The 144179-nt window shown below is 37.0% G+C and overlaps 3 protein-coding genes and 3 long non-coding RNA genes across 12 annotated transcripts; 1 reads left to right on the top strand and 5 right to left on the bottom strand.

The window, feature by feature from the left end:
• Nucleotides 1-11598: 11598 nt before the first annotated feature.
• On the bottom strand, nt 11599-29030 carry LOC140137793 (uncharacterized). The gene is made up of 8 exons (XM_072159564.1): nt 28920-29030; nt 21781-21886; nt 19834-20450; nt 18888-19084; nt 16540-16781; nt 15191-15418; nt 13922-14182; nt 11599-12692 (listed from the first exon to the last, which is right to left on the bottom strand). Exons 2-8 carry the CDS (start codon nt 21850-21852, stop codon nt 12414-12416), a joined length of 1896 nt encoding a protein of 631 aa, XP_072015665.1. The 5' UTR covers nt 21853-21886; nt 28920-29030; the 3' UTR covers nt 11599-12413.
• Nucleotides 29031-44317: 15287 nt separating this feature from the next.
• Nucleotides 44318-92056, bottom strand: LOC140137791 (aldehyde dehydrogenase family 3 member A2-like). Of its 6 annotated transcripts, none has more exons than XM_072159560.1 (17): nt 92000-92056; nt 81924-81984; nt 81507-81650; nt 78083-78178; nt 76046-76181; nt 73907-73992; nt 72063-72226; nt 70611-70788; nt 69682-69734; nt 66374-66500; nt 64604-64674; nt 60536-60651; nt 57812-57941; nt 56908-57043; nt 56043-56119; nt 53289-53321; nt 44318-46343 (listed from the first exon to the last, which is right to left on the bottom strand). In XM_072159560.1, the coding sequence occupies exons 2-15, from the start codon at nt 81945-81947 to the stop codon at nt 56054-56056; spliced, it is 1527 nt and encodes a 508-aa protein (XP_072015661.1). In that variant the 5' UTR covers nt 81948-81984; nt 92000-92056; the 3' UTR covers nt 44318-46343; nt 53289-53321; nt 56043-56053. The 6 variants fall into 6 exon arrangements, with proteins under 6 accessions (XP_072015661.1, XP_072015658.1, XP_072015660.1 ...); XM_072159557.1 differs by lacking the exon at nt 60536-60651 and adding an exon at nt 63335-63450 and having other exon boundaries at nt 44320-46343; XM_072159559.1 differs by lacking the exon at nt 60536-60651 and adding an exon at nt 63335-63450 and having other exon boundaries at nt 44320-46343; nt 91927-92010.
• Nucleotides 89604-90338, bottom strand: LOC140137210 (uncharacterized). Its single transcript, XM_072158861.1, has one exon. It carries the CDS (start codon nt 90336-90338, stop codon nt 89604-89606), a length of 735 nt encoding a protein of 244 aa, XP_072014962.1.
• Nucleotides 92057-95812: 3756 nt separating the features above from the next.
• LOC140137790 (uncharacterized) lies at nt 95813-100046 on the bottom strand. The gene is made up of 4 exons (XR_011856899.1): nt 99799-100046; nt 98001-98123; nt 97075-97202; nt 95813-95996 (listed from the first exon to the last, which is right to left on the bottom strand). It is a non-coding gene; the product is annotated as an uncharacterized lncRNA (long non-coding RNA).
• A 2783-nt stretch (nt 100047-102829) lies between these two features.
• Nucleotides 102830-119711, top strand: LOC140137789 (uncharacterized). The gene is made up of 3 exons (XR_011856898.1): nt 102830-103062; nt 115389-115573; nt 117148-119711. It is a non-coding gene; the product is annotated as an uncharacterized lncRNA (long non-coding RNA).
• Nucleotides 119712-128400: 8689 nt separating this feature from the next.
• On the bottom strand, nt 128401-131449 carry LOC140138437 (uncharacterized). 2 transcript variants are annotated; one of them, XR_011856999.1, is made up of 3 exons: nt 130845-131449; nt 129254-129326; nt 128401-128470 (listed from the first exon to the last, which is right to left on the bottom strand). It is a non-coding gene; the product is annotated as an uncharacterized lncRNA (long non-coding RNA). The 2 variants fall into 2 exon arrangements; XR_011857000.1 differs by having other exon boundaries at nt 130879-131449.
• Between the last annotated feature and the right edge of the window lie 12730 nt (nt 131450-144179).

Raw genomic sequence — 144179 nt, 5'->3', positions numbered from 1 at the left:
AGCAGCAAAAACCCCTATACCTGGCATTCATTGATTTGACTAAAGCGTTTGATCTTGTTAGCAGGGACGGTCTATTCAAGATGCTTCCTCTGATTGGCTGTCCACCTAAACTACTCAGCATAATTCGTTCTTTCCATGATGGGATGATGAGTACTGTTCAGTTTGATGGCTCAATGTCTGAAGAATTTGGTGTCAAAAGTGGAGTAAAACAAGGCTGTGTACTCGCACCAACACTGTTTGGTATTTTCTTTGCACTGCTACTCAAGCACGCCTTCAAGTCAACCACAGAGGGAGTGTACCTTCACTCACGATCTGATGGTAAACTCTTTAACATTGCACGCCTGAAGGCCAAGACCAAGATAAGGGAAGTGCTGATTAGAGACATGCTATTTAGCTGATGATGCTGCGATAGCTGCCCACTCTGAAGTTGAGCTACAGAAACTGATGGATCATTGCGCATCAGCTTGCGACCTCTTCAGCCTAACCATAAGTCTGAAGAAGACTCAAGTCATGGGACAGGGCACTATAGCTCCACCATCAATCCACATCAGTGATCAGCAACTTGAGGTAGTTCACCAATTCACCTATCTAGGCTCTACTGCCACAGACAATCTATCTCTGGACGCTGAGCTCAACAAAAGGATCGGCAAGGCGGCCTCTACTCTCTCCAGGTTATCTAAGAAAGTATGGGAGAACAAGCAGCTCACCAATACAACAAAGATGGCGGTCTACAAGGCATGTGTAATCAGCACGCTCCTCTATGGTAGTGAATCATGGACAACCTACTCTCCACAAGAACGGAAGCTTCAAGTATTTCACCTGAGATGTCTACGCCGCATTCTTGGAATCTCCTGGAAAGACAAGGTCACAAACAATGAAGTCATGTCTAAGGCGGGTATCCCATCAATGTATACACTACTACGTCAACGCCGCCTTCGATGGCTAGGACATGTCAGTCGAATGGAAGATGGTCGCATTCCCAAGGATCTCCTCTCACGGAGAGCTATCTTCAGGACACAGAAGAAAGGGTCGACCGCTACTCCGCTTCAAGGATGTCTGTAAGCGTGACTTGAAAGCACTTGACATGGACTGGGTCACCTGGGAATCTGCTGCTAGTGACAGAAAAACTTGGAGGCAACATCTCTCTGACGGCCTGAAAAGGGGAGAAGACGTTATCCAGAAAGCTGCTGATGAAAAACGAGCAAGGCGCAAAGCCAGTCAGTGTGAAACATTCAAACCAACCCTACCAGATGCATCAGTCTTCAGATGCCAGGTCTGCAACAAAATCTGCAAGTCTCGCATTGGTCTATTCAGCCACACAAGACGATGCTTTCCAACCACCTCAGACGGCGCTACTCCATAGTCTGTGAAGACTGACGGATGCCAACTGAACACCCCTGGCCAATTTTGTGCCTATTTTTGTATTTTTCTCAAAAATTACGGCGCATTGGTGACAAGTAAGATATGTATATTATAGGGGCAAGGACTACAACTACTGCACTGAAAATTCAGTAACTCAAGGCAAGTAGTTATTGATTTATTGATCAAATATTGGTTTTCCCTCATTTTGGACTGTAAAGCAGTATTCAGACTTTTTTATTGTACGTACAATATTGTATGTAACATATCTACGTTGTTTAATCTATTGCCATTCTATTTCCAGTAATGTTTAAGTTCTAACGAATGTTTGATGACGTAAAATCGATAATATATTTCTGCTAGATATTATATGTAACATATTATCGATTTTTCGTCATCAAACATTCGTTAAACTTACGACATTCCTGGAAATAGAATGGCAATAGATTAAATAACGTAGATATGTTACATACAATATTGTACGTCTAATACTCGGGAGTCTGTGGAGCGCTGAACTCCACAACTATTGTCTGTGCTGAAATAAAATTTCCAGTGCAGTAGTTGTAGTCCTTGCCCCTATAATATACATATCTTACTTGTCACCAATGCACTCTGCGGAGGACCCCAACGGAAATAGACCTCTTGGAGGCTTTTTGGGCTATCCTTGGTACTCATCAGAATTTTAAGAATAATCTCACTTTTGTCGTTTTATATACTGGTACTTCTCATTTTGCATTCACCCTATTATTTTATTATTTTATGTCTTTTAATATGTGCAATCTGATTGTAATTGCATGCAATTGTAATTTTTAATGTTTGAGTGCTGAATAAATATGAAATGAAATGATGAAATATTGTGTCTTTTCCATAAGGCCTAAAAAGAAATTGTTTGATTGGAGTAACCCGACCTACCCTAAATTTAGGCCTGACCCTAACTTTTTTATTTATTTTTTTGCCAAAAAAATAATAAAAAATAAAAAATAAAAAAAGAAATAAATTTAAAAAAAAGAAGAAAAAAAGTTCCAAAGCCTTTATCAAACAAAATTTACAGCTTAAAAAGTAAAAAAACAACAACAACAACAAAAAAAAAGAATCCCGACCTACCTACCCTAAAATTTTTTTGATGTTACGCCAATCAAACAATTTTTTTTTAGGCCTAAGCTAGGGGTCAACTTCTCTTGAAGATGTCCCAGAGGCGGTAAAACACAAAATTGACAAAAAAATTTAAATTAAATTTAAATTTTGGATTTAAAAGTGCCTCTTCTAATCAAAGAACAGAAAGAACGACTTGCTCCAAAATCAGATTTCAAATACATCTTTTAATCATATAAAATATTCTATACAACATTGTCATATAATACATTAAAGTTCATTGTCATTTTGGATGTCACTGAAAGATCGTTTTTGATTTTCTGACGGAGATTATACCCAGAATCTCGACTCTGAATAGCCAGTATAATGCTATGGTAAATATACAACTACAGGAATGTCATATATGGGAACCAAGATAATCTACCTCCTGCATGTAAAAGCCCAAAATCAAACTATTATAGTCTGCAAGTTTGAACATTAACAAATAGTGGGCTTACAAACCTCAGTTTTCTTCATTAGTACATGTACAATGCATTACATGTACATGCAGAACAAAAACAAGCATACACAATGAGAAATTTGAAAGAAAGTAGGTGGATCATCACATTACTGAAGAAGTCAATCGACCTGGGTGACAAAACTGTCTAAACAGTGAGTAGAAATTGGATTTGTCTACATAAATTGTGAACTTTATGACTTTTTAAAGAATAAAGCACTATACACAAAGTTTGCCAGGCATATGGCAAAATAATCCAGAGCAGAGGTACACTATTTTGCCCTGCAAGAGCGACACATAACATTAGAGAGTTTGGATTCTAAGTTTAATCTCCTTCTACCCAAACACTGGGTACAATGCTAGCACTATAAAGAGCATGTCATATATTTCTAACAATTATGCAATTCATGATTCTATATCTTAAAAATTTATATGAAGAATTTTAACTTCAACACTACATAATCGTCCCACACCTGGAACATGTTCGCTAGATCAACAAGCTAAACTGAGCTCAAAAAGAAACTTATAATTTTTCACAAGGTCATATCTTGAAATCCTGTCCATCAAATTGAACCAAAATTACACACAGGTTTATTTCAATACTCTACTCTTAACACATGTCAGTAACCAAGCAGTTATCCAACTGACACTTTACTTTAGCAGATAGTGTCCTGTAATAACTTCCTGTCTACAATCAGGATACTCCCATTTAATTTTGATGACATAATTATGATGACATAAGGACTCATGAACAATGTCATAAAAAATGTTATGTTGCCCCCCCCCCCCCCTGTCAAAGGTAGGTTATCTCATATTGGATCTAAATTGGGCTATTCCAGTTGAAATCCATACACCCCTGTGGATAGACTACCCCGTAGTCCACTTGCCCATTGTGCATACTCTGGATATTGTATTTAAGCTTAAAACTCTGATTTAATTAATGTGTGCACAATTGATAGATTTTCACATCTGATCAGTCACCCTACTCCCTCTGTTTGTTAGCTTCCCAAGTGGACTACTGACATTGCCTTGCGGTTAAGATTTTTAACACGGGACTCTATGGAGAGTTAGGCCAATTTCTGGCCTAACTAAAATTGGCGATGATGTAATGCATCTTTAAAAGTTTTAAATGGATCTGCCTTGTGATTGGTTGCCCATACCTCGCTATGGTTTAAATCGTCTGGGCCCGCGCCATTACCATTAACTACACGTAAACAACTGTCTGTGGTATCATTCGGCGCTTTTGTGTTGACGCTGAAAGTTAATCTCTCATCAAACATCTAGCTGCGTACTTGTGGTTAATGGACTGATACACAAGTATGCTTGACAGTGTGTTTTTAGAGAGCAAAGTCCAGGGGGTAAAGTTCTGCTTTCAATTCAAAGTTCATAGTCGAAATTTCGGGGTTCGCTATCCATAAACTGGATTCCAAAATCAGAATTGTTCAGTATTAAAGTGAGCCGTTATAATTATGCAAGATAATGTTGCATTCAATTACTTTTATTGTCACTATTAAATCGTCTGATATTTTTAACTCTTTATGACCATTTTACTATTGAATACTTTAATTTTAATAAACATCAGTATAATTTTGAGTTCAACGAAATGGGTTCATCATGACTAATAATAACATATTTTTAATAAAATTCGACTATGGCATAGTATACCCTGTGGAAGACATGACCTTAATCACCCCCACACAAGGGTGTAGATTTCAAATGGAATTGCCCATTCAGGTAGCCCATTTGAAATTCACACTCCCTGTGTGGAAGATTTAAGGTCATGTCTTACATAGGGGTATGGTTTTCAACTGGAACAGCCCATTCAGTCCTTAATTTTGATTTAGTCCTTCAAGAGGTTATCCCATATCACATCAAAATTCAGTCTTTTTAATTCCGATTCACTTTTGCTTTTTTAGTTCTTATGTGGATGGCTACCAGAACTATTTGGATGTAATCCCTTTGCTCCTGTTCCAACACTTAACATTGTCCAAATCAACCTGCTAGACAATGGAAATTCACACCTGCTACTTAACACTTTGAAAACTACTTAAAAGGGCACTTAGTGATCCACAGCCTCATTCTCCTACTTTTCTCAAAAAAAGTTGAGATTTTTATACCACTGGAAACCTCTGGCTACATTAATGTTTATGTACCAAATATTTCTTGCAGATTAATTTGTTTAACAAAAATATTGTCAAATTTGAATTTGGTTCTGGTATACCAGAACGAAATTACAACAGTGGCCTATGGAGCAGTATAATACACATAATCATGCATAACTTGTAAACGCAAAATCAGGATCAACTGAAATTTTGGGAATAAGCTTTTTTCCTGGATATCTACTGAAAAATGAAATTAAAAGAGGATGCTAGGATCACTAAATCCTCCTTTTAACTCGTAATTAAATGGATTATCTCGATTGTACACAGGAAGTCATCATAGGACCAGTATTTGCTGAAGAAGCTAGCGATCTAGTCAAAATATTGCAGGTGCATGAAAAAAATTGTGTAGAGTTGAGATTAAACTCTTCTCTTCAGTGCATTACCACTACATATGAATATCCAATCATATCATAAAATTTATCTAAAAAGTCCACACTAAAGGCAAATTTGCAGACTTCCAAAGTATATACTGGCCTGTTGTGCATACTCACTTTTTACACTTTAAAAACTACTTAAAAGACTTGAAAGGCTATAATAAAATTAAAGGTTATGAATTTATCTTTGCAAGAGCAAAGAGGGGCAAGAAAGAGGGTTACAATTCCTAACATCGTTATGAACATCACCGAGTGGTGAATAATAGTTTACTTTGAACAGCCCTTATCCAACATATGATGCACTTCAGGCAATGGGCTATTCCATCTAAAATCTACACTACCCCTGTGGAAGATTTTGGAAATATCTACTACAGAGGGAGTATGAATTTCAAGTGGAGTGAACACATTAGCAGCTGTATTAAAAACTTGTCCTTCATTGCAAGATTCAGGTTGAATCTTTCTCAGAGAGTGTATGAAATTCAAATGTATGTAGCTGCCTAATGTGGACTCACCAACAATTTTTTCAGTAACGTTGCGACCTATTCACCGGGTCTTCATCAGACTGTGCAAAGACTTGACTGATGGTTTGGTCACATGATGGTAATCAGCGAGGAAGTAGTTTCACGGTGGGGTCCCAGGCGTGTGATAGCAGGAAACGGAGGCCCCCCTTCTTGTTGGGTCAAGTCTCTGCACAGTCTGATGAAGACCCGGTGAACGGCTCGCAACGTTACTGAAAAAATCGTTGGTGAGTCCAGTATTTGATTCATATTTTTGTCTAATAGTCTGTCTCGTCTCAAGTTGAGAGTAACGTGTTGGATTTTGCAGTGGCAGATTCGAATCATGTACACTAACCTAGAAGAGCGATTTGACGATACGCTGGTGACGTAACCGCATAAATACATCAATTTGAAAATGCCTCTGCAAAATCCAACATGGCATTACTCTGAATTTGAGACAAGAAACATGTGTTATCATCTCTGATAAATTTGGGTTTTTTGTGAGCACAATGCTTTTGGAAATTGTTTATGACCAGCATGGATGAACTTACATTTGAGTATTTAATTATTTCAATATTTATATATCTGAATATATTGGTTGGAGACATCAGAGGAAAGGCATTCCAGGTAGCATTTTAGCAACAATCACCCTATACATACCACAATAAACCATCACAGCCAGAATCAGCTCCTTGAGTTCTCGTTCTAGTAACCAAATTTTGTTTTAGCTCAATTACTTCATTTAACAACAATCAGGGACTTGAAGAAACACACCCTATACATACCACAATAAACCATAACAACCAGGATCAGCTCCCAGAGTTCTTGTTCTAGTAACCAAATTTCCTGTAAGCTCAATGAATTCACAAGGACTACACCGGGGTTCAAGCTCGCATTGCTATACACAAGATGTAACGGAGTCTAACACTACGATTGTGCTAACTTGACCAAATAACTGACAAAATTAGTATGTCCTCTTCGGTCATACCATACACATCAGATGCCTTTCCACTGATATCTCCAATCAATATGACATGAACTCATTGAAATCATATAAGATTATACATAATATAATACTCTAGGTGCAAGCCCACCCAAATTTTCATTTAAGATCTCTTATGATCTACCAAATCGGTTTACACCTATACGGTCAGACTGCAAAAGAATTAAGGGTACCATTTATTTTAACCCCTACACATCCTCAATGAAGACAGATATGTCATGATCAGAACCAGCAGCCAATAGCTACATCTTTTAACTCAGAACCTCATTCATTGAAATCTGAAGACACAGTGATCAAAATGCCAAAGACGATGCAACTTCGAAAGTTACAGATTGCTCCATTGGATGCCCTATTGATTTGTACACAGTGAAATCTCAAACAAGAGAACTAGCTCTGTGCTTTCCATGGATTAAAACATTAAAGTGAAAATTTTGCTACTTTTAGTTCCTTTCCTTTCTTTAATCATCAACCGCTTTCGGCAAATGAGGTCTTAAATCGGAGCTAACGGGTACAGGTAATGGGTACAGGTAATGGGGATATAAAATCCACACTCCCCCTGTGGAAGATTTTGGAAATGTCTGCCACAGAGGGTGTATGAATTTCAAATGGAATGAGCAAATTAGGCTGCTCCATTTGAATTTCATACACCCTCTGAGGAAGATTCAACCTGAATCTTCCCTGAGGGAGAGTGAGTTTCAAATGGAGCTGCTAATGTGTTCATTCTATTTGAAATTCATACTCCCTCTGTGGAAGATATTTCCAAAATCTTCCACAGAGGGAGTGTGGATTTTATATGGAATAACCCAATGGCTGCTGGTTTTAGTTTTGACATATTTATCTTTGTTTAGGATATATAAAGGGTGAACATGACTGGTACCTTAATATGGTCTGTATAATATTCCTATATTATATCTCAATGTAGCACACTCTCTGAACAAATCATTGACAAATTTATGAATACCATGGCTATGCCATACACTGGCATATTTTTTGTCACTTATACCAATTTCAACAACATTATATCCTAGAATATAGTATTACAATTTTAAAACAAATTCAATTTGTGTAATTTTCATTCAGCACTGTCATTGTACATTGCATCATAAGATATAGATTCACTTCATTCAATTAAGGCAAGCACTCTGATTGTGTTACTGCAATACATGTCTTTTAAAGCTAATATTAAATTACAAGATATACATGATTTCAATTTATAGTAAGAAAATAGAAGTTAAAAGGTCTACATGATTACACCCAGTTCATTCTGTAACTCCTATTATCAGCACTACTTCCAAGAGCAGTGCTAACAAAGTGACTGCAATTCCATTTGAAATATTCTGCCTATATCTCCACTTTTGCAAATGGTAGTTAGACTTATATTTCGCACTATTGCATACTGGAGTCTAGCTAGCTTATGATAAGTTTTGATATCTTTTGTATTTGTTGTGAGGTGAAACCAGAACCAAAATTCAGTGCATTGGAAATATAAGCATGAACTGTTCCATTATCAAAACACTTGCATGTATCTTGAAAACATTTTCTGTGTTTGGTCCTCCATCAGTGGCACCACAATTGAGCCAAAAAAATTGTTGTATTGGCGTAACCCGACCGACCCTAAAAATATGCCTGACCCTAAGCGGTAGGACTAAAGTTATTTTTATTGCGCTGCAGATAGTTGAATGATATGATTAGCAATGTTGATCCAGGTATCTGTGATAAATGATACGGGCACGTATGCAGTGGGAACAGTACCGGCATCTCTGACATAATTAGGGCTGGTCAAAGACGTGCAAAAAAATTAAAACCAAAAAGTTATACCCACCAACCCTATTTTATTTTATATTATGTTACGCCAATACAAGACACTTTTTTTAGACCTTGATTTCGCATGAGACATTTGATTGCTGCAATCAACCTATGGATTTCTTATCAGGATTGTACTGAATATTAGTACTATGTATGTATGAAACCCCGACCTTGGGACATCACAGTACGGCCCCTGGCTGCTGATCACTAGGTTCATCTATATAAAGCTAACCTTGTAAGCAGGATTTTTCAAGTAACACTTTCCAATTTGGTTTTTGCATTTCCAGAACCAAATCTTCTTTTGGTTCCCAGGTATCCAAAAAAAATTCAAACAGGGTTTAATAATAAGTGTACAGTCATGCACTTTGCATTTCCATCAAGACAGATATGTGAAGAGACTCCTATGAACTGAACAAGATGTTTGAGGCATGATGCAACGACTCTTGTATAATAATACTAGTACTCAATAGAGTTCTTGGACCCATGATTACACATTACTAAATATCTATTGGTCCAATCTAGCTGTACAGTACTTGACTTAACATTTATATCTGGTCCACTCTGCCCAACAGAAATGATAAAATCATCAAATGTGACATGATCAAGGGGAATGAGTCGGATGTCGCTAATATTGTTTTTGAGATATTGACAAAAACAGTATTCAAATTATTTTGTTTTATATTTTTTTCAGCCATTGGTAAATTGCTCATAACTCGGTAACCAGATGTCCGATTTTGATGGGGTTTGTATCAAAATGTAGCATTTGTAATCTGCCAGAACATGATGTAAAAAACCTATAATTGAAAATTGCCGACATGTGACTCATTCCCCTTGTTCATGTCACAAATGTGCTCCACAACAGATTGGAGAAACTTGTTCTAATGCTGAATTTGCACTCAATCGCTGAGCAATTGCGATGCATTACTTTTGGAAAGTGGTGGGCAATCACTTTTGCATTAACTCCCTATACTAACCACAGCAATTGTCATCATATTGTGTTCAACTGATTTCATAATTGCTGTTATTACACTGAGAGGACCAGGTACGGTGTTGAAGACATCAAAATATAACTTTGGTACAAATAAAATTTCATTTAAAGACACACGTCAAGCAAATATCATATTAAATATGTGAAGCGATCCAATCCCATCAGGCCAAAGTCAACAATTATGAAATTGAAATATAGACAATGAAAAAAAAAATGGATGCAAAATATCAGTAAAATACATAAGAAAATTAGCAGTTTAAAAGCTCATAACATATGCTAGGAATGTAAGGATTTCAGTTAAAGCATGTTGGTTATTGAGCAAGGTGAACATTAAAATGACCCAATTTTCAATATCGATTCCTTTGGCCTAATGGGAACAGATGCCACATTATGTCAAACTTAATCTAACAAACACTACAATCAGCATGGTAGGGCCCATACCTAATTACAAGGGTGTCGCTTTCCCCAGCCAGGCTGATGTCAAATGCAGCCAGCTGCAGCCTATGTACTAAATTCCCTATTGAAGGAGGAATTCCCCAGCCAACCTGGGGAAGGCTGCACCCCTGTAAATAGGTACAGGACCTTAGTGCATTTAATGCTACAATAAAAAGAAAGGAAAATGCCATTAATTAAAACATTTATATTGCATTTCAATATACATGCTCCAAATTCTTGAACAGCAGACATCGGTTTGGCTAACAGAAACAAAAATAACATTATAAGCAATTTTGGTGAGACATGAATTCATATTAAAGAAAATATGTACTAAAAAGTTTCTTACTAGTGGTTATAAAGGCAAGTTTTATTATGTCAATATATATAAATTCTAGATAGATTGCCACTCAATATTTTTACTATCAAGCAATGCTGTTTTGATAGGTTTGATACAATTGTCATGTAGGCAGAACAGACATTTTGGCTTAATCAGTAGAAAGAATTTCATGTCTTTTTTTTTAGGTTTCAGTAAATAAAGTATAAAGAGCATTCTCTAATAAAACTGTAATTACCCTGTATCAACAATTGAGTAAAAACAAAGGAAGTTGACATTGAATACAAACCAACCCAAATGCCGTAATGGGCTATTCCATTTAAATTTCACACTACCCCTGTGGAAGATTTAGCTAAAAGTCTTCTACAGAGGGAGTATGAGTTTTGAATAGAATAGACAATTGGGTAACTTCTATTTGAAATACTTACTCCAGTTGTAATCAAGGTAAATCCATAACACAGGGGGAGTAAGGGTTTCAAAATGATTAACCCTGACCAATTACATTTGAAAAACATACTCCCTCTATGGAAGATATTTCCAAAATCTTCCACAGGGGTGGTGTGGATTTCAACTGGAATAGCCCAATAAGGGCTTGATATTGAATACTTTTCATAAGCTACTGCACAACATCTTATTTGGTCCTGTATCACTATCAGTGCACCGATAGGTACCGATGGCTCTTTCTCTGGTACCCTAAACATTTATAAATTTTGGATTTATAAAGCGCCTTTCTCCAGATCTTAGAGGACTCAAAGCGCTGTAATTTCGCTGCAATGGTGAATCATCACAATCAGCTCGCATCAACTAGGTTGCTGCCGAACGGTGCACACCTATCCGCATTTAGATTGTAACATCCGCCAATTATCTGTGCAGCTCCCCAAATTCGATAACCAAACAAGTAATCACAGATTTTTGCGATACAGGAGGAAACAGGAGGAAAAAACCTGCGAGAGCGAGCATGGAATCGGGATAAACCAAGTGCACATGAGTCCATAGGCCACGCCGGGCTTGAACCCGGGACCTCAGTGGTGCAAAGCGAGGAACTACCACTGCGCTTAACTCGCCCTCAACATTTGCACTGTGCTTTTGTTTTTTGGAGCGATAACACTATGCAAATGTTAATTATTATATTTGATCGAATTTATTACATCATTAGAGTATGAAGAAAAAAAAACCCATCTCAGGTCTATAGAAAGAATAATTGGTATCTAACCGATAGTGTTATAGGCCCAAATTTGATGTGGTGCCTAACACGTACGAGTAATAGGTTTATTCAATCAATGCATTCAACATCACATCATACCCTGTGTAAGTGTGTCAGATATCTTTGGGTAATCTGCATACGGTATTGTATGTAATAAACACCCCGAGCATGCATATTTGAAAGGGGGATTTATTCGAAGCCAATTTTCAGTAAAAAAAAGCTTAAATCTAATATGGCGCCACCAACGTAACAGCATCATGGTAATAGCACAAAATGGAATCTCTGTAAGTACATTTTAAGCCAGAATTTCTACCATAATTTGGCACTGACCTGGATGGAAGTTTAAGTTAGAGTAGATTTTGTCCATGCAATTCAACAATTACGACGGCCAGCACCGTTTCCAGTTTTAAGCTTACTCACACAATATGCCATGAGAATTTTTGCATATCAGTTACTTTTTCATTTAAAAATCACAGGAGGGCATTTATTAGAGAGGGAGGGTTTATTACAGACAAGACTGTACCTAAAAAGAGATTGGCCAAACCATATACAAATAAAACACACACACATGCATTGAAGTACTTAAAATTCAAACCCTGTATATCCCAACAGACAAACAAACAGATGCACAAACAAACACACATATCAAAACTTGGACCCGTGTCATAACAAGCTCATATTCTGTCGCACTTTCCGTCCACCGCATGCATCAAAGAACTGTTCTAATTCTCTGGACAGCATCTTAGGTCTCTGTGATTTTGCCACGCAGGCTCTTTTGTACTGTTCATTGGTCAAGTTGACTTCCTCCTGTTGTTTCTCGTTGAGCGGATACCACTTGATGAAACCACATTTGTCTTTGTTGACGGGATCTTCCACCCAGATGCCATAGCCTTCTTTAGACATCTGCTTCAAGAGAGGCTTCACCTTCTCTGCAGTCATTTGCTGATAAAGCAAAGAACATCATTGAAAAGTTCAGTCAAGGTTTCAGTACTATTATTTATCTGAATGACCATCTCTCTAGTCCGAAGGGTCACTAGTCTGAAGGTTCTACTAGTCTGAAGGGTCGCTAGTCCGAAAACCAAATTAAGTTCACTAATCCGAAGGTTCTCTAGTCCCAATATAGAATAAGGGTTAGAGTTTAATAGGGTTAGGGTTAGAGTTTAGGTTAGCGAGCCTTATTCTATTATTTGGACTAGAGAACCTTATTTATTATTCGGACTAGAGAACCTGATATTCGTACTAGCGAACCTTTCTCAGAATTTGGTCTAGCGAATGGTAAATTACGTGTTCGGACTAGCGAACCTTCAGACTAAAGAGCCTTTGAACTAGGGAACCTTCGGACTAGAGACTTGTCGCCAAAACAACTACTAACTTGAAAGAGTTAGCAATGGCTTAAGATTGCACAAAATTCAGATTCAGAGTTCGATATTTAAACATGTAAAATCACTTTTCTGTACAAAGGATCATGTATAAATTCAGCTGAAGTGTAAAATTTCCCAATTTACAACGGATTTTAAGTGATGGCAATGTATATATCATTCCACTTCAGCAAGATGATGATAATCTTATCATTCAACATGCAAGTCCTAAGGGAGGTGTTTTTGTGACTTAATGCACTGGACTAAAAAAACGAAAAAAACCAATGCAGTGATTTATAGTGCGCTACGCACACGCACAACACCTAGACGTTGATCCACAAGCCTCAGCACTACATACGGTTGTGTATTTAGTTGTCAAATTTTATAACTGATTTTAACAAAGTGATGGCAATCTATCATTCAGCTCGATGCTCTCAAATTCAGAACTAGTGATAATATTTTCACATGAATGAAAATCGTTTTTCTGTTAATTGGAATTGTGAATGGTTTCAGCAATGAAATGTCAAATTTTGTCAATATACAATTTTTTGTCTTGCTTATCCAAGGGTCCATTTCACTAAACTTTTAACCCTTCGTAACTCATTTAAAAGTTCGTAAAGTTACAAATTCCCTAACACTAGACGTAACTTTACGAAGGGTCCCTGCAGCAAATTTCTATTACTTACGAAGGGTACCGTTTGTAAGTTTAGTGACTACTCGTTGTAAGTTACAAACGATATCAAGACTTACGAAGTTTTGTAAAGTTTAATAAAATGGACCCCAGGCCTTACAGAGAGCTACTGATTTACTCACAAGTGTGCTACTGAACCCCATCGCTGCCAGTTCTGGAGTCAGATAGAATCCTGTCTGCATCAGGATATTTTTCTTCAATCCTTTAGCAGGTATTCCAAGATCTATCATAGGTGGCGATACCATGCCGGCAGAGGTTGAAGGTTCAGAGGACGGCGATGACAAACGCAAGATACCAGGACCATCGGGTGGTAGATGGACCACACCTGCAAGGGCTGATTGAAGGTGTGATGTGGCATGCTGCTGTGCTAATAAGATCTGCCTCTGTGGGTTAAACATATATTCATCATATATATTAGTTATCAATACATGTGTGATACAAGTGAAATCAGGTTGATGGACACAATACCATGACAGTTATTTGAATGACTGAAGAACTCAGCCTTGGTTGAATGACTGAAGAACTCAGCCTTGGTTGAAAAAAGTGGTGGCGGCATGTTGATGCAAGTGACCATCCTACCCCATATGACCTGCCTCCACAAGTCATATTCACACGTTTTGGTTACTCCACACCAGGATATCTAGAAATTACTACCATGCAACTTTATAATCATTTCATTGTGGCAGGTCACATATACCGTATTTCCTCGAATAAACGCCCCTGGGGGCGTTGCATTTTCCAAACGGGGGCATTTATTAGAGGTCATTTTTAGCACGACAATTCCCGCTAAAATCATTAGGTAAGCTTAAAAGTCACGCTAAAATGACGAACTATGAACTAGAAACACTGACTTTTGGTTCACTTCCGGGTTTCCGATGCAGATTTTCGTCAAGATAGCATGGAAATATCGGCATTTTTGAAACATCTTGGTTGAAAAAAGTGGTGGGGGCGTTTATTTGAGGGGTGCAACTATTCGAGAAAATACGGTATTTACTCTTTTGCCAGATGGTTTTAAACATTGTATCCTGTTAATACTGACAGATCTTTTTAATTTAAAGGAGGATTTTGTGATCCTAGCATCCAATTATGACATTTTTCGTTCTGGTACACAAATTTGAAGAAATTATGTAGCCAGAGGTTTCCAGTGGTATAAAAATCTCAACTTTTATTTTAAAAAGTGGGGGATGATGCTGCGGATCACGAAATGCCCTTTTAAGTCCTGCACTTTTAGAGCAAATTGTGGATATTTACAGTAATAGATCCTATTATGCCAGGTGTAATCAAAGCAAGTAATTAGCGATTGGGAAATAATTTGCCAATACCAACTGGCTATTAATTGGCAGATTCTAGTCATTTTCTGGATCATATCAAGACTAGTTATTTTGACTTACATTTAATTGATTGATATCTGGCTTGACATCCACATCATCATCTCTATGTGGTGACAGTACAGGTGGTATTTCATCTATAGGAGGACTGCTTCCAGATGGTGACGGAGTGCTATTGGGTCTCTTGGCAGGCCTACTACCACTGCTGCCTCCACCCCCGCCAGGATCTTGAAATTTACGCTTCTGTCGTCGCCAGCGTATCTTTGCACTTAGCGACTTGTTGAAATGTGACTGTGTCAAATCAAAGGAATATCAGAAACAATTGATTAAAGCACAAATTGATCACTCAATCACTTAATGCAGGTAAAAAATGTTAAATACTGCCATTGTTTTGGCGTTTACTTCTAAATTTCTGTACAAAAATTGTCAGAAATCCCATTTAACTTAACTTACTACATTTATAGTGCGCCTTTTCTAATGGCTACAAAGCAACATCAAAAAGAAAATCAAAAATGTTATCTCTCACAAAATGAGGATAAAGTTGACAAAATAACTTTATTCTTGCATTTATTATTTAATGTCTCACATTGACTGATGTCCTGCTAGGACATAGCAGATAGGCCACCACCCACTCTTTTTAAGATAAAAAAAAACATAATTCTGGAGTATCTCAGAAAGTTATAAATAAATAAATTTCGGATTTGTATAGCGCCTTTTTCCAGCTAGATCTTGAAGGATTCAAAGCGCTGTAATTTCGTTGCCATGGTGAATCATCACAATCAGATCGCATCATCTAGGCCAGTTGCAGCCGAACCTAAGGCGCAGAACTATCCGCACTTAGAATGTAACATCCACCAATTATCTGTGCAGCTCCCCAAATTCCATTGGGTGAAGGAAGTTTTTGATAACCAAACAACTAATCACCGATTTTTTTAAAGCAGGAGGAAACCGGAGATCCCGGAGAAAACCTGCGAGAGCGAGCATGGAATCGGGATAAACCAAGTGCACATGAGTCCTTGGGCGTGCGGGCTTGAACCCGGGACCTCAGTGGTGCAAAGCGAGGGAACTACCGCTGCGCTAACTCACCCTCCCTATTTAGTTATTTTATTTATGAAGAGAGGGGCAGCATATCTCTACAAAGATGTAATAATGTTCATGAAAGTTCATCTGTGTTGGTATATTGAATGATTAAAGTTTAAAACCTTTGATCCAAACATAAAAAATTATTCCTACTTCAGAATTTTCAGATCACTCTCCATCTTTCAACAATGATGTGTATGTGTTGTAATAATAATTTACAATTGATCTTGCAACTTTTGAGGGGTCCTAACTTTTCTTCATATTTTACATACAAATAAACAAATTTATACAAAACTATTGGCTGCTTATTCATCATATTTAAAACAACTCACCCAAGGTGTCTGCCCTTCGCTACCAATGCAAGGATATTTTTCATACATTGTCTTGCCGATATTCTGATAGGCAAGTCTTGCTTTGCCATCTTCCTGCGGCATGTCAGGGAAGTAGAAATTAGTGACTTCACAAATAAATAGATCCCACATTTGGTGGATGGTGCCATCAGTAAGAGCTGACTGCACTGCTGCTGAGAATGTTGGTAACAGAGCTGGATATGATATAGTACGTAGGACGAGGTCTGATGAATAGAAAATAAATAAACAAAAATCAGTTGCCAGCCTGTTATGTGACAACCAAGATCAATAAACCAATTCCATCAGTTTGAAAAAAAAAGACCGAGTCGTTGAGTTGAAAGCTCATGTAAAGAAATCATTTTATACGCTGGCAAAGTTACGTAATTAATCGGATTAATTACCATAGCAATAAGTGAAAACAATTTTGAACATATCGCGCTGCACTACAAACAGGTTACATTCATCACCTGTGTACAAATGTATGTCTGCAATGTAGATTGAATACAGTACTGGTCTTTTCAAAGATACTAATCTTACAGGTGCAAGTGATCAGCATGATATGGTTCAATGCAGAGGTACCATGTATCAGTGCAGCACGGTATATTCAAAAATTGTTTTCACCTATTGCTATGGTAGTTAATCCGATTATTACGTAACTTCGCCAGCGTATTAGATGTGTGTATCAGTTTAAACTCTACCAATAAACAAAAATTAATATGAAAATGTTGTACATTGTATCAATGTCTTCACAACACATCTAGACTACAGGTTAGCGTAAAATCTGCTGTTTCAGACCTTTATTTTTAGGAGCTCAATCACTCCGGAGCTCCTCTACTTGCTCCTAACTCTATTTGAGGAGAGTTATTTATTGAGCTCCTTGTTCTTTTGTGTTCCTGTGATTTTGATGCTGACAATTTCTAACCGAGCTCCTAGACAAGTCCAGGAGTGTAAAAAAGAAAGCTCCATCAAATTCTAGATACATGTATGAAGGCCTCCTGTTTTTGCATTTTGCTATGGAGGCAAATGCTGGTCAAAATTAGTCTTTGATGTCTACATCTCACACCGACATCGCCCGGTTAATAATTACATTATACAGCAGAGACACTGAAATGAATACCCGGGATCGATACACATGAATGTGCTATGCACGATTTGATATTCAGACGATAAATCTTTGGATACCGGGGTAGAAAATGATGAATATCTCCGTAATTGATTTAGTCTAAAGAAGCCAGATTTTGTTCCTTGCACTTGAATATATGTGTTCAACGGATATATGAGTCGTTAGCTTGCGTCCTGAAAAAGAGCCATTGCGTCTTGAACTCAAAAACTGACAAAAATATTCTGATTTTATATGTGCCGAACTATAGTGCAGCGTGGGCCAGCTGCACTCACTCGTGCAAGCAGTCTAAAAGCATATGACCATTGACCTCATGATGGCGTATACATGCTCACTCACACACAGAGAGGTTAATTACCAGGCTATTGTCAGTAGCCTTAGTTGGATGTTCCTCGGCTAATTATGCATCTCAAAGGTCGGAACAAAATGGCCATGCGTGGCTGTGGATTCAACCTACCATGGCGATTTCTGCCATGAAGATATCGGGCGATGACACTGTGCATCTGGGGGTTGTTATCTTCTTTTTTATCTTATTTATATTTTGCAATATTTCTTTTCCAGTTTCAGAAGATATCAAAATTTTGATATGTTGCCACATAGCTCAGTGGTAGAAGTGCTTGCCAATAGTACTGCAGGGACTGGGTTCAAGAATGGCTATAAAATTAGTCAGGCCCTGGTCAAGAATGACCATAAGAATAGTCAGGCCCTGGTCAAGAATGACTATAAAAATACAAGTACTAAGTAACCCTTTATTAGCTCTGGGGATTGTTTACTACCGAGTGTCACCTACCGCGGAATGTTAACTTAATTACACTACAGTACACACTACTGTATGATTATATCTAAACTGGGACAGAAATTCTAACAAAGAATATGTACAACACTACATTGCTTGATTGAATGGAAGCTTCAAAATAACCAGGCACCAGGAGCCAATAGTCATAACATTTGGTTCACAACAAAATCATATGAACCAGGCTCTACATTTTTTTCCAAATAGAGCCTAGTAGTTAAAGCAGGTTTTGTTTTTAATGTGTACAACTGACACTTAAATTACTCTTACTAAGAGTCTTAGCTCTTTAAAAATGGTTCCTGGTTCACTAGATAATCACAGGACCAGGAGTTGCTTAAATTTCCAAATGTGTGACTCCTGGTCCAGCTTATTTTGAGGCTTGAATTTGAATGCACAAAGACAGATGTCAACACTTACCAGGTGGGGGAGATCCAAAGGTAGGAGGACTCGGGCTTGGTACATGATCAAGATCCACGCTTGGTACAGGGTCTGATGACTGAGCAACCTGTGCCTGCATCACTAATGACATGTTGGGCTGCATATGTGAGCGGCTCACATGATCTCGTAATAACTGCTGTTTGGGGAAGCTACGGCTGCACATCTGACATGTGTATCTAGTACACAAACAAAACAAGCAAAAAACAAACAAAACAAATTAAACTTGCTAGGCTAAGCTGAAAGTAAACTACTTTTAAGATATTTTGCTGTGAAAGCTCTTATAAATTATTAGACAACCAGTGTTTAACTTTGCAGAGATATTTTTACAGGACTTGTTTTTTCATAAGTAAATTTTCAAGACATGTTTACAATGTATAGTTTCATGACTTTATATGTTTTTCAGTCATTAAAAGGGTTTTTTCTTCCATATTTTTCAAAAGTGATTATTTTTTACATACCAAAAAGTAGGGACTTATCAAGTTTATAATTATATACCCCAGTTATTTTGTTTTGATTTTGTTCTTTGAAGTTTTATCCACTGATAATGTCCAAATTAATAGAAGAGCCAACCAAATATCTACTTGTAGAGCTTAGCATTGGCTAGTCACACTGTAAGTGAAAAAACCTGTTACTGTACATGTATATAATTCTTTATTTATATGGATTGTTTTTAAGTACAATGTATGAAAGTGAATCCAGCTGATGAGCATTCAAATGTATGTTTAAACAGAAACATATTGCAATCAAGTGAAACATCTGTCCTATGAAATCATTGAATAAAATACTTTTAGCTGCATAACCTCCCTACTGGTACAAAATTCTTTTGAAGATATAGTCTAGCCACATAACATATTAATTTAAACATCTAGAAGCAAGGACGCCGCTAAATGAGGCCGGATGTATAACAAAATTTTCTATAGAATACCTTTCGCTATCTGTCGGCAATAAACCAGGACGTTGCAGTAAGGCTACAATGGGAGACTGCTCTGTTTCCATGGCAACGCTATTTGAAGAATTCTCTTCCAATTCAATTACAGGCCGTGACGAGTCTTCAACTTTGGTTTTCGTTTCTCCCTGAGAATTCTTTAAGCTAAAATCCAACACTACATCAGTTTGTCCATTGGATGAGCCAGTTGACTCGCTTCGGACCGATGATGCTCGATGGATCTGTGAGGGCGCTTCTTGCTCTTCATTTGTCATCAATAAATGCAATGGAACGATGCTACTATCTGTATTTTTGGTACTAGTTTCAGGCAATCTAGCATTACAGTTTGTAACATTGTCAGATGTTTTGTCCGAGGCAACCACACCATTTTCTTCACATTCATCAATACCACTCTGGACAGCGCTGTCAACAGTTGGGATGATCGGACGTCCTGTTTCTCCGCATACAAGTTTATCTCCAGGTTTTTCTTGTATGCCGTTGTGTTTGAATGTGTGTCGTAGTAAAGTGGTTGCATAATACTGAGAACTGCTGGCATCTTTTGCATCTTCAAGCTTCACTAGGATTTCACAGCCAGTTTGTACTGCTAAAGCATGAGCCTAGAAAAAAAGAAAGCAAGTGATTTTTTTTAAAAACAACCTTGACAGTCCTGAAATGTAGCAGTGGTGTTCTATGGTGAATAAAGATGAATGATATTGCTGCCTATAATAATATCGCGATATTATAATTTATGTTATATACCTCATATATAGATTCCTGTCATCTGATTGGTTGAAAGTGCAGTCATTGAATTAACTATGCCCGCAAAATGAACTATGGACCGGTCCATGGAAATGAACTATGGACCGGTCACGTGCCCCGATCTAACTGCGCAATCGCAGCATCCACGTATCCATTCGGTATATAAAACAAATATTGACTGCTATGAGGGGCATGGTTAAGATTATAGGCCAAAGGTGATCTCAAAACCATGCTATGACCCCCGCCTCGGGTCATAGCATGGTTTTGAGATCACCTTGGGCCTATAATCTTAACCATGCCCCTCATAGCAGTCAATATTTGTATACTATCGCAGTGTCTATGTCTAAAGTTAAGATGCGCAGCTTAAAATGTTAAATTCCAAATCAATTAGCTGCAAATCCGTGCTAATACCAGTTGCTACATGTAGTAATGGTTACGCTTATAAGTACATTAACATTAAGAAATTAACAATTAAAAGAATCCAAATGCATATCAAAATAAGATTTCCCACTGGCTATAGATCATTTTCTAAGTGTGTGTCTGCTATATGTGACACGATCAAGGGAAATGAGTCGGATGTCGCTAATATTGATTTTGAGATATTGGCAAAGAAAGTGTTAAAATTCTTTTGTTTTATATTGTTTTCAGCGATTGATAAATTGGCGTAACTTCAGAATGAAAAGTCGTATCAACATGGGGTTTCAGTTTCTGAAAGCTCCAAATGTCCTCTTTAGAAACCTGTCTAAAACTCATTTTCGACCAGGGCCGACATGTGACTCATTCCCCTTGATCATGTCACATATTGTGATTGCAAAATCACAATATGGTATTTGTTGCTGTTGACCGCATGATGGCACAATGCAGTTTGATGATCAGACGGTTAAAGACAGGGATTTTGGAAGTGAGGGAAATTCGCAATATGGTAATTATTGTGATGCCCTTGCCTATAATTGCCAAATGGTGAAGTACATAATGTGAGTGATCTACAACAAACATCAGGCTCTGTCAAAAGTCTTTTTACAATATGATGCTTTAACTTTTACTGCATAATTAATATGATAATAAATATCCAGTTGGTATTCCAAATAATATGATTAACATCAGGGAAATACAAGACACATACACATTACACATTTATAAATTATACATGAACACAATTTTGTTTCAACTACAATGTAGTCAACCTACCTTTTGAAAAATGGATTTGCGTAAGTTGTCCTTCACCCACTCTCGCAGGTCGGCATTGTCTATAAACCGCATTTTTGAATTTTAGTCTTTTATAGTTGCTCTCAGTCTGCAAAAAGAAACAAAATTTATGGAGGAAAAAAAACCAAAACATTTAGTGCAAAATAAATGAAAGTGTAGGTCCCAAGCTCAAATAAAATACAAAATTGTGTAGTTTGACAACAATCTGGGTTATTGAGGTGTTGAAACAATAATAATGTAATAATAATCTTATATTATAATGCAAAATTGGTTAATAAGCCTGATTTTTGGCATGTTTACATATGTCCCAAAAATTACACCTAAAATGGAATCAGCCAAATTCGTTGCTTGTCAGGTCAACAGAGCAATTAGGACATAGTGTCATAATTCACAGGTAAATAAGGTAAAGGAGACGATCCTGAAACAGTGATCGGAGTGCCCATCTCTCTTTCATTGGCGATTGGGCCAGACTCCTCCATGTAATGTTGCTATAGGGGGATCGCTACACCTCCTCTACAGCGAGTCTGTTACCTTCCCAATATTTAAGAATGTCGGTACCCATTTAAACACCTGGGTGGAGAGGAGTAATCGAGATAAAGTGCCTTACTCAAGGGCACAACACAATGGCGTCGCCGGGGCGAGAACCCGCAACCTTCCGATTATGAGTCGGTGCCTATTCCGCTAGGCCACCGTGCTCCCACATGTAAATATTAAGCAGTTATTTCTAATATTATTTCAGCTTTTGGGTAAAGAATATTAAAATTTGGTGGAAATCATGCATTATGGCTTTAAGGCGAGTGACCATAAAGGTAGTACTCTCCGTAGAGTTTTTTGATAAATTCATTAATTTCTCAAAAAGTTAAAATAATAATAATAATAATAATGAGAGATTTAATATCGCCCAACGCAAATAGCCTCTGGGCGCTTTACAAAACATAAAACCTAGGGAACAAAAAATTTAAAAACAATATATAGCCTAACTTAAACATACTATTACACAAACACAATATTGCAAGAAAATGACCGGGTACATTGCACAAGATTGGAAGCACACAGCAACTCTTAGGTGGGGAGCCGAACAGAGCAAAAACAAGGAGCCGGCAAAACAAAACGCAGACCAGTCCACCACCCTGAGTCACTGTGCAAGTCCAATCAAGTACAAATAATAATGGCAACAACAACAATGCATTTTAAAACAAAATAAATAAGTTAAAAACAAGAATCAAATCAAAAGCAAAATGATTCCAAGAGTCAGATCATGCAGTGCTCCGCAGCCGGAGGCACAGAAGAGAACTCAAACAAAAGGAAACGGAGAACTGCATAACCCAACCATGAGAAAAATACAGAGCGGCTTAGCACTAAGCAGTTCAACAAATAATAGTTAAAATGAAAGCCATTATTGGGGGCATAATTATCGTATCATTAAAATAGATCTGACACCAATTAAAACATGTGTTGTGATGTCCCAAGTTCATAGTAAAATATGCTCATGCTCTTTTTTACAGATGGCCTGGAATTTCATATTTCGGTGTCAGCGATTGCCCAAAAATAAGTGGTATGTTTATGAAAAGTGTTTCCGCTTGGAATGTAGATAGTTATTGTTGCTATTACTGTTCGCGATTTTAATTTATGCACTCTTTAGCCGACAATTTTCAATGCATTTTACACACTAGAAATGTCGCTTGCATAAAACCTCGTTTACAAGCATATAGAGTGCTTCTGATGAAAGCTAGATTAATCCAGGCACCATTTTGGAGTTTGAGCAAATAAATTACAGATTCATGCATATAAAAACAACAAGTATTATTTTAAGACCAATGTATTGTATTGGCACAATGTGCGCTTATTTTGTATTAATTTAGTTTTCGTTAAAAACACTATGTACATGCTTGTAGACAAAGTTTTACGGTATTAATTAATATATCCAAAATCTCACCGAGTCAAAAATATCTATATATCGAGAAATTCTTTGGCAGCACAAGATTAAATTTGGAGGAAATTTGTGAAAGAAATCACATTTTAAAATACGCAATGTAACCAGAAATCGTTCACTTTCTGCAACTTTGGGGGGATTCCCCAAAGTCGCCATCTGATGAAAATAGGTCCAGAAATAACTGATAATTAGTATTTGCATGGTAAAATAAAATATAGCCTCATCTTTTGGATGCAAAAGGATAAAAAACAGTTTTAATTCTGAAGAAATTGCCCAACGAGATGCAATTGCTACAGATGAATTTAGAATGTGAAGAGGTTCAGCCCTAATAAGGGCATGACACTCTGTGCGCATGAGCAGTTACAGCAAAATGGCGACTCACACCTAAGAAAGGAATTTAAACTTGGGATTTTGAAAAATCATTACGGATTCAAAGCGAAATAATGTACATTTTTATACTGACGTTATGCATAAAGATATTACATACATGTTGAATGTAGGCAAATCAGGGTTCCCGTTTTTGCATGTCATTTATTTTACAAATTTGGACGTGCCACCAATCTTTCTGCATAATGTGTATCTTGCCTCCGTGTGGTTGACTTGACTTAACTTCATTCAAAAACCAACCAGATTTCATATGTGCAAAAGCTTTTTTACAAAAATGAAAAATTGTGACATTTTTTCAGCATTATTTTACATCTAATAGAAGAATACAAAACAAACTGTATATTCCAGTCACTTGGCTGCTAAACTGGGATCAGCCAATCAGCTAATTCAATCTGGGATTCAGCTACAAGTTTTGTTTAAATACATGTACTATGTAGGCGTGTCTTAGCCCATTGTAGCCTGCCTAATTTTACATGGTATCATGTAGTAATGTTATTAATACGCGATTGATTGCAATATCTGCTCAAACTTACAGCATGCTATGCCTGCAGGTTCGTGTGACGCTGTGATTGCAAATGCATTTTATTATTAAAAAGGAACTCTAAAAAGAGGAAAGCAGCCTTTTCTATGGTTTGACCGCGATGTTGTATTGAGTTGGGAGAAAAGGAGCGAGGTAGATTACACGGAAATTAAATGCTAAATGAAATAAAATGCTGAATATAATTTGCTTTAAAAGTTACCTTTTCGAGTCTCGGTTGGCAGCGGCGTAGCTTTATATAATTGAATATATTAAATTGTTTATGAATCATCGTAGTTTGATTCATTAATCGTCGAACGAGCATAACCATTTATAATCATAAGGAGCTGAGACTTTTAAATTGTTGCACATGGACGCACAAATTTCCGTTTGGACGCATGCAATTTTAGCCATCCATCCCGATCATCATGCGATCCCGTTGGCGTTGTGCAAACATGCATCCACATGGACTCAAGTTTTTCATCATCATGCCTTAAACTACACCAGGCACAAAAAGAAACTCGTCAGTTATATTCATCCTTGCTGTTCTATAACTTGATAATTTTGGATTATTCTGAAATATACATTTTGTTTTAAATTGGACTTTTCTTTCTCATTTGACACCCTGTTCGTGAACATTGAGCAAGAATTGACCAAGATATGCGCCTCCAAAGCTTCAAACCCCAAAATCAAAAGTCGCATTTTCAACGATTTTCAATGGGAACGCGTCGTTGTATTGCACACAAGCACCACGGGCCAATCAATAAAGCACACAGTGTAACAGGTACAATTGAATAGTTAAAATTGCAACTTTTCATTTTGGGGTTTGAGAGTTTGGAGGCGCATATCTTGATCAATTCTTGCTCAATGTTCACGAACAGGGTGTCAAATGAGAAAGAAAAGTCCAATTAACAAAATGTGTATTTCAGAATAATCCAACATTATCAAGTTATTGAACAGCAAGGATGAATATAACTGACGAAGTTTCTTTTTGTGCCTGGTGTAGTCCAATAATCAGACCCAGAACAAAATATTAATTTCTGACATGATCGTGATCTGGGTCTGAACTAGTCACCGATTATCGCACTTTCAGTTTCCCACAGCGTTTGAGCGGGAATTGGATTGCGTGCTTTTTCGATGTCTAGTGAGCAAATTTTTTCAATATTTTGAGAAAATGATGTCAAATTTTCTATTCTGTATTGTTTGGTAATAATGTCTTTTGCCAATAGTATGTTTAAAGTTGTAATTTTGTGTTTTTGATCGCAAAGATCGGATATTTTCGTTCCGATTCAATTCTGAACCCTTCATAAGGGTGCCGATTTCGACAGAACTTTGACGATAATTTTGCCTTTTGGACACTAAAATGCTTTCCATCCTTAATTTTGTTTCAACCGAGTCTTAAATTAACAAGCACAATACGGTACCAACCGTACCACTTTTATATACATTGATGAAATTTTAAAGATTTTTTTTCAAGTTTCTAACGGCGCAAATCGTTAAGGGTACTACACCCTCAATAAATTTGTGACTATTTTGCATTTTCTCAAAACTAATAACACCCTGGTAACAAAGTTATGTATATTATAGGGGCAAGGAATCCAATTACTACACTGGAATTTCAGTGGCTCAAGACAAGCGGTTCGATACTTGTGATAGAAAATGAGGTACCGCTAGGATGTACCTCATTTTCTATCATATTTACTGAACCGCTTGACTTGATTCACTGAAATTTCAGGGTAGTAATTGGATTCCTTGCCCCAATAATATACATAACTTTTGTTTACCAGTGTGTTATTAATTTTGAGAAAAATGCAAAAATAGTCACAAATTTACCACAGGGGTGTAGTACCCCCTTAAAGGCCCTTTCAGTGATTTCACAGGAACATTAAAAAAATGGAAATTTGTCAGAGTTGCTTAGAAATAAAGAATAAGTCTACAGAATTTCATTAAACCACTTTTCCCTGAATACATCGACAAATTAGTCAAAAAACAGAAGTTTTAGAAAGGTTTTCTACTTCAACTCAGATCGACTCGAGAAAATCGAGATTTTCGTACAGTGCGCCACCAATCGACTGGAAAAACTTCCTAGTCCAGTGTTTCTAACACGGGGGAAGTAGAGTCTAAATTGATTTAAAACAGACGCTTAATTTTTGTAGTAGAAAACAAAATAAGCAATTAAAGGTCACCGAGGCAAACTAACGGTCAATTCAAATATGAAAAACAGTTAAAATTGTGTATTTTGTTTAAAATAGTAGCTACTGATGTAATAAGTAGTAGAAACAATACATAGCAGCGTGTTAGTGCGATGGAGAGTGAGCTTCTTTCGATCTCGAGTCGGACTTTTGTACTGTCAGTATCAAAAGTCCAGAATCATGCAAATGCTTTATTTTGTCTAAAATACACGGCTTTCGACCGAACCACTAGCAGGCTATGTTAGCACATCTATGCCAATTACAAAGGTACCAAAATCTGAATTTTGATGATTTTTACGATCGTCCGGATGAGCAAATCACTGAATGGGCCTTTAAGTGTGTATTTCCCATTGACATCCAAAATGGCGTAAGCCAGTCCTCAATATACATAGGTACGGCGTATATAGGACTGGCAATAGGGTGCATCAGATGCCCCTCATGTCAATGGATTCATCTGTCCCTAGTCTTAAAATGTTCCTATTGTCACATAACTAACATGTGCCAAGTTTGAATTAATTAGGAGGTCGTCCTGGGGGCCACGAGAGCCTAAAGTTACAATGTGTGTTCCTATGTAGTAAAGTTCGTTGACCCTGTACAATTCCAATCAGAAGCCCGATCGAACAATTTAAAGTAGCTGCCATATCAAAACCGTTAGGACTTAGAAGCTCAAATCTTTTGCGCTTATAGTACTGATAATCATCTTGAATCGGTGATAAAAATTAATCACCAACAAAATGAGCATGTGTGGAATTGGCAAGCGCCCTCGATACAAAATGTCAGTGAAATAGGCATTTTGTGGTAATTTTTACCTCAAATTTTACAAATGTTGATGTCCTGGTTGTCATTACACTTTTACAAAGCAGATTTTCTGAACATAAGATCAATATATAATACATATTAACAACTTTCAGTGTGAAATAAAGTATTATAGAACTTGGTTAAGACAGAAATGATAGATTTTCCCAAGAATATGGACTGTGGACTTTTGACAATAAAACACACACAGTCATTTCTTTGGAGATGGATTTTCATCACAGATTCAAAGATGATTATCAGTACGCTTAGCTCCCAAGATTTGAGCTTCTAAATCCAAACGGTTTTGATATGGCAGCTACTTTAAATTGTTCGATCGGCTTCTAATTGGAATTGTACAGGGGTCAACGAACTTTACTACATAGGAACACAGTGACACATTGTAACTTTAGGCTCTCGGTGGCCCCTCAGGACGACCTCCGAATTAATTCAAACTTGGCACGTTAGTTTTGTGACAATAGGAACATTTTAAGACTAGGGACAGCTGAATCCATTGACATGAGGGGCATCTGATGCACCCTAACTGGCAAGCGAGTCTAGTCTGAACTGTTTCTATTTGAAATCTTGATGCAAAATTGGACAAAAGAAGCACATGGTCCTACTTCACAGTTTTTTAATCCCCTATTCATGTTGCGTGCATCACTCTATTGTGTTGTGGACCATCCTTTTGATACTTGAGTATTTGGACAAGCGGAACACTTTTGACAGGCCCTTTGTCTACCTCTCTGTTTGTAAACAAACGAGGAGGTCGAAATTGTCCTCCTCTGTGAATATGAAAGGCAGCGTAATACTATATATAGTATGGCACTACATGTAGCCTTAAACACGTTAAAACAGGAACCCCGATGCCGATGTCAAATCATGTTGCGCTATTCAGCGATCGCCGTACATGCCCTTATCACAGATTAATAAATAAACACATAGGAATTTCCAACGCCAGTCATCATGGTCATTGGACATTGCCGGTACAGCGTTCAGACCTGGCGATATAGCGCGAAGTTTCTTTTGTGTATTACATGATATGATGTGTACGCTCGCGATATTTGCGCTATTTTTGATTTTGCTCATGCGGTACCTGACTTAGCGTTGATCCCCATGGGTAACATGCCAAGTTTCCACGGTATGGCCCTTATAAAATACCCATGTTTTTGTTTACAAAAAAACGATTTGCAATCAATCATGCAATGAAACTGAAATACTTTCATGATATGCATGACTTCATCTACAGCATCATTAAACCATCTGACAACTCAACCGGACAACACAATTATAAACTTACCGCTAAATGTAAGATTCCTAAATCATACGAGATACTGAAAATGGTAATAAACGGGTAGAAATAGCGAAGTTTTTGCGATTTTATTCTGTTTATTTGCTTCGGATTTTCTTCTTTTTTATTTTCATGAGAGCGTTTCTATATTTTGGCTCCATATATTATTATACATAAATTTTTTTACAGCTTTCAATTTATCATTAAATGCCATTATTCCGTAAGTTTATATTTTATTTTTACATAATACATTTTGTTTCAAAAGAACATTTACATTAAAATGTAGTAATTTAAAGTTTAAAGTTGACAATTTTCAAAGTAAGTTAAAAACACCATTGTTATAGCGCCCTCATGTGCCAGTGCTACGAGTTGTGAATAGTTGAAATATCAGACGGTACGAGACATGACTTTTTTTTTATTAGCTTTGATTGGTTCAAATTTTAGTTTGTCTGCTCAAGTCGCGGAGACGCAGACTGGTCGCTATGTGCATTATGTACCCCGCGTGAGACGATGCCACTGTACTGCAATTTCGTAAATCACAGATCCTTAAAAAAAATACCCAAAAGAACAACAACAACAAAAAAATACAAAAATATAATTTTTTTCTAAAGCCAATGAAAACTTTTTCAAAGGTTTTTTTGAGAAAAAGTGTGTATGCCCCTTTAGGCCAAGTCAAAATAAAAACATGTTTAGAGTCCTGGTGTTTTGAGAAAAAAGGAAGGAAGGAAGGGGGAGGGGAAGGCTTTTTTCGAAAGTGCTCTATACCGGTAGTGTTTATATTTAAACACCATATTGTGTTTATCAGAGCAACACTTAATAAACACATAATTCATGTTAATGGTCTAACACTAATGTTAATGGTTCTAACACTAATGTTCATAAATTAACACTTGGTGTTATATTACAAACATTAGTGTTTGTAATAGCCTATAACACCAAGTGTTAATTTATGAACATTAGTGTTAGACCATTAACATGAATTATGTGTTTATTAAGTGTTGCTCTGATAAACACAATATGGTGTTTAAATATAAACACTTGTTTTTGCAGTGTATAGGAAATACCCGGCGTTGTGATTGATGATACGCACTAAATGAGAGGCACTCATTTTTATTTTGTTTGGAAGGTAGGCCTACCGGTAGGCCCTGTGATCACAAAACTCTTCTGATATTTAGGCTATTTTATACATTTTCAAAGCTGTACACAAAATTTCAACTTCTCTAAAATCTTTGAGAAAAAGTTATAAATAAACATTTACAAAATAAGAAAGAATTAAAAAAATCTCCAAAAACGGAGGAGGGCGGGGACGCTGAACTTGTATGTTTTTTTTTAAATGTTAGGTGTATAATCAGGCAGTAACAGCCAATTTTCAGAAATGGGGACAGATTTAGACAAAAGCACCAAATTGGGCATCATAGCTTCCTAATATCGATCAATTCAAGCTAATTCACTTGAATAGTTCAATCAAACGTCATTTAGATTTAAAAAAGTACAGCACCAATGTATTCCTCAGGTCATAAGGATTCCCCGGGAAGGATTCAGGAATGTCTATCTGTGATATACAAAGAGCTTTTAAATAGAAATAGAGTCGCAATAGATTATATAATCTTTTGTTCGTTTGATGCCGATTAGAAGTTGCGACACAGGCTATTCATAAAAGTGGTACCATTGTTTCGAATAAAGGGTTCCGCCATTAAATTGGTCACTGATCCGGCATCATATTAACGCTCTACACAACAGGCGAGTATCAATAAGTGACCACACTACAGTCATGTGTAAGGGCAGTCATGTGTAAAGTGGTACCATTGTACTCAATGTATCCCAAATGTGTGCTTGTGTGGGTCTGAAGACTATAAGGAGGCTTTAGCTGTCGATGCAATCATCTTTACCACCCACCTGACGATAGGTGTTTCATTTAAATAAATTGAATGCTCTTGGTGATCGATTACACATTAGAATGTATGAAGGCTGCCATTTCCAGTCCATATATATCTATATTGGGCTATTCCAGAAAATAGATGCACACCCCCTATAGAGGAGTTCGGATATCCGGACATTTTGTCCAGTCGTGACTGTTGGAAATCCAGACTTTTAAAGTGTCCAAAGGCCAAAAAATCCAGCAGAAAAATAGTTCAAAATCAAAAATCCTCAATTTGAGAGCTCATTTAATTGGATTTCCAGGCTTTTTCAAGTGACATTTGCATCTGGAATTCCAGTCATTTTCAGAAAGCAGACCTGGAAATCCAGACATTTCTTTGATTGAAAAGTTACTCCTCTATAGGGGGTGTGCACTTATTTCCTGGAATAGCCCATTACACTATAATGGTAATCGCTATACGTATACATGTAAGTATAAGTATAGGCCTATAAAGGTTGTTTTAAAGAAATTTCTATTTAATTTTATTTTAAGAAGAAGATTGGTATAGAAATAGTGGCGTACCCAATGAGGGGAGGGGGTTGGGGAGGGACAGATTCACCTCTGTGAGAAGTCTTGGGAGGGGGGAGGGAGGAAGAGGGGAGGAGGGGATATGGAGAATGAGAGAGGGCTGGAGGAAGGGATAATAAAGACAAGTAGATAAATAGAAATATAAGGAAAATGATGGGAATGAGAGAGGGAGGTGAGAGGGGACAATGAGAGCGAGGGAGTGATAAAATGTAGGCCTAGGAAAGAATAAGTACAGAGAAGGGAAAAGAAAGGAATGATGAATACATTTAATAATAATTATTAGGCCTATATAATAACTAAACACATAACAGCACTGGGCAGCCATTCGACGATGTCAATGCCTTTATTCGTTACGTAATTAAAACGCCCAGTCAGATGTATTTCACACCTACCAAACACAACTCACCCAATTTCGCAAACTGGACGTTGAATGTACACTCTCATGAATATTGATTGGCAACATTTTCCAATATGTCAGCGCTCTAATCGGAAACAATAGAACAATAGACCCTGCAGAGCGTTGGTGATATATACGTCTAGCCCTTTTCTATTAACAGATTATCCATTGTATTCCTTTTGTTTAAGGTTCGTTGCCTCAACCATACCTAGAGTAATGGAGGTAGCTAGCTGCCCAGAGACCATTATCAACACAATAGCTCAAGATAACGGTCTCGGGCAGCGAGCTAAACAAAAGGAATACCATGGACATTCTAGAAACACTATGGAAAGGATCACAACATACATGTAGAATCTGAGTTGGTTACTAGTCTCAGATAGAATTACGGAACAAATGCATTTACAGCTCGATTTAAATGCAAATGTTACATGGTAAGAGAAAATTATTGAGGGCTCCTGCAGTCCGTATAACAGTAATTCATAACACCACTGCATGTACTGGTGCTCATTTAAATTTATGCAAATTAAATTTTAATTAGCATAACAAAGTAAATATTCATAATTAAAAAGTAACCGTTTCGTTGAATGTATACTCAGCACATGTATATAAACTTGCCATTGGTTTTTAGAAGGGAATCTGTCTTTATCCTTGCCCAACCCAAAAACGCTCAACGGTCCATGCTAATTAGCTACTAAGCAAGAACCCCCGGGATACTACCCGACCAGGGGAGCTTCGCAACTAATCTGCGGTACTCATTACAAGTCAAGAGGCTGGGAGTGCAAAGCCTTACTGTGACCTACCCATAATGGGGAGCACCATTGGACACAACGTTACTAGATTTTTCAAATATCTGCTTATACTCACATTTCTCTAAGATATAAATTTCATGGTGTTGAAACAGATCGTATAGTGCAAACGTTGACAACTCTATACAATTTGCATTATTCATTAATCATTTGAATAACAAATGTCACGGGGTGGATGGATACACTCCATCGGATTAATTATGCAGGTGAATAACCTACCAAACCACTTCAAATACAGGTTTCAATTGAAATCAATTCTGTATTGATTTGATTAAATCACTTGCATTTGTCATTAAATAGACTCGTAGACTCGCACGCAGGACACATGGGAAGAATATTAAACTATCTCGGGGTGTTTTTATTTTTTACTTTTACAAAATAATACATCAGTATTTTCCATTTTGTTTTTTGGAAAATGAATACACTATCACAACAAATTCGTTATTTTGGCTCGCCGTATATATAAGATAAACGGTTCGAACCATACCTCAACAAGACACCGATTATCTATGGTAATGGTCTGTTTCTCACCCTTTATCTACTACGTAGGTACCTTTTGGAGTATTTTTTTTACTCTAACAGGTGTCAACGTTTGAAAAATGCTCAAATGTTGATAAACATGGTCTTATTTTGTACATCTTTAAAGGATTCATAACCCATGGGTGCTTTATTCTGAGCTTACATTGCAAAATAGCTCAAGACCGTTAGGCCTAGGCTATATAGGTCATATTGTCAATATAGGCACCAATAGGATTAAAATGATTTACCAAGTCAAAATTTGACCTTTGACTTTTTGCTTACAACTCGAAAATGCATGGTTAGGTCAAACTATACTTTTTCTGAATCATTGTTTGCAAATTTTAAAATATTTTCAGTGGCCTAGCCAAGATTTTAGTGAGGTAGGGCAAAGCCAAAATTTCGCCCCAATTTGTCCATTTTTTTTCTCATTTTTAGTCATTTTAAGGACAATTTAATCGTTGCCGTCCCCATTTTATATCCCTGAAAAATGTCGGGGCGGGCAATTCCCCCTGGCTACGCCTCTGAATATAGGCCTACACTCTTAATTTCGTACTATTTATTTGTTAATAGAATTAATCCCTACTCATTTTTGATCCCGTATATAACTATTCATTTTGACCACTGTAGGCGACAATCTTATCAAAGTTTCCATTTTATTTTGACAAGTAACTATTCAAATTGATAAGATCTCCAAATTATTTGATAAGAATACCCATTTCATTTTGACAAGACAAACTATATTAATTTTATTTTATTGTAATTTTTTTGACAAGACAAACTACTCAAATTTGATAAATTGGTCATTTTTGACAAGAACCTATTTTGTTAAAATGACAAGGCATGCAATCTGATCAAATTTGATGAGTTTATTGTCATTTTGATGAGAATATCCAATTCATTTTGAAGAGAAATCTGTTATGTCCTCATCTGAATAGTTTCCCTTGTCAAATTTAACAAGTTTCTATTAAAAAGTTAAGAGATCGTTTTAAGACTGAAGGCCTATGAGTATGACCATGACACCATGACAGTTACGTTACACATTAGGCCTATAGGTATAAAGTCGCTTCGGTGTTTTTTAATACAAAATATTTTTAAATCTTTTTTTATTATATGTCCCAACATCTATCTATACTAATAAAATAATAAGCGGTCTCTATCTGTCTATCTGTCTATCTGTCTATCTGTGTATCTATCTATCTGTCTGTCTGTCCGGCTATGCGTTCCGCCGCGCTTCGACGCATCGAGCCGAAATGTCGGATATGGATAGGTGACGGGAAAAGCAAGTTAACCGGGTAGGTTTTCGAAGGGCCCCCTCGAGGTCAAAGGTCATCTAGGGGGGAAAATACCCCAACTGGATAGCAAAAGCAGCAGCAAGTGGATACAAAGATGTGTAATGGGCAACTCTGGACAAGTTTCATTCAGCTTTTGGCTGTTTGCCCAATTTGAAATGCACTGTAATGTCTACCCAGAATGCATTGCTGCAAAGCTACAGGTGCACTAGCATTAAGAAAATAATGAGCTCTGTGTGTTCGATGGCAATGCGTTTCTCCGCGCTTCGACGCATCATTCCGATATTTCGGACATAGATGGGTACCAGGCGTGCGCTGTTTACCGGGTAGTTTTGAAGGTCATCGGAGGTCAAGGTCAAAGGTCACAGATTTCAAACTTTGTCCGATCGGGCCCAAACTTGGTGGGTGGGATCCTTGATAGGACGGAAATATATGTCCAAAATAAAAGCGAGGTCAACCGAGGTCAAAGGTCATTACGGAGGGGTCAAATTGCAAACTTTGTCCGATGGGGCTCAAACTTGGTGGGTGGGATCCTTGATACGAGGGGAATATATGCCCGAAATGAAATCGAGGTCAACGGAGGTCAAAGGTCATTTCGGAGGGGTCAAATTTCAGACTTTGTCCGATCGGGCTCAAACTTGGTGGGTGGGATCCTTGATACGAGGGGAATATATGACCGAAATAAAATCGAGGTCAACCGAGGTCAAAGGTCATTACGGAGGGTCAAATTTCAAACTTTGTCCGATCAAGCTCAAATTTGGTGGATGGAATCCTTGATACGAGGGGAATATATGCGCGAAATAAAGTTGAGGTCAACCGAGGTCAAAGTCATTACGGAGGGGTCAAATTTCAAACTTTGTCCGATGGGGCTCAAACTTGGTGGGTGGGATCCTTGATACGAGGGGAATATATGCCCGAAATGAAATCGAGGTCAACGGAGGTCAAAGGTCATTACGGAGGGGGTCAAATTTCAGACTTTGTCCGATCGGGCTCAAACTTGGTGGGTGGGATCCTTGATACGAGGGGAATATATGACCGAAATAAAATCGAGGACAACCGAGGTCAAAGGTCATTACGGAGGGGTCAAATTTCAAACTTTGTCCGATGGGGCTCAAACTTGGTGGGTGGGATCCTTGATACGAGGGGAATATATGCCCGAAATAAAATCGAGGTCAACGGAGGTCAAAGGTCATTATGGAGGGGTCAAATTTCAAACTTTGCCCGATCGGGCTCAAACTTGGTGGGTGGAATCCTTGGTATGAGGGGAGCATGAAAAACATTATATGGAGGTCATCCAAGGTCAAAGGTCAAAGGTCATGGATTTCAAACTTTGTCTAATCGGGCTCAAACTTCATCATCTGAGTTCAAAGGTCATCTGGGGTCAAAAAGTATCTCTATCATCATCTGGGGTCAAAAAGTATCTCTATCATGCAGATGGTGCCCTTATTATAGCTACAGGGCTATTACAGCAGCAGGTGCACTAGTGTACTAAAAAGATATCTGTTTTTGCTGGGATAGATGGCGGCCGCACTGCAAAAACAAGTGTTAATACATTAACACTATTTGAGCAACACTTTTTAAACATGTTAAACCGTTAATGTGTTAAAATATTAACATTTGTGTTAAAATATTAACAATTATGTGTTAAAATATTAACACTTTTACACTTTTATTAACACAGTAACACTATGATTAAATGAGGATTTTCATTTTTAAATGCTTCAACACGTTAACACCGCTTTCCAAAAACAAGTGTTAATCATATTAAGTGTTATGTTTTTTTAAACACGTTAAACCGTTAATGTGTTAAAATATTAACATTTGTGTTTATATTTTAACACACAATTGTTAATATTTTAACATAAATGTTAATATATTAACGGTTTAACATGTTTAAAAAGCGTTGCTCAAATAGTGTTAATCTATTAACACTTGTTTTTGCAGTGCGTTGCTGCGTCAAAATGTAAGCCAAAAATATTAGATAATATTTTGCGGGATATTTTGTGGTTGTCAAACTTGGAAGAAAATTTATTTATAATTAATAATACATTCCATTTTTCCTTAAAATGACGTCTTTAAAATAATATATCTTTACATTCAAGTATCCTTCTACTTAGTGTCGAATTTACATCACCAGAAATCGAACCCTGTCACTAAATACTCGCCATCTGTTTTAAGATTTTAATCCTCTGCAGGTTCATTAACATAAACATTATGACATATCAATCATACATCAACATGCAAATTATCAACAATTATTGCAGCAGTGATTCCAAGACGGGTGCGAATGACGTTAATGGTCATTTTTTTAATTAATTGTATAAATTAGCCTATTGTCTGTATTGAATATAGGCTGCTAGTACTTGCCTAAATATTCTCTGTGTTGACGAGCAGTATTATCTTCATTTGGAGACGATTTCAATTGTTTCTTTGCTGGATTATACAGGCCGGTATACAGGCCTATTGACTGACATCAAAAATGAGATGCATTTTAGTGCTGATACTTATTTTTCTTACTCTTACTTTATTGATAAATTTGATCAAATGTGATCCGGAGGACCCCTTTCTACCAGAGATTCCAGAACATGATCATGATGGCAATGCCGAGGCGCTTTTACAGGGACAGAACCAAGATGACGTCACGGAATTTGAGGAACATGCTCGCAGAAAAACGAAGAAGTCTTCTAATAATGATGCAATGGTGTGGGGTTTTATCATCAAAAGAAGATTGGCAAAGAAAAGCATGTAAATGTAGTAGATCAAATCAAAATTCTTAAAAGGTAAGGTTATAAAATGATGTTCCTTCAGTTGCATAGGCCCAAACTGAAGTACACCGTGTGCTAAAGCTGGAAAAATAGACTTAAAATCCCGAAACGGTCATTGGACCCCTGTATGACAGTCAATTATTGACTCCGGTTTTTTTAATCATTTCTCGGTATTTTTAAAGATTTTAAAAGATATTTATAGGAAAGACATTGATTTTACCATTTGTTACAATTTTGACTATATTTTAGCTCAAGTTGTTCCTATAAAAGCAGAACGGTCTTTTATTATTTTTGAACATTATAGGCTCTACAATTTTGAAACAACAACACACGAGAGGAAAAGCAACGTAGCCCCCCCCTTCTCACTCAAGTCTCTTTCTCAAGCATTTATTTTTGCGCGCTGATGGCCTTCGAGACCAAGTTACTGATCATTCATCATTACGTTATTTTGACCATTATTCATCATTATTCTCATCACTGATGTATCGGATCAAGGTTATAATTAATCATTTCCATTATGAACGTCATCGGATGTAGCATTATTTGACGCAATAAATATGTTACTTCAGTTTCTAGGTCTATATCTGATTAGAATCGTGAATTAATTGTGAATTATTTCAGCGTTAATATGAAATTTTATACAGGACTTTGTTTCTCCTTATCATTTTCAGGTCTGTGCCTCGCAGTTGAACTGATGAAGTCAAGTAAATATTAAGTTTTCAGATCACGCAACATAATTTGAAGGTCTTTGATTCAACATGAAATGGAACCTAACTGCATGTAATGTGCGAGTTGCATGATACACCATTTGTCGCTGTTTTTGGTTGAAACGTTCTAATAACATTAAAATGTTTTTACACGAAAAAATCACTAAAACGCATTTAAAGAATGTCAAAATGTTATTTTAAAATATTTGCAAACATTTTTGTAAAATAAAATTGATTGCCAAAATAACATGATGTTAGAATGTTTTGAGGGAAGTTTTTGAATGTTATTAAAACGTTTTACCCTTTATTTATTTTCTTTTACAAAAAAGTGGATCTTTTTATTCAGATTAGCATTGGGGGTGCATCGCACCATGCACCCTCTGGTTACGGCTTTAGGCCCTCGACGTTATCTGGCATTATCTGTTTGCTGGGATCATATAGGCCTATCAATTTTATTCAAATAATTTCAATTTTTATTCCTTGCCACTTTTCAAAATGGAAATGACATGTGTGAGGTGGAGGTTACTTGAAGCCAATAAACTGCAGCCATTCCATCTTCAGCAAAGATATGGTATGGGATTGAGGTAATGTCATAGCAAACAAGAAATGTCTTTAAAATGACATCGCCATGGGTGAAGATCACATTTATGGCAAAAAATACCCTGTGATAAAATCGGACCATCCAGCTTATATACTTAAACAATCACTTCTGAAGAACCAAACTCGGTATTAATTATTTACGTAAATCACGTCTGATTTTATTTACAATGACTACAAAATTATTACATAACGTATATTTTGTTACACCATGTCAACTTATCTCATATAAAAGCACTATCAGTGACCCACTGAAACCGTAAAAATATTTGAAATATACAACATTCTTTTTTGGTATTCATTCACGTGAATAATTCACAAAAAGATGAAAAGAGCATTACTGAATGGGAAGTTTCCTTCATGTGTGCGTTGTTGTTTATACCGATTATAAAAACAGAAAACATTAAAAAAATGGAAAAAACTTTAAAATGTTGATATTCTGATTCAGCGAATCACTGATAGCGCCTGTAATGGGCTATTCCATTTAAAATCCACACTACCCCTGTGGAAGATTTTGGAAATATCTTCCACAGAGGGAGCATGACTTTCAAGTGGAATAAACACATTAGGCAGCTCCATTTGAATTTCATACACCCTCTTAGAAAGATTCAACCTGAATCTTCCACAGAGGGAAGGTGAGTTTCAAATGGAGTTGGTTATAATGTGCTATTCCATTTGAAATTCATACGCCCCCCGTGGAAAATATTTCCAAAATTTTCCACAGGGGTAGTGTGGATTTTAAATGAATGGAACACAATTCAATATCAGAGGTGGTCAAAATCACTTATACAGGGTGCATGAAAAATAACAATTTAAAATTTAGTCAAATTTTTGTTTTAAATGTGAAACAGACTTTACTTTGTCTCAAATGAAAGTTCAAGTTTGAGACTGATAGTTGATTTTATATCACTCATACATAAATTCTAGACAGTTCATTGGTTGATTACCATTTGCCATTTTTACTATCACCCTCTCCGTGTGATAGTCTTTACCATCATGTGCTCTGGCGTAGTGCGCCTGCGCCAAGCAGTCCGCTGACCCTGGGACTCGCCGATTTAGTTATGGGGTGGACCCCAAAATGTGAAATATATCACGGCAAAACATGGTGTTATGTTGATGAAAAAATGTATTTCCTACCTTAAATAGTATTTTAGTAATAGAATTTATGCATGAGTGATATAAAACAAATATTAACTGTCTTAAATTAAGTGTAATGGTGAAATATAATCACTCGGTGAAAGATGTATTATTCCATTCCACTCGCCGTTCCGGCTCGTGGAATGGAACAATCCATCTTTCACCTCGTGATTATATTTCGACCATCACACTCATAGACAGTTAATATTTGTATACCATACAGTGGTGGCACTAGGGGTGAGGGACCTTTTCCTCCCCCAGTTTTATAGCAAAAACCCAAAATTACACAAATTTCCACTTTTGCTGCCATTTTGTGCAAAATTTGTTGATTTTGCCCCTCCCCTGAAATTCACTTTGCCCCCCCGTGCCGCCACTAATTCCATACCACATTTTGTTGCTTTTTAATCACATTGCATGGTTAGTTTTTGAATTATGCTAGCAATGTTTTGTATAATTGGTTCCAGGGTTGTTGGACTATGTGAAAAAGTTAAGACTTAAAAGATAAAACTGTTCTATCTAATACAAAATGATTTGCTGAGTTTTTGATTCTCTTTAATTTCATATTGCATCCTGATTAAAGTAACAATACATAATCCTTTTAAAACTTGTCATACTGTATAGCGGGAAATTTTTGAGAGCTTTTTATTTTCATGCTTTTTATGGTAAATTTCAGAACCGCAAATTAAAAAACCATGAAAATATAAAACATAGGCTTTGATGTGCATCTGCTTGAAACCATGAATAAAAGAAACTCAAAATCTGTCAAGGCAGTCAAAATCCAGAAAAATTAATATGGTTAAAATATTCTGCTATACAGTACCATAAAGACTCGCCTAATAGCGCACAGGGTTAACCTTGGGGTAATTTTTTATATACAAATAGAGAGCTTCCTCTTGTGAAACCCCCAACAAGAACAGTCAAATCTTTATGGTATTTGGATATGATGAATAAGGCAAAAAAAAAAAAAAGTTTGTCTGAAAGCTCACGAGAAATTTAAAAAAAAATGCGAAATGCGATTTTTTTTTTTTTTTTTCCCGACTTTTTTTCATGGTATTTTGAGAAAAAAGTCTGATTTTCGCCGATTTTTTCTGGAAAAAACTAAAAAAAATTTTTTTTTTGAAATAAAAAAAATTTCCGCATTTGTTTTTTGTCAAATCGTGGGATTTTACAAACGCGCGCGCAAGCTTTGAGATGAACCTTTTTTTTTTTGGCCTAAATTAAAATATTTGAAACATAAAGTAACAAACAAAATGACTACATGATTACAACATCATTCTTGTAAAATAACTCAAGATTTCAAGCAAATCGAATGCTTGGTGCCAGAAGTGGGCAAGTGCAATAGCTGCCATGTGTAGATGAGTACAATATACTATATGTGTATTGTGTAAATTGCCAAATGTTCACAGGGCAGCTATTGCACTTACCCATTTCTGGCACTGAGCAGTCGAAATATTTCCTACTTGGGATTTGTACTAGAAACCATATTAGTCTCATTTGAAATCGCATAGTTCACTAACCTCCACAGACAATCATAGCTGAAAATTTGACCTCAAGTTGTGGAGTATGAGTTTTTGTACCTAACACATTCAAAGGTCATTCTATAAATGTACAGACATATTGGGGTTAAAGAACTATGTCCTTTTACATGAGCATGTTTGAGGCTAGTACTGGAGTTCATTTCATCAGTTTCTAATATGGTGCTTTTAGTAATTATCTTTTGGCCAGGTTTGCAGAAACAAAAGTGGATCTTTTCTTATCATTTAATCAAAACATCATGTGAATCTATTATAATCTTACAGATTTACCATTTTACAAATATTATCATAACTGTATATGATAAAAATATATGTTATATTTGAAATACATTCAAAATTAAAATGTACAATTTTGTAAAGATTTAAATGATTATTCAAAACACAAAGTTAAAAATATAATGCATTGTTAGGCTATTTCAAGCTGTGCGTGTGATGGTGAAACAAAAGAGTGAAAGAGTGATCCGATGGACCACTCAACATAGACTGAAAATTAAAATCTTTGAAAAAAAAGTTAAGTAATCCCAGGGAAGGAACATGAACTTATGTTGGAAAGTGTTCATAAAGTTGACTGTACATTTGTATTCTTCTATAGGTATGAAATGATACTTGTAATTTTCACTTTTTTACATTTAGAGAGTAAACATTCACAATGTTTATATTTGTTAAGGGCTGACAATAATTATGAACCTTGGGGAGAGGGAGGGAGAGTTATATTTGGCATGCCATTTGGATATTTTACCCCCAGGCTCATAATTATTGCGCAGCCCCTAAATGTACACAATATATCTCATTTAAAGAACCTTTCTGTTATTATATGTTTTTGTCATCCACTGTGAAATGCAACTCATTAAACTAATTTTTATAATCCATCATGCACAGATTCACATTATTTCCACCTGGTATTATTTTTAAATTTCATATTATCGCATGATGAGTGTAGGAAATATATCACGTGAGTGCAAAAATGAGCAATAGCTGCCTTTTGCACTGTTAAGGTGTCAACTCTAGAGGTAGTGGGACTGGAGATGCTCCAGGACCAACTTTGTTCATGTCATGAATAATCTCAAAGTCAATGCTGTAATGAGACAACATTTTTGTCAAGTTTTTGGAGTCCTCTGCAAATGTAACTTCAAAATCTAACATGAGGCAGCCTTTGCATGAGCAAATTTCTTGCATTCACACGGCTTATCATATTGAAACACGGCAGTTGATGGAAACCACATTTAAAATTGATATAGAACATGTATATAAAACATAAAAATATAAAGAAGAATTTGTAAATATTTGTCACATAAAATCAATATTTTATGTGTGAGATACATTTTGAAGCAAACCAAATCCAATTCTTTAACTTGGTTTAGAAATGTGTAATTTTACAACATGGTTTGATGTGATGCGTCACATATATGTATTAAAGAGCTATAGGCCACATAGCTGCCATAGGTATCCAACTTCAAAAAAATTGTACAAGCCAATGGTATACCATGGTATACACACAGTTATATTGGCTTAATTCCAACCACACAACTAAATTGTCATTAAGGGCATTTGTGGTCAAACTAATTTGATCAATTTACCAAACCTGTATCATAAATCATAATACCTTTCTTATCAAACTTCTCAATGCCGTTGTATAATGTATAAACCTTTATTATAATTAGTGCTCTGCACTTGTATACATGAAACGACTGTCAATGTGATTTTAACATCCAGTATGGTAAACAAAGACATTATTGCCACCTGTTTAACAATTTTGTGAACTATTTTGCTAAGAGGTACCAATGTAATTGTTTCCTTGGCAATTCCCAAAAGGTACAAAACTGTGAGGTACACACAACACTAACTGAGTTTAATAGTTGCAGACAAATTTGATATTTGAGACCAGTTCCCACAAAGTAAGGGGAAAGTTGCAAATTTTTAGTTTGAGTTGCGTTCAGATTCATATTCACTGGACCATTTAAAATGATATATAACACTGGTCTCAAAAGTCAATATTTCAATGAAGAATTCCTTTGTTTTCTGACAAGTATTATAAACTATATCTCATTTTCTTCCCTGTCAACTTTCCGCTCATTTTGTGAGAAAAGATCTCATTTGTGAACAGTGACTACAAAATTCACTTCACATAATTTCTTACATTTTCAAATCATAAACAGAACTAAGTTTAAATAAACCTACATATATTAAACACCTCTATAGTTTCTCAATGTCAGTACTTCATATTATTTACACAACTATGCTGACTATAATGCGCTATTCCCGTTGAAATTCTTACACTCCCATGGAAGATATGACCGTAATCTTCCATACAGGGGATGTAGATTTCAAATGGAGTCACCCATTCAGGTAACCCCATTTGAAATTTGCACCGCCTGTGTGAGAGATTAAGGTTGTGTCTTTCATAGGGGTGTATGGGTTATACCTACTGTACAGTCATAATCATCATACAGTGCATTGTCAGAGTTGAGTGTGTTTGTCACTAGGTACGTAAGTCATCTGACCGTTTACAAGAATTGCACTGGACATTGCGCCACACAAGTACACCATAATATTTAATATTTATCTCAATTCTCAAAATAATATACTAAATGATTACCATCACTCAAACACAAATCTATGTCAAATGTATGAAGACTTAGGATGTGAACTTTGGTGCAAGCTTCATTTAAAAGCAATATTATAACATTCACACAATTATAATGTGTGCACATTCATGAACTAGCACACTGCAAAAATCAAGGCTTTAGGTCCTGTATTTGCAACAAAATCTGAGATTGTGAATGAAACTTCTTAATAAGTTGTTGAATTCATAAGATCAAGATATTAGACGAATAAGCATGCACGACATTCATAACACTGTATGTTCACAACACATCAAGCAGACCGACCTCGGTCATGATTAATAATTGCATTGGTGATATAGGCGTTAGAATGAAAAGTGATTTTCTGTCTTTCACATCACTTGTTCGACTCTAAATTATCTGATATCTGATAGTGAAAAAAAAAAATCTATTTTTTATAAAAATGCTACAATATTGCTTTAAATTAGAGAATAAGCGATAGGAATTTTGTTTTACTATCCTCTACCGTGTGATGATAGAGCGACAGGCAGGTCCAATATTTTGAGTAGTGGATGCGGCACACTATCATAGGTAAAGGATAGTAAAAACAAAAATTCCTATCATTTATTCTCATTCTTAGTCAGTTAAATATTATTTTAATAACTGTAAACTACTTTTTTAAGCAAAAACTAAATTACCTTCATAAAAACTCCCCTCATTATAAAATGAACGAAACTTGTTTACAACTCCACGTATCCTGTTGCGCGTATTGCTAGCGCGTGCGTGTATTACACACTAGTCTACGCATACAACGCGATACATACGTGCACCTCTACAAGCGTGCTACGCGTTATCAACACTCATGATGATGTGGGGTCGTCTACGGCCTGATAGACGGCACCCGAAATCAGGCGAATGTCCAATCAGATTATGTGTCTATGAACTAGACCACTCCCACTGACTAAGAATGTGCAATTGAGGTATATATTTCAAATCAATCAATTGATAGTGGATTTTATTAGTTTTGTAAAATAGATACTCTCTATAAATTGTTATCCACACTGAAAATGTCTGTAATTTATCCAATATATGCAAATTATATATGCAAATTACTGTTACTTTTGCTATACATACCGACTTAATAACAAGCATTTCCATGATTAATTCTTTCTCAAGTTACTCTACAATGAAAATATCAGGTAACCATGGTAACATGGGATAACAAAATTCTTGCATTACTATCAATATTGGGCTATTCCAGTTGAAATCCATACACCCCCTATGGAAGACATGACCTTAATCTCCCACACAGGGAGTGTACATTTCAAATGGAGTCACCATTCAGGTAATCCCATTTGAAATTCACATTCCCTGTTTGGGAGATTAAGGTCATGTCTGCCATAGGGGTGTATGGATTTCAACTGGAATGGCCCATTTCTAGGATTACTGCCGATGAATGATGACTTTTCAACAAAAAATAAATTTTTGGTTTTCTTACATGTTGTAAAGAGGTTTAATCTCATATACCTAGTCATGATGGTTTTTAACTAACTGAATAATGTAGATATGGAAATATTTAATCCAGTATTGACCATCCATAAGGGTAACAATGAGCATATTTGAGATATCTTCCAAATGTAATGCTGGAACATAGCTGGAGCATTATAGCTTGTTTGCTAAGTAAGTTGTGTATTCATGCCATTTATTCATTCAAGTTCACAGAGCATAACATATTGAAGGAACATCAATTTTTTGTAATAACAACATGAAATTTCAGCTTAAAATAGTGCTGTAGCCATAAAAATAATCCAAGGCTGGAGAAAAAACAAAGTTCTTCCATGGTAAACTTCTTCAGATGTAAATTTTTGTTATATAGAAATATAATTATTTATCTCACTTCTCATAAATTTGCATTACTTTGCCATTTTGAAATGATAAGAAAATAACAGCAAGCCTATAATTGATATGCCTGCTACTATTTTCTTATTTCCAACCGACAGACTATGCCAACACCAAAATTTAAGCCTTTAATATATATGCACTGGGTTATTCCAGTTAAAATCTACACAGCCTCTATGGAAGATATCACCTTAATCTCCCACACAGGGGGTGTGCATTTCAAATGGAGTCACCCATTCTGGTAAGCCCATTTGAAATTCACACTCCTTGTGGTGTGGTATAGATTTCAACCATTTAGCAAGCAATCATTACTGGTTTGAACCAAAACTGACATTGCCATGGTACGGTATACATAACACATTATGCACATTGTATTTCATTAACCCCATGAGAACTACCTGCCGATTGGCCAACAAGAAGTTTTCATTATCAATTGGCCCAATCAGTAACATTGTTAGAATAATTTCACCATGCCAAAAAATTGGGGTGAATTATTTGCAAAGCTCCATTCTGATTAGTGATTAAAGTGAAGATATCATGTAATTGACCAATCAGAGGCAATGTTAGATCGGCAGGTAGTGCTCAGGGGGTTAAAATGTCTACATTAAGTGCAAATTCACCTTGAAGGCAATGCCTTGGAATGTTAGTACCTCCCATAACTCCTAGGTACAGGTGTGTCTAGAGTTGTTTATCAAGTATACTGGATTTCAGTAGAAGACAGGGTGGGTGTATGTTACTACTGCAATCCTGGTAGAGTTACCATCATCTGGAACATCTACAAGATAAAATGGAAGAGAAAGAAGAGAGTGATTATCACCTTAAATAATTGAAATTTATGATGGGATAGAAATCTGGCTAATTATAGATTAATAAATGCATATCACTTGTTGAGAGTGAAATTGTACAAAATAATGCATAAGTAGTGAGATGTTGATGCATCTAATGCATGAGCCCCACAGGGGGTAGTGCATTAGACACATCAACATCTCAGTATTATTTTGTACAATTTCTCAAGCATCAAGTGATACGCATTTATTAACCCATTTCATACACAAGAAAACAATTCCATAATTTTTGCTATTTTTAAAACAAAATTGTCGCTAAATATGTTGGAAAATACAAGAAATGTAAATGCATCAACCAGCAAGAAAAGTGAATGTATCCGACAACACTGCACGTAGTAGGCAGAGAGTGCGAGCCCGTGCAATTATACACAATTGATGCATGATTCGCATTTTTCTAACGTTTGCTCTGATCGGTTCTCGCTATCCAAGAGTGTATAGTATGAAACATATTCATTCACCTATCTTTAGACAATCTTGAACAAATAACGAGGGTGATTACACAACTAACACATGTGACTTTCAGTGACTTTATTTACCCTGTGACTTAGGCAAAAAACAGAGAACAAATCCTGAGAGCGAAATCTTCAGACAAACAGAGCTGAGTTCTGGTGTTAAAAGTCCTAACTCACCATTTGTCACCTGTCAAAATTGCCTAACTCACCCCAAATCTCCTTTATGATTAGGTAATATCCAGAGGATGATTTAAGGAAGCCCCAACATGCACTGCAAAAGTGTTATCACTAGAGTTTCTACTGCCACTTTACTTTTCAAATCCCATTGAACTCTGTGCAAAAGATGATGTTTTAGAATTGTGTGTCATTATTACTTGGTCGATTTCAGAACAAAAGTGATGTATGCTTGAAGGATAATTCACACCTTCTGTAGGTAACATAAAATGTGAAATCGACCAGCAAATTAACAGTGTTTTTATTGTGTAAATATAGCAATACAAATTCATATTTTACCATGCATGTCTATGCAGTATAGCAGAGCAGTGGTGTCATGTTACTCATACAGCTCTGCTCACTGCACAGTTAACCCAGTGGGGTGTTGGGTAGTGCTTAAATCATCATCTGGGTAATATCAATGGTATTATTACAGCAGGCGTGCATGCTAATACAGACATGAATAGGCAAAAAGTTCAATTCCCTGAAATGCGAGTTCTCATAACAGGGTGATGATATGTTAATCACTAGCGGATTCACAATCCTGGAGGAAAGTTGTTGCTTAACCAACATTGCTGCTAAAAGCATACACCCTCCAGAGCAAGAAGTATGTTATATAAATCTTTGTACAAAAGTTGAAAAGCACATCTAGCTTACAGTATCCCATTCCCCGCCCCCATCTTTCAATGATGGGAGACTATTCGCTGTCGAAGTGACGTAATAATCGGATTAACTACCATAGCAATAGATGAATAAATTTTTTGAATAGATCGCCCTGCACTACAACGTTCACGCGGTATCTATGCATTGAACCATCCCTGGACCAAAACAAGCATATTTAAAGCACTGTACTTTAAATATGCTTTCTAAACAACATTCAATGTGCGACATTTGGAGCGACGATAAAGTACCTTTAAAGTACAAATAAAGCACAATGACCAGAAAAGCACATTTAAAGCATACTGAAAAAAGCACATTTAAAGTACTGTACTTTAATTGTACTTTATACCAAACAAGCATATTTAAAGTACTGTGCTTTAATTATACTTTATACCAAAACAAGTATATTTAAAGCACTGTGCTTTAAATATGCTTTCTAAACAACGTCCAATGTGTGACATTTGGAGCGACGATAAAGTACCTTTAAAGTACAAATAAAGCACAATGACCAGAAAAGTACATTTAAAGCATACTGAAAAAAGCACATTTAAAGTACTGTACTTTAATTGTATTTTATACGAAACAAGCATATTTAAAGTACTGTGCTTTAATTATACTTTATACCAAAACAAGTATATTTAAAGCACTGTGCTTTAAATATGCTTTCTAAACAACATTCCATGTGCGACATTTGGAACGATGATAAAGTACCTTTAAAGTACAAATAAAGCACAATGACCATTTAAAGCATACTGAAAAAAGCATACTGTGCTTAAACGAGGTTCCATACCATATACCAGTAAGCTTATAATTATAAGCTTACCACATATGGAGCTTATCAAAGTATTGGTAACACAAGTATGTTCACATGCAAGCATACATTACCAGTAACTATCTCCTGTAATGAAGCTTGTATTTGTAAGTCCATTAAGTCCTTCATTTTATATAAATATGAACAGTTTTATACATCCATTGCAATATGCAACCTTTGCACAAGTCATGTGACTTGTATATGTAAACATCACATGACCATGATGACCACATTAAAGTACCTTTAAAGTACACTGAAAAGTACATTTTAAGTACTCTTACATTGCTGACAATACCAGGGAAAATCAGTCCAGGTAAAGTATACATAAAGTACTGATAAAATATATTTAAAGTACACACTGATGTTCAAAATTTGGTTAAGTCCAAAATATGCACAATTAAAATATACTCACTGACACTGGGAAAAAACTATGTCCAAATAAAGTATAGTTAAAGGCCCATTCAGTGATTTGCTCATCCGGACGATCGTAAAAATCATTAAAATTCAGATTTTGGTACCTTTGTAATTGGCATAGATGTGCTAACATAGCCTGCTAGTGGTTCGGTCGAAAGCCGTGTATTTTAAACAAAATAAAGCATTTACATGAATCTGGACTTTTGATACTGACAGTACAAAAAGTCCGACTCGAGATCGAAAGAAGCTCACTCTCCACCATACCAACACGCGTTGCGTATTGTTTCTACTACTTATTACATCAGTAGCTACTATTTTACACAAAATACACAATTTTAACTGTTTTTCATATTTGAATTGACCGTTAGTTTGCCTCGGTGACGTTTAATTGCTTATTTTGTTTTCTACTACAAAAATTAAGCGTCTGTTACTCTGTTTTAAATCAATTTAGACTCTACTTCCCCGTGTTAGAAACACTGGACTAGGAAGTTTTTCCAGTCGATTAATTGGCGACTGTACGAAAATCTCGATTTTCTCGAGTCGATCTGAGTTGAAGTAGAAAACCTTTCTAAAACTTCTGTTTTTTGACTAATTTGTCGATGTATTCAGGGGAAAAGTGGTTTAATGAAATTCTGTAGACTTATTCTTTATTTCTAAGCAACTCTGACAAATTTCCATTTTTTTAATGTTCCTTTGAAATCACTGAAAGGGCCTTTAAAGCACAAAAAATTTCCCATATTTATCAAAATATTCATAAAGTATAATTAAAGTCATATAAAGCACATTTAAAGTACCTTTAAAGTACACAGTTTTTCCAGGATATGAAAAATAAGCACATTTAAAGTACACTTTATATGTACTAATTGACAGAAAATACAGTTAAAGTACCCATAAAGTACAGATAAAGTACATTTCTAATGTGCTTTATTTGGTCCAGGGATGGATGTCAAAGAAATTCTGATCACTCGCACCTGTAAGATAGGTATGTTTGAAAAGAGTGGCATTGTATTCAATCTATGATTGCAGACATAAACAGGTGATGAGTGCAACCTGCTTGTAGTGCAAGGCGATATGTTCAAAAATTGTTTTCACCTATTGCTATGGTAGTTAATCCGATTATTACGTCACTTCGACAGTAAGTAATGTAGAAATGGTGAAGATGTAGTCCAAATCAACATTGCAATAGGGGAGCAGGGAAGATGTAGTCACTTTACGCTCTGGTGTGACAACATTTTCAACCAGGATTGCAGGTAGGGGAATTGAACACCCCTAATTAAAACAGCAAAAATATTGTATAATCAGCCAAATTTGGGTCAAAAGTTATCAGCTATACATTGACAATATAAACAGGCCATGCATACAGAAGCTGAAACAAAACCATATCATGTAAGTTTGCAAAAATATTGCATAATCAGCCAAATTTTGGGCAAAAGTTATTAGTTGTGCATTGACAATATAAACAGGCCTCTACACCATGCATACAGAAGCTGAAACAACACCATAGGCATATCATGCAAGTTTGCTTTTCTCACTTTGCTTGCTGTAGGTAAAACATTTTCAGTTTTTTATGAGTGAATTTCATTAATGGGTGCAGAGTCAGTACAATGTGTGGGAAAGTGAATGAGTAAGTCTGATTAAGAGTAAGAATGATGGACTGATTGACTGAGTGAGTGCATGAATGAGAAGGGTGAGTGAATGAGTAGGTCATTAGTGTAGCTAGCCATTTAGTGTGAGGGGGCAAAGTTCAATTTTCGTCCCCATTTATCACTTTTTTATAACTTTCAATAGAGGTTATCCACTTTACTCATGTGACTTCTAACAAAAGGCACTGGTTCCTGTAGTATTCCTCATTCAAACCAATTCAATGCACGACCTCAGAGTTACCTGCAGGACTTTAGCGGGCTACTTTGAAACAGTCATGGTTACACATGCAGGTACTTCTTTTGAAAGTCCTAAACAAGGTAAAGCATTCGCTGATAGGATGTGCAGCTCATAGAACACGGATAACCTCTATTGCTTTTTACTCTTTGCCATCCCCATTTTATACCTAAAAAAAAATTGGGGGGCAATTTCCTCCTGGTTATGCCACTGGAGCAAGTTGAGTAAGAGTACAGTAACTTGAATTGGTATTTAAATGATCACAGACGCCACTTTATTGTTAAGTGCATGTGGTTTGGTGTGCATTCTATTGACATATTATACATACGTTCTTGCGAATCTGTTATTCATAACCTCCGGATATGACACCCCTGTATGTGTTTCCCAATACAAAAATAAATCTTGTACTTTTGAAAAATGGGGGCACTCAAAAATTGAGTTATTAATTAAAAGAGTATTTTGTGATCCTAGCATCCTCTTTTTATGACATTTTATAGCAGATATCAACGAAAAAAGCTTATTCCAAAATTTCAGTTCATTCTGATTTTGCATTTGGGATGTATTACACTGCTCCATAGGCCAGTGTTGTCATTTCCTTCTGGTGTACCAGAACGTAATTCAAATTTGACGATATTTTTGCTAAACAAATTAATCTGTAAGAAATTTTTTACACATGAACATTATGTAGCTAGAGGTTTCCAGTGGTATAAAAATCTGAACTTTTTTTTGAGAAAAATTGGGGGATGAGACTGTGGATCAGAAAATGCCCATTTTAAATTAATGAATTTGCATCAGTTGTTTGCCGGGGTATTGTGAAAAATCTGAACATTTTGCTTTTGGACCAGGGAATATGATTTTCAGTTTTTATCATTTCACTCTGAACTGAATGTGTTGCATAGAATTTAACCAGCTGTTAATGATAAGCAACCATCACCACACATATTATATCACTCATACATAAATTCTAGACATTCCATCCACTTGATAATTACTATTTCACATGTTTACCACCAATCACTGCCATAATAATGATATTTTTTACCATCCCAATAACACTTATGTCCAGTGTTCCATTTCAGGAAAAAAATCTGGTCATATGCCGGATAACCATGTCTTTAAATCTGGTCATCCGCCAACATCCGTATATATATTTAGGTGAAAATCTTTTCAAATCTTTTTTTAAGTTATTTTTTTCAGTTTTTGAGTAGACCCAGAGCTTAATGCTAGTATCATTCTTGTTTTTGTTTTGTTTTTTCTGTTTTTTTTTAATGGGCATCAGACGGATAACCTACAGTGTATTTCTGGTAATCCGACGGCAGTTCTGGGCATCAGGATGTCCGGATTACTACTTAATTCGAACACTGCTTATGCCATGCAAGAGCATCTGCATCGTGGTCAGTTACAGTGTGCGTATCATGTAGGCCTATGTGCTGGGCAGAGATTACTCCATAGCGTGATTTGTGTGTGTCTTACCTCACAAAGTTAATGGTAAATTTTAATCAAATTAATTAATCCACCGTTGGACAGAAATATAAATGTTTTGTCATTCAATATGAAATAGCCTTGGAATGCTATTGAATTTATGTATTAGTGATATAAAATAAATATTATTTGTCTTAGAATTTGTGTATAATGGTTGAAACATGATTGGTAAAAGATGTATTGTTCCATTCCACTAGTCATTCTGGCTTGTGGAATGGAACAAATCTATCTTTCACTTCATGATTTATAGTCAACCATCACACTCATAAACAGATAATATTCATACACCTACGAGGGGGTATCAAATTTTTTTTTTTAAATCACCCAGAAGTGAAGGAGCTATATCGATGAAATTTTGACAGTGTAATCACTGGTCCTTATGTACATTATGGTGCAAAAATGGTCTCATATTAGTATGTTTACTTTCTTTACAGTAGTGCTAAATATCAGTAACCTGCCTCGGTAACCACATAACCAGCAAGAAGGGGAAAACTGAGGCACGTAAGTGATGGACGTCCTCTTCTTGGCTCATCTGTGAGGGACATGCGCCCAGTTTGGAAATTCCTTTTCCAAAAAGCAACAGTGCAGTATGACAATCACCAATGGAAACACCCTTCATTTCGTCATAGATTTTCTGGGCACTGTATCCCTTTAAAAGCAGGATCTTATGCCTCAATTTTCTCCATCTTGTAGGTTATCCACGGTAACCGGGGCAGCAGGTTACTGACATCTAGCGCCACCTGTAAGGAAAGTAAACATACTTATGAGACCATTTTAAAACCAGAATGTACATAAGGACCAGTAATTACACTGTCAAAATTTCATCGATATAGCTCCTTCATTTCTGGGTGATTTCAAAAACTTTTTGATACCCCCTCGTACATCTTCCCATCACACACCAGTAATTCAAATGCACTCTATACTAGAAATAAAAGACCCAAAAGCAAGCTAATAGACCAATTTACCTTGCATTACAGTCACACAAACCCCAAATATCTCTGGAACAAAACATAATTTTTGCATACATAAATTACCACAATGTACCAGTCCACAAGACAGGGGTTTTATACGCTTATAATAGAACATATGCATTTGCTGCACTAATTAGATCACTCAGATAATAAAGTAGTTCATTTTTCAGTGCTCTTCATCAGACTAGTTTCATTTCATATGTTAAAATTCAAATTGACAAACATTTCACATGCATTTTTAGCTTCAGATATACTGGTAAACTGCATGACTGTTTTTATTGTTGTTGTTATGTTTTTGTTAATGCCCGCCAATCAAATTTGGCTAATGATGATGTCAAATGACTTTTTATTGATTAAATTAAGGATGGTTTGTAATGATGTTAAAGATTATAAATAGTTTCTTCGGCTTATAATTAGTGAAAGAAATGAGACTCATAACATTGTGTATTAATACAAAATGGCGTACACGCTGTTGGGCACATCACTTACGCTAGATGTGAGTTGCATAATGTGTGCCTGGCACCCGCTTATGTGAATTCATGTGAGCGTAAGTTAGAACTTTATTGTTGCGCACAGTAAAAATGAGATGCCGCCCTGGATCTGCACATCTTGTTAGAACTTTATTGTTGCGCACAGTAAAATATTTTTGCCAATTATAAGCCGAACAAACTATAGAGGTGAAACACTTGGGAATTCAGCTTGAGATAGTAGATGTAAATGATGATGATGTCAATATGGCTTTGTATTAATAAATTAAAGTGGTTTTCAATGATGTTAAATATAGAGGAAAAAAACTTGGGATCTCAGCTTGATATGGTTCGTATCATTTCAAGGAAAAATGTTCTGTGTACAGCATCTGATGCATAAAGTTGCCGGCAGAGAGCGAAATTGGAATATTGCATCTGACATTGATTCAAAGTAGATACATTCTATGATTGGCTGTCTTGCCAATGGGGTATTCCATTTAAAATCCACACTACCCCTGTGGAAGATTTTGGAAATATCTGCTAGAGGGAATATGAATTTCAAATGGAAATACATTAGGCAGCTCCATTTGAATTTCATGCACCCTCTGAGAAAGATTCAACGTGAATCTTTACCTGAGGAAGAGTGAGTTTCAAATGCAGCTGCTTATGTGTTAATTCCATTTGAAATTCATACTCCCTCTGTAGCAGATATTTCCAAAATCTTCCACAGGGGTAGTGTGGATTTTAAATGGAATAGCGCAATACACTGGATCTGGGTCAACAAATACATAGCATCCTGTGAGTGCAGAAACTTACCACACCCCTCAAGGATGATGTCAGATGCAACAATCTCAATTTATAGGGTCCACAACTAAATAGTTCCCCCCTAAATACTTTTAAAATAAATCATAAAATATTTGACAAAATGCAAACGTGTAAAAAAGTATGGGTAGCCGCATTTGTTTTACACATACGGACTAAATTATAGCGTCACATGTCATTGCGTTCAGTCACAATGGTCCATTATGTAAAAAAAGAGACTGTTTTAAACATTGTTAAAAGTTGCATCTGAGTCCATAGGAGTAAGCTCTCAAACAATACAGTAGGCCAGGTCTTTTCATGTGTTTGTTAAAGAAAACCTGACTGCTATGGACTCAGGTGCATCTTTTAAAACGGCCTCTTTTCTTACACAATTAACCATTGTGACTGAATGCAATGACGTGTGACGATATAAACTGGTCCACATGTGTAAAACAAATAGGGCTATTCATATCTTTTTACATTTTTACATTTTGTAAAATATTTTTTAGTGTTGTGGACAGTATATTTCGGACGCCCAATATTATAGCAAATTGTGTCATTTTCCCTGAAAATTGCTGTGTTATTTATGAGTAAATGTGTTACGCTGGTTTTATACTTTCTGCCGCTTACCGCTAAGCAGCATGACGCTTCATCATGCCGCTTGCACTTGTCTGTAAGCGGAGAGGCACACCGCTGAGCAGCAGCGGTATGACTCTGAAAGCCACTCTTGCCACTCAGCACCACTCCAAAATTGTATTTTGTCTCGGTATTTTGTTCTCATACATCAGAGCGGCATCCCTCCGAGTTGATTTGAATTCAACTCCCAGCGGCGTTGCCACCACGGTAAAGCAGTGGAGTGATCAATATATCGGCTCGCCGCTGGTCAATGCTAGCGTTTCTGGTGCGACTGCCCAGTGAAGTAAAATCATCTTCAGAGCGGCAAAGTGGCAGGAAAGTATGAAACCAGCATTAAGCCTTCGAAAACAACCAAAATATATGAAAGAAACTAACATGTTAGTTCTTGAGCCTTACACCTCTTTGTTAAATGCAATGCAATTGGCCCCTGAATGACATGGAATATACATGGAAGTGAATTCAACACAATCAAATTGTGGGATAGGCTTTTTCAACACAATCAGTTGTAAAGTGTGTACAATTTCCAAAGGGACAGACTCTAATAATTGTCTCCCTGATCTGCTCCTAAATTGGACAAATGCACACAAATTTATTTTCACTTTGATGATATATGTTGTTATTATATTTGTAGAGCAAAGGGCCAAGGGCCTATATGTATAATAAAATCTAAAGTGAAATTGAAACCAACTGGAGAAATGTTGTTGTTGTGTCCATGTGTATCTGATTGAAAGGGAATCACTATCACTATAAATTATGACAAAATTGCACTTAGCTTTGAAAACAAAATTTAACACCAAAAATTAAACACTAAATTACAAAGAGTCTAAAAATGGCTTGTACTCACAATAGTACTTATCAAAGGGATGATCGAATCGAGGGTCGGTCCCCAGAGTCCCCTCTGCCTCTTCTCATTACCTTTTTCTGATATTGAAAACAAGTGGCAGAAAAATAGTAATTAATGAAAGCAATTTTTCTATCTTTCATCTGTTCAAATTGGATACTTTCAAACCTTAGACCGTTGCACACAGTAATATTTCACAAAACATTGACCTAAAGGAATAGACTTTTAATTACTTTAGGCATGGACATGGTCAAAATGTTAATCATTTTTTTCTTCTTTTGTAATGTGTTCCTAAAGAATCAGATACAAAGTCCACATATACATTGTTTTTGCAATATCTTGTGGGTAAACCAATATAATCACCTTCAAAATCATGTAAGACGAGTACACAGGTTTACACCCAAGACAATAAAGGAAATGCAACCCTTGATAATTTACCAGCTTTTACCCACAAGATGGCAAAAGGTTGACGTCTCTATTTGTGCATGTGAATGAATTTAAAGCATGTTTTTATACCAGTACTTTTGTATTACTTTTCTTGACATGCAATACAACAAATTCCCCATGAGAACTACCTGCCTATTGGTCAAAGAGGTTTTCATTATCAATTGGACCAATCAGCAACATTGTTAGAATAATTTCACCACACTAAAAGACTGGGGTGAATTATTTGGAAAGCTCCATTCTGATTGGTGATTAAAATGAAGATATCATGTAATTGACCAATCAGAGGCAATGTTAGATCGGCAGGTAGTGCTCAGAGGGTTAACACAGATGTAGTACAAATGAACATGCAACATGATCTGTTACTGGTTATGAAGTCTGGCTAATAACAGCGTACCTATACAAATATAATCTGACTACTTACCGCAAAGAATGCTGCAAAGATCATAGCCAGAAGTGTGAAAGGCCAGAATCCTAGAATCCCCTCACGCTTTGGTTTCTTGGCCATCAGCCATTGAGCCCAGCTGTATTTCTTTTCAGAGTATGGTGGATAGCGAATCCTGTTTGGTGATTAAAAAACACAAATCAAATAGTTAAATTAGGAGAGGATAGTATTTCTCCAGGGTCAGAAATTCGGCGAGAATCCATTCTCGCAGAGATTCTCGTCAACAAAATAGCAAGAATCTAAATGGATTCTCGTAAAAATTTCAGTTTATCATACAAACTTATATGGCAAACATCCATGGATTCTTGCAAAATTCCACTGGGATAATCCCAAGGATTCTCACACTTGGTTGCGAATTTCTGACCCTGTTCTCACACTTTTTTTATTTGTTTTAGACCACTGCTTAGATTGCACCTCTATGGAATTGTTACCCTTTGTACTTTTATGTTGTCCATATATGGAATGACAAATATAAATATCCATTACAGTTTAACCTCATTTACTGCACATCTCAATGTTATGCACCTGAATGGCATTTTGAAGAAAACATGTCCAATTCTTTTATTCACACACTTTTAAAACATTTGAAGGCCATTTTTTGTTTCTATTTAGTATCTTTTGGTGTAAAACTCCTTACTGAGTACTTTCTCAGTGTCTCAATTTTGACAATCGCTGAAGCATTACACAAAATTTTCTCATCTAGGTTTTTTTCATTATTTAAATGGCCAGCACTTTAACCAATCATGGCACTGGATAAACAAGTTGAGCTGTATCAATTTTTTTTCCCAACATGAATTAATAGCATCATTATTATTGATCCCATAAAACGGACATCACTTTTGATTTACAATTATAACAAATAATAAGGTGAAGGTGTACATACTGGTTTGCTGCTTCCATTCCGAGTTTGGCAACAACACAGGCTCTGCGATGTGAGAATGTCTCAAATGTGTGTTTACCATGGTATGCTCCCATGCCACTTGTCCCTACACCACCAAAGGGTAGTGTGTCGACTAGACGAGAAAGAGATTAATGGGTGAAAAAATGCATCAGGAAACATTTTGTTCATTGAATGCAAGGTCATAAGAGTATTCGCCGTCAAAGTGACGTCATAATCGGATTAACTACCATAGCAATAGATGAATACAATTTTTGAATAGATCGCTCTGCACTACAAGCAGATTGCACTAATCACCTGTGTATGTCTGCAAACATAGATTGAATACAATACCGCTCTTTTCAAAGATACTTATCTTACAGGTGCGAGTGATCAGCCTTTCTTTGACATCTATGGTTCAATGCATCGGTACCAGCGTGAGCGTTGTAGTGCAGGGCGGTATAGTCAAAATTGTATTCATCTATTGCTATGGTAGTTAATCCGATTAACTACGTCACTTCATCGCCGAATAATGACAACAAACCACTTACCTAAGTTCTTGCATACAACATTACTACTGTTGAAATAAATAATCCTAGGACAATGTTAGTACCATGTACCATATTCTCTTTTTTTTGGGGGGGGGGGGGGTGATGTTGCATTTTTTTTAAAGGGTCTTTATTACCAATCTTGGAAAATCCAGAAAAGGGTTTTCTTTTGACATCCTGAAAAGTTGTAAACAATTTCTTCACACTTCTAGATTGTTTTTAAACATGAATCAAGTCCCAATCTACACATATATGGGTAATTTATTAAGCATTGTCCCATTCTACATGTTTTGGCTATGATCTTTAAAAAATATCAAACATTTTAAAAATCTGACTGACTGGCACTACCCCTTGGAGGGGATGTATGGAGAATCAACAATTTGTGTGGTTTTTTTTGCCAAACATAACACTTGACTAGTTGTAAGATGTCAAAGCGACAGGTCTGTAAATAGATTCCCCAAACATTCATACTTAACACACTGATGTTCCCTCTGCATATCAAAAACAAGCAGCATTTATGTATATTTAATTTCATTGAATAGGCTCTGTATTTCCAGTAATATGGTTGACTGCAGTCAATCTACTTATCTGCCTGTCTTCCTATCTATACAACAAGTCACTTGTTTTGTAGAAAATTTGAGAAATATGACAATTCATGATATGAATATGCAAGAGAGCACATGGACACATATAATGGTGAATCTGATTGTCAGTTACTGATGTAACAAAATAAATTTGTCACTGATGTAACAATACAAAATAAATTTTGTTCTGTATGGACCAAAACAAAAACAATCACATACCCCCACAATATAAAGATATACTAACAACACAAATTAACACAAAGCAGACAAGCACATGAAGTTAAAAGACTGGAAGAAAATAAATATTATGCAAATTAATGGGATATTCTTGGAATGTGTAATGCCATTGCCTTTTTTAAGCCACTGGTAAATTGGGCTACTATTACTAATAAGTCAGCAGAAAAAAAGGTCCAGTGAATTTACACCAGAATAGTATTTGATCAAAAGATGGGCTAATTTGCCATGAATTTTCATCTGTTTTAAATTTTTTTGATTTTGCCTGGAAATCAATTTTCTGTATGGGACTGTTTTGGTCCAATTATGACTTTCCTTATTCTTCCAATCCTCTAAAGCCAGGATCATAATAGTTTAAAAGTTCCGGTAGGCAATGATTGATCATGAGCATATATGCGCATAATATGGTAAAGCATAGCGCATATGTAAGCCCAACATGTGTGCAAAAGGTCAGCCAGTTGAATATGATATGCATTACAAATAACACTTGAACAATTATGACAACATCATTACAAAATGTTGTTCAGTAGCTAGGGCGATAGCACATCCCATGAACATTGTAGGTAATATGGTGACTTCAGGTCAGAAATCGGTGGCGGCAAAGGTAATTTCCACAGATTTCGTGTGTAAAATTCAGTCATGTTCTATTATGAAAATCCAAAGTCTAATAAAAACATGCATCTTCTATGTATTTTTACATTTACACTGGAATTGAATAAAGACAATATCGTCACTGGGCAGGCAAAACCTCATATGTACTTTTCGCCCTTGAACATGGATGAAGCAAACCATTCAATATAAAGTCTACACCTACAAGGTTTTATCCATTTTCAAGGGCCAAAAGTAAATATGAGGTGTTTCCTGCATGTACTTTTTGGCCCTTGAACATGGATAAAGAAACCTCTTCAATATAAAGTCTACACCTACAAGGCTTTATCCATGTTCAAGGGCCAAAGTGATATATTTTTTAATTTATGGACCACACATCCCACAATTCTAGAAATAAAACATTGAAATTGACCAAAGTTTAACACACAAAACATGCCGGAATGAATTTTGCGGCAGACGATTTCCGACTGTAACCATATTACCCACAATGCTCAGGGGACATGCCACTCCCTATAGAGGCCATCAGCTTTTTGCCATCTTGTGGGTACAAATGATACGCATGTTCATGCATTGGACACTACGCGCAGGGCGCAGCTTGCCACGCAGCTGTTATCACGCATCGACACAGTGATTTTGCTGTGCACGCATTGAGATCGAACGACCATCGCTGTGTGTACCCACAAGATGGCGGCATATGACATCACGCTGACAGCCTCTATTCAGTACATGTAGTTAGCTTGTTTATTTCTGCTTACCTCCACCAACAAGCAAAGAATCGTTGCCAATAAACATAGCACTGTGCACTTCATCTTGTACTTTCTTCATCATAGACTTGCTCTTAGTAAATACATGCAGCATTAATGGCGGATTTCTGGACAAGGTGATATAGACATAGAAGCGAAGAATGTGTGTGGAGAAGATATGTATGCAGGATGTTGCATGCACTATGACAAATGTACACTTTGTTTGTTTTTTATGTCAATATGTTATCCCTGGGTTCTTTTCACAAAACTCACTTTATTCACTTGAATTTTAAGGGTTCCCATCTGTCAGAACAGAGTTTTTAACCTCTGTGTGTTTGCGCATTCATTGCGTGACTATTGAATACATTGGGTACATAGTCTAATGACAAACAGATGGTATACTATCATAATGTGTCTCGTCTCAAGTTGAGAGTAACGTCATGTTGGATATCGAATCGGATATCGGATATTCGAAAGTGCTACTGACACATCCAACATGGCGTTACTCTGAACTTGTGATGAAACAAACTATAACTGGTAATTTAAGTCCCTGTACTTTGTATTGGATGAGGATTCTCGCATATTCATGAAGGGCTATGTCTACCAACTACTTAACGCACAGTGTTAAGTGCATTTGCATTTATGCAAAAGATATCATGACTGGGCTTTTAAAAATATGCGGTAACAGGCACATAGTGGGCATAGCATTTTCATCTCTCACATAGATGATGCTAGACTTTGCCTATGGAATGCTATTTGTATGTTAGTCCCTTACTCCACAAATCGAGGTCACATGTTGAGATATGGCTGTGCAGTGGAGGTTATTAAACGTGAGTCTATTTGGGCTCATTGTGATTATTAAACAATGGAATCACAGTTTGTGCTCTCAAGAACAAGCATGAATGAGAGCTCTGCAGATGTGGTTGAGAAAATGAGGACCTTGAAAACTTATCTGATGGTGACAGAGATTCCATTAAATTATGAGAATGGAAATGGAGCTGTAGACAATCTTTTTAAGCCATTCTTACTTGTGTTGTGTGTGTTGTGATTTTTCTTGAAATGTGTTCTACCTCGCATGTATATTAAGAGCCATTAACTGTACAAACTACTTTATCACTATACAGCCATTTTGAATTGTAATACCCAACCAAGGCCATATTGTGTGGTTGTTTTAGTTGTGTGCCACTTGAACTCCCTACAAACTACTGAATTTCTTACAGCCTTTCTGATTGGTTAATTATGTGATATATTCATTTGAGTGACCAATCAAAATACAGCTTCTAAATATGTAAGCCCAACCCTCTTTGGCTGTACAACTGATTCTTACGATGTTGCTGATTGGCTCAATAAATCATATATAGTCTTCTAGTAGCCTATCAGCAGCTAGTGTTTATGGGGTTAACAAGCTACTCTCTTTTTTTCAGGTCTACAAGGTCACATGCACAGTGAATTTAAAAAAATGTTGGACCAATTGGGGATTGAGATTAGGAAAGAGGATATCAATGTTTATTCCCATACAAATTTTTTTTAATGTATTATAATTCTTTTATCTCCTCCTCTACAACTGACTTCAATGAATGACAAGATGGAAAGGTGTTATTTGGAAAATTTAAAGATTTGGCAATTGGTAAGGTTACGATAATATATGGAGGAAGGTATATAATCAGAATATTATAATGCTAGGCTCATGCAAGGGTTTTTGTTTCATTTTACATTACAAAATTAATTAAGCTTTGAAGCTTGCTTGATGGCTGCTTTAATAGCTTTCTATAAATGCAATTTTGATTTGTAAATGTTATTTCTCTTTGTTGGAAAGGATTTACGATGAATGAAATGAACATTGTTCTGTGTGTTTTCCCCTCTCAAATGAGTAGAATATATACATGTACTAATGGCTCTATACTAAAATGCTGATGCGATCTGTTGCTATGGACAATGGTTGGCATGACGATGATGGTGACCAACCATCAACTTACGTCCGGCATGCATTAGGGTATCATTGGCCACGAATCCACCACTAGACGTGTCAACTTGAAATTTTTCCGGTACTTTCATGTCATCCGAGAATACATACAAAGCTAGTGGTTTATCTCTGTATTTATGGGAAAATAAGTTATTTTTATCCTTTCTGCTTCCCTTTTGCTTTGCATATTTCATTGAATATTAAATTAGCACACAGAACAGAATTAGTATGAACTTTGTGAGAATACTATTAGTATGCACTTCTTGAGAATATATAATAGAAAATCATTTTGATGACATATCTTAGGGAACAAAGCCAAAGTTTGATGATGCCCTATATGAAAGTCCTTTCATTAGGGGGAATTAGGGAGTCAAAAAGAAAGTATGATGTTTGTTGTAAAAAAATAGTTATAATATCAGTTAAAATTGGTCTTTTGGGGTTGGAATTTTCACCATTTCACATTTACGTTACAGGGAGGGGTCAGTCCCCTAACAAAAGCTCTTTCGTTTATAGGACATCAATGAACTCTTAGTTTGTTTACTTAGTCTAAGTTGAAGTGCTACATAGCACTTTACATCACACACTAACTCAACTGAGTCATCAAATTATGGATTTGCTCTTAAATATTCTCAAAATAATATACATTTAGAAACTCCTGATGAACCACATTGGCCAGCACCACATTTTTTTGCAGGGATCAACACCATTTTTTTGCAGGGAATAGCAACACCTACTTAAATAAATAATAGCTGCACATTAGTTGTGTGCGTGTGGGTTGCCAGGGAAACCAGCTGGTAGGTGGCATGGTTTGCATAGTGATAGCAATAGGTAACCAGCTCTCAACTTACTAGCCCCATACATGAGGGTATCGTTGACTGAATAGGCACCACTGGTAGTGTCATGTTGGATTTTGTCCACAATGTTTTTGTCAGTAGAGAACACATACAATGCTAAACATTTGGCTCTGTATTGACGGAAAGTAAGTGCTTTCAAAGTGAGAAATCTATTTATTAAGGATTGTGTAGTGGGTTATGAGTCATGGGGGAGGGGGAGGGGGGCACTCAATAAAACGATTAATTAAACATCAAAATTAGGAAATTATACACATAAACATTGAAAATGCATTGTATCTAAAGTCAAAATCATCAAGCCAGAAGTTTAAACACTTGATGGATTTCAGTTGTAAAGGTGCATTGAAAAGGGGGCACTTGAACAGTTTTCACTTGAAAACATCTGTAGGAATGATTATTGGAGGAGGGTGCTAATCGGGTAAAATACAGCCACTCCAAACTAGGGATGTTTAAAGGCAAGTCTTCAAAGGTTCTACATTATTAATCAATCTGATATCATCTTTCTGTAAACCAAGGTTATTTATATTTTTTGTAAATACACACTGCACATTAAAGGTCCTTCTTTATTATACAAACACTCACACCAAATCAGAGATAATCCATATAATTGCCTCATTTGCAAATACAGACTGATAATAGGTCTCATTTCCCATGCCTGTAGGCTATCTTAAAGGGGCATTTCATGATCCACAGCCTCATCCCCCACTTTTCTCAAAAAAAGTTGGGACTTTATACTACTGGAATCCTCTACATAATGTTTATGTACAAAAAATTCTTGCAGATTAATTCGTTCAGAAAAAATATAGTCAAATTTGAATTCCATTCTGGTACACCAGAATGAAAATATAAAGTGGCTTATGGAGCGGTGTGATACACATAATCATGAACTTGCAAACGCAAAATCAGAATCAACTGATATTTTGGGAATAAGCTTTTTTTTGTGGATATCTACTGAAAATGTCACATAAAGAGGATGCTAGGATCACAAAACACTCTTTTAAAATACCAAGTCGAGAATAATAATAATAAACAAATTGCATTTCGCATTTATTTTCAAACCACTCGTGAGCTTTGAGACAAACCTTGGGCTGCCTTTTTTGCCTAATATTTGAATCCAATGAAACAAAACTGAACCGTTTGTTTTACAAGTCTGCATATATAAATTCCATTTGGGAAGCTCCCAATGGGGTTGAAATCTTGGCCAGATGACATAACTAGTACAATATTTCAATATTCTCACCATTACTGGTTGTTTTTGCTACATACCTGCTGTTGATATATCTAATAGCATCATCTGCATCTTTGACTATCATGATTGGTAAGATTGGTCCAAAAATCTGGTAACAAACAATACATTAAGGGGTAATAATAGGATAACAGGATGGAAAATTATCCAATGAAAAGCAGGTTTATCACCACATGTGATGGGATCAAGCAAAATCAGTCGGAACCTGGAAATATTAAATTTTCAGTTTCTTATAGGATAGTAAACAGCATTTACAAAGCTGCATTTTGCAGAAAACCCCATTGAAATTGAACAACCAGTTCCAAAGATATGGGCAATTAAAGAGTTTCCAAAACAACAGAAAGCAAAAGGAAATATTTCCTTTGTGTGGTTACATCTTTAAATCAATATTTCTGAGTTCCGACTGATTTGGCTTGATCGCATCACATATGTTGGCCATGCACTTTGCCTGCCAGTACAAACACACTACACAATTATATTCAGGCATGAAAACTGATCTTGAAAAAAATACCACTGAAATCCATGTTTTTTACCATTTTCTGTGAATTTGATTCAGAAATAGGCTGAAAAACACTAAAAACAATAATATAAAATGCTGAAATCAGCTAAAATGCTGACAATTTTCATGCCTGTATATTGTAACTTAATGTAGACATATTGGAATCAGTTCAATCTAACATTTAGTCATATAATGACACATCAAACTTTTCCAAAGACTTATTGGTATTTTGCCGTCATTGTTGCATTTCCAATTTTCCATCTCCCTTAGGCCAAAAAAAAAATGGTTTGTTTGTCCACGTCCGACCGACCGTGTACTCTAATGAACAGTATAACATGCAGAACCATCTCAAGAGTTAAACCAGTAAAGTGCTGTGTGTTTTGACTTATTGTCAGTTTCAAGTGCAATATCTGTAAAAAAAAAAAAAATCCGACCTACCGACCCAACTGTTTCATAAGCCTCTATGGACAAACAAACCTTTTTTTGGCCTTAGCCTCGAAACACTGGTTGCACCACTAAGTTGGGCATCTCTTTTAATATAATTAATGTGTTTAAGTTTGATAAACTTACCTATTCCACCATTCATCCCTCATTACATTACATCAGGGGTGGCCAACTTGAGTCACACACAACCCTCAGCAGCTTTCAATGTGGCCCACAAGCCCTTCCAAAGTATTTCTATTGTTTATGATATTTATTCTCAATGAAACCATAAAGGGGTCAGGTCCATGACAACGGTATCTGTTTCGTTGTGTTTCTTGGGCTGCCTTTTTTTTCAAAATGTTTTTAATTGTCCAACTAGTTCAGCTTGCTAATATATAATTTTTTCTCCTTTGCAAACTCTTAAAGGGCCATTCAGTGATTTGCTCATCCGGATGATCGTAAAAATTTTTTTGCCAAATAAAATTTTTCATTTCAAAAATACCAAATGACAATTTGAATGACTTTATCCTTCATTTTAAAGCCTTTCATAAACAATTTCAATTTTTCTACACTTGCACTGAGATCACTTTTTGATTGCTACCAATTCTCAAGACTCGAGTCAATTTTTCGAGACATTTGACATTCACTATGTGGCTCTCAGATCCAGAAATATCCCTGCAATACATCGTCGTTGTTGGTCAGGAAAAACCTCCTATGTGTTTGTAGCCCCTGATGAACATGTTTAAAACAAAACTGCCAACAGGTTACATAGGATATTTTGCTTCATACATGTTCAGGGGCCAATGATACATGAGGTTTTTCCTGCCCAACAAGGTCATGTACATGTGTACATGTACACACCACATACCTCGTGTTGCATAACAGCTTCATCTCCTTTGACATCAGTGACGATGGTTGGTTCAATGTACTTATCATCTATGACTGTTTTGCCACCTGCTGCAACATTGACTCCTTGCAACAGATCCTCCAAGCGTCTAATATAAAGATAGTAATGACATCAAATACACACACTATCTCGTGAAATCATGAATTACAAAGGCTGGATTTGTCAATTATGTGATTTATTAATAATGTGTGCCCATTGCCCACTAGTAGAGCATAAAGCTGCAATCATCGTACGATTGTGGGTTTGAATCCTGGGCAGCCCTGCTTGTTATATACCTGAGCAAGATGCTGTACATGTATCTATTTGCTTTGCTCCTCTATATCATGGTGTTTAAATAGATACCGGTTTATGTTGGGAAGGAATCGGACTCATGTGCAGCAAATTTACATGGAAAATCCTGGCATAATCACTACATGTATAGAGCTATGTAGAGAACCGAGCACTTGGGGTTGTACTAGAGGGCTGAACAGATTATTGGCTAAACCGATTATTGGATCAGAACCAATTATCGAATCGGTTATCGGATCAGTACTGATATGTGGATTAGTAGAATATTCATTATTGGATCGGTAAAACAATGTTTTAAAAAATCTGATTTTTACGAAAATTAAAAAAAGGAAAGTTATAGACCCTAAACTATTAATTATTCAAGGTTTTTATTACTGTTGCTTCTATTGATCAGCCAGGAACACATTGTTAGCTCTTCAATAGAAGCAAAAGTAATTGAAATGTACAACTTTACCTAGCTTTGACAAAAATACTTTTAAAATAACTTTTTTTTGTAGTAGCAGTATTTCTCCACTTTGCAAACTTGAATAACAAGTAGTTTCGGATCAGATCGGATATCTGCCAAGATTAGGAACATCAATATCGGTTCACTAGACAAAAGTCATTTTGGTTCAGCTCTACTATTATTAAGTGTGACTCCCAGTTTATCTTTACCTTTTACCATTGCACATATCCATACGAGTATTTAGTTCTCGGGGTTGTTGATTTTGTTGGGTTTTAAAAAAAATTAAAAAAATCAGATTTTTTTTATTTATATCAATTTTTTTATTTTTTTATTCCAAGAACGGCTATACCCCATGATAAAGTCAAAAGAGTACCAGTGGAATGCTAGTCAAATGCACAATCCTACCAGGTATTTACAAAAAAAATCGAAACATGTTTTTACATGTGAAAATTTCAAAGAAAAAAATTGGCAAAATCATGGGAAAAAACCTGTTGAATTCTGCACCTTGAAAATGAATTTTTAGAAATAGATGAAGTGACATCATAGAGGTATTTTAATTGTATCCAAAAGTTGTAGAAACATTAGGAATGAAGTAAAACAGTCAATTTAAGAAAGAAATGAACTTATATTTATCAAAAATGAAATTTAATGAAAAAAGTTGATTTAAATCAGTGATTTAAAAAAAAATTCAAGTGATTTAAATTGGTGTGATTTAAAATCAAACAACCCTGTATAGTTATGATGAGCCTTTATGGATAAAATGACAAAATGATAACCTTACAGATAAAGGTAATTATTCTGGATTGCTAAAAGGGGTACTACACCCCTGGCCAATTTTATGCCTATTTTTGCATTTTTCTCAAAAATTATAGAGCATTGGTGACAAGTAAGATATGTACATTATAGGGGCAAGGTCTACAACTACTGCACTGAAAATTCAGCAACTCAATGCAAGTACGAGGGGCGGTCAATAAGTTCGTAGAACAAGGTACTTAAAAGAGTACTAGCTAAATTCTTTCTATCTCACTCTTGAGCATGGTCACTACAAACCTTAATGCACCCGTCGCAATTTTTCGTGAAACCTTCTATGTCAACAAAATGGAAGTCTTCCGATAGCTCCTTGAGCCACTCTTCAGTGAAGGCTCACCAGCATTGATCACCAGCAAACCTGATATTATGAAGCTAGGACTTAAAATTTTAAAATAGGTTTCACTAACTGGAGGCCATGCCTGAACCCAAATGTGGTTACTTTAGTTAACTGACCCCTCTGTCGTGAATGGCAGCTTGACAAACTAAGAATAGCGTACAGGACACAATCCGAGAACAGTCATATTCCTACCATCAACCTTCTTCACATGACGGCTTGCCTCAATTTTGCTATCAAAATTGTATGATATATGCCTATGATTGTACTTTCATTTGGCAAATGATCTGTCATCAAGACTCCCCCTAGATCTCAGAAACAGCGATGAAGACCTTGCACTATGGTGACCGAGTGATGATCTTCTTAGGGGTGGGAGATCCATGTGCTTCCACTATATGCTCTCGTAGTTCGGGTGATTAATGTACGTTTTATCACCTTTAGCCACATATAGATTAAACTTGCCTCGGTCCTCATTCTAAGTGTATAGAAGGTGTGGCCCTGAATATGTCAATTGGTATCAAATTTGCACATTAAGATTCTGGGACCCCATCTAGAAGACATCCTGGAATACCCAATGTTAATGGATTAATGTTGAAAACACATTCAACAGAGTTATCATATTTTGAGGCTATCCCATCTTTCTTTTTTGGCTCTTTATCCATTATCAATGCCACTGTACCAGCACGTATATCGTTAGTGGTGACGTCAGCAAGTCTTTTGGACCTTGGATGATCTTCAAGGACGCTCATTCCATTCTTGAACTCTAAGAACCATTTCGTTGCTGTTGAATATCAAGGACTTGATTACCATTTACAGCAACTGCACATTGTTAAATTTCATTTGAGTTTTCACCGCCGTTCGGAGAAATTTCCATAATGACCCTGTATTAACTTCTGGTAGTACCTGTGAATTCATGGAGGTAGGCTTCCTCTGAAGAGTGTCCTGCCCACATAATAGTGATGCAAAATTATAATATCTTTGCAGTAATGTTTTGAAGGAACAAGCTTTCAAATGAGACCAAATTCAATACCGTGCGACAAAGTAACATACCGAGTTCTACGAACTTTTTGACCGCCCCTCGTAGTTATTGATTTATTGATCAAATATTGGTTTTCCCTCATTTTTGGCTGTAACTCCACTACTGTTGTCTGTGCTGAAATAAAAATTTCCAGTGCAGTAGTTGTAGTCCTTGCCCCTATAATATGTACATATCTTACTTATCATCAATGCTCTATAATTTTTGAGAAAAATGCAAAAATAGGCACAAAATTGGGCAGAGGTGTAGTACCCCCTTAAAATAAACTCTCTGATTGATGTTCTTGGAGACCCCAAGAAATTATGTTTGAATTTGAGAAATGTAATGTTCTTAGTCTTAAAATATCTAACACTTACTTGAAATGCCTTTCATTGATGATCCTACCATAGTCATTAGATTTCTGAGGGTCCTGTTGAAAGGAAATAACTTTACATTGGCTTAATGACATTTACAATGGATCATACGTTCTACAAATGTTACAATTTATTACATATCATATTTGAAAATGTTACAAAACATGCCAGTGGCGTGCAAAGTTATTTGATAAGAGGGGGGGGGGAGGAGATGTATCTTTATTTCCTTGACTGCTCAAAAATTTCTGGGTCACTTCACTCTGCAGAAATAGACCCAGAAATTTTCACCAGACTTGGTATATTTCCACCCATTTGTGCACACAAGGCAAGGAAATTATTCCCTGGCTAAAGATGACATATTAAACAAATACTGAATGTTTATGTGTACAATGGTAAGAATATTTCCATGAGGTGAAATATGGACTGTTCAATTCAACGAGGCTTTGCCGAGTTGAATGGAACAGTCCATATTTCACCTTGTGAAAATATTCTTTCCATTGAACGAATAAAAACATTCAATATTTGTTTTATGTAACTCTGACTCATAAATAAGTTCCTTTTCTTCCACTTAATTTTATAAATCACCAGGAAAACAAAATAAGTTAAAAAATATATATAGGCCTAAAGTGTATTTAATTTAGAAGTGACACCTACACTCATAAACAGTGAGTTGAGGTAGTCACCGTGTGCTCTATACGCTCGCATTTGTCAGCATGGCCAAGGTAGCTGTGCATGAGTGCAATGGAAAATAGACTATTGCACTTGTGCAGAGTGCAATAGTCTTTTTCTAAAAATGGCAAAAATAATCAATAGCAATTAATTGACCAATCAAATGATAAGAATCTTTGTATGAGTTATATAATCCATTTCATTCAATGTGTACAATTGAATATATTGTTCATTATTTATGTAATATCCAATTTCAAACCTACCTCTCCATAGAATTCCTTGAGAGTATCCTTGATGGCTTGTACAAGCTGATCTTTCACTTCTTCCTCACACAAGATATAGTCTGGTGCGATACAAGTCTGACCTGAATTAACAAACTTGCCCCATGTGATGCGCCGAGCTGCTGTGCTGATATCACAATTTTTGTCAACAAACACAGGGCTGAAGAACAAATGAAAAAGTTAAACATACATGTATTTTGTATAACAAATACAGGCCCGTAGCCAGTATTTATTTTGGGGGCTGCTGATTTTGAAAAAGTGGACCTTTTTTCAAAATTTGGACCTTTTTGGACTGGGGTCAGATTTGGACCTTTTTTGACCAAACGGCATAAAAATTATATTTCTTTGCTCGCCACACTCGCAAATGGGACTTTTTGGGCCTTTGGCATTTTTTTGGGGGGTTGGGGCTACAGCTCTGAACAAATACACCTCAAAATATATCCAAGTGGTATGTGTTTCTGTGTACTCTTATAAACTCTATCGATCAGGGACACACACATAAAAAAGTATTTCAATAGTGGACACAGAAGAACCACGGTTGTCCACGCTTGCTGAGCTGATGGATTGCAAATAGCAGGAAAATGTGTTACAAACTTTGTTCGCAATTAGTTGTGTCGGGTCAGTGTATAAAATTGAATAAGTGGGCAGAAATGCCGAGAAAATCATAATTTGTCTATTTGTGGCAAAGCAAATAAAACTCAATATGTATGTCATTGTCAGTGTTTGATGATGGTTACATACCGTATTTCGTCAAATAAACGCCCCCCGGGGTATTACATTTTCAAAAGGGGGCGGGGGCGTTTATTCAAGGTCAATTTTAGAACGATAATTCCCGTTAAAATCATTAGGTAAACTTAAAATTCACGCTAAAATGACGAACTATGAACTAGAAACACTGACTTCTAGTTCACTTCCGGGTTTCTGATCCAGATTTTCGTCAATTATTGATGCTATTATCGACCATGTGGGCAGCTTGGTAAGCTTACTACACAAGACAGTATGGAAATATCGGCATTTTCGAAACATCTTGGTTGAAAAAAGTGATGGGGGCGTTTATTTGAGGGGGGTGACTATTTGACAAAATACGGTATGCATTTTTAATCATCTTCAAACAGGGACATTTACATGGTACTTTTCATTCTAACGTAGACTGCACAGGAACCGTTCCTTGCATTCTAAATGTGTGGAATGAGCTGCAAATAACCTAAAAATGCAAAAATTTGAGAGAGCTTCCCATATCAGTGATCATAAATCAGTCCGCGGTTGATAGGTTGAACGCTATAAGGCACATTTCCTTGCTTTTTTTTTCAAGTTGTGTTGTGTACCAGTCGGAACTTGTGTTTGTTGTCTTGTTTAATTGTAACACTTGGGTTTGTAAACTCCCGGGTAAACTGTTCATTCTTTCATATCTGAACCTTGTTGATTTGAACTCACCTTTTACCTCCCAATTCCAGTGTAACAGGAGTGAGGTGTTTAGCAGCTGCTGCCATGACAATCTTGCCTACCACAGAATTACCAGTGTACAAAATGTGATCAAATTTCTGCTCCAACAGAGCTGTGGTTTCTTTCACTGCACCATTGACGACTTGGACGCAGTCCTAAAATCAAAAAGAAATTCATCAGAATCAATGTCTGGTATTCACAATCTGTATGTTGCATATCCTTATTCTATTGCTGCAAAAGTTAATAAAGTAGAGGTGGCTACGTCGGCATGAAAAGTTATGATAAGTAGGTTCCAAGTAGAGTTTCTTCCACTGATTCGGAGACATGCCGCAAAATAAGGCCATAGGCCTAAATATAATGCTGTGTCGGACATAATCCTTGAACACGGCAAAAGTTCCAAGTCAACAAAAACATCTGCATCCAGCGATGCTAAGGTCTTCATCAGTGAAGACACAACATTATATTTAGGCCTATGGCCTTATTTTGCGGCATGTCTCCGAATCAGTGGAAGAAACTCTACTTGGAACCTACTTATCTTACTCTATTGCTGCATCTACATGTAAGGCTTAGAAAAAATTTGTATTGCCCTCCCCCCTCAGAGCTCCAAAGTCAGGGATGGTCAGTTGGTTTACTTTTCTTTCTTTTTTGCCACATACAATATCAAGAAATCAGGGGTGGAATTTCTCGGGAGTCCGAGAGTCGACTCTCGCAGAGACTCCCGTAAAAGTCCTATTGCGAGAGTCCATGTGGACTCTCGCTGGAAATGATCGGCTCAGCGAACTTACGTTTAAGTTCAACACGCCTTTAAACTCAAAGCCTGAAAATATAAAGGAAAAGTCGCCAAAGATGCAATGACATATATGGAAGTGAGAGTATGATGACACATATATTTTAAAAAAACTTAACTTTGTTAGTTTATTTGTTAGTTTGTTTGTTTGAATGCATTTTACGTAGGCCTACATAATACCTTTTGGACTCCCGAAAGATTGTACAACGAGAATCCATTTACGGGGAATCCATGGACTCTCGCAAAACTCTCTTGCGAGAATCCACTTGGACTCCTGTGGCACTTTACGAAATTCCACCCCTGAGAAATGCAAGTTCACCACAAAATACCATGGTAAACAATGATTTATAAGGTTTCTTAGGCTTTTGATACATCAGAGTTGTGTAGAACAAATTACATCAGGCAAAACATTTTCACAACATTTTTGTGTATTTTATACCAAATTTGAACAGGAAAACACAAAAAAACATGACACTATTTGTCAGATTTTAGGGTCGGTCAAAAAAGGCAATACAAATCTTTTCAGGCCTAATTTAAAGGCGGTGTGGTTGGTAGCCTCATCCTTCCAATTTACCATACCAAATGCAAATTTTGGTATCAGGTGAAAGCTCATATTTTTATCATATAACCCCCATGAAATGTTAGGCCTGAAATAGGAAAAAAATCACACTGTAGATGCTAAATTTCTTGAGCTCGATGAAAACTAAATTTTACGATTCAATTTTTTCAATTGAAAACATATTTCATGAAAAGTATTTCAATTTGCTGAATTCATGAAATTTTCTTAAGAGTTGCTTCTCTTAATAGGCTATTCCAGTTGAAATCCATACACCCCCTATGGAAGACATGACCTTAATCTCCCACACAGGGGGTGTGAATTTAAAATAGGATTATCTGAATGGGTGACTCCATTTGAAATCTACACTCCCTGTGTGGGAGATTACGGTCATATATCTTCCATGTGGAATATTTAGATGTCAACTGGGATAGCCCAATTATGGAAAGGAAGATATGATGACAGGGTGATAAAAAAAATTATCAGACTTACACTATCCAGATATTTTGGAAGCAAATCAGCAAGAATTTTGGCTGTCTCTTCTGCTAGCTCTGATGGCTTGATAATAACAGTGTTACCTTAAGAGAGTAAACAATATTAGTTATGATAAAAATTAAATTTTCACTATATTGTAGCCTGTTACTGTAAAAGCAGATTTTTTTTTTGCACAACATTTATTTTTACGCTCTTAGAGATCCGAACTGCTACCATGAAAATAAAACCTGCAAATATATTATTTGTCTATTGAAGGAAGTTTAAATTCACCAAAATACAAGTAAAAACAGATCAAAATTGGCAAGGGGTGAACAATTTCTGTTATTACAGTAAATGGGCGGGAATATCAAATGAATTGCTGACGATGGATTTTATCTAGCACATGACTCCTTTTAGTTGACTTTTATTTGTTCGCATATTATGTTTTTAAATCAAAAGTTTGGATTTGATTTCATCATAAGCTGAGAGTTACATGTGTTTCGATCAAACAAGATGAGAGCGATGCTTTGAAGAGATAATTGTTGCATCTTGATAAACAACTTCTACTCTGCTTTAGTTTGAAGTAAAATACCATCAAAGTTGGACTGTCCCCCAGTCTTGATTCCATCTCTGGGTAATGGAAATACAGGGGCCTACTACAAAACCTAAAATAGTGTGACACCCCTCCACATTTACAGTCATTATCCACAGGCCTGAAGGAGGGTCTACATCAAAGTCGGGGACTGCCTTTTGAGAGGAGTGAGAGCAATCACTCCTCTACAGCTCTTCTTAAGGGTGGTCTTAACCCTGGAATTATGGAAACTTTCGAGCTTCATAACTGCTAAATTATTAGTCTAAAGAATATAAAAGTATACATTTTAGACTGGAAATGACTTGCTGAATTCATCTGTGAGGTCCAATTTGGGCCAAAATGCTCATTTATGGAAAAAATTCCAAAAAAACAGGTTTTTTGACCCAAATTTTTTCGTGCAACGTAACAAAAAAATTGTTTGGCCAAAAAATTTTTTTTATTAATTTTTAAAAACTAGATAAAAATATCTAGGGACCGTTTTTTTATTTTTTTGAATTTTGACCAACTTTGAGAAATTTGCACCAAAAATGGTCAAAAAATACAACATTTTCAAAAAAATCATAAAAAAGCCTGATTTTTGCCCAAATTTCAAATATTTTTGGTGAAGTTGGTCAAAATTCAAAAAAATGAAAAAACGGTCCCTAGATATTTATCTAGTTTTTAAAAATTAATAAAAAAATTTAAAAAAACTGTTTTTGGGGATTTTCTCCAAAAATAAGCATTTTGGCCCAAATTGGACCTCACAGATGAATTCATCAAGTCATTTCCATTCTAAAAATGTATACTTTTATATTGTTTAGACTAATAATATAGCAGTTATGAGGCCCGAAAGTTTTCATAATTCTAGGGTTCAGACCAACCTTAAGTTGCATTTGCAAAAGCGATTTATAGCTCCTCTAGATGACTCATTAAATTCTTTATGCTTTAATGTCCACAGGTGCAAACATCTCTTCTAAAAGCTCTTCTTGAAAAGACCAGAAGAGCATTCTACAGCTCTTTTCTCTTTTTCAAAAGGCAGTCCCTGAAAGTATGCCATACAAAAGACAGTTATAGTTGACAAATGTGGGTTCTTCTAACAATACATCATAATTCTGGTGATTCACAATACGATGCGCCACCAGCAGTTGCTCTTACCAGTCCAATTTTTGACCTTGCTCATTGTTGTTCTAGCCACTACTGGATTTTCATGTGTGTGTGATAATAATAATGTTGAAAACAGCTCCATGAAGAATTCAATGTAATCAATAGATAGAAAATGGATCTACTATAATTGTATATTACTGTTTTACTACGCATTTGCGTGTAACATCATTATATTGACATTTAAACACAATGACATTATGTTCCTGTGTTGTATCCCTATTATGCTGGCTCTGGATGTCAACATTTTTCCATTATGCACCGCGTATTTTGACCTCTAGGCGCATCGTATCATGAATAGACCGAATTAGAATGGAAAATCACCCCATAACTCAAACATAACTTTTGCAACACTCATTTTGCTTGATTGGACCACATATTTTTGAAAAGTAATTTTTGACAAAGATATTCTTCTGGTGGCCTACCTGCTGCAATAGCTCCAATGAGAGGATGGATGGTCAATTGAAAGGGATAATTCCATGCTCCGATGATAAGAACCACACCCAGTGGTTCACGACGGATGTATGCATCTTGACCCAGCATGAAGAGAGGCTTCTTCACCTGTGTGGTAAGGCAAGAAAAGTGTCATCATTATTTCGTATGTGATATGGGATGGCTTCAAAACCCAACTGTCGGTCCTCCTCCAACACCCTAACAAAACCAGTGATTGGACCTGGTTTTGTTTATTTGGATCAATAGTATGCGGAATAGAATATGGTTAAACTGCCGGTTATGCCAGGGTGTCAGCGGTTGGGTTTTGAAGTCATCCCTAAATTAATATTGTCATAATATATTATCTGATTTTGAAATGGCAGTATTCACAAATGTTTTGGAAAAAGACAAATTTAATCTCAACATATTTTCCAAAAATTAGGATTTATCATGGTCTCCTGTTCATGACATGCAAATATTGAATAAATCACCACATAGGAGTAACTTCTAACCTAACTGCCAGTCAGACACCGGGGCCCTGATAGAACCCACAAATGAGCCTGGTGTATATTGTGTGTAACAGAAGTACATGGTAAACCACTGGTTCTGTCAGTTGACTGGTGGTTGAGTTTTAAAGCTATCCCTTAATGAAGCATCCAATACTTGACACACACTTGCCATTTCTGATGTCAGATCAATATGTTACTGACTTATCTTAAAACAAAGTGAAAATTTGTACAGAACTGCAAGTCAATGATACGTGTGTTCATTAGAAACTTCAGATCAATGTGAACTGAACACTTTAACATTGTTATAAAATAAGGAGAAAAATCAGTAATTTGCACACAAGTTTTGTCACATGAATGTGATATGGATCTTTAGCAATTTTAAAAGGTGACAATGATATGGCAAAGGGGTAGAATTTTGTTCCATCTTACAAGAATTTGTTTGGATTCTGGCAACAGAATTGACAAGAATCTGTAGAATCTCAACATTGAGCAAGTGTGTAGGCTTGAAATGTTTACAAGAATCTGTTTGGATTCAGCAAATTCCATTCAGGAGAGAATGGATTCTCGTCGTCCATTCTTGTCAAAATTCTAACCCTGATAGCACGCTCTTGTTTGTAATGTAATATGAGTGATGAATGAGGGATTTTAAAGTTTAACTTCCATGATATTTTGTTTTGAATAGGGTGAAGGGAAGCCTCAAAGCATGGGAAATGCCTCATGCTGTTACTATATGCACAACATGGATAATTAAAATGCAGGTAAATCACCACTTGTCATTCTCCTCATATGAACATCACCTGATGAATGTCTGTGTGACCTAAGAGTCCCAAACACTACCATGTTTGCTTGTCACTCATGGAGGGCAAATCAATGTACCTCCTGATTATTTCACCATGTGCCCAGTAAATTTCAAGTGGATGCTTGTTTGTGTTCTGTGTGTAGTATGTTGTGCCAATGTGTAAATACTATACAAACCGTTGTTAATTGCTTAAGCATAAGGCAGGTCTGAGGGTAAGCATGACCTGGTGGTGTTTGCACTTAAATATTGAGACAAATAAAAGCTGATGGACAAGAGAAATGGTATGTGTTCTATAAAGGAGATCCCAAGGCTTGATATCATATATGGTCATTTCTGCCACATGAGCATACTTTTTCTCGGGAGTGGGAAAATGCTCGAAATTGTTGTTTTGATACACTATATTATTGGCCATAACTCAAGAACCACACACCTATGGAAATATAAATGTGATTACTGGCTTCCATGACTCATTTCCTATAAGATCAATGTTTTAATATGACGAAGAACACCACAGTTTTTAGTTAAAAGGCTAAAACTGGAAAACCCCTGCTTCATTTTAAAGATGCAAATTGTAGTTCAATTTTGGGCTTTTGCCGTGGAGGTATACTATTTTGCTCTCTGTGTGTGACAAACCAATATGGCGGGGGGATTTACCATATCATTTCTTACGTACAGGGTAATTCCGAGTAAATACTCTATGGTTCTAATCTCTTGGCACTTACCCTCTCTGGTTTCACCCATTGTGATAGGTTCTCTAAATACCCAATGATCTCATTCTTGGCTAGTGTAATCTCATAACCCATACACTCTGTATATGGCTGTATACATGAAAGAAATGAAATGAGATGTGATGATAACATAGTTTAGCATGATTTATACCATACTCATCGTACCTAGCATGGTGTGTGGGGTGGAGGTGGAGTGGGGTGGGTGACCTCAAGTGTTGATGACACAGTTGAACAACATGACACCATATACGACCTAATTGACCTGTTTCGGTAAATTCCATTGGCCTTTGTGGGTAGACCTGTGATGTTGTAACACCGATGCACACATCATTACTGCGCACTTCATGGATTTGAAATGCACAATAACGATGTTTGCTAAATGATGTGCACATTGACGTGATGTCAAATGACAACATTTCAGGTCTACCCGCAAAGGCTTATGGGATTTACTGAAAAGGTCAATTGACACCCTGGGCTGGGTACGTCTCAAGTAAGTCATTTCAAAGGGGCGATTTGTAGAATAATTATGATATGAAAATTGAACTGAAATTTTTTGTCACAGACAAAAACATTGTACAATTCAGAATACTGAAAATAGAACTGTAGAACAAGGGTCATAACACTTTAATGTTTTCACTATTTTTGTTTTAAAGATGTTATCAACGGTCATCCCAATTTTGTTTTTCAAGTACACTGAAAGGGAGTATCAAAACAAGTTTGCGCAAGAATGTCCGCACACAGAAGGGGTGCTAATTAGGTTGAATAGATGGTAATTTGAATTGCCCAAGTATGGTTATGTTGTACAATTAGGTACACCACCCACAAGCTGCAATATATTCTGTGTATGATTATGATACGCCATTCTGATAAGAATCAGATGGTGTCAGACACGAGTGGCACAATATAGTACAAGCAAGTGCTCCGTAATTTAAGTTTGTTCGGCTTTAAATTGGCCAAAAAATAAGGCCCATAACATTGTGTATTGATATAGAATGGCATGCATGCAGTTGGGCGCAGCACATGCATACCCTAGTTGTGTGTTGCATAATGCGTGACAGGGGCACACTTTATGAATTTATGTGTGCGTAAAAACAAAAAACGAATAATTGCCTATTATAAGCCGAACAAACTTTCGTATCTCTGCTGCATTGATTGAATGGATATTTTATGAGCAGATTGATATTCATGGTTAAACTGGATATCTTAAAAATGAAGAGATAGATATTCATGATTCAATCTCCACTGGATATGAGCATGTTCATCTGGATGTTCATGTTGATGGTGTTGGTACTGATGGATGGATTCATCTCAATGGTATTGGTACTTCACCTTGTCTGGTTTCATCCAGTGAGACAACTCCTTCATGGCACTCACTATCTCATTCTTTGCATACATGGTCTCAACCATCAAAGCCTCTGTTTTTGGCTTAATTCACATAGAATTGAAATAACATTAGATTAAACTCCCAAATTATAAGTAACAAGTTTCCAAGTTTCACAAATTATCATCAACACTGTACCAATCATTTTGAGACAACTGATGCATTGACAGCTATTGACACACAATGTGTTTGAATGGATATTTATGAGCAGATTGATATTCATGGTCTATAGCTTGGATATCTTATGAAAAGCTGGATGGATTCATCTCGATGGTATTGGTACTTCACCTTGTCTGGTTTCATCCAGTGAGACAACTCCTTCATAACACTCACTATCTCATTCTTTGCCATCATGACCTCAACCATCATAGCCTCTGATTTGGGCTTCATTCACATAGAATTGAAATAGCATTAGATTAAACTCACAAATTTGAAATTATTATTAATAGGTACCAATCATTTTGATACAGTCTGCATTATCTCTGCTGCACTGACACACAATGTGTTTGAATGGAAATTTTATGAGCAGATCAATATTCATGGTTAGCCTGGATATGAGCAGGTGGGTGGGTTCATCTCAATGGTATTGGTACTTCACCTTTTCTGGTTTCATCCAATGAGACAGCTCCTTCATGGCACTTATTGTCTCATTCTTTGCAAACATGACCTCAACCATATGAGCCTCTGTTTTTGGCTTAATTCACATAAAATTGAAATATCATTAGATTAAACTCGCAAATTATTATTAAAAAGTTTCCAAGATATACATTATATACCAGTGGTAGTGTTACAAAAAATAATAATAATAAAAAAGCGCAGTGATTTATAGTGCGCTACGCACAGGCACAACGCCTAGACGTTGATCCACAAGCCTCAGCACACTTTACAGGTTGTCGCTGACCACTATGGCCCCACATCATTCGATAAACCATTAAACAACCATTCAGGGACTTTTGCTGCTTCAAGAGCGCACACCCTAGACATTCCACAAATAACCATCGCAACCAGGATCAGCTCCCCGAGTTTTGTACGGGTTACAATGAGACAAATTAGCAGTGAGTTCCTTGTCCAGGGAATTTCAAGCTAACTCAATTTTCACGAGAGCGTTCTAGGCACCGCCAGGGTTCGAACCCGCAACCTCTCGCACCATAGTCAAACACCTTAACGATTGAGCTAACTTGACTGCAACCAACCATGGCATGTTGTAGAAACATAATGATCATTCAGTCTTTTTATGCAATACACCCACCAGTACCACTTGAGTGAGAGGGGTGTCGATTGGGTGTCTCTGCCCATCACTTTAGCATAGACAGTCAATTGCTTGTGGGTAGTGCAGAGGTTCTGCCGGGGTCTCTGCCCATCACCTCAGCATAGATAGTCAATTGCTAGTGGATAGTGCAAAGGCTCTGTGGGTTCTCTGCCCATCACCTCAGCAGAGACAGTTGATAGTGTGTGGACAGAGGCTCTTTACTAGAGCTATTCCACAAGGGCCAATTCTAACATTCAAATATACCAAAGATCCTGCATGTACACACCTAACGGATCTGTTACTAGGAAAACTTTTAAATCTGATCCGCTTCAGCTTTCCTTGATTACCAAGAAATTAATAATAGTTCAGTTTTTTAAATACAATCATACTACAGTGGAAATTCCAATTGAATGAACACAGCCTGACATAGCGTGACGATTTTTTGCGTACACTGTGTGCATGATGTACGCCAGCGTGTGGGGGTGTGCGTGCGTAACGCAGAAGTTAATCCAACCATGCCAAGGCACTTGTGATTGGTTAGTATTGTATGTGCATTCACATTGTAGTTTGAAATACGTGAAATACAATTGCGGTTGGATCGAATACAGCTGTTGAAAGCTGTGTTCATTCCATTGGAATTCCCACTGTAGTATACGATCACATTCACCAGTTCAAGCTCTTATGGTAGCTAATATTTGACAGTTTACTGCACTGTATGTATGTAATGTATCTTTTGACTGTCCATTCAATAGTGCTTACAGTAAATAATTTGCATATGCATTACTCACCTTGTTTAGATCTCTTTTCATCGCATCACAGAAGTCCTTCTCATGCTCATCTATCATTCGGTACAGGTTTTTCAAATGTTCCAGTCTTGTTGCTAGTGATTTGCATTTCCCTGCGTTGAAGGCCGCCCGGGAACGGTCCACAATCTAGCAATTAATAATACATCATAATTTTTGATATTATTTTGATGAAATACAATCAACAAGTATTCTGCTATACCGAGGACATAAACAATGATAAAACAATGCGCCTAGATACATAGCCTACAACAATCATGTATGTACGGTCCCGGATGTACGGTACACTTTTTTCTAAAATAGTCTGGATAAAATGGTTGATTTGGCAGCTTCAACTGAAAAATAGTACTATACAATTGCCAAAGTCTTATTTTGAGAAATCTCATCCAGTTTTTAACTTACACTTTTAGCATCAAAATCAGCCATAATGTCAAGCAGTCACACCTTCCTGGAAAATTACGAGCTGAAAAAAAGAAGAGAAAAATGTGCGTTGCCAAAATCTAACATAAAGCCATGCAAAGTATATGAGTTTCCCCATTAATTTGAAAACAAACATGGTACCTAGTACTGTTTCATTTTAAAAATTTATTTATTCAGTATTTTCAATTTCATTATTAGTCAAAATTCAAAATCAAATGCAGTCTTCTAACAGATATTTGGTTTACTAAAGGTTTAGATATAAAGAGTATAATATGAGAAGCCAATTCATGCAGATTACATTTCCGGTTGAAAAATGTTTTTACCGCAAAACTTTTTACTCTTTTTGAAAATTGCAATAACAAATTCATCTGCCGGCATGAATTTCAAATATGGATGGGCTACGGGAAATTCAGAATTGGCCTTGCTTAAATATTAAAGCTATATTACAATGCCATGGCAGTAAATTGGGCAATATATGCCTAGAATGTAAACCCTAATAAAATGTATGCATTTATACATGTACACCAATATAATTCAGACCAAGCTGGCAACCTTTTTCTTGAACAAGTTTGTTTCTTAACCATCCCAATCACTCATTAACATTCTCGCTGTTCATTTGATCAACCTTACCTACTACGACAAAAACCAAAAAGGCTTTATAATATCAGACTCTACATAAACGAGTGACCAGTGCAATTCATATGTTATCACATGACTTGTCACTTGTGTAATCTGTATACAGAGTCCATGGACTAGCAAATGCACTGCAGATATGCAGTAAGTAAACAAAGGATTACACAAACGCTGTTTGTTGACAGTCTGGGCCTGGCAAGCTTGCTTTGGGAGCTGAACATACACACTGACACAGTGAAGCAGAGGTACATATGGTATGGGAAATAAGGCTAACTTTCAGGTCCTTTTGGGATCTTCCAGCCTTTTGCTCCATATGTATCTTGTTTGTATATTTTTTGATGTTATGTAATGTTCTTGATTTTTATGGAAATAAAAATATAAAATAAATATGAATAAACATCAGAGAACATTGAGTGCACAATAATTTCATGTACCAGGTACCATCGGTGTATGTTACATGCTTGGTATTTGCCTTTTGTTTTAAAAAGGTGATTATTTAACTTATAAAATGAGGAGCTAACCATGTCTGTAGGGCAAAAATGAGCAAAATTATGGGTAAATGTCTTTTTTCAAATTCTGTGTCATCATTGACAATACCGTACCTTAAGGGTGTACTACACCCCTGGTCGATTTTGTGCCTATTTTTCATTTTTCTCAAAAATTATAGTGCATTGGTGACAAGTAAGATTATAGGGGCAAGGACTACAACTACTGCACTGGAATTTTTTTTCAACACAGACAACAATTGTGGAGTTACAGTCAAAAATGAGGGAAAACTAATATTTGATCAATAAATCAATAACTACTTGCCAGGAGTTGCTGAATTTTCAGTGTAGTAGTTGCAGACTTGCAGTCCTTGCCCCTATAATATATACATATCACACTTGTAACCAATGCATTATAATTTTTGAGAAAAATGCAAAAATAGGCACAAAATCGACCAGGGGTGTAGTACCCCCTTAATGAATTTCTGTACAAAAAGCAAGTAATGCCACGGCGACCCATTTTACACACAAGAGATCACTGCATGCATGATAACTTCTGTATCATCAAGGATAAACCATCAACACTTTTTTTACCTTCAACCGTAAGTTTCTGGTGTCCAAATTTCAAGTTTCTGTATGGGGTTTACACAGTTTTAACCCCCTGAGCACTACCTGCCGATCTAACATTGCCTCTGATTGGTCAATTACATGATATCTTCATTTTAATCCCCAATCAGAATTGAGCTTTGATAATTGATAATGAAAAGTTCTTTTTGACCAATCGGCAGGTAGTTCTCATTTTTATCTAAGCAGGGTAATCCCATCAATGAAAACACTGACCTTCCTGGGGGCCCTGCAAAAGCTGTACATTTACAAATTAAAACACAACTTTTAAAATAGAATTCATACAGAGTACATGAGGACAAATACACATATGTGACATGATCAAGGGGAATGAGTCACATGTTGGCCCTGGTTGAAAATGAGTTTTACACCTGAAGAGCTTGTTTCCAAACCGTGTTAAGTCAACAACCCCATGTGTCTCATTTACTTGTGTGATACAAATAATCACAATTACTTTGATAGGTTTGACATTTGCAACAATGAGCTGTACCATCAACAAGCCAATTTTTTACCATAACAATGCTGCATAAGAGTTAAGCCTCACACAGTTATTGTGCATCCATCTACTGTTTGCTTTGTAATGGTGCATCCAACTGAAATTATAATACCTCTCATTGCAATATTGCACAGGTAAATCAGAAACGTGGGTTTGTGGACTTAACACGGTTTGGAAATAAGCTCTTCACATGTTTCTAAATAGGACATTTAGAGCTTTCAGAAACTGAAAACCTCATGTTGATACGATTGTTCTTTGTAAAGCTACATCAATTTATCAATCCCTGAAAACAATATAAAACAAAAGAATTTTAACACTTTCTTTGCCAGTATCTCAATATCAATATTAGCAACATCCGACTCATTTCCCTTGATCGTGTCACATATTTGAACATGAAATAATTATGTTTACATTATAAACTTATGCTGATAAATTAAATTGTCTTGGTTGAGGTGCACAGAAGTAAGGAAAGACTCATTGTATTGAAGCTACTATAAATGTTAGATGGATGATAAGTAACAGCTCTAACATTGATTGTACCACCTGTTATCAAGCTTTATGTGGTCACAAGTTGGATTTGGAGTAAGGAAAGCATTTTCGTGTAATTTTGTACGTACCTGCATACCCAACACATTTTTCAACCATTTTTCACCATGGCCACTAGTGCCGTACTATTACGCTGCCTTTTGTATTCGCCGAAGAGGACAATTTCGACCTCCTCGTTTGTTTACAAACAGAGAGGTAGACAAAAGGCCTGTCAAAACTGTTCCGCTTGTCCAAATACTCTTAAAGTATCAAAAGGATGGTCCACAATAGAGTGATTCACGCAACATGAATAGGGGCTAGGGTAGCGCTAGGTTACTTTTTGGGGTCCCGGACCCACCAAAATAGAGTTCGGACCCCTTGTTTTTACATTTTCTGCAAGTTCAGGGGTCCCTGCAGACCCCCAGTTTTTCAACCTAGCACTATTGCAGACATACTATTTATGCTGCATTTGTGCAACTCGGACTCACCAAACTCTACTCCGGACCCCCTACTTTTTAATTTTCTGCAAGTTCGGGGGTCCATGCGGACACAGGAGTGTTTAGTTCTAGCGCTACCACTGAATAGGGGATTAAAAAACTGTGAAGTATAGGACCATGTGCTTCTTTTTGTCCAATTTGGCATCAAGATTTTGAATGGAAACAGTTCAGACCCAGAACACGATCATGTCAGAAATTAATATTTTGTTCTGGGTCTGATTATTCTGACTACATGGCCACCATGTTATCTACATTGTAGAGCTATGATTGTTATGGTGACTTTTGGTCATTTTACACCTTCAAATGTACTCAAAATTTACACACATGCACTGTTATATATTTGGTTGGGTTCATGAAGAAACACACTTGAAGTCATGATGTACAATCTACTATATGTTTTATTCTACTAAGCTACAAGCATTGCATTCAGCTAGAAAGTCAGGTTCAGAGTGAGAGAGTTGACATCTAGGCAGTTTTGCCTCTATACTGTATTTGTGCATAGCTAGCATAAAGTTCATAACTAGGACTAGGTCAATGTCCGAACTAGGTCAAGTTCTCTGTCATGCTACTAATTGATTTATACACTTGTTTGTTTCTAAGATGAAGGTCTTTAGCAGAAGTTATTACATTCCTCCCTTCTAAGTTTGAAAGTACAAATTTTATATAAACCAGATGTTTCTTTTTTCCAAAACAAAGTTGACCTTAATTTTATAATTTGGTTTCTAGGTTGGTTTGCAATTTAGCAAATAATATGGCAACTACAGATGCATTTTGAAAAACACAAAAAGGAAATAACTTTCAAATAAAATTGCCTACTATATTAACTACTTCTAAAATTTAGCTTTTGAGATGAACAATCCTTGTCAACATAATTCTTATTTTCTCACCACCAAAGTTAACAGATTTCCACTAACAGATGTCCACAATTTTATGTTAGCTTCATACTCAACTCAATTCAAATTTAGCTAATTTTATGATAAAGCATATATGATGATATACAAAGCATATTTTGTTTTAACATAATACTTTATAATCAATAGTTCCATGGTCAAATTCAAGTCCAAGATCAGTATCCATAAAAAAAAATAGTTCCAAAAGTTATAAGTCCAGGCGTTTTGGGGGATGGCGTTCACGTATTGGATACCGGCGTTCAGAAGACGCGGATTGCTCTGGCATGATTATCGCGGGTGCGACTGTCGGCGTTGCGGGTGCGACGGTTGGCGTCATAGTGGCGGGTGCGATATTACGTGGTGTTGGTACGGGTGGTACAACTGAAGAAGTTTTAGTGGGAGGCACTGAAGTGAGTACCTCAGGTATTGTTATGTTACTTTCCTGGGTATGGGGTCAGTTTCAGTTGATTCCGAGGTAGATATCAGGTGGTCAATATGAACATGGCGTTCAGATCCATTTACACTGACAATGTAAGTCAGAGGACCAAGTCGCTGCATAACAGTACCGCCAATCCACTTTGCTGTTCCACGAAAATTGCGCACGTTCACAAAATCTCCTGGTTGGAATGATCTTACTTTCTGACGCTTTCCCTCAGGTACTTTCATTTGTTCTTGTCTTGTGCGATTTCTGAGTGTTGGTTTAAGTAAACTCAGGCGAGTCGTGGTGCACGCTTTCAAGAAAAGTTCTGCGGGTGCGATTAGTAAAAGTGTGCGGCGTGTTGCGATAGATGAACAGAAAGTTCGCTATCTTGTGTGTAATGGTACCACGCTCATTTAGGCTAGTCTTCAGGGATTTCTTTACTTCCTGAACTAGTCTTTCAGCTGCGCCATTACTCGCGGGATGGTAAGGTGGAACACGAATGTGACGAATACCATTCCGTTCGAGGAAAGTTGCAAATTCACTGGAGGTAAATTGCGGCCCATTATCACTAACAATGGTTTCCGGTAACCCAAATGCGGCAAACCATGTGCGAAGATTATCAATAGTCTTGGCAGTAATGGTAGAGCTTCCCATGGGTATTACCTCTGGCCATTTAGAATAGGTATCTATCATGACAAGATAATGGTGCCCATCTTTTTCGGCAAAATCTATGTGGACCCTTTCAAATGGTCGTGTGGGCCACTTCCATGGGTGTAATGGTGTAGTGGGTGGTAATTTCCGGACAGAAGCACAAATGGAACAACAGCTTACCATTTTCTCAATGCTTTCATCCAATTTTGGCCACCAAAAGTAACTGCGCGCTAACGCTTTCATACGCGACATTCCTTGATGCCCATCATGGAGCTCAGCTAAAAGGCGATCTTGTAGGGAACTTGGAATTATAACTCTTCTTCCCCACAAGAGACAGTCTAGCTCTGTGGATAATTCATGTCTGCTGAATCCAGAAAGGTTTCAAAACAGGGTCGTCAAGTTGCTTTGGCCATCCATAAGCTGTATACTCCCATGCTGAGACAACACAGGGTCACGTTGTGTAGCTGCCCCACTTCAGCAGCTTCCACAGGCAATTCATCAACAAGCGAAACATTGAAAAGTGCTTCCTCATTGCTAGGATCAATCACATCCTGGGGTAATCGCGACAAAAAGTCCGCGTTACTGTGTGCTGATGTATTGCGATATTCAATATCGTACTGATACGCTGATAATATCAAAGCCCACCGCTGTAACCTTTGGGCTGCGAGTGTCGGTACTGCATTCTTTGGACCCAAGATTGTGAGAAGCGGTTGATGATCAGTAATCAGTGTAAATTGTCGACCATACAAGTACAGGTGAAACTTTTTCACTCCAAAAATCAGCGACAATGCTTCTTTCTGTGACTGTGCGTAATTCTTTTCACTTTTGGTAAGCGTACGTGAAGCAAAGGCTATAGGACGTTCAGTCCCATCTTCCATGATATGCGATAATACGGCACCGATGCCATACTGAGATGCATCACAGGCTAATCTCAGTGGACGATTCACATCATAGTGAGTCAATACTGTGTCAGACATCAGCTTTTCCTTGGCTGCTTTGAAAGCTTGATCACATTCAGGTGTCCACTTGTAGGGAACATTGTTACACAAAAGCTTATTCAGTGGATGAATTAGCTCACTCAAGTTAGGAATAAACTTGGCATAATATTGAAGCATTCCAAGGAAAGACCGCAACTGGTGTACATTTTGAGGAGTAGGTGCTTCTGCGATTCCCTGAACCTTTTCAGGTGTAGCAGCGATTCCTCTGTCACTGATAATATGACCCAGATATTTCACTTGCGTTTGCATGAAATGACACTTTGCCTGCTTTAGACGTATTCCATGTTCCTCCAATCGCGATAGTACAGCTTCCAACCGTTGTAAATGTTCCTCTTCCGACTTTCCCGAAATCAAAATATCATCAATGAAACACATGACTCCATCAAGTCCCTGTAGGATTTGTTCCATTGCGTTCTGGAATACACTAGGTGCACTGGCAACTCCAAATGCTAGCCTTGTATATTGGAATAACCCTCTATGTGTATTTACAGTTAAGTATTTCTTGGAGTCGGGGTCAAGCTGCATTTGCTGATATGCTTGTGACATGTCCAGGGTAGAGAAAATTTTCCTCCAGCGAAGCGTTGCAAACATGTCCTGGGGATTAGGTAGTGGATATTTGTCCACTTCTATTTCACTATTTATTGTTACCTTATAGTCCCCACAAATCCTCAGCGATTTATCTGCTTTGGGAATTACCACAATTGGTGCTGCCCATTCAGCATGCGATACTGGCTCCAATATGCCTTCCTCCAACAAGCGATCAATCTCCTTTTCTACCGAATCGCGAAGTGAATATGGCACAGGTCGCGCTTTGTGAAACTTGGGACGAGCATTTGGCTTGACATGCAGTTTGGCTGTATGATGCTTCATGGTTCCTAATCCCGGTTGGAACACAGCTGTATGTTTGTTTAACACTTCCTGCATACTTGATCGTGATGATGGCACTGATGTTGCATATGTCGCAAAAATCTCTTTCCAATTCAAGCGTATGACTTTGAGCCAATTTCTACCCAACACAGGTGGTTGACCAGTTACCCTTGCTACCACTAAGGGTAATTTCACTATTTGCGCGCGATAGGTCACTGTCACTTCACCCTGACCGACAACAGGTAACCTGCCACCTCCATAGGTGGAGAAATTGCTTTCACATTTACTCAGTTTGACATGTGGAAACTTTGCATTGAATACATCTTGCGGTATGATGGACATGGCTGCACCAGTATCAACTTCCATTGGAATAGCTTTTCCATCTATGACCACAGTCACCATTATAGGGTCTGAGCTGTTTGATCCAGGCAAATTGTGAATTCCAAGAGTGTGGAGATAGTTACAGGTTTCATGCATTTCAGTTCCATTATTATCTTCCACCTCCTCCATACCTTGCTCATCAACATAATTAGTTCCTGAAGTTTGTTTCTTTCTACATACTTTAGCCAAGTGTCCTACCTTTTGCAATAATTACACTTGTAAGTTTTATACTTGCAGACATTGGCATTGTGATGTTCACCACAGCGATAACAGGTAGTTCCTTGATAATTTGGTTTACTGTTCATACTTGTTGGCGGTTTATGCTGGATCCAGGGATGCTGTTGACCACGATTTCGGTTGAATCGTTTAGGTGTGGAATGTACTTTATTCACATTTCCACCCTTGTGGAGCATATCTGTGTCTTTCGATGCTGCTTCTGATGCTACGGCAATGTTAATTGCTTTTTGAAGATCTAAGTCGTCTTCTGTCAAACATTTCCTCTGAATGTTTTCTGCACGAAGCCCACAAACAACGCGATCACGAAGGGCTTGATTTAGAAAATCACCAAATTCGCAAGTGGTTGAAAGTCGTCTTAGCTCCGCAACATACTCTCGGATTGACTCTGTAGGCTGTTGATCCCGTTTGTAAAATTTAAAACGTTCAGCAATTCGTAGTGGTGCTGGTGCCAAGTGATCCGTTAACAATTTAACTAATTCATCAAATGTTTTGGTAGCTGGATCTGTTGGTGCTGTCAAACTCCTAAGAAGTTTGTATACCGTTGGCCCAACAAGGCTGATGAGAGCTGCCACCTTCTTGTTATTTTCCACACCGTTCACAATAAGAAATTGCTGAAAACGTTCCATATACGATTTCCAGTCCTCCATACTACTGTCAAATTGACCCATTTGTCCTATCATGTAGCCAGCCATGGCTATGATGAACTAAGTACAGAACTATACTGGTAAATCAAGTCTTTATTAGCTGAAACTTCTTGGCACCAAACAAAACTGGTTGTCAAGTCGAAAAGTTGTAGTTAATAGGTTGAAACATCCTCGTCGCCACTGTTATATATTTGGTTGGGTTCATGAAGAAACACACTTGAAGTCATGATGTACAATCTACTATATGTTTTATTCTACTAAGCTACAAGCATTGCATTCAGCTAGAAAGTCAGGTTCAGAGTGAGAGAGTTGACATCTAGGCAGTTTTGCCTCTATACTGTATTTGTGCATAGCTAGCATAAAGTTCATAACTAGGACTAGGTCAATGTCCGAACTAGGTCAAGTTCTCTGTCATGCTACTAATTGATTTATACACTTGTTTGTTTCTAAGATGAAGGTCTTTAGCAGAAGTTATTACATGCACCAAATATAAATATGTTTTGTTTAAGTCTTCAGTTCATGTGGTAGGAAGTGATATTTTGTTTTCATTGAATACAGTGTACCCTGAACCAGATAGGGCCAAGAGCCTCAGACCTTCGTACAGAGAAGCAGGACAGTGGAAATCATAGTGACGGAGGTGTGAGTACCTCGGACTAGTATAGAACCCCTGTTGTTACTTTCCTATTCAGCGAGGATGACCATGTTGTCATCCTTGTCTATTTACAAACAGAGGTAGACAAAAGACTTGTCGAAACTGTTCCATTTATCCAAACACTCAAGTACCGTATCAGAAGGATGGTCCACAATGAGTGATTCATTTCTTGGTCGAGAATCTGCTTCAGTCACTCAATTGTCGCCAATTTTAAAATGTATTATCAATTCTTATAAAAAAATTATTCAATTTGTGTACATTGTGGAACATTTGTTACTCCGCGACTAATCATGCTAATACACGAGAATACAACGCTACTTTACGTGTCCATGTGAGGTTATCTGCGTACAACAGCTTATTAGGCCAAGTAAAAAATAAAACATGTTTCACGTCCGGGTTTTCGAAAAAAAGGAGGAGGAGGGGGCTTTTTATTTTCTATTTTTTATCGCAAAATTGGTGTAAATACCCATACTTATAGCTGTTTTAGCGTATACAATAATGTCTGGAAAAAGAAGGAGGCCCTTTTTTATTTGTTGTTCTGAGAGTTACACCCCCTCCAATGATCACAAAACCTTCCTAAAATGTTTCTTGTATCTTAACAAGGCTATAGAAAGCATTCCAACTTCCTAGACATATTTTTTGAAAAGTTATAACCGAATTTCAAAAAATAAAAATATATTTGAGGAAACCTCAAAAAAGGAAGCGGGAGGGGACGTGAAACATGTTTATTTTTTTATTTTGCCTTACGCACAGCCATGCAAAGAGTATATTCCACAATGTACACAAATTAAATGATTTTTCTACAGTAGAGTTTAATGTTTAGTACATGTCGCTCGATACTATTAAACATGATGGTATAAAGTTAAAAAAATGTCACAATAGTATTTTACAAAAAAATTAATAAGCTTAAAAAATTATGTTCATGTTACACTGTCAATGATTTGAGTGAAACATGATGATGTAGGAATACAATTATAAAGTCACCTGAATTGAATTATAGAAGGCAAAATATAGGAAACATTCGAAACAGTCTGCAAGTTTACCACTGTTTACTTACGAAATCGTGCTCAACCTTGACTCGTCTTTGGTTTGTTTTGACCTGAATGAGCGGAAGTAGCAAGCAAGAAGTGATCAAATTAAAACAAAAATCCCTTTAAAAAGATCGAGCGGACTGCCTGATGCTAGCCTACCTCCGTCAGGCCCTATCGCGGCGGCGTCCTACTTTACCCACAATCCTGTTCGTTTTTACCCATAATCCTGTTCGGCCGCGAATAGGGCCTGACAAAACTTGTGTGTTAAAAAGTGTAGCACTTTCTAGCCTGAATCCTTCCAGGCCCAGAATTGCGGCGTCTTTATATTACCCACAATCCTTCACGTTGCCTTATTCAGGGCCTGAATTCGTAACATGAAAAATTTTGGTGCACTTTTTCGTCTGGAGCCAGAATTCTGGCTCCACGAGCGTGCGCAGTAGGAAACTTTTTCTCATAGTCTCCAACACCGCCAGTTTTGTTCCGCTCAAACCATTGCAGCTGAGGCCCGGGTTGAGGAGACTATGTCATGAATAAGTAATGAGCTTGCGTCATAGCTTGCATATATTGTCGAAATCTGGACAATCATAACTACAGCCAGCGGTGTATAGACATCATTAATTGATTTTTGCGGGGATTTTTGGAAAAGCAACAGTTTAAGTTTTTAAGTTTAATATTTTTGTTTTTAATTTACTTTCATTGCCACAAATCATTATCATTCTTATTCTTTAATATTCTTCTTATTACCATTATTAGTAGACCTTTTTCCAAGGGGGGGTTGTGAAAAGTGGACTTTCTTCCTAAAATTTGGGCCCCGGATTTGGACCTTCTTATTTAGACCAAAAGTTAAAAACTTGAATTTTGGCTTGTTACGCTCACAAATTGTGATATTTGGGGACTTTCTTTTTTTTGCAAAATTATTTTTTTACTTTTGGTTAAAAAGAAAACCAATCACAAAATGCCGTTCTCTCGACTTTCAATTTAACTGATTCCCCAAAAACCCAGAAAAAAAATCACGCTGTAGTCCTAGTACTTTCAACCAGGGTCCAGGGATGTTGTTTCATATCAGTCTCTAAATATTTCAACAAAACTGATTGCAGAATTTTGCCCTATGCCTTCATTAAGATTTCTCAAAAGCAACCGCAAAAAAGTCGGGTTTATATAAAGGGCATTCAACGTTTTAATAAATAAATTTAAAAAAATACAAATATTTTGACAACATTTAAAAATGTTTTTCTTTTTGGCAGAGTTTTTCATGTAAACACGTCTTCATGACCTTATGTTCTTAGGGAGTGTTCATGACTTCTTTGGTGGGGGTGTAAAATGTGGGGGATCAAAAATATTGGGTTCTAAAAGGGAATAAAACCAGTCCTTAATAGCGGAGGCCGGGTAACAAAATTGAGGGTAAAAGTCCGGGGTAAGATGTACCAGAAGGCATGCACATTTTAATTCTTTTAATGAAAAATTGTGTTTCATTTTATAAATTCTAACATTTACAAGTTTGTGTTTTTTTAACTGGAAAACGTATCACCGAATACATCAAATATTGATTAGTCCTGAAAACACACAGATACCGGCACATGTTATATTTCTTTTCATTTTATTTTTCTAACACATGACTGATACAAAAAGGATAACAACTTGATATGGTCAATATGATTTAAACAAACATCAATTTATTTTAATTGAAAATACACTAAGAAAAGTTGCATTAATAAAAATCAATAAAAATTGGAGGAAATAAAACTGCTTTTAACATGAAGTACCTGATATCCAGATTACTCAGTTTACTTATTTTTGAAAGTTGCCACGTCCCCAACTTTTGTCCAATCTGCAACCCTAATAAACTATGACCAAAGAGGCCTAGCCAATTCTGAACACCTTTTCATGAAATTGTACATCACTCATCACTGTCAGGGCCTAGATTTCAACGAGCATCACAGAATCGATTCTCGTAATGATTCTTGTAAGATTGGGGTGCGAGAATCAAAATCTCTCATTGTATCATACAGTAAGTGCAGTGACTAGGATGGATTTTGATTCTTGCAAACCAAGGCGAAATCTAGGTTTCGACTGTGCTGATTTATACAGAGCCCTCAAGTGACATGGAAGAAAAAACGGGGTCTGAGATAGCCTTGAGATAGCAACTCGGGGTCCAAGATAGTAATTCGAGGCCCGACTTGGTAACTCAGGGTCTAAGATAGTACTTGGGGCCCAACTTAGTACTCGTGCCCAAGATAGTAACTCGTGCCCCGAAATAGGGCCCCAATTTACTATCTCGGACCCGAGTTACTCTTGGACCCGAGTTACTATCTTGGACCCAAGTTACTAAGCCGTACCTCGATTTTTTTTTCTTCCATGTCACTTTGGGGGCTCCGTAGTCAGTGCAGTTGAAATTGCTGCTTTTGGAAGTAAGGCATTTTGTGATTGTGATCCACAGCATCATACCCCCCACTTTTCTCAAAAAAGATTTTTATACCACTGGAAACCTCTGGCAACATTATGTTTATGTACAAAGAATTTCTTGCAGATTAATTTGTTCAGCAGAAATATCATGAAATTTGAATTATGTTCTGGTACACCAGAACAAAATTACAACAAATAATCATGCATACCTATAAATGCAAAATCGGAATCAACTGCAATTTTAGGAATAACCTTTTTGGGAGATATCTACCTAAAAATGATATAAAAAGAGGATGCTAGGATCACTAAAATTGAAAATTAACATTATCTAATTATTGTCCACTGTTTAGTACATACAGGTACATGTATAACCTACACCACATCCCTCTCTTCTAGGTTATTTATTATTTATTTATTACTATAATTCATAGTCTGTAAAATGGGTACATACATGTACAAAAGCCATACGAAGGTTAAGAGGGCATGTGCACGGTTAAAAAAAAAAAAAAAATGGGCGAGTAAGAGCGAGAGAAAATGGCGAGTCAGATAAGTTTAAGATGCCCTGGTCCCTGCAGAGGTTAAAGATTGATCCCTGCTGAGAATACGGGAAGTCGCGCCATTGAGTTAAGATTTGTTGGCAGACGAGTTACGACAAGTCCCATCGATGAGTTAAAATTTACGGCAAGTCCCATCAGCAAGTTATGGCAAGTCTTATCAGCAAGTTAAGATTACAATTTGATTTAGGGTAAAATGGATTTTTTCTCATCATCATGAACCTCAACTATAGAAAAAATATTAAATTTTGTGTACATCGTGGAACATTCAACTACGCTTGTTACTCCGCAACTAATCATGCTAACTACACGCGCATACAATGCTACTCTACTGGCGTCCATATTAGCGAGGCTATCTGCGTGCAACTGCTTACTACGCACAGCCACGCAAAGAGTATGTTCCACGATGTACACAAATTTGATAATTTTTCTATAGTGAAAGCCATTTTCCATTCATCATTACGGCATTCCTGTAACTCTCTTACAGGACTTGATAGCATTGCTGTAGCTTCGCCGATTTGATCGTGTTGTCGTAAATCGCCATTTGGACTTGATGGCTTTGCGTAACTCGCTGGTGGGACTTTGATGGCTTTGTCGTAACTCATCTTTAGCTTACTTTGTGGGGTAATTGAAAAAAACACACCCTAATCTCTGGGGGGGTAACTTGCCTTTTCTTTAACTTCGCTTTTTTTAACTCGCTTTTTTTAACTCGCCTAGTTACCACTGTGTCCAGTATTTGTTGACTTAATTGTAGTCCACATTATCATAATTATATATTATGAGTTCCACTGTGTGGTAAAACATGTTCCAAATTAACAGTGATGGCTAGTGGCTACCAGCTAGCTAGTCCACTAAACCTAATTGACAGGTAGGTGTAGGCCGTAACAGCCATATGTTGACAATGTCTTTTTCTGTCGATAGTTTTCCCCTCGAAGTTAAATTCGCTTGATTTTTAGTTGAAGTGCCGACATTCTATATGGCACAGGCGATTGCTATGGAGCATTTACCTGTCTCTTGCTTAAGCTTGTTGCTGCAGGTGGTTCCTTCCAAGAAGTTCATATTTCATCTGTAAAGAAAAATAACCAAAATATCAATTAAAATATTTAGATTTTAATATTGAACAACCTACAGATCCCCAAAAGTGACATAGAAAGAAAAAATATCTTTGGGCCTGAATTAGTAGCACGGGCCTGACCAGGGTTGTCACCATGACCCAAATAGTACTGGTTAAAATATTGAAGGCAAAGCGTAGCCAGCGAAGCTCTCGCGCCTCGCACTCTCTTTTTAGTTGAACGCTAGGGATCGGGGAATAGGCTTTGAGGGTACCACCCCCCTAAAAAAATGTTCTTCCTCTTTTTATGATGAAATATCATCATCCACTTGAGGAAATATAAAAAAAAAAAAACTTTAAAAAAAAAACTTTAAAAAACCCCCAATTTAGTGAGTGCCAGACAGCCCAGTCCAGCGTGGTGATAACCCTGGGCCTGACTATAAATAAGGGGCCCATGCTACTAAGTCAGATACTATCTTGGGGCTTGAAGTTACTATCTTGGGGCCTGAGTTACTAAGCCAGGCCTAATCCTTTCATCAACCAATATAGCAGTTACTCATGGATTGTCTTTTGGAACTTGAAGGAGAGCAATAAATAGCTCTTCATGAGCCTTCAAGGAGAGCTGTTTCACATGTCAAACATCACTCTCCTATATCAGATTTAAGGGGGTACTACACACCTGGCCAATTTGGTGCCTAATTTTGCATTTTTCTCAAAAATTATAGCACATTTGATACAAGTAAGATATGTATATTATAGGGGCAAGGAGTACAACTACTGCACTGAAAATTCAGCAACTCAAGGCAAGTAGTTATTGATTTATTGATCAAATACTGGTTTTCCCTCATTTTTGACTGTAACTCCACAACTGTTGTTTGTGCTGAAATAAAATTTCCAGTGCAGTAGTTGTAGTCCTTGCCCCTATAATATACATATCTTACTTGTCACAAATGCACTATAATTTTGAGAAAAATGCAAAATATGCACAGAATTGGGCAGGTGTAGTAATTATCTATAAGGAGAGCAGTGAGAGAGCAATGCTCTCACTCTCCTCAAAAGGCAGTCCCTGGTTAATCATAGTACATGTACATACCAGCTTTTTGTTGTACCAGTACTGCTGAGTTCATCACTATACATTCTGATTAAAAGCCACCACCTCCTGAAAACAGTTGCTGCAACGTAACTGTACAGTTCACATCAAGTTGACATCACTGGTATCACCTAGTTGGGAAAATTCAAGAAACAAAATATTAAAATGGAGAAACGTTTTACAAGAACAAGCATGTTTCACTGTGCCTCCAGGTTTCTGAAATTGGGCTGCTCCATGCTGCAAGCCCCAGAGTTACATATATGGGAGGCCTAAGTATGGTACCAATTCAAAATATATTTATGGAAATTGTTTTACCATTTATTTGCACACAAAAGTAAACTGCGGATTTACTGCGCACCTTTTAGATAAAAATTTGATCATTGCATCTGTGTGTGACTTGTATGGCATGCGAGTTGTGTTGGAGATCAATGGTGGTGCATCCGTAGTGTCACGTAGCACACATATTGCAATTTGGCATTTTGCCCATTCATGCCTAAAGGCTAAACTATGATCAGCTCATCATCATGTGTGAGATGGGAGTCAGGACTAACTATAAAAAAATTTTCCGCTTTACAAATGTCAAATTCCGCTTTTTTCCGCCTTGTAAATTTTGCGACAAAAATTTTCACAAAAAAGCCTTACGCCTTAACATTGGAGATTGTCAATTTCAAGCACAAATATCATTTGATTTAAGCATTGCTTGCGACCACCTGCATGGCAGTGCGTGCATGCCATTCTACATACACATATATATCAATACCATGTTGTTTCTTGTTACAAGTCTTATTTGTTCCACCTTATAAAAAACCGCACAAACTTAAGGTGCCCTCAAAGATCATGTTGTCCGCCCGGGGGTGTCTGCATCCCAATTTAAATGCATGAATGTCACTCTCCTCAAAAGGCAGTCCCTGGTTACTCATTGTACATACCAGCTTTTTGTTGCACCAGTAGTACTGTTGAGTTCATCACTATACATTCTCATTAAAAGCCACCATCTCCTGAAAGCAGTTGCTGCAACTGTACAGTTCACATCAAGTTGACATCAGTATCACCTAGTTGGGGAAATTAAAAAGAAATAATATCTTAAAATGGAGAAAAGTTTTACAAGAGGGGCCTCTAGACTTCTCACAAATTCACATAATCATGCGCCAGTCCTGCATTACACAACGCACAACTAGCGTAAAGCATTCATACACTCCTATCAAAGCAGCCAATCAGAAAAGTATGAAACATGCATTGATTGTGTATATTGTGCATTCTCGTAGTCTACGGCAGTGTTTCATGCGTGTTCGTGTCACATAGGATTGATTCATTTTTGAGGCGGGTTTATATTTGGTTCTAATTTCCAACATTTTGAGTGATAATTTGTTACATAAAAAAGTTAAAATTATGTGTTTTTTTCTTGTCGGTATGACATGCGCTTATTTTGGGGGCTTTGGGGTGCCAGCCCCAGGGTAAAATCAGGGGCAGCGAAATTGAAGGGCTGCAAAAACAGGGGGTGGTAAAAACAAAAACAAAGGGGGTGGCAAAAAGAATTAATAAATAAAAAGGCAGAAAAATTTGATAAAGCATACAAATTTTTGAAAAATGTTGCTATACATCAAAATGTGTTGCTTTTAGGGTGCTAGCACCTGAAATCTTTTTTTTTTTTTTTGCTCTTCACTTTTCAAACAACCAGAAAAAAATGGGTCAACCTTTTAGGGCTGTTGAGGAAGGGCAGCAAAATTTAATTTTCTTCAGCCCCGGGTTGGGGCGCCACGGTAGGCCCCTACGCCACTGTATGAAATAGATTAATAAACACATATTACTTAGGCCCTATTGCTCGAGAAATTAGGCAAAATAATGCACTTGCGCTGATGTCGATTCGTCTAATTTTGTCTTCCCCCTTTGGGGCTCATGCATTAGACGCATCAGCATCAGCGCATATGCATTATTTTTCGAGCAGTAAGTAATACGCATTCATAATTACCTATAATTATTGAACCCCAGGCCTTGCCGTTTGACTTTTTTTTTTTGGTGAGTGATTGCTCGCCACCGCTCGCCCCCCCCCCCAAATAAAAGTGTTGATGAAGTAGAGTGCGTTTCAAAAATAAAGAAATTGACATTTTTACCTGAATGTGACCGTAAGAAAGGCTCTACCATTGACATTGTCTACTATAAAGCATATCTACGGATGGTTAATTGTCACTGCACAAATATTTTATCTCGTCACGTCACGTGACAGTGAGGCATGCGTTAAAATAGCCCCTGCGCATGGACACTAAATATTACTCGCTGCTAATCTCACAAAATCAGCCAGCGAATTAAGTGTTAAAACGATTTAGAAAGGTACAAATATTAGTGCCTTTCGCGTGCATTTGAACGTGAATTTTAAAACCGAAACTCTTATTTGAATATACCCCAATAAGTGTATTGTGAAAATTCAACCATTCGCGTACCATCATTCGCGTACCATCAACCACTCGGCTTTAAAATCTAGACAGCAATGCCTGGCGCTCAACTGCGTGCATGCCATATCAAATCGATTGTCATTGATACAGGCATTACAGGTTGTTTATGACTGATGTTTTTTCGTGGCCTGATCCCTTGCCTGGCCTAGCCTACAATATAAGAGTGAATCAGTCATGAGTCACGACACTGCTCTTGTTTACGGTGTAAAAGATGGCCTTATAAACCATGCACACTACACGTGAAAATAATTGAAATAACTTCAGCTTTTATACTTACATTGTTTACCACCAGTGCCACTGCACCGCACCGTGAACGCCGAGGCTGTGCATAGTCAGTGCATCCATGTCACTGTGGTCTGAGCGGGGTCTGTGGCGACGAACTTTCCTTCTCAAAATCAAGTTAAATATTGCGATCTGACGGTGTGCAATGGACTCAATATGTTACAAAACCACAAAAGTTTCACCATGATGACTAAAAATCGTGCAAAGTTGATTATTTTGGTTTAAAAATGGGAAAGTTGTAAAAACTACTAATGGCGGACGCATCAGAAAATTTTTTAAACATCAGCTACCAAATTTGCTGGCAAAGAGGTTTATTCCCTGCATCGGTACTCAGCTGTTTGTTTTCAAGCTCGCTTTATGTGTAGCGAACAAAAGCTACCCAAATCAGCCAAATGTCGGGCTTTAATCAGGGCTCCGTTTGTCTTTATATTCCCATGGTAGCTTCATGAACGAAGAATGGGGCACAATAGTAGCTGAAAGCAATGACGTAATCAAAATCTACTAAATATTCATATTTTAGCATTTTTCACTGCACCAATATTGGATTGCTGAACGATTCAGTCCTCACCATCAGCACAACCCGATGACCGTGCGTAGATGTTGATAGGTAGACTGCTGCCCTCAGTCGGCAACCGTCTGGATTGACGACTGAGAAAACTACGTGGAAAAAAAGTGACGGATTTTGCAACAGGATTCCTGTGGCATAGAGCATGCGCAGTTGTGTCCAAATTGACCTTTTGACCGAGTTTGTTGTTTTTAGAAGTTCAGAGCGCGATCTTGTCACAGCGGCGCGGTACAGCGACGCGGTACGCGGGCGCCGCTAGTCAGTCGCGCTACGGCGCACAACTGAAGTTGCATTGAATAGTTTTCAGAAGTCCGTCATGATATTAGCTGTAAGATAATCAGTCGTCACTACGAAGCATACACAGTACATGCGAAGTGTAGACGGCTGATTGGAATTAGTCTAGTTGATAGGACTGGAGGATTCAGTCTAAGCACTTTCTGGCAGGATTCCTGCCATTTGAGCGTGCGCAGTAGACCCTCCCTCGGGTCCGTGGAGAACGACTGGTAATGTAGATTACATAGCATTAAAAATCAACCCAATACACGGACCCTCCCAGTCTGTAGGCAATTTGACTTCCAGCTCCCACAAACTGCTGGAAGTTCACTTTTACGGATTTGGAGTCACGCAATCTTTCTATATACCACGTCCATGTTTTCACTACATTAACGTTTGTGTAGCGACTAAACAACGATATTGTATCCGACCAATCAACGCAGCTTGGCAGCGGCGGGGATATTTGAAAAGGCTTCCCTAGCTAAATAATGTGCAAACATTTGCAAACCGCACGCGATAATGTACATAATATGGACAATAGGCCTAAGTCCGAGTCAGTGGTTGCCTTTTTATTATTGCGCGTACCATGGGTCTATCAGAAGCGTGCCACTTGAGCTCAATACCTATCAGTTGTTGACAATTGTCCCATCCGATCTTGCGTCACATCCCGCGGCAGAGCTTTGTGCTACCATATTTGAATTGAAACTGGGGCGGGGCTTTCGTAATTGACATCGGAATCACCGTGCTTCGTTGAACGAATATTTGGAAGTGAGATCTCTAAGGGACGCACCATTAGATATTATCGGGGGGGCTAGGTAGTTTGGGTCAGGCAGAAATTTTTTTTTTGGCCGCCGAAGGCGGCGAAATTTTTTTTTTTTTTTTTTTTTTTGAGGCAAAATTTTTTTTTTTTCGCGCCTTGTAAGCGAAGTTATATTTTTCAATTTTAATGTATACCTTTATACATAGCTGGGTAGGGGAAATTTTTTTTTTTTGCTCATCAATGAGGCAAAATTTTTTTTTTTTTACTCATCAGTGAGGCAAATTTTTTTTTTTTTACTCATCAGTGAGGCAAAACTTTTTTTTTTTTTTTTTTTCCTAGCCCCCCCGATAATATCTAATGGTGCGTCCCTAACAGATTGGACCAGTCTCGGAATCAGCGCTCAATGGACTTTCGCGTTCACTTATAATACGAGTATATTTCTATATTGCTGCATGGTTGACTGTGGTGGGTGTAATTAGTGGCGTCGATTTGTGGATGAAGAGGAATGGGTTTTTGGCATTGAAGAAAATAAGGGGGGAGTTGGCATTTTTTTTTCATAAGGCATTACGTAATTATTTATTGTTACATTATCCAGAGATGGAACCGAACCGAGACTGGGGGCCAGTCTACGTGCGCAGTAGTGTCCTGTTTTGTCATAAATATCAGCGGTACAGGTTTATTGTGCCGGGATCGTGTCATCACACACGTGAAGTTGTTTACATAAACTGTGTCGTTGGTGATCGTAATTTAACCATTTAATCATGTATTTCATGATTATTTTGGAGGAATCACTACATTTATTTGTTCAGAATAGCTTCATCAAAAGGGCATGCAGAACCCCGGTGCAGAACCGGCCGGGTAAGGGCTTGTGTTTTCAGACACAGATATGATCATGTAGGCCCGGGCATGTAGGCCGAATGCAAGTTTTCATCTACCGTCAACTTAGTCAGGTATTAATTATGGATGATTATCCGAGAAATATCTTTGTCAAACCAAGAGCTGTAGGCATTCCTGTATTGTTTGTGATATTTGTACAATGTGTGAAATAAAATACGTTTTTAACATATATTATGTGTGAATCTGTCTGATTTTTTTACTCTTTCTGATGTTTTAATAAATTTATAATTAAAAGACACAACAAAATATTGTTAATTCCACCGTAAATGATCGTTTTAAAATGGTATTCATTTACTTGCCTCTCTCCCCCTGAGAAAAATATCCTTCCGAAACGCCACCACTTTTCTGATTTTCGCGACACTATATACACGTAGTAAACGACCAAAACACGATACGATTCAATCGGATCATGATAACATGCATATTCATGATCGATAAATGATATATTATTCATAAGTAGTGTTTATTTCCGCATATTAAATAGAGAGGGGTGTGCAACACTCGCCGATTGACCAATCAGAGACCCGCATTATCACCTTTCAATTCTGACGACAATGTCACACCGATGACCTCTCAATAATTTGTGTGATTTGCGTGACCTCGAAATTCGAACGCACTTTCACCCGCGATTTTTACAATTTCTTGCCGGAAATGGGACTGGAGCAGGTGGGAGTTTCACTTTGTTTACAAGTGAAATGCGATGCAGATTGCGATCGTGAACAACCGAACGGATGATGTTTAATTTTCTTAATTTTGTGACTTTTGTGAGTAATACTGTATATTCCAAATGAATTCACTGGGGGACTGATACATGAAAATACAAATAACCAACTGAGTAAATTTCACCGAACTGAATAAAATCATGAAATTGTTCAGGGACACTGACAAATTTCAGTACAATACATGACACTCCGATGTAAGCTTACTTACAAATATTAGTGATAAATATAACATGATTATTATGGAAATGCCACCGGCCATGCGCCGCGAAATCGACGGCATTCACAATTCTACAGATCCTGTCATCATGGTCATGCATGGGCCCAAGCCGCCTGGCACAGTGGCATACTCCCCCGCATACCATGCTGAATGCATGCATTTTGGACATGGTAGGCCGGAAACAGGACGGTTCGCACCCTTTCAATTTCGGACCCGTGCACTTTCGCCCCCTTTCAATTTCGCACCCGTGCACTTTCGCCCCCTTTTTAAACCGCGGGTAATGTACTGCTGTTGATTGATGATGCACGATCGATCGCTTCAACTCCCGGCGGTACAGTGGGGTGTTGTATGTGTATAGTATTGGTTGAGTGTTGATTGTCTGTGTTTGCAGTACCGGTACTGGGTCCAGCGTGTACAAAAGCAAATAGTATGTTGATGGACTCTCCGGTTCGATTGAATTTAATAGGCCTATATTATTACGATATATTAAATGTGCTTCGACTAAAGATTGGTATTCATTATGTTTTTGATTTGTTATTTTGTTTTACTTAGGCCTATTTTATTTTATTTCATTTCTATTTTATTTTATTTTAAGCCTATTAATTATTTTTATTATATTATTATTATTATTATTATTATTATTATTATTATTATTATTATTATTAGAATTATGTTACCTTATTAGTACTTTATAATAGGCTATATAATTTAGTATTCAATTATTTATGGCCTATAAAGTATAAAATTTATAGGGCCTAATATTGATATGGCCAAAAATATGATGGCTTATAATTTATAATTTTATCCCATCTTTAATTATGTTGCCGAATTGATCTTCTTTGACATGACACTAATGGAAAAAAAATATTTAGCAAATTTCTCAAATGCGCACAAGCAAAACAAATGCCTGCAGCAGCTTTTTGCGATAATGCTGTGCCGACTTTCACCACCTTTCTTCACCATGAGTATTAGCTGCCACTAGTACGCAAAGCGCCAGGCGTGACATGGGTTCAATCAATGCAATGGTAGCCTCACGGTGACTAGGCAGTAGCACGCATATATTAGTCCCAGAACACACCGCGTGCGGATCGATTGCTTGACAAGTCTCCGCGCCACGCGGCCGCGTGACTGTATAAAGTGTGACTCCTTCAACCCATTATGTAATGAATGACGTACGCGAAAGCGCCGGGTATGGTGTGAGTCCAATCAATGGTAGGGTACCGTAAACAGACACGCAAAAGTGCCATATGCCTCTTGACGCACGATCGTAAAATATTATTAATCAGGAAAGTTTTCTGTTCGTTTTAATGAGAAATGTAAATAATGAACCAAATGTTTTAACCTTTTAAATTGCAGAAAAAACACGTGTTTACAATGTCCGAGAACAGCAAAAGTACAAGGTGCATATGGCTAGTTTTGGGCAGGAATAAACACTAGGTCCTCAGTTTGCATTTGGTAAAATATGAGACTTGCCATTAAACTTTGATAGAAATAGGACGTCGTATGGGAGTCACCGTCTTCAGTATCAGTTTTCAGATTTTCCGTTTCCTTACGAATGATGACGTTTTCTCTACATCTTAGCTCACGAATCGTTAAAGTTTCACACGTGAAACTTTCTCAAAACAAACTAGTACTAATGAATGAGTATTTCAGGGGTGACACACCCTTTCCGTTCTCCTAGAGTGAGCCATCGGTTTACATTTTGACGTCCTGCCATCCCCCTCTCTCCCACCTATTTTAATCTGTAAATGATTGACATTTATGTGTTCATGATTCATTTTGTTTACTGGCCTGTCAATCACGGACTCATTATGACGATGCTTTATTAACACCACGGCACATCTTATATCTTAATCTGCTAAATATGCCGACAATTTTAAGGCAGGATGTTTGAACTCGAAGATGTCAATAATGTAATATAGCATCTATTTCTTAGATAATAAAGATCGTGTAAAGGAGATGAATTTCTTTCTTTATTTTTCTTTTCTTTTTCCTTTTTTTTTCGTTTTAATAGTGCCTTTTTTCTTCTTTTTTTTAATCAAGAAAGCTGCTTTGTCTTTTGAACCCTGTTTTGTTTTTGGATGTTGCTGCACATAATAAACAGTTTTAAACAATCAATTTATTTCTATCAATTAGATTTGTTCAGTTCATCTTAATTTCTTTGGATTTCGTTTTTTCTTTCCCTTTCTTTCTTTATTTCCTTTCTTTCTTTTTTTCCTTTCTTTCTTTTTTTCGTTTGCATGATCAGGCTATAGGGGTCCGACGCATAAATGACATATATCTTAAAGGAGTATTTCGTGATCCTAGTATCATCTTTTTATGATATTTTTTAGTAGACATGGTAGATATGCTTGAAAAAATCTTATTCCCAAAATTTCAGTTGATTCGATTTTGCATTATGCGAGTTATGCATGACTATGTGTATTACACTGCTCCATAGGCCACTGTTGTAATTTCGTTCTGGTACACCAGAACGTAATTCAAAATTGACGATATTTTTGCTAGACGAATTAAATCTGCAAGAATTATTTTTTGGACATAAACATTATGTAGCCAGAGAAAAGTGAGGGGATAATAATAATAATAATAATAATAATAATAATAACTTTATTTATACACGGTAAAATATGTTCAATACAATATTGATCTTCCACATGTCCGTGTGGATATTAAAACATTACTAAAATATAAAATATAAAAGTTTGTTAAAAGATAATTATAATGCAAAAATGTACATAGACTAATACAATATTTCACTAAGAGACAAAAAATTTATAATAAATGAATATGATAAAAATAATCTGCATTCATCCTCATATCATTGTTATTCTTCTTATTATTATTATCATATTATTATCATTATATTATATTATTAAATAAACTTTGTTTATATTATTAACATTGTTATTATTATTATCATATTATTATTATTATCATCATATTATATTATTAAATTAACTTTGTTTATATGTTTTGTGTTACCCCCCATTGGATGTTGTGTCATACTTTCATTGTTTTTAATTTTTTTTATTGCTTGTTGACACTTGTATCCTTTTGGATCCATCCTTTGGTCGTCAGTTGGAACAAATTTTCACTGTTTTTATACATATTATAATTAATAATTAAATAATTATAAATTTATTATTATTATTACTATTTATTATTATTACTATTTTTATCATTGAATTCTAATTATTTCATTATTTTGGGTAAGCCTGCTGCTAAAATATCTGGCCTGTAATATATACTGAGAAAAAAAAATCGTTCCTCTATTTTGTTATAAAATATCCTTTCTTTCCTTCCTTCCCGGGTTTATCATGACTTAATAAGTGCATGCCCGACGGCCCCAGCACTATAAACATACTACGGCGCACCGCCGGGAGGTCAAGCAATCGATCGTGCATCAATCAACAGCAGCACAATACCCAGCGGTATAAAAGGGGCGAAAGTGCACGGGTGCGAAATAGAAAGGGGGCGAAAGTGCACGGGTCCGAAATTGAAAGGGTGCGAACCGTCCAGCATTCGGTAGGCCTACCCCATAGTACGTACAGCTGCCACAGAATAGTCTGTAGGTATCCCAGGCAAACCCATTTGCTAGTCAGGGAAATTCGCCGAGACGGGGGCCCAAACACAATATGCATACGGTATTTCATGTATTTACATAGAAATTTGAATTTTTTTCGAGAATAGGTCAGTGAAGGAAACCTACATAAATATGTTTTCTATACTTCACTTGACCCATGAATATATATGATTTTTATGGTGATAATCAAAGTCGCACATGGAATTTTAGAGGATTTTGATAGCAGTTCCATTAAAAAAGCTGCTATCGCCATGAGACTAAGATCTAGAAACACCCCTAAATGCCGTTTTGGGGGATTTTGCTAGCAGAATCTTTTTGATGAAAGTCAATCTTTGACAAGATGTAACTTTGTTACGGAAAGTGCTATGACAAAAATGTTGTCAGTTTTGGCTTTCTTTACTCAAGGGCTTTAATTTGATATGTAAAATGATGCAGTTTGATGGCAAATTTGAATTCACCTAGCAGGGTTTTCTTTAACGCACAAAACACACGTATTTACGCATTCAGGCACTTTTCTGACTCCTTCAAATCCCTAGTTCCAAAGTCCAATGCGTACAAAATCTTGAAAAAAACGTCGCGTTCAGATATTGCAAGAATTGAATAGAGAAACACCTGATATTGTGTATTTATTCTCGGCTTCATTGGCATTTAGGACCTATACTTCCGATATGTATACAATCTAAAGGCTTTATGGACCGGCATTTCACAATTTTCAGCTTTTCAACTGTTCAAATTTAAATTTTACACAGTAATAGTGCCAAAATGGTCCACCAAATCGCTTCAATTAGGTCTTCATTTTGCAAAATTGTCCAAGTTCTAAGGGGGGAACATCACCCTGCGCAGTAGCGTAGCCAGCGGGGGGGGGGGCAGGTGGGGCAGAGTGCCCCTCCCCCTGACAAAAAATGAAAGAAAAAGTGCCCTCTGACAAAAAAAAAATGAGAGAGAAAATCAGGAGGGCAAAGGAAAAGAAAAGGGCAAGGAGCCCTTTTCTAGCAAAATTCAGGGCCAAAATAGTGTAAAATACAAAAATTTCCAGGCGCTACTGGCCACAAATTGTTACAATAAAGCCCTTTTTTGCTTGATAATGGGCGAAAATAGTGTAAAATACCATTTTTTTCGCGCTAAGCACGCACATCATCCCAATAAGGCCATTTTCGGGAAGCTCAAAGACATACGGTCTCTATGTATTGTATGATGCAACTGCAATTTTTTTCGTCTGTTCCCCCAAAATTTTATTTTGCCCCCCCCCTGACCAAGAAAGCTGGCTACGCCCCTGACCCTGCGTAGTTGATAAACAAATGGCCACTTTCACTTCTGCTTTCGACATTTGCCAATTTATGTTTAACTCAATTTATAGGCCTACCATAATAGGGAAAACTTGCCGTCCACGACATGGACTGCTCATTTCACAAATGTTCGGCTTTTTTAAACTAAAATTTTACACATTAATATTGCCAAAATGATCCACCAAATTGCTTCAAATTAGGTCTTCATTTTGCAAAAGTTTCATACTTCTCAGGGAGCATCTTTAAATATTATTATTTTCTTCTAAAATTTCCCCCACCCCCTTCTGAAGTATAGTGAATCCAGCACCTTTTGGAGAAAGAATACGTTTATGGTACAACAAATTTTGCCATTTTGAAGCTTAACTGTTGAAATATGGTGCAAAAATGGAATAAATTCGTGAGAAGCGCGCAAAAATGTGCACTTTTGGGGCTAAAATGGCCAAATATGAGGTTAATTTGGTCAGAAACCCACATACAGGCGTCAACATTGGGGGATGATTGTATGGACCATCCCCTGGCAAAATATTGGGGAGATCCCCCACCCCACCCCAATCCGGATCTACGCCTATGGCTCCAAAAACACACATATTGTTAAAAATGTCTTCAAAAATAATATTATAAAAATACCCCTTGGGCAATGTTTTTGACTCCTTCAGAGGATTCAATCACAATTGAAAGGGTCAAAAAAATTTGAAAATACCCCTTCAGCAAAATGTTTAAAGAAAACCCTGTCACATAGCATACCTATAGTCTGTCATGCCCGACTGTACATCATGACATGTATATGACTGCCGCAATGCAATGATGATTAGTATTATGAAAGTATACATTTTCAGGAAGGAAATAATAAAAGTTGTGATTATGAATGACTACAATTTACAAGATCTAGGATTCAGGATTGGTGTTCTTTGAAAGATTGTAGAACAGCCAATAGGTTCAGTGGGTTAACCATCCTCCACAAGGCTAAGAGGGTCTCCTGCCCCTGCCGGTTGATAAACAAGGATTGCTATAATTATTCGTTCTGGCCAAGAACAGTTCAAGATTGGAACAAACTACCCTACCACATCACCACGATACAAAACTCCAAAGAATTCAAGAATCAAGCAACCAACTACACTACAAAAAACAACCTGTATTAAAGCCATAATGTGAGATTTGCTCCACAGCAACGCCCTCAATTTTTTTTGAATTTCTACTTTTTGCACCATTGTAATGGCCATTGGTGTATATGCCCTGTGAACGACTATAAAGCCTGAACTTGAGTGCTTTTAATTACATTAAAATTTATCATTTATTTAAACCGGGTCACCCCGGTTTTATTCTGAGCTCATCGATCGAGTACTGAATAAATACGTCTCCTGCGTGTGTATATTGAATCATCGAATGACGTACTGTATAAACTGTATGCATATATACATGTACCTTGGAAGAACGTCTTGTTTGTACATCCCATCAGCTGCGTGTAGCTCCATCTATATAAATAATACGATTGGCAAGATTATACATTATTGTAGGCGCTGTACGTCAACTTGACGCATAAACTGTGTATATCGCTATTCAGGCCTTGCCGCTTGAGGCGAAACGATCGCTCTCGCCGCCTTCGCCTAAACTTCTAGTGAGCGATTTTCCACTCGCCATAGACACTAAATATCACTCGCTGCAAATCTCTCAAAATCAGCCATTGAATCAGCCATTTCAGCATTAAATCGAGTCTGCCCTCTCAAAGCGGAAAAAGTCACAAATTTTAGCCCGCTTCGCGCGCATTTCAACATAAATACATAAATACCGTATTAAGACCGAAGCTCTATTTTATTATTATACCCAAGTGATATTTGTGAAAATTCGACCACTCGCTTACCGTGCTAGCGAGTGATTAACCACTCGCCTTTAAAATCTAAGCGGCAAGGCCTGCTATTTGTCTTTAATCGTCTTGTTTGAATCCCATTAGCTGTGTGAAGCTCCCGATAGGCGCTTTCTCTGCTTTACCTCATTTGCGCTCTCTCCGTTTTACCTCATTTGTTTGGCTCGAAATTAAAAGGGGTCAATGTGATCAGTAGCTATTCAATGAAAACTGACATTTAGATATGGTCATTTTCACAGTAAAGGGTGTAACTTTTGATTTTTAGGGTCAAAATTTCAAACCACTTAAATATGTTTCTGTTTACTGAAATCATGCATAGAAGCAACTTAAATTCCAGTAAAATAATGTTTCAAGGCTTAAACCTTTTGATTCCTAATAAAAAAATTTACATCTCCATAACATTTTGGTTAAAATCTAAGAAAAAATGTATTTTACATAACGTCAGAAAACATTGACATGAAAGCTGTCATACATGTGAAATCCCATTCCAAAGTAAGTCAACAGATATAAGTTAAATTTTATACCATGTTTTGCTATGTTTGTAATTGCAGTTTTGAAAATTTTTAACATCAAGTGTCATTTACAATGGAAATTTCCAAACCTGAAACATATTTTTTAAGTTTTAATTGGGTTCCTTAAATAATTTGAATGTCTAACTTCATGTACAAATACTACTTGATGAAAGGAACCTCCCAGCCAAGTTTCACAGAAATTGGAGTTATTTTTTAGAATTGGCAATTCAAGCGATTTGTGTTTCGGAGGCTTCAGTTAACAACACAGGTGATCATTAAAGTAAAATATTTGGCTAACTACTACAAGTTGACATAAAAAAATAGGTAAAAAATATCACAATTACCCATTTTCATGCTTTGCTTCTAAGTATTGAATTTCAGTTGTGACAAAAATTAAATTATCACAGCAAGTCATTTTTTTTTGTTTGAGGCTTCATGTTAACAATTGTTAAACATTGCAGAAGTAGTTTTTTGAAAACAGCAGTGTTGGGATCATCTAAGCTGTTATTTTCTTGTGTGTATTGAATCAATGATTCTATGCGGCAGATATTGTAGATTTATCACATGTTAATTTTTTCACCCATTTGTTAAGTGTGGTGTTTTTTGCATGTGAAGCCTCCGAAACAGACTTTTGTGGGTATCAGTATATTTTTCAAACATTAACCATAATGTCAAATTTTTTTTTAATTTATGACATTCTGCACATATCAAGTAATAATTACAATGCAGATATCAGTATGAAACACACCAATTTAGATATGCATAGATGATAATTAATCTTATTGTTGTTTGGAGGCTTCATTTGTTTCGGAGGCTTCAATTGTTAACGGAAAGTTTGTATTGGGTCCCATTTTCAAACGGTGATATTTATCTCCACGATTTAAAAACATGTGACTTGAGGATCTACTTTGCTACATTTTGATAAATAGATTGGATGAGCTCTTTTATTTATATTTGCACAAGCTTGCTGAACAGTTTGTTTCGGAGGCTTCAAAAGTTAACGGAAAACGGCTCTTTGAAGTCAAGATTTTATAAAAATTTTGAAAGCTTGCAAATCGACTAATTTTTGTTACCCATTTCAAGTTAAGATAACAACTATTATGAATCAAGAAGAAGTGAAGAAATAACCAAGAATTATGAACCAAAGCTACACCCACAAAGTTTGTTAACAATTGTTAACGGAAAATGAAGCCTCCGAAACAACAAATATCGAAGTCCGGTTCTCAAAAATACAGAGCTGTTCACAATTAAATCTAATGTGGCAGTGTTTACTGAACATATGACTGTACATTCAGGATAAGAAAAATTATCCATGAACTAACTGAAGAAAACACAGGGTTTTACAAAAATGTTACTGTTTTTTATAGTTTTTCAAAATGGCAAGATTAGGTACATTTAAGCTAAAAACTGAACGCAGTAACTCCCAAAGCTGATTATGCTACCCAAGGTAGCTGCTAACTAGATGACTTATGTGGCCAAAAATCATGGAATTCTGTGGCTTTATTAGAATACTACGGATTAAAATGTTAAAAATCCAAAGTTACACCCTTTACCGTGAAAATGACCATATAGGAATCTATTTTTGATGCAAATCACACATTGCTTTAAGGGGGTACTACACCCCTGCCCAATTTTGTGCCTATTTTTGCATTTTTCTCAAAATTATAGCACATTGGGAACAAGTAAGATATGTATATTATAGGGGCAAGGACTACAACTACTGCAATGGAAATGTTATTTCAGCACAGACAACAGTTGTGGAGTTACAGTCAAAAATGAGGGAAAACCATTATTTGATCAATAAATCAATAACTACTTGCTTTGACTTGCTTAATTTTCAGTACAGTAGGTGTAGTCCTTGCCCCTATATACATTTTTTTTTCAATCACTCTTTTAGAAGCAACCTTAAATTTGGACAGTACTAAGGACATTTTATAATTGTTATTCACTCATTTTATCTATTAAAGTCATAATGTACGATCTTATATTTTATGAATTTGGTTAATTTTTTTCAAACCTGATCTTTTGGCATATTTGTAATTTTTACACATGTCACAACTTGCACCTAAATGGAATCAGCCAAATTTGTTGTGTTTGTAGGTAAACAGAGCAAAGTTCGACATAAAGTCATAATTCAAGAAATTATGACTTTATGTCCTCCCATAGAACTGCGTGTTAAACAGCCAAAATAACAAGCAGTGTTTCTTTCACTTTACCTCGTTATTTCAGCTCAAAATGGACAGAAACCATTCCCGATAATTATCACTAGTATTATTTCAGCATTTTGAGTATATAATGACAAATTTTAAATTTGAACGAAATTGTACATTAAGCCTTTTATGCAATATTTGATAAAAAAACACAAAGTAGTTACATTCAAATTCAGTCCAAAAACACACAATTTTTATGCCTCCACCGCGAGGCATACTGTTTTTGCAATGTCCATGCTTCCGTCCGGATGCTGTATCTCGGGCATGGATGGGCGGATTGACTTCAGATTTTCAGGATAGGTGGGTCATGGTCAGAAACCATGGATACTTTTTTTTGGGTGGGGTTGATGGTCATATATTGAGGTCAAAGGTCATTTGAGGTCAATTTGTAAATTTGGTCTCATATGAACAGTTCAAATCCTATGGGCATGAGGCTTGGTGGGTACAGTCAACATTTAAAGCCAAATTTTTGGAAGGTCATTTTGGGGTCATCTGGGGTCACCCAGGGGTCATCTGAGGTCAAATTAGTAAAAACTGTCATATGGGCATGGAACTTGGTGGGTACAGTCAACATTCAGGGCCAAATTTTTGGAAGGTCATTTCGGGGTCATCAGAGGTCATCTAGGGGTCATCTGAGGTCAAATTAGTACAAACTATCATATGGGCAAGAAACTTGGTGGATACAGTCAACATTTAGAGCCAAATTTTTGGAAGGTCATTTTGGGGTCATCTGGGGTCACCCAGGGGTCATCTGAGGTCAAATTAGTAAAAACTCGTATGGGCATGGAACTTGGTGGGTACAGTCAACATTCAGGGTCAAATTTTTGGAAGGTCATTTCGGGGTCATCAGAGGTCATCCAGGGGTCATCTGAGGTCAAATTAGTACAAACTATCATATGGGCAGGAAACTTGGTGGATACAGTCAACATTTAGAGCCAATTTTTTAGAATGTCATTTTGGGGTCATCTGGGGTCACCCAGGGGTCATCTGAGGTCAAATTAGTGAAACTGTCATATGGGCATGCAACTTGGTGGGTACAGTCAACATTCAGGGCCAAATTTTTGGAAGGTCATTTTGGGGTCATTGGAGGTCATGTAGGGGTCATCTGAGGTCAAATTAGTACAAACTATCATATGGGCAGGAAACTTGGTGGATACAGTCAACATTTAGAGTTCAATTTTTAGAAGGTCATTTTGGGGTCATCTGAGGTCACCCAGGGTCATCTGAGGTCAAATTACTAATCGCCCATGGTGGAGGCATCCCAGTCGACGCCTTGCGTCGAAAACCGCGACGTTTCTAGTTTTCCTTAAGGTTGGTCTCATAACTGCTAAATTTGTTGGTCTGAAGTATATAAAAGTATACATATTTAGAATGGCCAAGACTTGAGAAGTTTATCCGTGAGGTCAAATTTGGGCCAAAATGCCATTTTTGGCCCAAAATCCCAAAAATAACGGTTTTGGTCCACTCCTTTTTCGTTCAACGTAACAAAAAAATTCTTGGGCAACGATTTTTTTGTTATTTTATATTAATTTTTAAAAACTAGATAAAAATATCTAGGAGCCGCTTTTTAATTTTTTTTAAATTTTGACCAACTTCGAGAAATTTGCACCAAAAATGATCAAAAAATTCATAAAAAAGGGCAACCAAACAATTTACTTTGGCCTCACTAAATTTTGATACTCCTACTTCTATTTTTGTTTCATTTCATTAGAAATAGTTATTGAAATCTTTAAAACTATAGACCCAATTACAGCAAAAGTATACATAATTTGGAAAGCTTATGTTCCAAGCAATGCAACTGTGCAAAATGGAAGTTGGTATTCAGGGTGTGTAAGAAAAAATATAATGTGATATCATGAAAAAACCCTGGTTTTACTTGATAATTTATTGCATTTGCTATTTAGTACTTGTATGAATGAAACAACTCATAAGAAATCTAATTTTGTTACAGGTTACACTATGAGCTTTAATAAATTGTATTAAGCTACTTGCAGTTCGCCATTATGCACTATGTGTGAGGGGAGAGCCTCGAACTGGAAGCATACATGAATGGGAATTGAACTAGTCATAACGTTCTGTGTAAGGTTACATAATTCTTCCTTTCATGTATGCTGCCAGTTCGAGGCTCTCCCACATATAGTGCATAATGGCGGAACTGCAAGTAGCTTAATAGTTAATTAACTATGCAATGAATAACTAAAGTGGTGACTGGTGATACAGGGTGTAAAATAATAAGTAAGTTCCTGCACTTACGGGCTCGAATAGCAACATTTGCACAGTATTTTTTGTGGGATAAAAATCTTGTGAATTGGACAATCTTTAGGGACCGTTCACAAACACTTGTAAGGGGGGCCTGATGCAAAAAAATTTCATCATGAAAATTTTTGGGCCCCCCCCCCTTTACAGACCTCAAAAATTTCAGGGCCCCCCCCCCCTTAATTTTGACATGAAAATTATGGGTCAACCCCATAGAAAAGCATATAAACTAAAAAAATTCCAGGAAAATTTGTGGTAATTTTTTCAGGGCCCCCTTAGGAGGGTCAAAAATTTTCAGGCCCCCCTTTTTTGCATCAGGTCCCCCCTTACAAGTGTTTGTGAACGGTGCCTTAGCTTGTTTTCTTTGTTGAAAGGGATTCAGTGCAGAGTGTACTTCCATCATGTATTTAATATTCAATTTCCTGTAAATTTCATGAATACAGGTAACAGTATCATCAACGACAGGCATAATCATGGTCAACCAGAACCAGCATGATGACAGTACATTCTATCTCAGTTGAGCTGTTGAGAATGAACATCTGCAGGGACTTGCTATACTTGCTATACTTTAAATCATGGATGATGACTTCTGTTCAAAACAGAAGCAGAGAAAGAATACATGCAACAGGTAATTTATTTATTTATGTTTTTTTTGGGGGGGGGTTGTGAAGACAAGCATGACAGTGGCATATTTTCTGCTCAAGTTTGTCTGTAGCACTGTATGATGTGTCATGGAGTTACTGGAGGGAGGCCTGGGACACATTTGAACAGTAAAGCGGAATGAATGAATGAATCTTATCTCCTTAAAATAAACCAAATACAATGAAATTTAAGGCTGTGACCTATCGGGTAATGGCGTATTCGGGTACCGAGGTGAATTTCGGCGTGTAACATGGTACCAGTATCAAACATATTTTTTTAAGTTATTTATTTTTTCGGCTTTGTAGTGTCCCTGGACCTAGAGCTAATTAAATGCTAGGATCATTCAATTTTCATGGCTGACTTATTAAAAAAAATGTAGGCCTATGTCATATTGAATAAATTTGTACTCATACAGGGTTTGATTTACTTTGAAAAATGTGCATAGCAATTTTTTAGTGAAAACCTTATTTAGGTGATGTTCTTATAATATAAGCACATGTTTACATTGTAAAAAATTGCTATACAAGCTGAAATTTGTGTAGCAGGTTGTCCAAAATGGGGAGCATTTTGCTCCACGACACCAGTTAAATAGAACCCTGTACTCATATGTCATACTCTATTAATGATTTCAAAATTGATACAAATTCAATGAATGAATAAGTCAACAATGAATTATCCTAGCATTTAGCTCTAGGTCCAGGGCCACTACAAACCCAAAAAAAAATAAATAACTTTTTTTTTTTTTTAAATTTGGGTAATCCGTAAATGGAATTTATATCCGGGTAGGGAAAAATTTCATGCCATTTTGAAGCTTAACTGTTGAAATATGGTGCAAAAATGGAATAAATTTGAGTAGTGCAAAGAAATGTGCACTTTGGGGGCTAAAATGGTCAAATATGAGGTTAATTTGATCAGAAACCCACATATAGGCATCAACATTGGGGGGATGATTGTATGGACCATTCCCCAGGCAAAATATTGGGGGGATTTAACCTTATCCCCCTGGGATCTACGCCTAATCGCCTGTGATATATGTTTTTATTTAATGACTTTTTGTTTATTCTTATCCTTGCATTGCAAGCAAATTAAAAAATATACGATTTTTACGGCGACAGTAGTACTACTTCCAACTTCCAAGCTCTTTCGAGCTCGATCTGATGATGTATACTAGTAGTTATTAGTTTGACAGGATGTACCTTTCTTAGGTTATAGCTGAGAAAGTCAAAGGTCACATTTTTGGTCTAAAAAAAAAAAAATATCAGAGTGCTCTGATTTGGACAAAAGGTGTATCAAAATGTTTGTTTTCATACAATTCAAAATAGGATTTAACAATTTAATGAATAAATCTAGGATGTTTCACTTTCCATGTGTTGCAATAGGTGCAGGTCAATAGGCCTCAATGGTACTTGACCTATTTAGAGAAGCTTGATGTGAATCAAAAAATGCAGTACTTGGTCAACTTGTTTATGGTGTGTGCCAATGTTATACTGAAAATGTCAACACCTTTTGTAAATAGGTTATAATTCCCCCTCTCTCTTTCTCTCTCTCACTGTTTTTCAGAGTCATAGATCCACCATGGATATCCACCCGAGTTCTGATTGATCAGCTCAAGAGAAAAAATTTCCCTGCTTGTGGTATTAGAGAGTGCATGTGATACATTGTTGTTTGCTGCATTCTTTTCAACATCAGCCAGGATGACTTAAAATGCAGGACCTTATGATTATGTCGGCCATCAATGACGTGGAAGCTTCTGATGCTGATGAAGTAGACCTGGTACCGGGACCTGGTCCAGTCCGCTGATGTGACTGACCCTCCATAGTAATAACCAATTGAACTACCCCGCCCCCAGGAACTGAGACATTGTTATCAGCCCTAAGCCCTCGAATTAAGGATCTGAAGGGGCACTGCAACTTTTTAGGGCAAGTTGATAATTGCCTTAGATGTTCACTGAAAAGGCAAGGCAGCACAGCACTTTGTAATATTTCAAGAGGGCATCGTGGCAACTGTTGAAAATTTGAGAAGGGCACCAAGGCAATTTCTCAAAAGTGAAGAAAACACACAAACATAGATAGATAATTTTATATAATGTAGAGGCAGGGCTGGGGCACCGACTGCCTTGGGTAAAGGACATATTTTGAGAGCCAGAAAGCCTTAACCCACAGTCACCTGCTTCCACAAAATGAGCACAAGTCACCAGAACACTAGAAGATCAGTGGCATAACTAGGGGTGGGGATTTGAACCCTTGCCCCCATGAGAAAGGTAAAGTAGGCCTACTTCTGAGAGTTAATTAACCTCATATTTGGTCATTTTAACCTAAACCCTAATTTTTGCGCGTTTTGCGTGCATTTATTCCACTTTTATACCACATGTCACCAGTTTAGTTTCAATATGCCAAAAATTTTCACGCGCATTTGTACCATAAACTTCTTTTGTCGCCAAAAGGTGCTGGACTGCTGGATTCACTATACTTCAAGACAAATTTTCCACCCCATGTCAAAAAGAAATCTACGCCACTGTTGCGGGACACATTCACGGTTTTCTGGTTCTGAACCCTTGATATGTATAATTTCCCATGTATACATCTTGCAAAAGCTCACACAAAAATTTGGAGGGTGTAATTTCATTTCAATGTTGGTCATACAATAGTTTAAAAAAAATACCAAATGTATTCCTCTCATCATGACCTAGTATTTCCTATTTAGTTATAGCAGGAAAATAGGAAAAGGACATATTTTGGCTCAGGGCTCTAAAAATTACATGGGTGACCTGGCAAATAGGTGAAAGCAGGGGGAGTTAGCCTGTTGGACCATGACCTATTGTGTGATGTTATCTACATGCCCAGTATCTATGTTACAAAACTATGCAAACTATCTTTACTTTGATGTATCTATTTATTTAATTTTTACAAACTTCAGACACATTTTATGTCTGTGTAGGGGTGGGTGTATGCGTGTCTATCACGCATGTGTGCAATATGACTTTCCACCTTTTTACCTAGAACTCTCAAAAAAAACTTTCAGTTTATTTCACCACTGCACAAGTGACCATACTGAATTTATGCGAAGTAGGCATTTCATAGACTTTTTAATTTTTTTATGTGAGCTAGCTTTGAGGGGATGGATGCATGTGAAATGGATTGGATTCTGTTGCAATTATTCCAGATTCCAGAAAAATACAACACTAATTTTTTTGAATTAAAGACAATATCTTTGCCAATTGAAATATAGCTAAATCCTAATCCAGAGGTGTAGCCAGGATTATTTATGGTCCCCAAACCCCAAATTTTTGTCCCCCATTTGTCAATTTTTGCTATAGTTTGGCTATTCCCCTGTTTTAATCCTTTAGTTAATTCTAACAATAACATCAATTTTTTTTGTGGCAATTTGAGGGGAAATTAGCCCAAAACATGCAATTGTCCATATTTTCTGTCAATTTTAAATTCTAAAGACATGGTGGAGTCTTAAGTATTCAAAATCTTTAATACAGACTAAGAGTGAGCTCATAATTAAAATATTTTAAGTTAATGTTGATTATTTGGTTATGGTAAAGAACAGAAAATCTGTTTTATAAAAAATAGAATGCAATTAGTCTTTGTACAAGTCTTTGGGCTTGATTGTCACAGCCTATGAAAAATGCCATAAACATGCATTTATTGGCCCTTATTGCCAAAAATTGACCAAAATATTAAAATTTGACTTTCATTAGAACTAAGTAAAGGATTAGGATTTAGGTATGTTTCATTTGGCAAAAAGGGCTACATTTTTCTAGAAAAGGGACTAGTGATGGAGTCTGTTAACCTAGGGGTTATAATTTATAAGGGGGGTCCCAAATTTACAAAAAGTTGGTGTCAATAAAATTGCAACAATAGGTTTGAGTGGATCAACTAAATACTATAGGATTTTCAGATTGAATGATATATAGCAAATGTGTATCTTGTTCATTTGATCAGATCATGGAAGTACTTACTTCCATGATCAGATATTGATTAATCAAAAGTTTTAGTGGTAAAACCTTTTTGAAACAGTATTGCTGTTTGATTAAAATTGATTGATTTATTGGGAAAGTCTATCCTGATCAATAATTTTTTGTACAACAAACTTCATATTTATTAAATAAAGAATTAATTTCCTGAACAATAACCTGGTTTTTGGTGTGAATTTTTTTGCCTCATCATACATGTACATAAGGGTATCAATTAAGCACCATTTCCCCATTTCCTTTTGCCAGCCATCACTATGAGGCTGAGGCTGGTCGACTGCAGATCCGTCGGAACACGCTTTTCAATATGGAATAAATGCTAACCTCATTGTGACATCATCCAAACAGCAAAGTTCATTTCCTATTGAAAAAGCGTTATCCAACGGATCTACAGTCGACCATTCTGCTACCCATGGCTAGAAAATTGTATATCTAAGTTTGTTGCACAACAGATATTTATTATCGTATTTACCAAATTCCACAAACTTCTGGTCTGTGACGTAAACTTTGACATATGTGGGAATTTTCACACAATCTATTAAAGCTCATGTAGTGTTTGTGCTTTGACAGTTTTGAAATACCTTGGGATAGCGGCTTTTTTAAATTTGTGAGTTTTCTCGCAGTCCTATACATGAATGAACATAATTATTCGAGCATTTATTATTTACGTGGCATGTGTGTTAAGCGGTGGGGAAAAGCACAAATATTAATGTTCTGTAAAATGTCCACTTTTACAGTATTTATGTGCCATGGGGAGGGCTAAATTGGGATGAGCAAGAAACAATTTCTGGCAGGAAAAAACTACTATATGTGTTCATCCATATCAAAACGATGCACTTGTCGGCTGCTATATGTGCCTCATTTCACATAATAGCTAGGAATAAATACCAAGCTCATCTCAAGTGGAGGTTACTTCAAATCATCCTCAAGTCACATGGTTTAGGAATACAGATCACACTCCTTAACCATGGCACCTGGGGATGATTTGAAGTAACCTCCACTTGAGATGAGTCTGGTATTTGCTACTGGCTATTATGTGAAATGAGACACATGTAGCAGCTGACAAGTGCATCCTTTTGATATGGATGTACACATATGTGGGAGGCTATACAACAGGCTGTATCAAAATGATTGATACACAAATATTTGTGATATTTGCAAAATAGAATTCTCTTGAAATGACAAAAGTTTATTATATTGATCCACAATTGGGTTATTTTGATATGGATGTACACATATGTGGGAGGCTATACAACAGGCTGTATCAAAATGATTGATACACAAATATTTGTGATATTTGCAAAATAGAATTCTCTTGAAATGACAAAAGTTTATTATATTGATCCACAATTGGGTTATTTTGTGTTGCAGTCATGTACATACTTGTACTTGAAACTTGGGTAAATAATCTATCTAAGAGATCAAGCGTTACACCGAAGTATTCTGATTGGTCCGCAATGTGAATATGAATATTAATCTCGAAATGTCAACATGAATATTAAGTAGATTGCCGTCTTTCATCTTGATCATGTCAAGTATATAGTGATTTATGAAAGGTTCGATCGGGAAAAGTGGTGGCGCTATATTAATAATTAATCAAACCAGCAGGGACACGATACGATGAATCGATATTTATTGAATATTTTTTTATGATATTTTCTGATTACTTGTAACAAACAGAAAGAGACAAAATAAGATAAATGAACACATAATATTTTAAAGATGTATTTTATTTGACAAAACATTTTACAAACAATACAAGAATGCCTACAGCTCTTGGTCAAACGACCTGCATAGTTATGCATTGTATGCATGCCTGATCTGCAAGAAAGCTTATGCACAAGCATGCAATATTATCGGGTTTCTGATGCCTGGCCCTGAGAATACTGACTGCTGAGACTGATCATGCCGAGGCCGCAGTGCAGTGTGTAAAATCTTTACTCACAAAACTGAGTATAAGCTTATAATAAATTACTTTAAAAGGGAAAGGATTAGGGCCTATGAATATGATGTCATCCCGGATGTTTAATATGTGTTTGTCCAGACCGACTTGTTTTCAACAAAAATATTATTGCCATATTGGTGTCCATGGCATAGACTAGTTCTACCATTTTGCAAAAAGCTGTGATGTGGCAGTGACTAGTTCTACCATTTTGCAAAAAGCTGTGATGTGGCAGTGAGTAGATGTCAGTGACATGACTGCGCACAAGTTTCATTGCATTTGGGCGCAGCTTCAAGTTCAAATACCATGAAATTGCTGGTGTACACCTGCACACGAGTAAGGACACCACATAGATTGCTGATGTGTAAGTGAAAATAGCCTCCACAATGCGTTGACATCACTGACACAATGGGTGAAAAATATATCCTAGGAGTACAGGACTCTTTTAAATTATACTAGGCCCCTATAGTGTCTGTGACTACTATATGGCCTAGGCCTAGTAGGCCTATATCCATGATTTAATGTTAAAACTGTGATATGTGATGTACGACTGCACAGCTAGGCCCGACATTTAAGGTCCGTTCATACTACCACCGCATATGCGATGCGTTGCTTTGCGATGCGGTGCGTTGTCGCACTGCATCGTACTGCTTGTACTGCATTGCGATATCGCAATAAAGTTAAATACATTTTAAATTGTAAATGCGACGAGTTGCGTTGAGTTGCGGCAAAAGTAATCGATATATCGGCATCGCAAAGCAAAGCATCGCAAATGCGGTGGTAGTATGAACAAACCTGTGCGTTGTCGCACTGCATCGTACTGCAAGAACTGCATTGCGATATCGCAATAAAGTTAAATGAATTTTAACTTTGAGTGCGACGAGTTGCGTTGAGTTGCGGTAAAAAGTAATCGATATATCGGCATCGCAAAGCATCGCATTAAGGTTCGTTCATACTACCACAGCATTTGCGATGCGTTGCGTTGCGATGCCGATATATCGATTACTTTTGCCGCAACTCAACGCAACTCGTCGCATTTCCAGGTTAAAATGTATTTAACTTTATTGCGATGTCGCAATGCAGTACTTGCAGTATGATGCAATGCGACAACGCACCGCAACGCAAAGCAACGCATCGCAAATGCGATGGTAGTATGAACGGACCTTTATGCGATGCGGTGCGTTGTCGCACTGCATCGTACTGCAAAATACTGCATTGCGATATCGCAATGAAGTTAAATACATTTAACTTGGAAATGCGACGAGTTGCGTTGAGTTGCGGCAAAAGTAATCGATATATCGGCGCCATAAAACGATCATAAATGCGGTGGTAGTATGAACGAACCTTACTGCATTGCGATATCGCAATGAAGTTAAATACATTTTAAGTTGGAAATGTTACGAGTTGCGTTGAGTTGCGGTAAAAAGTAATCGATATATCGGCATCGCAAAACAACGCGCCGCAAATTATCTTGCGGTGGTGGTATGAGCGGAACTTTAATGTGTGGGTACTGTGGATCTGGTCACAAGATTTCTTCATTTCCCTTGGAACTAATACCCAAAAAGTGAGCGCTCTAATACTAGAGCTAGCCTCAGCTAGGGCTAGCCTATGTCACACCTTTTTATGGTACGGTACATCATGATCTTAGGCCGTGTAAAATTAATATTTTGGTTCTCGTCCCCTCCCTCCTCAATTTCTGGGATTTGTCAGATTTTTTTTTTTTATAGAATTTTTCAATTTTTTAGACTTTGGAATGATTTATGAAATCTTCATACATATAAATAAGTTTATTAGAGAACAAGCATCACTTCCAAGTCTTTTTGTGGTACTCTAGGGGTTTATCCTCAGAATCTCACATTTGAAAAAAAAAAAAAAAGGGCCTCATCGTTTCCTCCAGCACTGTTGGAGAAGACCGAAAACTACTGACAATGCTAATTTTACATTGAAAAAAAAAAAAAAAAAAAAAAAACCCTCCCTCCCTCATCAATTCATGAAAATCCTCTGGACGAGAACCAAAACATTAATTTTATACGGCCTTATCATGGAGGTCCGTTCATACTACCACCGCAAATTTGCGATGCGTTGCTTTGCGATGCGGTGCGGTGCCGCACTGCATCGTACTGCAAACGATATCGCAGTAAAGTTAAATACATTTTAATGTGATGTAGTATCAGGTAATTCAGGTTTCTGATGGTATAAAAATCTCAACTTGGGGATGAGGCTGTCAATCGGGTCACAGACCTTGAATATGTCAATTGCACAAGATACGGTATGTGTTTTAAGGGTTTAAAATGGAACTTCTAGCACTACACTATATGCACTAGTGGTCAACTTGCATAAGTTGGTGGTGGTGCAATTCCACCCTTAGTAGCTTAGGTTCCGTCTTCTATCCTTTTACGTGCCTGATGGATGGTCATATGTCAACGGAGCCCCCGAAGTGACATGAAAGAAAATAAAAATCTCGGACCCTGGGTTACTAAGCCGGGCCCGAGTTAGTAAGTCGGGGCCCCGAGTTACTAAGTGGGGGCCCTGAGTTACTATCGCGGACCCGAGTTACTAAGTCAGGGCCCGAGTTACTAAGTCAGGGCCCCAAGTTACTAAGTAACTTGGGGCCCGACTTAGTAACCAGCGTCGAGATAGTAACTCGGGCCCTGACTTACTATCTTGGACCCGAGTTACTGAGTCAAGGCCCGAGTGACTAAGTTGTGGCCCAGAGTGACTAAGTCGGGCCCTGAGTTACTAAAGCGTTGCCCTGAGTTACTAAGTCGGGCCCGATTTAGTAACTCGGGCCCCAGTTACTAAGTCATGGCCCGAGTTACTAAGTTGGGGCTCATAGTAGCAGCTGCCTCTTCATAAGTATGTATTCAGGACTCATTGTGTGACTGGTTCTGTGGTGCGAGCACTGAACTAAAATCTTGGTAGGGGCCCTTACCAAACACAACTGCCTAATAGACAGTTAATAGGCAGTTCATAGGCAGTTGAAGACAAATGACTGCCTAATCAAACTATCAACAAGAAGTTGCTGGAAAATTAGGCAGTTGAAGGCCTGTGACTTAGGCAGTCAAAAGAGCTTGACAGATATGAAGGTCTATAATAGGCAGTCACTATATGAAGCTCTAATACTTTGATTTTTTATCTAATCAAAATGAAGCTCTAATACTTATGATTTTTTTCATCATCAAAATGAAGCTCTAAATGAAGCTCTAATAGGCAGTCAGACCTAATAGACAGTCAGAAGCTAATTTGCATAAGTCATGACCGGTCACATGATCACCAACTGCCATTTCAAATTTGCTGTTGGATTCAACAAGCTGTTCTTTAGATGGTGGTGTTTTAATGGTCTCTTCACACAAATCATTCATTCTTTGGGGAATTTTATACTACAGATGATTATACACCTGTTGATGCACAGGTAAATTAAAGGTTTGCAGGGTTGCATTGCAAGCAGTATAAATGTTGTAAGCTTATCAACTGCATGTACAGATAATGTGTGCACAGGCTGCTGAATTTTGCAGTATATGCACTTGCATGTATCCAAAATTAGTTTTCTGTGATAACCTTGCTTTCTAGCAACTGCAAATTGGATTCATATCATTGGCAATAACTGATACGTCTTAAAGGTTGGGGATCGGAGGTATAGTGGTACAATCCCGGGGTACAATATGCCGCAAAGTATAGCATGTGGTGTACTGATGGGCCCGGGTTGGCACCTATACTGAAACTTAATTGTTAAAAATTGTCCGGGCCTTGGATTTTAGTTTTGCATTTTACTTTGTGTTATCATGTCATTATATGGTGTACAATTTATGCTTGGAACTCAAAATCATTTAGTGTTTTTATCAGGAACAGGGCTGTCAACTCTCACACCTATACTCGTAGCGCAGTCTAAACGAGGAGACAGAAAAGCATATAGTGTGTGAAGTGTATTAAACTGTGCACACTTTACATACAAAACGAGGAGTTTTCACAGGAATGTGAGGAGGTGTGTGAGGAGAACTTAGCACAAATACAATTATGGATCTCCTCGAATTGAAGGAAATGCCGGAAAAAGACGTCCTAACCCTGGAGTTCTCCACTTTGAGAAGCTCCTCAAATTACTGCTTTTTGGGTCTAACCTCCTCAAATTCCTGTGTTTGTAAACACTCAACTCCTGGTTTCATGCAGCGGTGCACACACGCGCATTGGCCGTGAGTGTCACGCATTGGGTCACTTTCTCACGGTCTCACGCCAGGGTAGTATAATCTCACTCCTAGGTAGTAAATCTCACATAAAAGCGCTGGAAAATGAGTAAAATCTCACGCATCATCAAAATAATTTGTTGCCCCTACCCCTATCCCCCCCCCCGCTTTTCAGATTCTCGAACACCATGGCTCAAATAATGGGTCAAAATGAACAAAAATATGGTGAAAAGATGTCATGTTGACCAGAAAAAGACTGCAAATTGCTTTAATTGTTGGCTGCCTGCTGAGATTTGAGGCTTCATTGAAAGAAATTATGGTATGTCGATTGATTGTCAGCTGAGGGCATATGCTACAATCAAACATTCCCCAGTAATTAATAACCAAAATGGAAAGTAAGTACTTCGATTCATGAAAACAAGTTTCCACAGCAAATCGGGAGACATCCAGCGATCTTCCTGTAAAATCACAAGCTTCCGTTTTATTGGAGGCTGTTGACGACGGCAAGGAGTGTCTTTTGGAATTGCAGGAGAGCGTTTTTAGGTCCGATGGAGCCTTCAAGGAGAGCTGTTTTATAGTGCATTTGCAATAGAATGTAAGGAGAAAATGGTCAACTAAGGAGAGCTAAAAATCACTCTCCTATATCGGATTTAAGGAGAGCAGCTAGAGTGATTGCTCTCACTCTCCTCAAAAGGCATGTCCCTGCAACTGCTTGGATTAGAGCTTCATCTGAGGCAGTCAACTGACTAATTTAGAGCTTCATTTGACTGCCTCAATTAGAGCTTCATTAGAGACTGTTGACTGCCTAAATTAGAGCTTCATTTTAGGCAGTCAACTGCCTAAATTAGTGCTTCTTTTGAGGTCGACGACTGCCTAAATTAGAGCTTCATTGAGGTGAACTGCCTAAATTAGAGCTGAAGGTGAAGGTCTACGAACTGCCTATAGTGCTTCATTTTGCCCATTTTACAGGTCTAGGTACTGCCTATGTGCTTTCAGGTCTATATAGAGCTTCATATATCAACAGCTTCAAGTGACTGCCTGTATTAACTGCTTAACAGACTGCCTAATAACTGTCTAATGAAGGCTTTCATTTCGGTAAGGGGGTGTGCAGTGCAGAGTAGTCCCATTACATAACTTTAGGAACTGAATTCAGACAAAAAAGGAGCATCTGAAGGGGTTGGAGTGTTGTTGTTTTTGTCACTTTGTATGATCAGGGAAGTGATGATATATTGTAAGAGAAGAGTCAATCTGGTCACAACATTAATGATTTCTTGCATGTTTTTAATAATAAAATGCTACTTTTTCTTTGTTATTATTAGTGGTGCAGTTTGATCCGGTTGTGAAGTCTGCACTTTTTTTATTGTTTATTTCTTAATCATAAAACTTAGAAAAAGATAAAAACAGGTGTTTTAATTCTTTTTCCTTTTTATTCCCTGTACTTGGGACTGGTGGGGGAAAAGACACACGACAGAGATGTAAGCCACGAAAAAACTCCTGTGAAAGGCATGAAAATTCCACGAAAAAGAACCAAACCAAAACAAACCCAGGAAATTTCCCGAAAACTTACATCTCTTGTACAAAGAGAATAACCACCAGCCCCCTGCTCTTAATCAACTACTGCTCATACAATCAAATCACACATTATGAAAGTTATTTTAAAATTAAATACGGTACATGGAGATGATCTGTGTCCAGAAGAAAATGAATGCACATGGCAAGAAGCACGGACAGCCAAAAAGCTGGGTAATGACAAACACAGATCAACCCAATTTTTTTTTTTGGTTTTGCAGTGTCCCTGGACCTAGACCTAAATGCTAGGATCATTCATGGTTGACCCAAAAAAAAATTTGCACAATGTTTTGTGCATTTTTCAAATTCAATGCATTTTGATATCATTAATAGAGTATGACATGAAAACAAAGTATAAATTTTCATATTAAAAACACAAAAATCGTGCAAAAATTTTTTTTTTTTTTTTAATCATTAATTATCTTTTCATTTATGTTTAGGTTCATGGACACTACAAAACCGAAAAAATAAATAACTTTTTTTTGCAATTTTGGGTACACGGTTACCCAAACAAAAAAATGCGCCGGGTACCCGTGCAGTAAATTACCCACAAATGACACCCTACATAATAAACAACAAAATCATGAAGAGTAATCATTATTCATAAGAAAACAACACCCGCCCAAGGTGTTTTAATTCTTGTGACTCTACATGCTTGCGATTGCGATTCACAATGTATGGATGCAGAGTTACAAGAAATATAACACCTGTTTTTGTGACTGAACATCTACAATGGGATTGGTGGCAATTTTTTTTGGAATCTTTAATATAAAATCTGTAACTTCCGATTATGAGCATGAAATCTGCCATAGTCTTGTTGGACTTGGATTTGAGTCTAGACTCAGACACAAATGAATTCGGAAGTGGCTGACTGACCTGGATACAATGAAATGGAATCGCTCTGACTCAAATGACTGAGATGAGGTGGACTTGGATAAAAATCCGACCCAATCTTTTATTTCATTTATTTTTGATGAACCCTGCAGGATACTGTTACTGTTAACATCAGTAAGGAAAACTACGGTATGAATTTCACTCCTGGAGGAATGTGAATTAAGAGTTACAAAATCGCTCTCTTAAACAATGATTGTGAATGTTACAATTGGTCTTTTCATATTTTCAGTTCAGCAAAATGCCAGCACCCATTGCTTGCTAATCATTCATCTATTGTTGCTGTAGGCAAAACTTGTTATAGTTGAAATCCATCTTCTTGATCTGCAAAATAACAACAAAAAAGAACGCTAAATCAATAAAAGTAAAGAATATTGATATGCAATCATGTACGGTATTACAGCATGTTGGCTTTCAAAATCGTAACACATTCCAATTTCAAAAGTTGTTGAAATAGGCATAAAAATTGCTTGATTAGGCGTAACCAGATGACCCATTTAGCTGAACTTTTCTTCTTTTAAAAAATTTAATTAATTTATTTTTCATTTTGCAAAAAAAAAAAAAAAGTCAGGGTCGGGACTCTTTTGGGGTCGGTAAGACTACGCCCGATCAAACATTTTTTAGGCCTCATGCAGAAGTGTAATGCGATGAGGCCTTATGAAGGCCCCTCATTTGAACAGTTAAAATGTTGTTGTTTTTGCACATGTAACAACACCATTCATGCATTTTACACTATTTTTGCCCATGATCAGGGTGAATATTGGTGGAAAGGAGCTCCTTGCCCCTTTTCTTTTTCTTTTCCTTTGCCCTCCAGATTTTCTCTTTCATTTTTTGTCAGGGGGCAGTTTTTTCTTTCATTTTTTGTCAGACAGGTAGTTTTTTCTTCCATTTTTTGTCAGTGGAAAAGCCCGGGGCACTCTGCCCCCCCGGGCATACTCGGCCTACATTGGTTATTTGGTTTACATTTTTGTCTTAATAAACACAAAACATTTTGGTCTAAATAACACAAAACTTATGACCTGTATGCATGACTTCCAGTTCAAAATTCAATATGGAAGTGATCATATCTTTCTCTCACAATGTTTTTGTTGTTTAATTTGTACATACCTGCAGTGATAATTGATTGTCATCTGAGTTGTGAAACTTCAAGTTGCTGAACACTATACAGTCATGTTGTGTACTGAAAAAACAAACAATACAAAACATTTAGTAGTCTTGGTTTATTTACATTTAGGCCTAATTTTAGAATTCATAAACATTGACCATAGTATTTTTTTTTACTTGCTTCAAGTTTGATAGTTAACATCAGTTGGGCCTACGTTCAGTGTGCCACCTCCAACAGACCACCATTGTATGTGTACGCTCTGCGGCTGAAGGATTAGGTTGGCGTACCGTACCGTATTTGTTCCATTAACCGCCCACCTACATAATTTGTAGTGACTTTACATCAAGCAAACTGATAATATTACATTATTAGTTCTGCCCATGCAAATCTGAAACATATGACACACCACGATGATAGATGAATATTTTGGGCCTTTATTTACATCTTCTTGGCCTAAGAAATGTAAAAAATCAGCGCCCACCCAAAATGATTTTAAATGATTTTGTTAAGCGCCCTGGGCAATGGAGCGAATACTGATGCGTACCTGTGATTTGATAATTTGTTGCAATCACCAAAATGCGCACACTATTAAGACCCTACACCTTGAGTTTGGTGACCTGGTTTCAAAGAGTTCCAAATCAATTCAGAGCGGTGTCGCTCTGACGTATGAGAACAAAATACAATTGTTGGAGTGGTGCTGCGCGGAAAGAGTGCCATTCAGAGTCATGCCACTGCCGCTCAGTGGTGTGCCGCTCGGCTTGCAGACAAGAGCGGCAAAAAGTATGAAACCAGCATTAGGCGGAAAAAATAAGACTCATCTAGCTAGCATCCTGTTGGGCGCAGTGCTTACGCTAGTTGTTGTGTAAATGCAATGCGTGACTGGCGCATGCTTAATATTAAATGTAAATTTATGCAAGCGTGAGTTAGGACTTTATTGACTTACGCAGTAACAAAACCGAATAATTTCCGCCTTTTTTATATATAACTAGATTTCGCGGTTCTCGGGTTGGGTGGTTCTTGTGACTATCTCTCATTACCCAACACCCGCAGGGTTCGAATTCGTTAAAAAATTTTGCATAGCAGTTTTTGGCCAATTCATCATAATCAGGATACTTTCATATAATAAAGCACTATAAAAATTGCTATACAAATGCAAAATTGGGTAGCAGTTACTTCAAAATGTGGAGCAAACTGCTATGCGATACAGCCGAATTCGAACCCTGAACACCCGTTACCCCATAGGCCTACTTGCCCTGACCTTTTAAACTACTAATAGGCCTCTGCACGTGTGCCGTTTTGGAATCCGATGAGATGCACCTGCACGATTAACCACACTGTAATGCTTTCCGATGCTCGACTTTTCGCCCAGCGCCCGTGGGTATACTCCGCGACTACGCGATAGCTTCAGACGCGATACGCACCGCTTGAGCTTGCGCGTTAGCGAAGCCACACGCCTACGATAAAGCGCGGACAGAGGGACGGACGGACGGACACGCCATGATTAGTATTATGATGCCAGTATTAAACAAACCAGCAGTACACGCTCAACAGTTGAAGTTGTGACAGTTCAGACTTCTGTCCGAGTAAACTTACCACAAACGGCACAAATCTCAGACGCAGTATTCACCCATTCATCTCTGGTATGTCAGGTTGCAGATGCCATTAATGTGCAGGGCGGTGGAGAAGTATTTTGACGATCAGGCTCATGTCATTTCACATTTCTGATTTCCAGGAGCACCTGCAGTTTTCAATACACATTTATGTGCATGTGTGTATAGCATGCATGCATTGCATGGTGCCATCCCCGGTTACGATATTTGTCCTTATCAAATAAACGTAAAATTGAGCACTGTATATGCCCAAGTGGAGTCCAGGTGTGCCCACTTACTCAAAGTTTCTACATGCTTCATTGAAAGTCAAGAAAGATTAGTAAAAGTTATCTTTTTAGGGAAATTACATTCGAAATTTACATCTAAGCGACAGTAAAAATAAACTGAGCCAGCGCATCGCCGATGTGAATTTCGATCTTATATGCTTGAAAAATCCATATTCATGAGGTGACGTTTCATGACGTAGGGTCAAATTCTACTGCTACACTCTATGCGCTATATTTTTGTCAGTCTCCGAACCGGCACAGAGAAGCGGCCGTGCGCATAGGTTAGGAGACTGACGGATTTAGTCTAGCCTGATGCATGCAATGAATATGGAATGGGCCCCGGGAATGGGCCTAGGAATGGGCCATAGAAGCTATAGATTTTCCTTGCATAAAAAAGAGGTGGCTTTTTTAGAGGAAAAAAGTCACTGCACGTTAGCGGTGATCAACCAACGGCGGTGAGCTTGTGGGGAGGGTGTTGGAATCTTGGCTAAACCCCTGGTTGGAGGCGAGTTTCCTCCCTCGAGTTTTGGAGATTTTTACAAAATCACCAAATTTGAGTGACTACTTTTTGACCGTATTAGTAGGGATGACCAATGAACCATCAACTTGATTAGAACACTCCCATAGACATGCAGGGAGCTCAACTGTGCACTGCTTGCACATACATTTCTAAATTGATCTCATTCTTTTTTTTTTCAATATTTTTCTTTAAATTTTTGGTAAGTTACTGCCAATTATATTTTGTAACTATCTTGCAAATTACAGCAACATAACTTATTTTGTTTTTCTGTAAGTGCGAGTCAAAATTGGTCCATCGCCACAGTGCGCTTAATTGCCAGTGGCTGAGTTTAGCACTGCTCAAGAATTGCACAAAATATTCAAATCAGTAAGATCAGGTGAAAAACGTGGCCTACTGAGCTGTAATTTGGCAGATTGCCAGTAATACCTCTATCATACCCTCTGTAAAAAGGTTAAAAAATTGAACAAGTAGATCTCGAGTTACAAATTAAATCACCAGCTTCCCTTTGGAATTTTTATATTCCTTTCAAATCATGTTAAGAAGACACCTTTCTGAACATAAATGTGAAGTTTCGTGCTCATTCGATGTATTGTTCACCTGATCTTAACCCTAAACGTTTTCTTATATTTAGGCCTATAACATCTACAACTTGCTGCTGGCTATACCTTGTTTAGGACTTTCAAAAGAAGTACCTGAATGTGCAACCATAACTGTTTCAAAATAGCCCGCGATAGTCATGCAGGTAAGGGTCGGTTCATAGTGCATATTCGAAGGCGAATATTCGGCTTCGAATACTTTTTGTGACGTCAAAATATATACGGCAACGAATACACGCCGAGTTGAATCGGATTAAATATCGCGCAACTGATAGCGAGATACTATTGATTTATATGAAAGGCTCGAGGTCACCTGAATATCGTTCGAGGAACGATGATTTCAAAAATCCCCAATGAAAATCAAGGGAGCTGGAATGAGCGTTTTGAGCGTTTCGACAGTATTTTTGTGGGACATGAGAGCACATCAAACATATCGAATTACATTATGAATACGAAGAATGTCTTTCTGATATCAAATAATTTTCATTTTTTGAAATTCACGATATAATACAAACTTTATGACAAATTATTAAAATTTGATATTTTTCACATATTGATATAACAGTCCTCGAAGTAAATATTATAAATCTAATGATATTTTCTTAAAGTGTATGTAGCTGGGAGGAAAAGCCGACGATCAATTGAAAATTTTGCCCTTTCATATTGAAGATATGGATTTTTTCCACAAAAGACCTAATTTTGTTGGTGTTTTGGGGAAAAAATCCATATCTTCAATTCGAAAGGTCAAAATTGTCAATTGATTGTCGGCTTTTCATCCCACCCATACACTATAAATATAATGCGGACCTATTTTCTCAATAATTATAAAAATGCGACATTTTTTTTTTTTTTTTTTTATGTATAGGCTTTCCACTTTTATTTAAGCTATAATTCGCCACTCTTTCTGATTAATAAGTCCAGCCCAGCCCAAAATACCTCAAATAGTTTCTGTATTTTACCGGAACTCATTAGGGTTACACAAATGGCGCATTCATTTAGTGGTGTGCCCCCTTATTAGTGCGGTATAAGCGTACCCATTTTTATATGATATGAAAGTAAAGGAAAATGCCTGGCAGGCAATAGCATTCCAATGCTGTAGTGATGGTAAGTAATGTTTTATGCAAATAATATGATATTTAGGCTTACAAACATAACCTAAAGAATGTTTCCATATTTTAAATCGACTGATGCAGAAAAAAGTCCAAATTCAGATTTATGCCTCCACCCCGGTTTTACATAAATAATGTTTGGCCCCAGTTCTAGGTCCCCATATCATGGCCATATGCATCTGCCCATGGCAGACGATGTGTGAGGGTCTGGGGTGGTAAATCATTGGTTATTGATATAAAAATGCGTTTGCCATGGAGGTTCAACCATTTTTGTCATCTTTTCCGCACTAGCGGAATTCTTGACGTTTTTGGCCCCAATAATTAAACGATGTTATTTTGGGCGGAATAAAGATGTAATGCGTTGTTATCAGTCAAATTCATAATTATAATTAGGCCTAACTAGATTTCGCGGTGCTCGGGTTGGGTGGTTCTCATAATATGCCTATCTCCTGCCTCCTGCGTCTCTCAGTGATCAATATAATGGGCTATATGCCTTACCTGGTTCTGGTCCGATGAGATGCACCTGTAAATTAATCACATGCACACCCGGGGGGTACTCAAGTTTGGTTTTGGTAGGGACGTGCCGCTGAGAATTTGAAAGTGGACCCATAAATATACCAATTTTTCAAGAAATTTGGACCCATTTATATACCAAAAGTCAAAATTTTCGGCCGAATTTATCCCAAATTGTCTTAGTTTTAACAAATTTTCCCAAAATTTTGGGAAAATTTTGACAATTTTAGATTAAGGAAAAATTGGGCTAATTTCCGAAAAAATTGAGAAAATTTTGAAAAAAGGACCCATTCATATACCAAAATAGGCTTTGGAAAAGGGGTCATTGATATACCAAGAGGCTGAAAATGCTACCCATATTTGCGGCACGTCCCCGTATGGTCATTTGTACTGAGTACCCCCGGGCATGCACACTGTAATGCTTTCCGATACCCGCACTGCGCCCGTCGGTACTCCGCGCACACGCCCGTTGATACTCTGCGTACGCGCTCTGCGAGCATGCGATAGCTCCGCTCGCACGCGATAGCGCGCGGACAGACGGACAAACTCTCTATAATTAGTATTTAGATAATTAAGAGGGCAAAATAAGTAGGAATAGGCTATGTAGGAATGGATATATAGCGCTTTGCAATGAATATCTTCATAAACTATCATGCAGAACAACCAAAACCACGAGCGTTGGTATCCTATCATTGCGTGTTCTTTTAAAATAAATTCTTGTTTATTTCTATAATTTGTGAATCAGGCATTAAAACACACTTAGGCCCTAGCAATGTAGGCCTACACAAGTTCGGAACGAGACTTTTTATCTTTTGACGCGTATTTCGGTCAAATGCCAAAATTGATTGCTCAATGAATCACTAATGAAATGAGAGCAGTACTACTTTGATGATACCGATCTCAAGTGGATATCAGCCAATGAAAAAAGTATTCACCTGAAATATATTTGTGGGAGTTGAATTTTGTTGAACTCGACAGATATATATTTGGTGGGTCACCGTGGGTGGTCTCATATATAACACTTGTGAGGGCTGTCATATTAGTCGTCGCTTCAATCATATCTTATGATATTTATTTATATATATTTATTTATTTATTTATTTATTTATTTATTTATTTATTTATTTATTTATTTATTTATTTATTTATTTATTTATTTATTTATTTATTTTTATTTATGAATTTTTATTTATTTATTTATGAATTTATTGACTTATTTATTGACTTATTTATTTATTTTTTATTTATTTACTTATTTATCTATTGACTCATTCATTTCTTGATTTGTTTTGCAGTTGAAACCTACAAGAAGGTATGGGTCAACCTCCGCGCCTGTTACAGGCAGGTCGTAAATGCCCCCAAAAGCAAATCTTTTTGACTCCTATTCAGGTCAGGGGCGTAACCAGACCTGACCTTCCGGGGGGCAGATTGAAAAATTTCCCAATTTCTGATCAAAAGAGGTGGAGTCGGTGGGGTCCAGGGGTCCAAGCGGGGATCAAGGGGGCTGAGCGCCATGAAGCTCCTGTTTTTTGGCATATTAGAAAATATCAGTGTTTCAGAGAACAAATTTCACAATGAAAGTTATAGTAGGCCTATAGATCTTCTCTCTTTCTTTCCCTTTTCTTCTCCCTTGAGTCCCTTCCCCTTTTCTCTTCTCCCTTCCCTCTTTTCTTCCCTCTTTTTTTTTTTTTTTTTTCCCCTTTCTCTTCCCTCTTTCTTTCCCTTTTTTCTCTTCTCCCTTCCCCTTTTTTCTCTTCTTTCCCCTTTCTCTTCCCTCTTTTTTCTTCCCTCTCTTTCTCCCTTTCCCCTTTTCCCCTTCCCAATTTTTACTCTTCTTCCTGCTTTTTTGTGTCCGGGGCAGCTTGCACCCCCGGCCCCCACTGGTTACGCCACTGCTCCTATTTAGACCCATTTATACAGACATTAAATCATGACAATAGTTCAATGGAGAATAAGATTTTATTAAAGGCCCTTTCAGTGATTTCACAGGAACATTAAAAAAAATGGAAATTTGTCAGAGTTGCTTAGAAATAAAGAATAAGTCTACAGAATTTCATTAAACCACCTTTCCCTGAATACATCGACAAATTAGTCAAAAACAGAAGTTTTAGAAAGGTTTTCTACTTCAACTCAGATCGACTCGAGAAAATCGAGATTTTCGTACAGTGCGCCACCAATCGACTGGAAAAACTTCCTAGTCCAGCGTTTCTAACACGGGGGAAGTAGAGTCTAAATTGATTTAAAACAGACGCTTAATTTTTGTAGTAGAAAACAAAATAAGCAATTAAAGGTCACCGAGGCAAACTAACGGTCAATTCAAATATGAAAAACAGTTAAAATTGTGTATTTTGTTTAAAATAGTAGCTACTGATGTAATAAGTAGTAGAAACAATACGCAACGCGTGTTGGTACGTGGAGAGTGAGCTTCTTTCGATCTCGAGTCGGACTTTTTGTACTGTCAGTATCAAAAGTCCAGAATCATGCAAATGCTTTATTTTGTCTAAAATACACGGCTTTCGACCGAATCACTAGCAGGCTATGTTAGCACATCTATGCCAATTACAAAGGTACCAAAATCTGAATTTTGATGATTTTTACGATCGTCCGGATGAGCAAATCACTGAATGGGCCTTTAACTTCGTTAAAGAAATTCTCTAAATTTTGCTTACCTTGGTCAACGGGCAATACTTGTTAACAGTCGGGCAACGCTGTAAATTGTAGAAATATATCTTTCTCCGGTTCATAGTTTTATCCGGGAGTTTTATATTCGAAGCCGCATATATTTTGACGCCCAAAACGTATTCGAAGCCGAATATTCGGCTTCGAATATTCACTTTGAACCAGCCTTAACTCCGAGGTCAAGCATTGAATTGGTTTGAACAAAGATACTCATAATGTATTGAGTGCTACTTTGGTTTGAATGAGGAATACTACAGGAATACACATGAGCATGATGAGGATAATCTCTATTGTTGTGAATGAGTCAATGACCTTCAAAACTTAAGATTTTGTTTACATACACCTACTAATTGGTCATATTAAACCCAATAACATTGAAATTCTTGGTTGTGAAAAAAAAGTTCACCTACTTAGTGCAATTTTGATTTTGTGCCATATCGGCTATCTTGGATGATTTTTGGCAAATGTCCTCTAAATGCATGATTTCAATGCCTTGGTTTGAAAAAATAAGTTATGCCAGTGACTAGTTAAGTGCCATTTCATAAGAAACCCTTTGATACTTTCACAATATGCTTGTTTCATGTTTGCAAATATGTTAAAATAAAGAAATATATAAAGGTAAATATATGCTTATGCCAATTTTGCTCCCAACTGCTATTTTTGGACCTTGTCATTTTATTTCGTTCCAATGACCGGTCAGAATGGGAAACTTTGATAATTCATAATTCGAAAAGTTTTTGACCGATTTTGACCATTTAACCACCAAAATACTTCTGTTGATTAGTTCTACTCAGAAAACAATCTTTTGTAGCAATAGGGTCAACATGAAATTTTGATGGTTATCCCTAGTATTAGTTCCCTTCTATCACCATAATGAATTTAAAAAAAAAAAAGCAAATTGGCCGAAGGCCTATTACTAGGCATATCACCTCAAAAATAATCGCAGCAGAAACACGTTATTTAATGTTCCTACATTATTGAGCTTTATTAAAGCATCAAAAATCAAAAAACAGAATTGAAATCGGTCAATGCATTGTGACGTAGTGTCAATTTAAAGATGCTCGTAGATGGAATGAAATCCTGCCACAAATGGCTGTAATGACAAAATTGGCACGTTTTAAGATTTTGAAGGTATATTTGGACGCTTGCTTGAAAAAGCAGCGTTAATTTAAGCACATGTTAAATGCCTATCTTTCCTGACTTCGTTACAGGAAACAAAATTAAAAATCTATCATTGAATAATTATAATAAATTAACCAAATATACTATTTTAGCAATTTCGGCCAATCTGCAGACAAATTAAATCTCAAAAAATGACTAAGTTCAGCTAATTAATATGCAAAATTGATGCCAATAGAAAACCGTACATGATATAAAGGTGCGGGTTTTTTTGCACACATATGTATACAAAGTTCTTTCAATTGATAACAAAAAATACACAAAAAGTAATTAATTATGCAAATTAGGTAATTACAGCTAATTATGTATTTATGATATTATTATGCAAATTAGGCATGAGTAATTTTAGGTTTTTTTTAAATATTTAATGAACGTCTGTTCCTTCATCATAAATTTTATAAGTATGATCCTGTTATGAGGTTGAATAAATGAACTGCAGTTAATTATTTAAAAACAATGCCAAAAAATAAAAAGTTTGACATTTTGACGGTGTCTGGAATATAATTTTCATTTTTACTGTAAACATGGTATGTGTCACCATTACTCAAAGCCAAGGCCGAAAATTAAAAATTAAAATTCAGTTGCAATGAGACTTTAAATTAACATTTTGTCATCTGGATTAACATGGGAGGATAATCGGTAAAAGCAACAGCCAATTTACTGTACCGCGTATACAAAAATAGTATGGCCTTGGACACACACAATGGCTTAGAGCTATTGTGGTTTGGAAAATTACTCCCTAAAAATATCATTGATTAATGTTTTGCTTCAACTAGTTTTAGGGAAGTGTTTCATTCGTTGTCGACGGAATTAATTTACATGCCAGGAAAGATTAGTATTTCAGCTAAATGGTGGTAGTTCCTTTACTTCAATAGGCCTATATTTACTGATTTATGAGCGATCTTCAAAAATCCATAAAAACAGGCAGTAGCTCTTAAACAAAACAATTTTTAATTTTGGGGGACCCGATGTTAGCCTCGGAAAGGCTTCACACACCATATATTAAAAATTTAAACAATTTGGATAAATGAAGCATATGAAGAAATTCATTTATCGACATGGATGTTTTCTAAAATTGGCCAAATTTGAAGCGCGCCCTTTTCAATTCACTGTTATGCTTGCATGCACAGTGTAGCAGAATTATTGTGCAGCCACTGTGACATACCTACTATTACAAAATGATTTTAGGAGGGAAATTACTGCAGTCCAACGTTTTGCCCACTTGTAGGGATTATACTATAGGACTATTTTTATTGGCAAGTTATCAATGTTGCGAGCTCAAACGGGTGGGGTCCGGGGATCCGCCTTATAACATTAGATCCCCTGTTGAAAGAAAATTAGGTTCATTTATGCTGTCTTGGTCAAAATGGCTACAAATTTGGGAAAAGGTCCAAAAAGGCCCCTTTTTCAAAATCAGCCCCCCGAAAAAAAAATCTTGGCTAAACCCCTGGTTGGAGGGGAGTTTCCTCCCTCGAGTTTTGGAGATTTTTAAAAAATCACCAAATTTGAGTGACTACTTTTTGACCGTATTAGTTCCCTTCTTTCACCATAACATTGAATTTAAAAAAAAAGCAAATTGGCCGAAGGCCTAACAAAATGATTTTAGGAGGGAAATTACTGCAGTCCAACGTTTTGCCCACATGTAGGGATTATAGGACTATTTTTATTGGCAAGTTATCAATGTTGCGAGCTCAAACGGTTGGGGTCCGGGGATCCGCCTTATAATATTAGATCCCCTGTTGGAGTCAAGGGCAAAGCCCTTGGTGGGGGCCCAGGGGATAGAGCCCCAAGCTCAAACGTTTTTACATTTAGGCCTTTTTAAGCATGAGATCGGAGAGCTTCCTCTGCAATCATACTGATTTATATAACTTAGAAAAGATAGAATAAAAATCTATGATTTTTGAAGAAGTTCAAGATTTAAAAAAATAATGCAATTCAATTGCAAATGTTTGTATATTTTATCTCGGTATTACGAGCAGGCGTGCAACTTTCCCATTCCCCCAGGATGTAAGTATGTTACTGGCGTTGACGAATAGTGCGGTACGTGTTGCCAATCTTGTATAAGCACGCAATGAATGTGTATAATATGCATGAGGCCCTTTAAAAATTGGAGTTTCGAGATACGTGAGGAAAGGGGAGTTATGTACGTCATCCACCAGTGGAGCTCCTGCGCCCCTCCGCAGAACTTCCGGTAGTGGATGTTCTGCGCTCGGGGGCGCAGAGAATCCACTGTCGGAGTTGCTGCGCTCGGAAGCAAAATAATAGATTTTCGTATTATAATAACGGTGGATCATTGCTGCGCTCGGGCGCAGAACATCCACTGTTGGAGTTGCTGCGCCCGGGCGCAGTCCCTTATATGTGACGGTGGATCATTGCTGCGCTCGGGCGCAGAACATCCACTGTCGGAGTTGCTGCGCTCGGAAGTAAAATAATAGATTTTCGTATTATAATAACGGTGGATCATTTCTGCGCTCGGGCGCAGAACATCCACTGTCGGAGTTGCTGCGCCCGGGCGCAGTCCCTTATATATAACGGTGGATCATTGCTGCGCTCGGGCGCAGAGAATCCACTGTCGGAGTTGCTGCGCTCGGAAGTAAAATAATAGATTTTCGTATTATAATAACGGTGGATCATTGCTGCGCTCGGGCGCAGAACATCCACTGTTGGAGTAACTGCGCTCGGAAGCAATATAATACATTTTCTTATTATAATAACGGTGGATCATTTCTGCGCTCGGGGGGCGCAGAACATCCACTGTCGGAGTTGATGCGATCGGAAGCAAAATAATACATTTTCTTATTAGGCCTATATTAATAAATATACATGCGTATAATAACTAGTATTGGGCCTATTATAACTCCAAATTGAAAGCAAAATAATACATTTTCTTATTGAAATTACGGCGGATCATTGCTGCGCTCGGGCGCAGAAAATCCACTGTCGGAGCTTCTGCGCTCGGAAGTCAAATAAATTATTTTCTTATTTTATTAATAAAATATAATTATGCATGCGTATAATAACTAAACTCCGAGAAGTTTATTGCTATAGTATAACCGAATTGACAGCAAAATAATAAATTTTCTTATTATAATAACGGTGGATCATTGCTGCGCTCGGGCGCAGAACATCCACTGTTGGAGTAACTGCGCTCGGAAGCAAAATAATGGATTTTCTTATTAAAATAACGGTGGATCATTTCTGCGCTCGGGGGGGGCGCAGAACATCCACTGTCGGAGTTGATGCGCTCGGAAGCAAAATAATACATTTTCTTATTAGGCCTATATTAATAAATATACATGCGTATAATAACTAGTATTAGGCCTATTATAACTCCAAATTGAAAGCAAAATAATACATTTTCTTATTGAAATTACGGCGGATCATTGCTGCGCTCGGGCGCATAAATCCACTGTCGGAGCTTCTGCGCTCGGAAGTCAAATAAATTATTTTCTTAATAAAATATAATTATGCATGCGTATAATAACTAAACTCCGAGAAGTTTATTGCTATATAACCGAATTGACAGCAAAATAATAAATTTTCTTATTATAATAACGGTGGATCATTGCTGCGCTCGGGCGCAGAACATCCACTGTTGGAGTAACTGCGCTCGGAAGCAAAATAATGGATTTTCTTATTAAAATAACGGTGGATCATTTCTGCGCTCGGGGGGCGCAGAACATCCACTGTCGGAGTTGATGCGCTCGGAAGCAAAATAATACAATTTCTTATTAGGCCTATATTAATAAATATACATGCGTATAATAACTAGTATTAGGCCTATTATAACTCCAAATTGCAAGCAAAATAATACATTTTCTTATTGAAATTACGGCGGATCATTGCTTCGCTCGGGCGCAGAAAATTCACTGTCGGAGTTGATGCGCCCGGGCGCAGTCCCTTATATGTAACGGTGGATCATTGCTGCGCTCGGGCGCAGAACATCCACTGTTGGAGTAACTGCGCTCGGAAGCAAAATAATGGATTTTCTTATTAAAATAACGGTGGATCATTTCTGCGTTCGAGCGCAGAGAATCCACTGTCGGAGTTGATGCGCTCGGAAGCAAAATAAAGTATTTTCTTATTATATTAATAATATATTTTTATTGTAATAGCTCTACGGAGAAGTTTATTACTATTAGGCCTATGCATGCGTATAATAATAACTATAACTCCGAGAAGTTTATTGATATTTACTATTAGGTCTATATAATGCGCTCGCAAGCTCAGATTATAATAAAACTTATTATATTAGCGCTACGGAGAAGTTTATCACTATTAGGTCTATTGGTCTTACAAGTTTCATTTCTTTACTGTTTTCTTTCTTCTTCATTCTTTTTTCTTCATCTTTTTTTTTTCGTTCACGTTTCCTTGTCGGTACTTCTCATGTAACCGCAAATAATTCCTATTCAAATATAATTCTGATTGACACATGACCACTTGCAATTCGGCCTTTGTTAGTCACCAGATAAGTAGGTGTCATTTTGTGGTTAATAGATAAAAGGAACCGATAAGGCCGAAAAAAAGAAACCCTGTTCTACGGGCGGACGGACCTTTCAAGTAGGGTCGGCCATTTTTTTGTTGGTTTTTTTTGGAAATAACTGCGCTCGGAAATAAAATTACATATTTTCTAATATCAGTGGATCATTTTTGCGCTCGAGCGCAGAGAATCCACTGCCGGAGTTGCTGCGCCTGATGGGCGCAGTTGTAACGGTGGATCATTGCTGCGCTCGGGCGCAGAACATCCACTGTCGGAGTTGCTGCGTTTGGAAGCTCAGATTATAATAAAACAAAATAATATATAGGCATGCGTATAATAACTATAACTCCGAATGTATTGACATTATCATTACAATAATTATATATTGATTTTCTTGTTCCAAATATATTGGTGTGTATTCGAGGTTTTTGTCATGTTTATTCCTAATATAATTGTCAAGAACATTCCAGGTCGCTTTAAAAAAGTTTGTTGTCAAAGTGAGAATCCACTAAACGGAGTTTCATAGTTTATCTCATCTCATTGCACAAAATATAGGACAACTTTAATACCAATAATAATTATAATAATATAACTATAATAATAATTACAAAGAATATAAGCAATTTTTACAAGTTTCATTTCTTTACTGTTTTCTTTCTTCTTCATTCTTTTTCTTCATCTTTTTTTTTTCCGTTCACGTTTCCTTGTCGGTACTTTTCATGTAACCGCAAATAACTCCTATTCAAATATAATTCTGATTGACACATGACCACTTGCAATTCGGCCTTTTTAAGTAGGTGTATTAAATCCATCGGATTCCCAAATAAGCGGAGGGGGTCTAAAAATTAGCATAACCGAAGATCAATGTCAATTTTAATCCACGGCACACAAAACATTCAGAACAATGGCAATGGGGATAATTATGCGGCGTTATTTTGTGGTTAATAGATAAAAGGAACCGATAAGGTCGCGACGAAATAACCCAAAAAATATCACCAAAATCTGTAAATAATTTGCAATTTGAGAAAATACACACACAAAAAAAGATTTTTTCCCAATTTGTTCAAAATCTGGGTCGGTCGGGCCCGTAGAACAGGGTTTTCTTTTTTCGTCGCCTAAACGTGGTTTCATGTCGCCGGTATCTATATTAGTAAATTAAATTAAAAGAAATAACGGGCCCATGGTCAGAACCTGAATCCAGTCCAAAATCAAAACCACAAAAGGGTATAAATATAAAAGAAAATATCCGAAATATGTCTCACCTTGTGAAACTTATAAAAACCTGAGAAACGAAACATTTAATGATACATATATTATATATATCAAAACACTACTTTCTTCAACGTGTCTAAGGAAACTATACGTGTTTCCCAAAATATACTACTCTTTTCTTCTGAATTAGAATAGTAGTATAGCTTTATATGGTCATGTTGAAGAAATCTAATACTACTCATATCTCTCGAAACTTAGTAGTATTACTTCAGACATGCATATAAAATTGTCTTTATTTAAATAAACCATCTAAATATCTCAGGCTTTAAAGCCTATTTTGTTTCGAAATCTTTCAAAACATTCAAATTCTTTCCAAATTTCCAAAACAATCTTCTACTCAACCAATTGAACACTTCGCTGTCTTTTAGTAAAAATGTCTGCGTCAGCAGAACTAAAATTGTAAATTAACACTAAAACAGCAAGGCCGCAGGGCCGGCAGGCCCGAGGCCGGCGACTCCATACGACGACTAAACACTCCAAGTGAGTTTGTTTTATATAGGCCCCGCAGGGCTAGAAAGATCGGTAAACCGCTAAAGCCCTAATGCAATCTCTCACCTCTAGAGCTGTTACAAAGTTCCCACTCATAACGGTAATCAACTTAATTTTATCCAATTTAGGACATTCTGAAAACCGTTGCTAGAAAGCATACAGCTCCTCCCTGCTACATGCACTTTAAGAATATATCATTAGATTTAAATAATTTA

This window comes from Amphiura filiformis, chromosome 17 (assembly GCF_039555335.1).
Source record: "Amphiura filiformis chromosome 17, Afil_fr2py, whole genome shotgun sequence".
Taxonomy (NCBI): Eukaryota; Metazoa; Echinodermata; class Ophiuroidea; order Amphilepidida; family Amphiuridae; genus Amphiura; species Amphiura filiformis.
The sequence above is the reverse complement of the archived record's forward strand: the minus strand, read 5'-3'. Positions and strand labels throughout refer to the sequence as shown.

Bases quoted from the DNA above. Each gene is read 5' to 3' on its own strand.
- LOC140137210 (XM_072158861.1), bottom strand. From the start codon at position 90,338: ATGGCTGGCTACATGATAGGACAAATGGGTCAATTTGACAGTAGTATG.
- LOC140137791 (XM_072159560.1), bottom strand. From the start codon at position 81,947: ATGGCTGATTTTGATGCTAAAAGT. The intron at 57,942-60,535 runs GTAAGCAGAAAT...TTTCTCGTCTAG, and splicing joins TTCTTTGCTTGTTGGTGGAG to TCGACACACTACCCTTTGGT. The intron at 57,044-57,811 runs GTATGTACACCT...ATCACCAAACAG, and splicing joins GGAATGGAAGCAGCAAACCA to GATTCGCTATCCACCATACT.
- LOC140137793 (XM_072159564.1), bottom strand. From the start codon at position 21,852: ATGCGGTTTATAGACAATGCCGACCTGCGAGAGTGGGTGAAGGACAAC. The intron at 16,782-18,887 runs GTAAGTGTTGAC...TCTATTCATCAG, and splicing joins CTTTGGATCTCCCCCACCTG to ACCTCGTCCTACGTACTATA. The intron at 15,419-16,539 runs GTGAGTTGTTTT...GATTTGACACAG, and splicing joins GCGAAGGGCAGACACCTTGG to TCACATTTCAACAAGTCGCT.